The sequence below is a fragment of the Lepidochelys kempii genome, chromosome 3 (assembly GCF_965140265.1).
Source record: "Lepidochelys kempii isolate rLepKem1 chromosome 3, rLepKem1.hap2, whole genome shotgun sequence".
NCBI classification, from domain to species: Eukaryota; Metazoa; Chordata; order Testudines; family Cheloniidae; genus Lepidochelys; species Lepidochelys kempii.
The window spans coordinates 147194489-147338667 of NC_133258.1; the positions used below are offsets into that span (position 1 = coordinate 147194489).

At 42.4% G+C, this 144179-nt stretch overlaps 2 protein-coding genes across 6 annotated transcripts in view; one reads left to right on the plus strand and one right to left on the minus strand.

The window, feature by feature from the left end:
- Positions 1-522: 522 nt before the first annotated feature.
- On the plus strand, positions 523-105364 carry RASGRP3 (RAS guanyl releasing protein 3). Of its 3 annotated transcripts, none has more exons than XM_073338433.1 (17): positions 523-703; positions 52724-52915; positions 54823-54925; positions 55601-55663; positions 57159-57290; positions 58465-58612; positions 67091-67264; positions 67742-67858; positions 68187-68462; positions 75966-76043; positions 83913-84029; positions 87377-87492; positions 95107-95254; positions 99298-99334; positions 102362-102487; positions 103562-103926; positions 104472-105364. In XM_073338433.1, the coding sequence occupies exons 2-17, from the start codon at positions 52846-52848 to the stop codon at positions 104478-104480; spliced, it is 2079 nt and encodes a 692-aa protein (XP_073194534.1). In that variant the 5' UTR covers positions 523-703; positions 52724-52845; the 3' UTR covers positions 104481-105364. The 3 variants fall into 3 exon arrangements, with proteins under 3 accessions (XP_073194534.1, XP_073194537.1, XP_073194535.1); XM_073338434.1 differs by lacking the exon at positions 523-703 and adding an exon at positions 29980-30063; XM_073338436.1 differs by lacking the exon at positions 83913-84029.
- A 29262-nt stretch (positions 105365-134626) lies between these two features.
- FAM98A (family with sequence similarity 98 member A) overlaps positions 134627-144179 on the minus strand; it is an 18835-nt gene continuing 9282 nt past the window's right edge. For all 3 annotated transcript variants that reach the window (XM_073338437.1, XM_073338438.1, XM_073338439.1), the window contains 4 exons: positions 142898-142978; positions 141932-142048; positions 137760-137927; positions 134627-136575 (listed from right to left, as the gene is read on the minus strand). In XM_073338437.1, coding sequence (XP_073194538.1) covers positions 135814-136575; positions 137760-137927; positions 141932-142048; positions 142898-142978 — 1128 coding nt within the window. In that variant the 3' untranslated portion in view covers positions 134627-135813. The remainder of the gene's footprint in view (positions 136576-137759; positions 137928-141931; positions 142049-142897; positions 142979-144179) is intronic.

The following is a 144179-nucleotide window of genomic DNA, read 5'->3' on the forward strand; positions in this document are numbered from 1 at the left end:
TTAAAACATCCCCACATGAAATCTTTGTTTAATCCCACAAAGCCCTCACTGGAGTTTGAGGATAAGCAAAATTAATATTAAAATGAAATACTAGTAACTAAAGAAAACTATGTAAGGTCAAGAAGTCTGATGCTGTTATGTCCCATCACTGTGCTGTGAAATAGATCTGGATGAAATCCTAATAACATTTTATTACCAATAATGTTCTGCTCATATAGATGAGAACAGCATCTGAAAAACAAGAAACTTCTTCTAAAAGTTTTATATACATTTAAGTATTCAATAGCAAAAATACAAGATCTCTCCTTTGTTTAAATATATTTCCTGCCTTCTTTATTGTTATATACTGTGTAGTGGCAGACCTATTTATAGTCCAAGAAAAGGAAAAACCTCCACTGGAAGCAGAAAAACTAAGCTGGGAAAGAATAGCAGGAAGTGTGACTGCCATTTAGCCAAACAATCTAGAACTAATTGGGCTTAAAAGCTCTCCAGCTTTACTGTAGCTGCTGAGAGTAAACAGAGCACAATTCTGTTTTTCTCTTTAGAATCGTTAAAAGGGGGTGGGGGTGAATAATGAAAATAATGTAAGTACTGAAGAAGGGGAAAGAAAAATCTCAGCAGCTCAACACATGTAAGAGAAGTTATTGTGGAGAAAAAGAAGAACTATACAGTACTGAAAAGGGGTGGACTGTGTCAAATTAAGGTCAGTATCTCCTTTGGCATTTCTGCTTGCTACACTGTTAATGCAGTTGTCCATGGTTTTTCAGTCTAGCAGCTAGTAATAATATGTTTGTGTGGCAAAATTCAGTCTCCATACATTTTAGTATGAGCTTCAGAGAACGAATTTTGCCACACAAACATATTACTAGGTTAACTGGCCTTTAATGATAAAGCTTGCTTGAGAAATAATTGTGGTTTGGTTATAGATCCTTAAGAGTTCCTCCTAAGCAATAGAAATCTTTTCCAAACAACTACTATTAGATAATTTTGCTATTTCTGATACATTTGTCTTCTGTTTGAGCTTACAGTTATTAATTACTACAGTCATTTTGATGGAAGCTTTTTTTCCTATAAAGAAAAACATGAAGTCAACACCAAAATGTACATTATTAAAAATGTCACAAAATAAAAGATTTAATCTTGTCAGACATGTCCATTGAAAAGAATCAACCTAAAATGGAGGCATCTGAAAGTTTATATTGTTCTTAAAAACATGATGGCAAATTACATATTTGGGATTAATTTAGTTATTTGCTTGCTTATTTAATTTCAAAATGATGCAGCAGCCATTGCAAAGTCCAATGTAATCAATGGCAGACTGAAATAGATTAGAAAATGTAAGCCTTTTGTTTTGGTATATTATTTACACATTTTATATCATCTTATGACAAACATAACCTGAAATTATCTATAAAAGCTACATTGTAAAATGTCAGGGTATAAAATATATCATCTTACTGGATGGGTACTAACAAGAACAGAAGACTCTTAGAGGAAAGTCCTAAAACTACAGATTTTCTCTCATTGATGGCGATCTAGATTAGGTTGGTTTTTGTTTTCTTCATTTCAAAATTGCTTTGCCTCATGCCAAAATAGGAGGTGGTGGTGTGACTTGAAGTCAAAATAGTAGAAATACAGGATATATCGTATAATTCTGAAATATTCAGTGATCTCCACAGGGTGTGGACAGTACTATGGGTTTTTCACCATTCTTGAATTCATCATGACAGTGATCATTATACCGGTTTCAGTGATGTACTGTATTATGTCTATCATGGTACAATCCCTATTATTCATGAATTACTCATGTTATTAAGGATTAGTGTGTTATTGTAAAATGTTGCTGGTGAGGAAAAGAAAAGGAAAAGTGTATGCTGTTATGCTACTTTATCCTGGTAGGATGGTGTTATGTTTAGACTCTGGTGTTGTGAAGATAGCAAGACAGGATGTCTGCTGATACATATGGAGGTAAGAAGCTGGGATAGGACAATGGTAAATAGTGTCAATCCGTGCTGTTTACTAACAGCCCGAACTTGTTTAGTGCTGAGCTAGGATTTCATGGCATCAGGTTGCTTATTCTATCTGGTTTAAAGCACTGCTTGTTTCCTTACAAGAGTTGTCTTTTCTAAGAGATTGTGGTCCTCCTCCTGTGAAGTGTGGAGCATCTATATTGCCATTGACTTCATTCTCACCAGAGATGCTCCACACTTCACAGGAGGAGGACCACAATCTCTTAGAAAAGACAACTCTTGTAAGGAAACAAGCAGTGCTTTAAACCAGATAGAATAAGCACAGCACAGGATTTTGGTCTATTAAAATATTTGCAATGGATGCCTTGGTAGATACAATTAATTTTTGTGGAGAAGGTTGATAGTCAATTTGTTCTTACTCAGCGCTATTTATGCGTGACTTCAGTAAAAGTTTTGTCTGCATAAGGACTGAGTAAAAACAGAGAGAGGATTTGGCCCATAGTTTTTAAGTCGAAAAAAGGTAAATTGCGCAATCCTTATTAATACAGATTACCTCTTGCTCACTTCAGTAGGGCTACTCAGATGAGTAAGTGCTCATCAAACTGCGTAAGGGTTGCAAAATCTATCCCTAAGTGAATGCGATTGGTTTAATTAATATTAACAGCTAGTCTTCAGGGACCCAACTGAATAGCAACACTATTCTCTCTTTGTACAATGCATGTGTATCAGCCTTGTTAATTCCAGAAAATATAGGATAAGTTGATCACTTTCTCTGCATAAGTCGTCAAACATTCAGAATTTTTCAGGTCTGAGATGTTCACTACAATATTATTTTAAAAGTACATTTGGCTTGTACGTGTGTACAAAACCTGAGACTATTGTTTAGCCAGGAAGAGGAAAACTGTTTGGGAACCAGCCATTTTATATTGTTAGTTTATAATAGTTACTATGGCTTAAAATGACAGAATAGTGTACTGAGGCAGTTTCATGCGTGCCTATGAAAAAGAGAGTATATTATAGAGGTTACTTAGAAATTACTTAATTCATACTGTGATGTGTCATTCCATATTCTTTATGAAAATATGCTTATGATATAAATATGACATAACTGAGATATACTTTATGCAAAATGGCTCATGTGAGATATCATTGGAAAGGTTATGATTTACTCAATGTGATTTTCCTATTTGTATGCATTTATCATTTCTGTATCTGAAAATAGGAATATTGACTATGTACCTGTATTTCAACTATGCTACTTTGCGTGATGCCCACTGCCAACACTTTAGGTACAGTAATTCCTCACTTAATGTTGTAGTTATGTTCCTGGAAAATGCACATCCAATTTCCCCATAAGAATGAATGTAAATGGGGGGAGGGGGTTAGGTTCCAGGGAAATTTTTTTGCCGTACAGTGCAGTACTATAGTTGGGAGGTGCCCCCGCCTTACCCCACACAGGCACAGCCCACTGGCACTGGAGATACTGAGGCAGGCAAGGAATCTGACGGTGCTGTAGGCTAGGAGAAGCACATTGCGCAGCAGCAGGGGCAGCTTCCCCTACTCTGCAAGCACCAGGGACAGGGGGCTCAACCCTCGGCCCGCTCACTCCACCCCTTCCTCCAAGCCCCCACCCTTAACCCACCTCTTCTTCCCCCCCCCCTTTAGTCCGCATGCCGTGTCCTTGCTCTTCCCCCCTCCTGCCCACGGCAATTAGCTGGCTTGCGATGTTCAGGGGGCAGGAGGGTGGGGGGAGGAGCGAGGACTTGGCACATAGCCTCCCCGCTCCCTCCCCTGCCTCCTGCCCGTGGCAATCAGCTGGTTTGCGGCATTCGGGAGGCAGGGGGAGGAGGGGGAAGGCACTGGTCCGCTGGGTATGCCGACGGGCGGGAGGCGCTGTGGGGGGGCATAGGGGAGCTGATAGGGGGGTTGCCAGCTGTGGACAAAGCAGGCAGCCAAACGACATTATAGAAAAGCATTGCACAATTTTAAATGGAGCATGTTCTGTAATTGATCGGGGACGTAAGATCGAAACAACGTTAAGCGAGAGGATGTTAAGTGGGGAGTTACTGTACAACAATGGAAAAGCCAGACAGGGCGGATGGCCCATCAACAAGGACAATGGACTGTAAAAGAGCTTAGTCTTCCTGTGAACGTGTGAGTCTGCCTGTGAAGAATGGCTACGAGGGCCCTATAGAGTCAGGTGGTCTTGTCACCTGATGCTAAAACATTACCTGGGACTTCTTGCAACTTTCCACTGTAAGTGAGGGAGGTGTCAAACTAGGAAACAAAGGACTCCCACTTTATGCAAATCCTATTTAAGGGTGGGGAGTGAGGTAATCCAGGTCATCAGTTCTCCCCTGCTACCCCACCTAAGATGACGGCTGGAAACAAATAAGACTGAACATGGGGAAAGAACTGGGCCAAGGCTGGAAGGGCATCTGGCCTGTGAAGAAGATTATTAGAACCACATTTAGGGTGAAAACCCACATGTAACCTGTTTCTTTAGTGTATTAAGCTTAGTTTGCATGCTCTGTTTTATTTTCTTAGTAATCTGCCTTGTTCTGTCTGCTACCTCCTTAACTACTTAAAATACACCTGTTATAGTTAATAAATTTATTTCTGGCTTATAATATAACCCAGTTTATGTGATTTCTAACTGGGGGGGGGGGTTTGAGAAATTGTGCATACCTTCTTTGACATTGAGAGAAGAGGCGAATATAATATATCTGTGGGCCTGTACTCCAAGTGAGGTGGCCATCTGAGTGCTGGAGCGAGTCCCTTAAACTGAGTCTTCCCAGAGCTGATCTGCAGCTGGGTGTGTCCCTACCTGTGTGTGTGTTGGAGGAGGTTTTAAGAATCTGGCTCAGCAACACAGGTAAAAGGGGGCCCATGCTGGCAGAACAAGTAGACTCAGTGGTATCTCAGCACATCAAGTGACTTCCCAAGGGGTCCAACCCATCACACATACGTTTAATAAATTCATACTCTTAGAAAGGAGAATTAGGGACAAAATTCTGATCGTATACACGGATGAAAATCCACTGAAGTCAATACAGTTACTCTAGGGTAACCGAGGACAGAGTTTGTCCCATGGGGTTAAGTGCACGCAGCATAGCAGACTGTCTACCCACTTTTCTCTGCTTCTCACACTATGGGGAATGCAAAGCTGATGTAAAGCTACCTTTACCCACTCCCACACCCTTTCACACCTGCACTCAGCATGGGAATAGAGCAACTGAAAATCAGGGTCATTGTGTCTGCAGTACTGCCAAAATCAAGTGTTCAAAAATTATGAGTCAAGCTCCGTATAATCATGAGATTGTCTTAAAAACCATGAGACTTTTAAATACAATAAGTGTCAGGTGCTTTTTATTTGCCATTTGACATTTTAGTGTTAATGTTGTCAAGCTTTTCTCCACAACCAAGAAAGCTAGAACTTTAATTTAAATAAACTGAGATTCTTATAGAATCACATGATTCCAAGAGCTGGGGCTCTAAGAAAAACACCAAATATAATAAGACTTGATTTAACATTACTAGGGCTGACAGTACTGTGTCTGTGAGCTCACTAGCTTCAAAACACTATTTGTAGAATGAGATATATATCAAAAGGAGGGATTCTCTACTGGTGATGTAACTACTCCCAAGAGAAAGCAGTAAGCCTTACTCTTCAGCCACTCCAGAGTATATAATATACTCTGATTTTATAGGAAACAATAGACATGTTCAAAACATATAATCCAGAAGGATTTTATAACTATTTTATGAGAATCATAGATTCCAGGGCCAGAAGGGACCATTGTGATTATCTAGTCTGACCTCCTGTGTAGCACAGGACAAAAAACATCCCCAAAATAATTCCTAGAGCAGATATTTTAGAAAAATATCTAGTTTTGATTTAAAAATTGTCCGTGATGGAGAATCCACCTCAAATCTTGGTAATTTGTTCCGATGATTAATTATTCACTGTTAAAAATGTATGCCTTACTTCCAGTCTGACTTTGTCTAGCTTCAACTTCCAGCTGTTGGATCATGTTATACCTTTCTGTTAGACTGAAGAGCCCATTATTAAATATTTGTTCCCCCTGCAGGTACTTATAGCCTGTGATAAAGTCACCCCTTAATCTTTTATTTGTTTAGCTAAATAAATTGAACTCCTTGAATCTATCACTATAAGGCATGTTTTCTAATCCTTTAATCAATCACTTCCAGTAACCAGATAAACTCCTTTTAGTGAACACAGGCATTGACACACCTAAATGGTTGGTAGAGACAGTAACTTCTTAGCATCTGACGGGTGTTCAGCAATCTGTGTGAAATGACTTGGTGGTGCATCAAGATGTAAACTGAAATATGAAAATTGAGTCTCCATTCATTCCACAGGGAGTTAATGTGCTTAACTTCCATTAGAGTTAACAGGAGTTATGTTATTAAATTCCCCATGCATTAGGTTATGAATAAGCCCCAGGTTTGTCAGGAGTTAACTAATACAATAAAACAACATGGTAAAGAATACTTTTTTATGTTTCTCTAATCAAATGACTTTCCTCTCTGCTTTTTTGTTGAATAGAGAGAGGTGAAAAATACAGTCATAAATCATATGGAAAACAAATGCAAACATTTGTATTGATTTTGGTCTGTTATTTTAAAGTGAGGCCTACTGCTGTTGGTTTCTACCCACCCTGCCCTTAATGTGTCTATGCTTAAGTGTTGTAGGCCTAAAATAATCTTTTTTCAGTATTCATTAACTGAAGTATTAAAAATATCAAGATTTATTCTAAGATACCTACATTAAATGCACAGGGCCAAAAGTGTTTTATTCTGTGAGTTTAATAACTCGGAACATATTAGCTTAGATTGTAAATTTGGGTACAGCCCTGAGCAAGAGGTGATACTTTAAGATGCATGCCCTTATGAGAAGTTCCAGGAGACACTTAGTAAAATCCTGTACCTCTTGAAGTCAATGGTCAAAGTTTTGTCAAGAGATTCAGCGAAGCCAGGAATTCACTGAGAGACATCCCCGTGAGTCATAATTTCTTCCCTGCTCCCTCCTTGCTCCTGAGCAGGTAGTAATTTACCATTGACCTGTACCATCAATAAATTATTGCCTCCACAACATAAGATAGCTCAGATACTCTGGCCAGTGAGGAAGAAAGGGGGAGTCAAGTGTCCATCCATTCCCAACCCACCAGCTATGCTGCAAGTACCTCATTTATTCGTACATTTCTGGACTCAGTGTCTGGTTAGCCCCCCTAACTGTGTAGGAAAGATTGCTACTCCCTTGCATCTCTTTGTACTCTTGTCACATTCTGGCCTGCAACAGGGCGGCTTGCCCCTTAAGGGCTGGAGAGCCTGCGGCCAGCCAACCCAGATTATTAAGGAGGCATACCTGGATCCGATCAGGTAATTCCCTATAAGGGCAGCAGGTGGTTGTAGAAGTGGGGGAGGGTTGGGAAAGTGCAGGAACCCATAAGCTGTTGAAGGGAAGAGCTTGCTCCCAGGGAGCTAGAGCCCAAGCCCTGAGGCTCCAAACAGGTACAGCCTGTCAAAGCAGGAAAGGACCTAGGCTGGAAGGCTTGGGAGTAGAGTGAATTAGAGACTGCTAGGAATGAGTTGGCTCCCACAGAGAGATCTAAGGTGTAGTGTTTCCTTACTGAGATAGCAGGCAAGAAAAGTCTGGAAGTGACCTGGTAAGAGAATAAAACTGATGGACTGTGTTTAGGGACTTTGAGTTTTATTTTGGAGCTTTATTTATGTGACTAAACTTGGACCCTTGAGATGGGATGGTGAATGAGCAAGTAAGTTTAAGAGTTTAAGAAGCCATTTGAGGGAGAAATTATTAGCAGGGTGCATGGGAGGTGGCTGACCCCACTAAATGATCCAATAACATTATCAGAAAGCAACAAAACCTTGGAAATGCAGGTGTTTTATTAGGGGACAGTTAAAGGAAGCTTTCCTAGAACACATGTGAATGTGGTGATCTATGCAACAGCCTAGCACAGCACATGGGGGACAAGCAAAACATTGTGGGGAATTAACCACTTGATAAAGAGCTTTCAGTTCTGGGTGTGTCAATACTATAAAGATATTGCCAAATGACATGCACTTAAAGGAAGAACAACAAATAAGGCTAATGCTAAAAGCTTTATATCAGATGAAATATTGAAAATGTTAAATAAGCATAAGCTGGCTAAGAACTGACCAAAGCCCAGTGTGCTGCAAATGTTTATGCAGGTGTTTAACTTCAAGTTGGTGAGTAGTCACATTAACTTCAACAGATTCATAGCGTTTAAGGCCAGAGGAAACCATTAGATCACCTAGTTTGACCACCTACATATCCCAGGCCACTAAGTTTCACCCAGTGAACCCTGTTGAGCCCCATACCCTGTTTAAAGTAAAGCTTGTGTATAAGTATTTGCAAGTTCAAGACTTAAGGGGGAACATGATAATATTCTATATAAACTTGAAGGATCAGAATAGTGAGGATTAATTAGAGTGATAAAAAGCTCTTAGTTTAAGTGGGAACAGGAGCGTAGCCACTGGTGGGACTGGGTGAGCTGTGGCCCACCCACTTAGCACCCAGGCACACACCCTCAGCCCCACCTCTGCTCCCACCCCAGCATTTGCCCCACTCCTCCTGTCTGGTGCTCCAGCCGGGGAGCAGGGGTCAGGGTGTGGGGGCTTGCAAGCCCCCGACCCCTGCTCCCCAACTGGAGCACCAGAGAGGGGCAAACCCCTGTGCCCCTGCTGGTGTGCCAGGTGGGTAGGGCGGAGCAGGGCAAGCCCCTGACCTTGCTCCCTGGCTGGAGCGCCAGGCAAAGCTGGGCAAGCCCCCAACCCCATTCCCCAGTGGGAGCGCTGGGTGGGCATAGCAGGGCAAGCCCTCGTGCCCCGATCCTGCTCCCTGCTGGAGCACTGGGAGGGTAGAGCGGGGTAAGCCCCCAACCCTGCTCCTGGGCTGGAGCATCGAGCAGAGCAGGGCAAGCCCCGAGCCCCAGGCGGGAGCGGTGGCATATTTTTCCGGGCCCTCCCATTTTTCCAGGGGCCCTGGCCAGAGCATCTATTCCCCCCTGCAAGGCTGGCTGGAGGAGGGGAGACGTGTTCCTGATCGCTCCTACCCCACATCATTGCCCACCCACCCCAAGTTGGGGCCCACCCACATGTGCCATCCTAGCTACACAGGGCCATCCTTAGGCATACGCAGCATATGTGGCTGCGTAGGGCAACTGAAAATTTGGGGCACCCTGGATTTTAGTGTCCACCCCCTCCCGGCTCATCCTATCCCTGTTCTGACCCTTCCTGCAGGCTCCCATGCAGCAGGCTGCTGCAGCCTGGTGAGTCTTCCTCCGGAGGAGACCTAGGGCATGGCTACACTGGAAACTTCAAAGCGCTGTCGCGGGAATGCTCCCATGGCAGCACTTTGAAGTGCGAGTGTGGTCGCGTGCGAGCACTCCTGGTAATCCATCTCCACAAGGGGATTAGCTCCGAGTGCTGGGAGCGCGGCTCCCAGCACTTGGAGCCTGGCTCCCAGCACTTGGAGCCTATCTACACTAGCGCTTTAAAGCACTCAGACTTGCTGCACTTGGGGAGGGGGGGTGTGATTTTTCACACTCCTGAGCCAGCAAATTAGAGCGCTATAAAATGTAAGCGTAGACAAGCCCCTAGTAACTTAAAAATGAAAAAGCCTTCTAGACCTATTTGCACAACATTGAAACTGTTAAAGAGCCATTCAAGTGGTAATGAAGCCCTTTAACAGGCATTTGCCAACCCACAGGTGTATACTGTCAGTTTATGAATTTACTGACAAAAACAGTTGTGCATTTCTGTAATGTTTATTCAGAACATGTTGGGCTACAGGACCTTAGTTTAAAATTTGCTTTAAAAATATTTCATTAGTGAGTTGGTGAAGATTATAAAATCACATCTCTTAAGAAATCCTTGCATAGATTTTTAGATGCACAATCATCTTTAGCCTTAAATACTTGGATCTTCAGACGTATAGTTTTTTAAATAAATCCTTCAAAAGACCACCCTTATCTAAAATATACATTTTAATTTGAATTACTATAGTAAAAAAACCTTGCTTCCAAAGCCTTCCTGTCCTTTCTCCCCATCCCTTTTCCCCTTCCCACACACCTCTTTCCCCTCCCACGTTGAAGAGAACCTTTAAAGGGAGAACACCCCTTTCCTTCCAGATAGCTGGACAAAGAGTTTCCCTTTCTTTACCTTGGACTATCTGATGAACTAGTTTTAAGAGATCTCTCCAGCAAAATCAGTACCTAGTAAGATATAAAATCCTTTGTTATGCCTAAAATCTTTGGAAACATATTTTTTAAAGTTGGTGAAATTTCATAAACATGTCTATTGTTACAGAGATCACACAAAGTAAATTAGTGTTCCCTTTTTCTAAAAGCAATGAACATTGTTATGAACACAATAAACCTCTGTGATTGATTAATTTAAAATAATGTCTTTGTTTCAGTGAGTTAAATATGTAGTAATCTGGAATGATTACTTAATGAAGGCTTGAGAGTACATTTAAAATATAAAATCAGCTTAGAAATACTGATTAAGAAAATGTAAAACAGAGAAGAGCTGCATCATGTATTCCATAATATTTAATGTTGTATTCAGCAAGACAGCTGACTCACCCTTACTACAAAGTTTTTGCAAATAAATATCTGACAAACTTCAGGGCATATCAAAAAACCTGTGACTGCTCTTCCCCAGTAACCAGTATTAGTTTGGTGGTGGTAGCGGCCAATCCAAGGACAAAAGGTGGAATATTTTGTACCTTGGGGAAGTTTTGACCTAAGCTGGTAAAGACAAGCTTAGGAAGTTTTTCTTGCAGGTCCCCATATCTGTACCCTAGAGTTCAGAGTGGGGGAGGAACCTTGACATGGTGGCATAGTGGTGGGATTAACCTGAAATCATTTTGAGATCCAGTTGAGATTTTTTGAACTAGAAATACAGATTTTTAAAAGGATTTTTTTTTCCTTTGGAGCTGCTGGGAAAGCAGCTTGTTTTCTCTCTGCTTTGGAGCCAGAGCTGAGACAAAAGGGGATTATCTTTGTGAATTGCAGGTTTTCTTTGCCTGGAGGCAGGGTACTTAACTCCTGCAGGGAAATTCTCAGTCTTCCAACCCAGAGGTTTTTTGTTTTTTTTTCCCCCTAAAAGTAAATAGGGAGGGCGGTGTTCTACCCATTTTCCTGGAGACAAAAAGGGCAGGATTTTTTTTTTTTTTAGGATTTTGATTTTTTTGTTTTACAAGGAGCACAGGTTTGAAAAGGAAATTTTTTTTTTCCGTTGGGCTGCTGGTAAGCAGGTTTCCAAGTAGTTGGAGGTTTTTTGCTTTGATTTGGGCCCAGAGCAGAGACAAGGGAATTGGCTTTTTCTGTAGGCTGACAATCACTATCAGAGAATAGGTATTCTATTCCAGCACAGCAAAATTTTACAGCCAAGTTTTGTTTATTTCTAAACTTTGGGTGTAAAGTTAGTTAAAACAGAGAGGTTAGAATGACAAAATCCATGGCTCGACACAAGCTGGAATTAGCCAGATTTCAGGCGGCGGAAAGACAAAGGGAACATGAAAGACAGATAGAACTCATGCGGCTGAAGAAGGAACAAGCGAGAGAGGCAGAACAACACCAAGCGGCTACTCACAGGAGAGCTATGGAAGCAAGGGACAAAGAACTGGAGAAGGAAAAAGAGAGGAAGTATGTGGAGGAGATGGAGAAGATAAAGGCTCACTAGAATATCCCAACAAACCCTAGTAATCCTTCTCCAAGTACCACTTCCCATCCCAGAAAGTTCCCCACCTACAAGGCAGGCGATGATACTGAGGCCTTCCTAGAAAACTTCGAAAGGGCCTGCCTTGGGTACAACATCTCTACTGACCAATACATGGTAGAGCTGAGGCCGCAGCTCAGTGGACCCTTAGCTGAGTTGGCAGCTGAAATGCCTAAAGAACACATGAACAAGTATGAACTGTTTAAATCCAAGGCGAGAGTCAGAATGGGGATAACACCCGAGCAGTCTCGTCGGAGGTTCAGAGCCCTAAGGTGGAAACCAGACGTGTCATTTACCCGACATGCCTACCATGTTGTGAAACATTGGGATGCCTGGATATCAGGAGCAAGTGTTGAATCTCCAGTAAATTTGCCCTTCCTAATGCAAATGGAACAATTCTTAGAGGGTGTTCCTGAGGAAATAGAAAGATACAGCCTAGATGGGAAGCCCAAAACTGTAATCGAGGCAGGAGAGATTGGAGCCAGATGGGTGGAGGTGGCAGAGAAGAAGAAAACTGGTCGCAGTTGGAGCGGAGACCAGAAGGGACAACCCCAGACCACACCCTATTACCGGGGGGCCGCCCAAGGCCCCACCTACCTCCCAAAGAACCCTCCAGACCCCTTATCGTCCCACCACCCCATTCTCCAGCAACCCACCTCGCCCCAGTGACCCGCCAGCTGAACGATGTTTTAAATGTAACGAGCTGGGGCATGTAAAGGCCAACTGCCCCAAGAACCCCAACAGATTACAGTTCATTGCACCGGAATCACACCAGAGGTCCGCAGGCCCAGATACCTCCCAGATACCCTTGGAGCGGAGGGAAACTGTGAGTGTGGGCGGGAAGAAGGTCACCGCATGGAGGGACACCGGAGCACAAGTGTCAGCTATCCATGCTTCCTTAGTGGACACCAATTTAATCAACCCAGAGATCCAAGTGACGATTCAACCCTTCAAGTCCAACTCTTTCAATTTGCCTACAGCCCAGTTGCCTGTCCAGTACAAGGGCTGGTCAGGAACGTGGACTTTTGCAGTCTATGATGATTATCCCATCCCCATGCTGTTGGGGGAAGACTTGGCCAATCATGTGAAGCAGGCCAAGAGGGTGGGAACGGTCACCCGCAGCCAGGCTAAACAAGCCGTGAGGCCTAGCTCTGTTCCGGAAACTTCTATCAGGACCCGGTCAGAGGTGATGGACCCGGACCCCAGGCCAATGTCTGCAACAGCAGTAGTGGATCCCGTCCCAGAGACCCAGACGGAACCAGTCCCAGAACCAGAACCAGCCGAACAACCAACACCAGACCCAGTGTCAGCACTGAATCCAGTACTTGCAACCTCAACACCAGAGGGCCCCACCGAACCTGAACTGGCAGCAGCCGATAACCCTACACAAGAGGCTCAGCCGGAGCCTGAATCCCAACATAGTGCACCAGCGGAGAGCGGTTCACAGTCAACAGAAACAGCTCCATCCCCTATATTGCTTCCAGAGGGACCAAGCCTAGGTCCACAATCCCATGAGGAACTGATGTCTCCAACATCAAGGGAACAGTTCCAGACCGAACAGGAAGCAGATGAAAGCCTCCAGAGAGCTTGGACGGCGGCACGGAGCAACCCACCGCCTCTCAGCTCTTCTAATTGATCCAGGAAGAGGACTTTTATACAAGGAAACTCTTTCTGGGGGACACCAGGAAGACTGGCATCCTCAGAGACAGTTGGTAGTTCCAACTAAATACTGGGCCAAGCTCTTGAGCTTAGCCCATGATCACCCTAGTGGCCATTCTGGGGTGAACAGGACCAAAGACCGTTTGGGGGGGTCATTCCACTGGGAGGGAATGGGCAAGGATGTTTCTACCTATGTCCAGTCTTGTGAGGTGTGCCAAAGAGTGGGAAAACCCCAAGACCAGGTCAAAGCCCCTCTCCAGCCACTCCCCATCATTGAAGTTCCATTTCAGCGAGTAGCTGTGGATATTCTGGGTCCTTTTCTGAAAAAGACAGCCAGAGGAAAGCAGTACATACTGACTTTCATGGATTTTGCCACCTGATGGCCGGAAGCAGCAGCTCTAAGCAACACCAGGGCTAAAAGTGTGTGCCAGGCACTAGCAGACATTTTTGCCAGGGTAGGTTGGCCCTCCGACATCCTCACAGATGCAGGGACTAATTACCTGGCAGAAACTATGAAAAATCTTTGGGAAGCTCATGGGGTAAATCACTTGGTTGCCACTCCTTACCACCATCAAACAAATGGCATGGTGGAGAAGTTTAATGGAACTTTGGGGGCCATGATACGTAAATTCGTAAATGAGCACTCCAATGATTGGGACCTAGTGTTGCAGCAGTTGCTCTTTGCCTACAGAGCTGTACCACATCCCAGTTTAGGGTTTTCCCCATTTGAACTTGTATATGGCCGGGAGGTTAAGGGGCCATTGCAGTTGGTGAAGCAGCAATGGGAGGGATTTACACCTTCTCCAGGAACTAACATTCTGGACTTTGTAACCAACCTACAAAACACCCTCCGAACCTCTTTAGCCCTTGCTAGAGAAAACTTACAGGATGCTCAAAAAGAGCAAAAAGCCTGGTATGATAAACATGCCAGAGAGCGTTCCTTCAAAGTAGGAGACCAGGTCATGGTCTTAAAGGCGCTCCAGGCCCATAAAATGGAAGCATCTTGGGAAGGGCCATTCACGGTCCAGGAGCGCCTGGGAGCTGTTAATTATCTCATAGCATTCCCCACCTCCAACCGAAAGCCTAAGGTGTACCATATTAATTCTCTAAAGCCCTTTTATTCCAGAGAATTAAAGGTTTGTCAGTTTACAGTCCAGGGAGGAGACGACGCTGAGTGGCCTGAAGGTGTCTACTACGAAGGGAAATGTGCTGGTGGTGTGGAAGAGGTGAACCTCTCCATGACCCTTGGGCGTATGCAGCGACAGCAGATCCAGGAGCTGTGCACTAGCTACGCGCCAATCTTCTCAGCCACCCCAGGACTGACTGAACGGGCATACCACTCCATTGACACAGGTAATGCTCACCCAATTAGAGTCCAACCTTACCGGGTGTCTCCTCAAGCTAAAACTGCTATAGAACGGGAGATCCAGGATATGTTACAGATGGGGGTAATCCGCCCCTCTGGCAGTGCATGGGCATCTCCAGTGGTTCTAGTTCCCAAACCAAATGGGGAAATACGTTTTTGCGTGGACTACCGTAAGCTAAATGCTGTAACTCGCCCAGACAACTATCCAATTCCACGCACAGATGAACTATTAGAGAAACTGGGATGGGCCCAGTTCATCTCTACCTTGGACTTAACCAAGGGGTACTGGCAGGTACCGCTAGATGAATCTGCCAAGGAAAGGTCAGCCTTCACACACATCTCGGGCTGTATGAATTTAATGTACTCCCTTTCGGGCTGCGAAATGCACCCGCCACTTTCCAAAGACTTGTAGATGGTCTCCTCGCGGGATTAGGAGAATATGCAGTCGCCTACCATGACGATGTGGCCATATTTTCGGATTCCTGGGCAGACCACCTGGAACATCTACAAAAAGTCCTTGAGCGCATAAGGGAGGCAGGACTAACTGTTAAGGCTAAGAAGTGTCAAATAGGCCTAAACAGAGTGACTTACCTTGGACACCAGGTGGGTCAAGGAACTATCAGCCCCCTACAGGCCAAAGTGGATGCTATCCAAAAGTGGCCTGTCCCAAAGTCAAAGAAACAGGTTCAATCCTTCTTAGGCTTGGCCGGTTATTACAGACGATTTGTACCGCACTACAGCCAAATCGCCGCCCCACTGACAGACCTAACCAAAAAGAAACAGCCAAATGCTGTTCAGTGGACTGAAAAGTGTCAGAAGGCCTTTAACAAGCTTAAAGCGACACTCATGTCTGACCCTGTACTAAGGGCTCCAGACTTTGACAAACCGTTCCTAGTAACCACAGATGCGTCTGAGCGTGGTGTGGGAGCAGTTTTAATGCAGAAAGGACCTGATCAAGAATTCCACCCTGTAGTGTTTCTCAGCAAAAAACTGTCTGAGAGGGAAAGCAACTGGTCAGTCACTGAAAAAGAATGTTACGCCATTGTCTATGCTCTGGAAAAGCTACACCCATATGTTTGGGGATGACGTTTCCACCTGCAAACCGACCATGCTGCACTGAAGTGGCTTCGCACCGTCAAAGAAACTAACAAAAAACTTCTTCGGTGGAGTTTAGCTCTCCAAGATTTTGATTTCGACATCCAACACATCTCAGGAGCTTCTAACAAAGTGGCTGATGCACTCTCCCGTGAAAGTTTCCCAGAATCAACTGGTTAAAATCGTCCTTGAGATGTAGAAAATATTGTTAGTCTTTATGTACTTGGTAGTATATTTAGAGATGCATGTGTCTTATTAACTCTGTTTTTCCTAGAGCTCCAGGAAGAAATCCCAGCCAGTGTTTCACCCTAGCTGAGATTTGGGGGGCGTGTCATAAATATAAAGGGAAGGGTAAACCCCTTTGAAATCCCTCCTGGCCAGGGGAAAGCTCCTCTCACCTGTAAAGGGTTAAGAAGCTAAAGGTAACCTCGCTGGCACCTGACCAAAATGACCAATGAGGAGACAAGATACTTTCAAAAGCTGGGAGGAGGGAGAGAAACAAAGGGTCTGTGTGTCTGTCTGTATTCTGTCTTGGCCGGGGATAGACCAGGAATGGAGTTAGAACTTTCAGTAAGTAATCTAGCTAGGTACGTGTTAGATTATGATTTCTTTAAATGGCTGAGAAAAGAACTGTGCTGAATAGAATAACTATTTCTGTCTGTGTATCTTTTTTGTAACTTAAGGTTTTGCCTAGAGGGGTTCTCTGTGTTTTGAATCTAATTACCCTGTAAGGTATCTACCATCCTGATTTTACAGGGGGGATTTCTTTATTTCTATTTACTTCTATTTTTATTAAAAGTCGTCTTGTAAGAAAACTGAATGCTTTTTCATTGTTCTCAGATCCAAGGGTTTGGGTCTGTGGTCACCTATGCAAATTGGTGAGGCTTTTTATCCAACATTTCCCAGGAAAGGGGGGGTGCAAGTGTTGGGAGGATTGTTCATTGTTCTTAAGATCCAAGGGTCTGGGTCTGTAGTCACCTAGGCAAATTGGTGAGGCTTTTTACCAAACCTTGTCCAGGAAGTGGGGTGCAAGGTTTTGGGAAGTATTTTGGGGGGAAAGACGTGTCCAAACAGCTCTTCCCCAGTAACCAGTATTAGTTTGGTGGTGGTAGCGGCCAATCCAAGGACAAAGGGTGGAATATTTTGTACCTTGGGGAAGTTTTGACCTAAGCTGGTAAAGATAAGCTTAGGAAGTTTTTCATGCAGGTCCCCACATCTGTACCCTAGAGTTCAGAGTGGGGGAGGAACCTTGACACTCCCCAAGCGGCAACTTCACCTGCCGCCCATGACAGCAGGTAAAAGCGGGTTGGCTCCCGCATACCCAGAGCACACTGCAGTCTCCTTAGGCAGGGGTCATATTCACGGAGCCTAATGTGCCGGCACCATGCTTTCTGCGTGAGGGAGAGGGTACGGGGTTCTCTGTGGGGAACTGTGACTCTCCACCGCCATGAGTCTTCATATCCTTTGCTGCCTCATCCCTCCTCCCACCCCCCCCAGGCTGTGAGCCCAGGCTGCCAGCGGGCATAGGGGCACCAGTTTAATAATACTGCATAGGGTCCCATAAATCCTAAGGACGGCCCTGAGGCTACGCCACTGAATGGGAGTTAAGTGGTGCATAGGCTTGTGTCAGATTTCATCATGGGTTGTATTCACCCTATATGTGACTTCCCTTTTTTAAGCGTAAATAGCTTTTGCTGATGGTGCAGCATGTCTCTTTGCCCAGCATTCTTGGAATCTCACACTAATGTACTGTACCAGTGTAATCTTGTATTGTGTTACTCTACTGTTCTGGACTATTCTGCAGAATGTTGTAGTTGTTTAATAAGGAGGTATGGGCGAGGTTTCCAAGGGTTGAGTAGCTCAGTAATAATGGAAGCGGGAACTTGAAACAACATCCAAACAACTGAATTTGAAAGTATTCTTGACTGGTTCAGAAGTGTGGGAAGGCAAAGCTTTGGACTGGTGCTGGATTTTTCAAAAATACTTTGCCTTCTTCATAGTTACTGCTAGGCCTTAGTTACAGGTCACAGTTACATGACAATATCTCTGCCTTCTCCCTCCAAGGCAAGTGATGAATGAATTTTAGAGATTGATGATGGATGGTTAAACATCCATACTGTCTTCATCCCAGTGTGATTTCATAGCTGCTATATGACCTGTACTGAATCCTGAACATCGTGAAACATTTTGTGTGAAGTATTCAGAGTATAAGAGTGAATAGATACCTCACATATGGATAACAAAGCAAGATAGCATCTTTACTCTGTTAAAGGCTATAGGTGGAAATCTCAGCAAGAGGTGAAGGTCCAGATTCAGCCATGTTGAATAACTTCAACAGAGTCATAAAAGCAGGGAATTTAGACCCTAGGGGGCGGGGCTATGGAGTAGAATGCCACATGTGATGAGACTTGCTTATCCTCTCAAGCACAAATGGTGAGCATTGTAGTGACAGCCTCCGAGAAAGCCTCTTCCATGTGAAGAGCTGAGTGCTCTCTAGTCTCATCGACTGACTGCAGAGGGAGCTGAGGGTTTTCTGTAGCACAGATGAAAACTTTTCAAAAACTCAAATCATTGACAAAAATCATTCAGCTTTTTTTTTTTTTTGGACCAGCTCTAACTTTCAGCAGCTTTCTAGTTTAGCCTTTTAATCCTCTTTCCTTCTCTTGTAAATTCATTGTAAATGTATTGTTTTAAGTTATTATGGATTGTCTGTATCAGTTGTAGGTATTTTGGTGCAAGGTAGAGGAAGATCAGGTATATCAGCCTGTCCCCATCTCATTGTGCAGATTGTACAATCAAAGTTCTCAGTGTTAGGCGCTGTTGTGATGCTGTGGTTGGTAGCACTTACATAAAGATTAACAAGCAGAACATTTTTCACCTGCTTGTGTATAATGCAAATCTTGATAAATAACTTGTAGTCTAGCCTTGCTTTGGGAAAAGCTTTCTGAGCTGGATAATTAACAACATGGTGATTCACAATCATCTTATGATATGCTATGAATCTCTCTATCAGAACAAGCAACATTGGGCTGATTGGGGAATAAAAGGCCCCTTCTTAGAAATGTTATGCATCATTTATATGGGCTTTTAATCACACTGTCTTTGGAAAACTGTGGGATGCATTTGACTATGAAAGACACAGAAGCACTATTTCCACGTTATCTATTCAGATTAGCTACGTATGTGTCTTTTTCACTTAATGTAAGTACTCAGCATTATGTGATATACCCAGAAACTCCACTAAAGAAGATAAAATCAGATAGAAAGTCTAGTCTTGTGATGTCACAAGACAGAGCCATGAAATTTGTTCCCAACTCTGCCACACTTTTCCTGTATGACCTAGGGCAAGTTATAAACTCCCTGCATCTCAGACTTCCCTTCTGAAAAATGGGATTGATATTTCTCAAGGGTCTTGTGAAAAGAGAGCTCTATGAATATTACCAAAAAATGCCAGTATTCAATAGAATATATTATTTCAATCTATAAAATGATAGGAGGTGCCTCTATAAGTCTAGGTACCTCTGACAATTATTTAAATACACTAAATCAGTATACCAAAATAAATAATAGCCCCACAACATATAATCATTCTAAATAACCACTCAGCATGAAAAGAAATACATTCGTTTTGACTCTAACGCCCAGTTTGTGTTCACTTCCCACAAATGTTCTAACTAGTATGTTTATTAGCAAAAATGTTCAGCTTAAGTCCTTGTTTTAGCAATGTTGCAGAATACCTGTGGAAAGTAAATTCTGAGATCATGAATGTGAGTATGCACACTGGAAAATCCTGCAGCTCTGGGTTGATGCATGCTCAGTTGATCTGTGGGGATAGCGCTTCTATGCAGCCTGTTCAGCATATGGCAGCTGTGAAGTGCTGGAGCACGCCCAGTGCAGATGAGAATTTAGCTGGCAAACTGGTCTCTACTGAGCATGTGCACACTGAGATTTTTTAAAGGGCTTATAACTTAACCGAATTTGTGTGAATTTTCACACGGACAACAAAAGGCACCACAATGCCAGTCTCATCTCCCTGACACATTTCTATTCTGTGCTCCGAAGCATGAAGTTAATGCTTCTGAACAAAACTCCTGTACAAATTTTTTAACATGACAACACAAAATACTTATTCCTTCATTTCTGAGAATTAGAACTTTCAAATTATTTAAATTTTCAAAAAAATCAACCTGAGGCAGACAAACAACATAGAGAATTTCAGGCCAAACAATTAAATTAAATAACTGAAAACAGGATCTTGCAATGCAAAGTGTTACTCAAGCTTAATTGTGGTCATTGCTAACTGTACCACGTATAATTAATTGACAAATAATTTCTATTGTAAAGAGAGGACATATTTCAATGCATAAGCAGTTAGAGATAGAGTTAGTTGATCTGTTGACTCCAACTCTGCATCTCTTGATTTTCAGTGTTTGATTTCTCAACCTTAATATTGGTATGGGGTTCCCCCCTCCCAATAATATCAATACAAGGAACATGTCTTGATAGAAATCCTAGTTAAATGGGTGCAAGTATTTGCAGAACTATAGCACCCCAAAGCTGAAAGTATTTTGTAGAATTCAGAGTTGATTTATTTAAACTATTCATCACTAATGTAGCTTATAGATGCTGCAGTCTGACTGAGCTTGCTATAAAACTGATAACCCTTGGCTTCAAGATTTACTTTCCATCATGTCCTTTAGATGCCCTTCAGCTGAACAACTTCATGTGAGAGCTGTTAGGTTATTTATAGTAGGCATTTTAATCACACTTAGATATTATTAAAACATCCTGTCTAGTGAAGATTTCCAGTTTTCTTTCTTTCAGTTCTGTTGCTAGTGAAAGGATATATATTATTTGGACCAGTGAAGTAGATCAGCAAGCCCAGCAGCTGCTTTTTAGACTTGGATTCCACATACTCAAATGACTACAGTCAAATGACTGTTTTAATTTAGGAAATGGATGTATATAATGGACCAGATCCTCAGCTGCTGTTAACTGGCATAACTCCATTGAAGGTATGTTGATTTACCCCAGCTGAAAATCTGGCCAATTACTATACAAAATGCAGAATGTTTTTTAAATTCTGTAAAGGCAGTCACCAAATGCCAATAATTCACAAAATAATTCCGTGACCTGTACTGAATTGAGCACATTAATCAGTGCTCAAATTAATAAACATTCATATGAATAATTAATAGAACAGAGCTATTACACACTCAAATAGGACTAAAAAGCTAAGAGAATCACTTAATAGTAAAAACAAGCCATAAAATATTGAAAAAGGAGAGGTTTTGCTCTTTTATTATTTATTTATGGCATCAGCAGTGTTCTAGGCACTTTATTTTGCAAAGTACACAAAGTGAATGACTTGCAGTTGACCCCAACATGAATCAAAAGGATAGGGTAACTTCTCCATTTTCTTCACAATTTTTGTGGCTTGTTTTGTTAAGTTATAGATACCTGGTGCTTAACTTCAGCTTTTTAACTTTATATTTGGGTGTGCTGAATTTATTTATTTATTTATTCCCTGCCGCCCCACCCCCCACCCCCGCCTGAATATCTACACAGCAAGTTTATTGCCCTGCAGCCAAAGCCCTGTTGAGCGTTAGTCAGCTGACATGGGACAGCCATGGGGTTGTGTGTGTATCTACCCTTAGCGCACAGGATGGACCTACTTTGGGAAGGAATCAGTGAAACAAAGGAGGCTGTCATTTACCTCCTCTGTTGCAGCAGTTGGAAGGTTTGTGATGAATGAGGCAGGAGATTGCAGGAAGAGAAAGGCCAGTCTCTCAGTTAAGGCAGTTGAATGCCAACGAGGCAGGAGCACCGGAAGATCCCTGAAAGTAAGGGGCCCTGTGCTGCCCTGCCCCCTCTCCCTAGCCTCCCGTTGCTTACCCTTACGGCCAGCCGGTAAAAAGTGGCGCCCCTGCTACAGGGTTCCTTTTGGATGCTGGGCAAGTCACTTGCACTGAACTTTCCCAGGCAGTCACTTCTGCCAGCTTTCATTACCGGTCCTCCTGGACCCTTCCTTGTGGTAATGTTATGGTCGGCAGAGGGAAGTCCATTACCAAAGGCAGCCATTGCCATGACAACCAGGGTACTAGTGACTCTCCACAGGTATGCAAATGAACTGGAAGGAGGGAGTGGTGAGTGGTTGATTATCTCTGATCTCACAATGACAGGAGATGGCAGCAAATGTATACTCAGGGGGGAGAGTAATCAAGTTTTTCCCAAATTTCCTAAAAAGCCAACAACATACAAACACATGGGAGGTCACTGCATGAACATTCATTGTAGCTGAAATTTGGTTCAAATTCCTCACAGCATGCTTACAAAAAGGGATCTGAAAAAAGATGAGACACTGAGGCAGGGGTGCTGGAACTGGGGGGACAGAAGGCCATGGCCCGCACTTTTTACTGGCCTTACACATGAGCAATGTGGGGGGCGGGGAGAGGACTGGGGCGGGGGAAGGGGTGGTGCACGGGAGCAAGGCCACGGTTCAGGCGCCGGTGCCCCCTCACTTTTGGGACCTTCCACCACTCCCGCACTGAGGTACAGACCCTTTAAAACAGAACATTCCATTGCTTCCTTAACTATGGTCTTATGGGAGTGAGACCATAATAACAGAACCTTTATTATTATTATTATTATTATTATTAATGGGGATGATGCAAAGAAAGGAAAGAAACAAGCTTGAGTCCCAGGTTGTATCTACACTTACAGTTTAAAAACCCATGATTGGTCTGTGCCAGCTGACTCAGGCTAAGGGGCTGTTTAATTGTAGCGTAGATGTTCTGGCTCAGGCTGGAGTGCAGGCCCTAGGACTCTGCAAAGTAGGAGGGACACAGATTTCAGGCTGTAGACTGAGCCTGAGGCTATGTCTACACTATTGGGGTAAGTCAATCTATGCTGTGCAACTCGTGTTGACTTACCATAGATCGAGTTACCGCAGAGTCTACACCACGGGGGGTCAACAGGAGAAAATCTCCCATCAACTTACCTTACTCTTCTCATCGGGGGTAGAGTACAGGGTCAACTGGAGAGCGATCTGTAATCGATTTGGCAGGTCTTTACTAGACCTGCTAAATCGACTGCCAGTGGATCGATCTCAGAGTGTCGATCTCTGCCATAGTGTAGACCTGCCCTGAATGTCTACCCGGGAAGCCTGTCAGCTGACACAAGCTTGTCAGTTGGCACGGGCCCGCCATGGGTGTCTGTAACAGGATCCCTATGGTACAACCTGGGACTGTGAGACTGCTGTTTCCTCTTAAATCATTAATCTGGGTTGTCTCTCTCACAATGGTGGCAAGTAGCAAAGCCCTCTAGGAGCTGTTACCACTCCATACAACTGCATGTGAAGCCCCACACCCGGCTGGATTGTATGAATGCTCCCAGAGCCACTCATGAATCACACCAGAAAGGCACCAGCCAAATCTCCACAGCTCCCGTCCTTGTTCCTTAGTAATATACCCTCTTGCATTGCTCAAGACCCTTTCCTAAGCAAAACAAGTTTACTGATTACAAAAGATAAATTTTAAGTGATAGGCAAAAAGTCAGAGTGGTTACCAAAATAAAATAAAATATATAAGTACGCAGTCTAAACTCTCAACCTATAGACTGGGCAACATCTAGATTAAGCAGTTTTTCTCACTCCACTGGATATTGCAGATTGGTCACAGTCTTTTCATACACAGGCTTTCCCGCTTAGCTTCAGGACCAGTCTCTTCAGCTCCAGCGTTCTCGTTGCCCTCAGTGTAGGTGGGGGAGAAGAGAAAAGACGAAGCATGGGGCCACTGTGTTCTGTTTTATACCCTTGTTCCATGTGCTTGGAGAACCTAAGTCCAGGCACGTCTGGTGGGCATTGCTCAGTCACCAGACAAGGTTGAGTAATTTCTCTGGTTGAGTAATCTCTCTTTGTGCAAGTGAGTCTTTGAACTGTAACTCTCTTGCTTGACCATGGCTTTTGATAGTTGTTCGACACCCGCCTGGGCATTGGTTAGCTCGCTTGTTCTTGTCTCTGGGGATCTAATATCTTGGCAATTCCCCAGTTCACAGCATATTTTAGTGACAACCATATGACACAATCTCATAACTTCATATGCACTAATGATATACAGATTTAGATAGAACAATGGCTTTCAGCAGATCATAGCCTTTCCCATGATATCTTAAATGGCACACTTTAAATGAATATCACAATTATATATAAATAATGAATATGGGGGGTTACAGGGTGCTCCCGTGAGGTATAGAGTGTCACAGTGTCTAACTGCAGTGTAGACATACCCTTAAAGCCCCAGCTGTGCTGCAGGATGGGCAGTTAGGAAAAAAGCTGCTTTTCACTTGTAAATTAACTGTCTTTATTATGGAGTTGGTAACAGCCCACGGTATGTTTTTTAGAGTCACTTTTCAGAATAGAACTGCACATTAAAGTCAATGAAACAAATCATCAGGTCTTTACTTAGATCCAAATCATTCCCTGAGGAGAAAAGCATGCATGGGAAATGGAACTCCCTGAGCTTCTTATGGGAGTTTCCACCAGATCTTTTTAACAGAGATGGGGTTTTATCCCTCCCCATCCCTGTGGAACAAGTAGGCATTTCATCCCCAAAATATATGGTTCTCCTAAGATCAGTGGGGATACACTGGAGGTCAGGTGCTTCCATGCTTCCTTCTGCTCCACTACCTCTTTCATCCCAACTTGTCCAATTAACATGGTGGAGCCAAGCTGGCTAGAGCTTCACTTGCCTGCAACTGCACCCAGACACACCTGCAAAAGAGAGTGGGGCTCCATCATGGAAAAAGGGGCATGCAAACATTAAACCAGCCTTGGGCAGGATTCATTTTTCTATTTATTCCCTGCTGGTTTCTTTGAGACTGGGGAAGATAATGCATGTTGCACACCTTGCAGTTCTGCCTCCTCTATATGCATAAATCCTCATCTCTGCAGTTGGCCATCTGTCCACATACAGGTAGGATACAACGAAAGCATCACTTATGAAGCACCTTGGTTTGGATTTAATCTGAGATTTTTTTCCCCTTCATTTAATTTTTAGAAAATACATTTTGCTGCTTTTTTAAGAAAACTCTTCAAGAAAAACTGCAGTTTTGCTATAATAAAAATCTGCAAACCCCACAAAAGCACGGATAATGACAGTTAAGGCTGAAATCCCTCTCTCCTTGACTCACGCTATAATAGAGGTGCCTGATATATTGCATGCTTTCAGAACAGTGAGTGAGTTTATGTAACATGTTAAAACGTATGCACAATATAGTAGGCCAAGGACAAAGGGGCAGTCTGAACTTTTCACTTAATTGCTCGGTTATCATTAATAGCAAATAGATTAATTACTTTTATACAATTAAAATAAATTAATAACTTAACACTGCTCAAAACAATTCCCTGAATTTGCCTGAGGGTGTTCATTATAATAATATTTATAGTCAATAAATGTGCCATAATGAAAATATCATATAGTGCACTTCAGTTTAGATTCACTGAATTTCTGCTTTGCTTAGGTTTAGACATTAGTGTTCCAGTACCAAGAACAGCAGATTTACATCAGAGTAACAAAGATGACAATGCAAGAGACTGAAGTTGTGTACTATTCCAGAATTACATTGTATATGTGAAATGTCAATCTAACCAAAAGTGTCCTTGCTGATCCTTTGCTAAAAAAGACAAACACGAAGGATAAGAAAAAGGACCAAATTCAGCTGAAATTGAAATGAGAGACAATAAAACAAAACAAAAAAACAAAAGATCTCTAGAAAAAGAAGAAAGGAAAGACAATTCCACAAAGTACTGAGAGTCTCATCCTGATCGCTCAGTGGTACATTAAATAGGCTTTTTAGTGAGTTGGCCGTGCTGACATTTGCAGAAGGGACTTCTGAAGAATAAGTGAGCTGGGTGTTAATGAAGGCTTTGTCTATCCTTGGAAGTGTTTGCTGGTCATAGATATACTGGTACAGCTATGCCAGCAAATCCCCCCTAGAGAAGACGCAGCTTAGGGTGAGAGAAGTTTTTTGGGTCTTTTGTTTGGTTTTTAAACAAGTATATCTTAATCCAGTTCTCCATAAGCTATTCTGCCAAAGGGACTCTGATGGTATGATGGCTTTTGCTGGAATAGCTATGTCCTTTAAGTGTGTGTTCCCCGCCCCCCCTTGTGCTCTTGACAAAGCTATGCTGGCAAAAATTTTAAGGATAGACAAGGCCTCAACAAGAGAAACTCTATTTCTAAACTTTCTTGAAATCAATCTTCCCAAGTCCATTTTCTTTCTTTCTCTCTAGATCCACAGCTGTGCCAGAGCAGTCTTTGACAGAGGTGGGTTTATGTCAATTTTCCACCCACCCTGATCCTGAAGGAAACTTGGGATCACTGTCTGCCCACTACAAGTTAGAACAGCCCTGAGACTGCTCTAACAAACACTAATGGATAATGATCCTGGCACAGCACTGTCAGGCTACACATTCCAGCCTTGCTCCCTTCTACCCTTTACATGCCCTCAGCATACCACAAAATGCAAGGCTTGGAGCAGGCATGAACTGGCATAATATTGGTACTATGCTATTGGAATCCTCAGCTGCTCTCTCAAGGGTTAAGTCTACTGCCCCCAACATTATGCCAGCTGGAGATTTCTCAGTGTATGTTCTGCAGCTCTCTGTTCATGTTGGACTATAGGAATGGTGCAAAGGGCCCAGAATAGGGTCCAGAATGTGGCCCAAGATTTGTTAAGAAGATTATCTTAAAGCAAAAGAAATAGTATGTGGAACAAATTTAATATGGAACTTTGCAACGCTCACCTGAAATTTAGTTACAGTGAATGAGAGGAAACAGTGCTATGACCAGGGGTGCAAGTAACTTCAAGGACTCACCGGTACGCAGGGCGCCTGGGGTCCTGGGCAAGGTGGGGTGGGGTGGCTCTGGGCCCTCAGAAGGGGCGGGGCCTACGGCGGAAGGGATGGGGCTGGGCCAGGCTCTCCCAGCCAGTCCTTCAGTACTGCCCGGCCCATGCCGCCTGGGGCTCCAATGGCGATTTAAAGGGCCTGGGGCTCCAGCCGCTGCTGGGAGCCCTGGGCCCTTTTAAGTAGCCAGGCCCTGGGGCAGCTGCCCCTTTTGCCCTCCCCCCTCATCAGGAGCCCCACAGGTATAGTGCTTAAAGAGCTGCCTTAGCAACGCTTTAATGTCACCTGTGTACCAGCGGCCACTTTCTTACTGGTACGCCGTACTGGCTTACTTTCACCTCTGGCTGTGACCCCCTTAGTCAGCCTGACAGTCTCATGTCAACTTCTTCTTCTTAGAGTGTCTTTGAGTTGCTGCCAAACATCTTTGTCTCTTCTACAATCTTCTCCTTCCCCCTCTCTCTGATTATACATTTAGAAGTTCATTTGATTAGCCCAACTAATCATATAAGGCACCCCCAACCTGCCAAAGTGCTGTCTCCCTCAGGGGACTGCTGGGCTCATGCTCCTGTTTTCCCCAGTCATTCCTCATTGTAATCAGTGTTACCTACACAATGTAGGTTACAGTTTCTCTAATCTCTTTGAGGGTGTACAAATACATTACAGTAGAACCTCAGTTATGAACACCAAAGTTATGAACTGACCAGTGAGCCACACACCTCATTTGGAACCAGACGTATGCAATCAGGCAGCAGCAGACACCACAAAAAAAGAGCAAATACAGTAGTACTGTGTTAAATGTAAACTACTAAAAAAATAAAGGGAAAGCAGCATTTGTCTTCTGCATAGTAAAGTTTCAAAGCTGAATTAAGTCAATGTTTAGTTGTAAACTTTTGAAATAACAACCATAACGTTTTGTTCAGAGTTATGAACAACCTCCATTCCCGAGGTGCTCATAACTCTGAGGTTCCACTGTAGGGGTGTCTAAACATTTTGCATTACCCACTTTCTGGGAGATTGCCCAAGCTAAACTTCTTTAAGGATGTCCCTGATTTAGCTGATGGTTCCTGCTTTTAAAGAGACAGGCGTTTTCATTTCTTTCATAATTCATTCTTACCAGTAAGTCTTCTCCTAGATGAAATTTAAATAGACCGATTAAAACCCAGTCTGCCACAGTGTCTCATCCTGAAATCCAAATAACACTGTCACTTGAGTTTTCTATTTCCTAAAGCTGAAACCATGGTCTCCTGCCTCCTACTGCCTCACCCCTTCTTTTCAGAGAAGAGTTGGACAAAGGCTGATTCCTGTTTAAATCTCCATTTCTGTGGTATGTTGGGGCTTAGGGCTACTCCGATCTGACTCAGAGGATCCCATCCCATCAGCACATGGGGAACTCCCTCACTCATGGGTATTGCTGAGGGGGAAAGGGATGTGGTTCCTGTAATGGTCCTTTGGGAACATGGCCAGCTGATGTAAATTAACTTGTGCCAGGGATCTAGCAGGACCCAGCAGCAGGGAGACCAAAAAAGGCTTCAAGTTACCTTTCCCTGCCCTTTGCACTCCAGTTGCACAGCTATCAGCAGGGAGGGGAAGGTTGGATTTCAACTCCAAACTTCTGGAAAACCACTTACTGGCTAAACAGGCAGCCCTAACTCTGTCCCAGAGTGGGTCTGGGTTATCAAAACATTATTCTATGTCATATTTTGGATGAAAATTGAATTTAAAAACCAGTTTGTATTTTTATTTGTCTTTCTCATCTTCACAAAAGGCACTGTCACTAGAGAATCACCCTCTCAATCTTCTCACCTACACTTACCCACAGTCATTTAGAATTGGTTCTATTGATGCATCCAGCATCTTTCAACTGTTTACTATCTTCACTATTAATTATTAATTGGGAACCAGTGGTGTGTGAGCCCCTATCACCTGCAAATTCCAGATCTGTCTCCAGAGAAGCCCCATCTGGTTAGCCCCATAAACAAATCTTCAGAAAAAAACTTTTGGGTGGCTGCTAGTTTAAGGGTGGATTTGTTGAGAGTCCAAGTTACTTAGGAGCCCAGTCCCCACTGACCTATGCTGCTTATTAATTTAAATGCTTTTTTAAATTCCATCCTGAATTCTTATTTTGCAACCTGTCTTCTCTAGGGAAAATGCTTTTGTGTTTAAGGCAGTATATTTGCAGTCTGCATTGTATTCCCAACAATGCCTCAGACTTTGTGTCACCTTGGGCAAGACACTTAGGACAGATACTTAGGACAGTAAAGGTACTTCGGATCCTAAAGATGCAGATAGGCACTAAGTTGGACTAGGCACTTTTGAAAATCCCTTTAGGTGCCTATCTGCATCTTTAGGATTTGAAGTACCTTTACAAATCCGGTCCCTAGGCTGAGGTTTCCAATGGAGCCTGAGGCAATTAGGCACACAGGTCCCATTGAATTTCAGTGGGATTTGGGTGCCTACCTCCCTTAATTTCTTTTGAAAATTTTCAGTATTAATTTCTCTGTTTCTGTTCCCCAGCTATAAAAGGGGATAATGATGCTTCCTTTCATCTGCCCTTGTTTGTCTTCTCTGTTTAGGAGGGTGTACATTCTTTGGGGCAGGCCCTATGTGTTTGACAGCACCTAGCACAATGGGTCCCTATCTTGGTGCTACCGTAGTACAAATATTAAATCTATCAAAGGTATTAATTAGGCATCTCTCACCCTGACATCTGAGCATCAAAGATACCATGCTTCCCACGAAATCCAACTATTCCCAAACCAACTTTAGGGTTGTGCTCAGCTTAAACATGCATGGTCTTTGGAAGCTTGGCATAGCATTGTTTGAAGGGGAGATCAGTGCCACACAACATTTGGATTATCCTGCTCCCGGCATTAAGGCCAAATTAAAATACAGAACCATGGAAGGTGAGAAACAAAACTGAATGACCACCAGGGATGTGTTTAACTTTCCATTTGAGCTGCCCCTGCCTTGGCTTAACGCTTATCTACTGTTTGTCAAGTTTAAAAAAAAAATTAGTCTTGGAGCACATTTCCCCACGTTCCAGTCAAATGTTTTAGCAAAGACTGCTGTTATGAAAAGGTTTTCTAATAAGGAGAATAATGATCTTCAGATTCTGACCTCCTGGCACAGCAGTGAGATTTATCAGAAGGGGCATGTGACTAGTTAAGACACACAGCCCCAGCTTGAAGGAAACAGCTGCTCATTTCATGCTTTAGCACTTGGCAGTTGGACAAGGAAGGGTGATGTTTGTGTTGAATACCTCTGCAGAACCAAGTACAGTAAGTGATTTTCCTTGTTGTTTTTTTAACTGCCAGTGCTTTCCTATTTTCATTTTAGACTTCTTGCAAAAACACTTAAGGGCGAGGCATATTTTGTCACCTCACTGATAAACAGTCATTCGTGTTGAGAATGACTATATTTTTCTGGACCCTTTGTTAGTAACAACATTGTTCGCTGTGGCAGAAATGAAACGGGTATCTTGTTTTGCCCTAGTTCTAGCAAGAGAAAAGGCTGTTTGTTTACTAGGATGGTGATATGGAAAGGTTGTTTATGGTCCATGTGTTTTCTCTGTTGACCTCCAAACAGAACTCTGAAGTGGATTAGGGCACAAAGGGGGAGTACTGTCATTATTATATTTGACTTCACAATATTAATGTTGAAAATCTACAAAGGAATTCCATCAAAACAATGCAATCCACCTTTAAAGAGTTACTTGTGACTGATGTTACTCTGTGTTGTATGCTGATGAATGAGACTGGATTTTTAGAAAGGAAAAAAATAGAAACAGGCAGATAGATAGATAGATACAGGGAGGAAAGCATAAGATGTGCCAATAAAGGCTTCACTGATTGACAATCCTAGATAATAGACGTGTGCAATCCTGCCAAAAAACAGGGACCACCAAGCCTCCTAAATATCTCTGGCCTTCAGAATCCAATTTATATTTGGATTCTTTAAGTTTCTTTCACTTCCTGATAACTTGTGTCCTAACATCCCAGGATCACTGTGTATTGGTCTGAAATGTGCAAGAAACATAAGTGTTACAATACACACTGTAAAACAGATGAATTTTTACACCACAACCAGCTATTATTTAGGCCTGGGACATAGGAATTGCCATATTGGAACAAATCAATGGGCCATTGAGTCTGGTATCCTCCCAAGAGAGTTGATCTGTACCAGATGCTTCAGAGGAAGGTGAAAAGGGGTGAGTGTGGAGAGCAGTGGAATCTTGTCCAAGATGATGGATATAAAGTCAGAAGGCAATTTCAGAGTTATGTCAAATGCAAACACCAGCTAGCTTTTGAACCTTTATTGTCCTACAAAGATGGGCGGAACAATTATTCTGATGCCAGCTTACCAACAGGTCCAAAGATTTTGACTTGCAAAGCAGGAAACTATTTATTTAGCTCTGACATCTTTTCTTTTAACCACTTTATGGTGTTGCCAGTTGAATGCCATTGGTTATGATTAGAGCCATGAAGAGTCCAGTGTGTGCAAGATTTTAGTCTTTATTATATACTTGTGAGGAACATGTTAAATTAACCACATTACGAGGCAAGTTAAAAAAGTTGGATGATGGATGTTATTTTGAATGCTAAGGTTAAGCCTGAAATCCTCCAGAAAGCATCTCTGTCATATTGAAAGGGTTTGAGCTCTACAGCTCCATGAAAAAGACCACAAGGTGGGGAAGGAGAAAATCAGCACATTCTTGCCCAGTGCCCCCAGAAGAGGTAGTCATATACTGGAGTACAACCTCTGCCCTTTCCTTCACCCTATGGTAGAGAGGGGTATTTTGGGAGTGGGAGGTGGTAGGCTGGGATGAGAACTGCTTTCCATATATTATCTCACCACAAACTGACGGGTATTCTTCACCTATGTGAAAGCTGAAAAAATCAGGGCTGCTTGAAATTCCACCAGTTTCCAAATGTCTATTGGCTATAACGCTAGCACAGACTAAGTGGAGCACAAAGTATGTCAGCCACACCCCATCCTTCTGTTCTCTGGCCCTTCCCCAAACCTGACCCACCCACTATGCCAGGAACAGTGGGAGGCGGGTGGGAGGCTGGCAAAAAACTGTTATACTTACCTGCTCTGTGCTAGCTGGAGTACCTTCAGACTATCAGAATATTCTGTGGGGCTAATTCTAGCCCCTTTTGGGCTTCTCTGTGCAGTCAGGAGCATAAAGAGCCTGCTCTATAAAACAGACTCTGGCACTGGTGATTATTACATGGTGAAAATGATGTAACTGCACCGTGCCAAGATAATCTGCAGATACCGGAGAGTTATTTCTGAGAAAGCAGCAATGAAGTAACTATTTCACTATACTGTAGGCACACAGTTTGTGCCTTTGAAAATCTCCCCACTGTGTATATTTCCTGTTAAGATCATCTAAATTTTGCAGATTTATACAATGAGATTGAAAACAAAACTAAAAGTCCTAAACTATACACACACAGGTAATCAGTGTTGTTTAGCCTTAATCTGTAATGTACCTTTATTTTATTTTTTTTATCTTTTCATTATAAATACAACTTAGTGCTCAAGGAAAATGAGTGACTGATAGAACTAGGTACTCAATCCTCTATCCACAGAACAGAGAAAACATGAGGAATGACAGCCCAAAGTTCTCCATGCTGCTATTTTATTTCAACCCTTATCTCAAGTTCACTTTGTTGTTTTTTAAGCAATGACCATGTGCTTTGAAGGATGAGAGGGTATTGCAGTCTTCAGACTATTCAGTTCTTGGCTTTTCTGATGAGTTTCTGTTAATGCTACTGTATTTGTGAGGATAGTTACTGCTGCTATTCATGAAGTACCGTATGACTGTTGAGCGCATTACAGACAATTGGAAGTTAAGATCTGTGCACTAGGGAAGTCTTACCATCAAGGACCTGATTCTGCAAAAACTGAAGTATGCACTCAGCTTTATGCATAGTGGTCCCATTGATTTAATTGAAGTCAATGGGACTACTCATGTGTAAAGTTGAGCATGTGTTTATTTTTATTATCATAGCAGTGAGGGGACCTCATCCTGGACCAGAACCTCACTATACTAGGTGTAGTTCAAACACCGAATGAAAACATTGTCCCTGCCCACAAAGGGTTTACACTCCAAGTAGAAGACACAACAGATGGATGTAGACAGATATGGGGGGAAGAACAAGGAAATAACGAGTATTGGTTAGCATGACAGGCAGTGGTGTCTACACACTAACAGCCTAACCATTGTCAAGTCTTTACATGACCAGGATGTAAAGGCCCAGTCCTCAGATGTGCTGAGCACCTGCATCTCCCATTAATTGCAAAAGAAATAAAGGCTGCTCAGTACCTCACAGAAGCTGCTCACCACTTGGTAGGATCAGGACCTGACTGACGAACAATCCATGGAGTCTTTTTTTGGTTACATAGTAGTAATTACAGGAATGATATTGGTGCCACTTCGTGGAAAGTGCGTACTACTTTACACTGGGTTCTACTGAGAGGAGACAGAACAGATTCTGTTGGCAGGATGGCATCCTTGTCCATCTTTAGAAACCATGCACATGCTCCTATCTTACAGAACTTTAGCAGTTTCCTACTATATGATTTTACTTTTACTTTTCATGATTAATAGAGTTTAGAAAACATTTTTATGTATTCTTATTAAACTAAAAATCCATATTGAAGGTCAAATACAAATAAGTGGAAATTAAAAATTTGCTTTTACAGATCTCTGGTCAAGCATGTTGCTGCTTTACAAACTAACCAAAGAGCAAATACAGCTTCACCCATCCTTTCACTGAAAATGCTATTGTAAACAGGGCAGCTCCTAGGAAATCCCCAGATAAAGAAAGGAAACTAGATTTGAACATGCTGTGGGGGTTTGCTTGACTTTTTCCCAAAATTGTCTGGATCTGGCTACAAAAAGTTGCCCAAGTACCTTTAAAATTAATTGTTCCTCTGCTAGTAAATCTGTATTATGATGTTTTGATTTTTCCACTGTTGAATATAACTGTTGTATTTTCAAGTTAGCCCTTTATTTTAGACAGCAGTTCATGGCAACATATTTGGTGAACAATACAGTATTTGGTGTCCAGTAGTATAGTGTTAGCTTAGCAAAAATAAATGTTTATAGTATAAGAATTTTTTTTAACTTTTTATAAAAGTTATTTTGAGTGTTCAGTCAATAGCACTTAGGGATTCAGGCAGTTCCAGACCTCAGACCTTGTTACTAACTGCAGCTGTGGCTGTATAATTCTTAAAGATCAGACAGTTATAGTTATAAAACACATATTAAAGGCATGGAAGTCTTAAAACATAAGGACCTGATTCTGATCTCATGTACATTCACATAAATCTAGACAAGTCTATTGAAATTAATGAACTAACTCCAGATTTTTTTAACTGAATTCAAAATCCAGTTTATAGCCTCTACATAGTTTTTTATCTGATTTTAAATTTAGAAAGAAATGAAACTTTAGGAAAGGTTCAAGAAAATCAAGTAAGTGCATTCCTGCTGAACTTCAGGCATGAGTAGGACTTCCATGGGACTACTTCCATGTGAAAAGTTAAGCATATGTATAAGTGTATTCAGGTTGGGGGTCAGTGTGTGGGAGTGTGGAAATACCCATAGCTCTGAAGTTGGTAGCTCATCAGAAAATACATCTTCCTCTGAGAATTACTCTGATTGTTTTGGTGGACATCTGGTGTCTCACTTCTCTGAAGCACTACTCCCCTTCTACTGTGTTCTCTGACCACATTCAAATAAAAATATTTTGGTTTGACTGTTTCTACACTGTACACGCCCATCTCTGAGCTTTCATTTCTTTTTGGTTAATTATATGGAATTTCACAGCTGAGGGAAGACTGCTCCAAAGTCTGAAGAATCTGCCCAAGTTATTAGTCAGTGTTAAACTCAAGCACTTGAGCTCTTCTGGTCCAGATTTGGTATATTTTTCTATTACAAACTGAAAACAACCACTTCGCCTTAAATAAGCATGAAATGGTTCATTGATATTGGTAGTTCAGAAGTCTCTGGTGTACTCTCAGATGTGAATATACCACAAAAGTTGTACTGCTTTAACTATACCAGTATATATGTATATAACTATACCTCAGCCTTTCTCCTTCTAGTGGTGATGCATTTGCTTCCCCCTGAAGCTCCTATAGTAAGAGGTGATGCTTCACTATGTGAAGCACAGACCTAGTAGGGGGGAAGGAGGGCAGGGGAGAGCAAAGACCATGGCAGCCACAAGGAATGCATGAAATAGCAGCTCCCATCTAGGTTCTGCCAGAGAAACATGGATTTTTCATTAGCGAGAGAGCTCATATTGTAAGCAGACAGCTGATTTTCAGTGTTACAGGCCAATGAGCAGACTTTAGTAGTGGAAGTTATATATGCTGAAGTAAAACAGGCATGTATTCTGACATGCAACAAATATTTTCTGTTTTCTCTCATACACTAAATGTAAAAGCAGCATTAAAAATGTGTATCTATGGATAGCTTAGAGGCATGCCAGATGTCTGACTCTGGCTGATAGATTGCTGAGCATGTTACTTGCTCTAATACAGGGGTCTTGAGCTACAGGTTACACTCCGTTCTCTTGCTATTATACCATATTCTTGGCATCCCCCTACATTTTATATAAAGAAATGGCTTTTCCACAGTTAAGAATTCCAGCTCACTAACTCGAATATCAGCAACAGGATGTGTGAGGTTATATCTTGTCTCTGATATCATGGGACCAACACTGCTACAGCAACATTGCATATAACTATCTCCTCCTGAAATAGCCAGCATTATACATGAGTCTTAGAGATTTGCTCACCATAGTTCATAACTCTCTCATCGCCTCATTAATTTTACCAATCAGCTCCTGAAGGCCAATATTTAACTCCTCTCTGCCCCAAGCCATTGGTGCCAGCTCTCACAACACTTGATGTTTTCCTTAAAGCCTCAGCTGCAGAAGCAAGAGAGTGCTTGAGATCTCAGTTTACTATTTTTTTTTAAATGAAAGTTTCCAGCTCTTAGTTGCAAATAAAAGCTTGGAAACATGACCCAAGTGTGACCTAAAGGCTCAGAAAAAGAACTTTTTTTATTTTTTTAATTCTCATGGTTTTAAGCCAATCTTGTGATTTTGGGGGAAGAGGACTTACTCTTGCTTCTGAAGTGTTTAGGTTGGCCGTACTACATCGTAGCCCTCAGAGTAAGGCCATGATCATAGAATCATAGAATCATAGAATATCAGGGTTGGAAGGGACCCCTGAAGGTCATCTAGTCCAACCCCCTGCTCGAAGCAGGACCAATTCCCAGTTAAATCATCCCAGCCAGGGCTTTGTCAAGCCTGACCTTAAAAACCTCTAAGGAAGGAGATTCTACCACCTCCCTAGGTAACGCATTCCAGTGTTTCACCACCCTCTTAGTGAAAAAGTTTTTCCTAATATCCAATCTAAACCTCCCCCACTGCAACTTGAGACCATTACTCCTCGTTCTGTCATCTGCTACCATTGAGAACAGTCTAGAGCCATCCTCTTTGGAACCCCCTTTCAGGTAGTTGAAAGCAGCTATCAAATCCCCCCTCATTCTTCTCTTCTGCAGGCTAAACAATCCCAGCTCCCTCAGCCTCTCCTCATAAGTCATGTGTTCTAGACCCCTAATCATTTTTGTTGCCCTTCGCTGGACTCTCTCCAATTTATCCACATCCTTCTTGTAGTGTGGGGCCCAAAACTGGACACAGTACTCCAGATGAGGCCTCACCAATGTTGAATAGAGGGGAACGATCACGTCCCTCGATCTGCTCGCTATGCCCCTACTTATACATCCCAAAATGCCATTGGCCTTCTTGGCAACAAGGGCACACTGCTGACTCATATCCAGCTTCTCGTCCACTGTCACCCCTAGGTCCTTTTCCACAGAACTGCTGCCTAGCCATTCGGTCCCTAGTCTGTAGCGATGCATTGGATTCTTCCATCCTAAGTGCAGGACCCTGCACTTATCCTTATTGAACCTCATCAGATTTCTTTTGGCCCAATCCTCCAATTTGTCTAGGTCCTTCTGTATCCTATCCCTCCCCTCCAGCGTATCTACCACTCCTCCCAGTTTAGTATCATCTGCAAATTTGCTGAGAGTGCAATCCACACCATCCTCCGGATCATTTATGAAGATATTGAACAAAACCGGCCCCAGGACCGACCCTTGGGGCACTCCACTTGATACCGGCTGCCAACTAGACATGGAGCCATTGATCACTACCCGTTGAGCCCGACAATCTAGCCAGCTTTCTACCCACCTTATAGTGCATTCATCCAGCCCATACTTCCTTAACTTGCTGACAAGAATACTGTGGGAGACCGTGTCAAAAGCTTTGCTAAAGTCAAGAAACAAGCTTTGCTAAAGTCAAGAAACATGATCCTGCAGTGACTTTCATACACGCTCACCTTTATGCACATCAGCAGCCCCACTGAATTCAGTGGGATTAATTACATGTGTAAATGTTTGCGGGATTGAGAACTTGATCATTTAGCTAGCCTTCTAGAATTTGTAGAGGCTTTATCACTATACTGAACTACAATCCTGATCAGAATAACCACTTAACTTCTGGGCTTACTGTACAGCTTATCAGGTGGCTTCCTTAAGAGTCTAATAACCCTCTCAGTTACTAGAGACCTCTTGCTCATTTTAGCACAAACACTCACTCTTACCTGTGAAATTCACAATAGCCTATTTTCTGGAGTAACTACAGTTTCCAGACTTCTTATAAGTCTCTTCTTAGTGTTGTCTTTAAGCCTCGCTATTATTTCTCATTCTTAGGAAACATTCCCTCTTTCTATCTTCACCAGTCCTTTTATCCCAATGCTTAGGACTCTTCCTTCAGTGACAACACTTTATTTTAAAACTTGACAATCACCATATCTGATCAAGCCTTAATTATTTTTAAACACCCCAGGAAGAGGCTTTGTGAAAGTTGTTTTCATTTTTTCAACAGCTAATTTATGGCTTACTGGGTCATCTTTTCAAAGGAGCTCAGCTCCCAGGAAGGTACCAAAATAAAGGCAAGATTTTCAAATAAATTCAGAAACCGGAGCTATGTTTTGAAACCTGGCTATGTGTCCCAATGGAAACAACTGGAGGCTGAGCGCTTTTCAAAAATCTGCGCCTGAGGGCAGTACAGTTTTGTACTGATTGAACTAATCCAGTTTAGAAACTGATAGGATCGAATCCGCAAAAGAATTTTGGCAATGTGGTGCTGAGCATTATGGTGCCTCGTTTATAGGTACCTAGAAAATCACAGGAACAGCAAACTACTTCCAAAAGCCTGATTTGGATACCTAGGCTCCCTATACAATGAATAGGGAGAGGCAGACACCGAGAAGGGGATCCACAAATGCCGGAATGCTAGGTGGCTCCCTGCCTAAGAGAAGCCAGGGGGAAATGCTGATGTGTTATGCCCTGCCCTTTTCTCAGAGATAGGTTCCTAAATCCAGGCTGCAGGGAGACACCTAGCTCTGCTGGCAATCCACAAATGGGAACCCCTCTCCTGGCTTAGGGACCTACATAGTTTCTTATAGGAGAGAGTTAGGCTCCTGCCTCAGTCTCCCTCAGTCTCTCCTATTGATGCTGACCTATTGTGAACAAAGAGTGATTGGGGGAGAGAGAGACCATCTCTAATCCAGTAATTTGGGCACCCACCTGTGGGGCAGGAGACCATGGGTTCAAATCCTTCCATCCTCTCAAGCAGAGGGGAGAGAATTGAACCTGGGTCTTCCTCCTCCCAGGCTAAAAGTGTTATAAGGTGAGTGGCAGCACCAACTCCTCCCAACCAGATTTTGAATGGGACCTAAACTGTATGTGCTCTCTGAGCATGCATATTGGATCGGGCCCCTGGATAAATTAGGTGGCTGAACACCTGCCTTCCCCCAGGTTGTAAATTGCTCTGGCACTCAGGTGGGAGATGAGCATCTGGGAAGCCTGAAAAGAGACAGCTCAGCACATGTCTAGAGGCAAAAATGTAGGCACCAAGGGAATTTTTATTGTGAGAAATTTAGGCATGAAGTAAGTTTAGGCACCTACAGGATGTGATGGGATTGCAGTGGGGGATTTAAGTGCCAAAAAATGGGATTTAGGTGTTGAAGTAGCTTCATGGATTCCATGCATAGAATAAAATTGGTGCAGTTGCTACTGTTGACACTGCTATACTATAAATGTGTCTGAATGGAAGGGAAGTTGTTTTGAAAATCTGGCCCTGCTATTGGGTGCTCAGTATTTGAAAGTATGGTTGTAACGTCTTTAAAAAAAAAAATCTAGCGCATGATTTCTAAATCAAGCCTTTCCTGTTGTCACAGACTCTAATTCCTCCCACACTTTAATTTCCTCTTCTACTCTGAGCTCCTTTTTCACCTGGGATTTTCTCTACACAGAATGCAGTCAGGTTTTCACACAATAGTTGGACTGATATATTTCCAAATTACCACTGCAGATACTCTGTCAGGTGACCAAACAAACCTTTCCAAAATTTCTGATTAAAATAATCAATTCAAGAGACACGAATGCTCTCATGCTAAAGAGGAGGGTAAAATCTCTTACCAGTGCCCTTCACCCACATACATGAATTAATTAGGCTGGTCAGGGAGTTATGGTCCAGTCTACAAATGTTTGGGGAGAGCCCACACTAGCCTGTACAAAGGTGTTAACTACCTCAGATTAATTGGCAATCTGTTTAACTCAGGATTAAAAATTTCTAGTGCAGCCAAATCCTTAGTCGAATATAAAACTCTGGTATGTTACAGGCAGAGTAATTTATATACTGAAGTTGTCACAGAATGACAAAGCTAAAAGAATATTGCAGGCACGAAATCTGCAAAAAAATACATATCTCTAATATCCCCCACAGACTTTTTTCAGAAGAAAATAGCTTGGGCTGTAAATATTGTTCTTTTCTCTCCCCTTGTTTTACAGACTTCTAGTGATGTACGTTAGTAAACAAACATTGTGAAAACCAACTGGATAGACCAAAGATGCTTTATATTTTCATGAGATCTATTGCAATGTATGTTGTTGTTCTTGTGGAACTGGGCCTGTGTTGGAATAGTTGTTAAGCGTCTGTTTTAGGAAGGAACCCCTATAAGTCAAGGCAAAGAAGGTCAAATTTCCCATTTTTGTTTGATGTACTGTATGCTTAAGCATTGTTCTCTAGTGAGTGTCTGTAATACGTTGGTTTTTTCCTTCCTTCAGTGGAAAAGGGTTTTCTTCTTTTAAAACACACATATCCCTCCCCTTTTGGGGGTAGTTATGCTATTCTTTTTGGTTTTAGTCCTTACTCAAATAACCTTGCATTTCATTGTCATAAATCTTCTAATGGGAGGAGGAAAATCTGTTGTAACTAGTAAAGTTTGCAAAATAGGGTTTTAAATCCTTAACAAGTCCACTGTTGTAACCTTCATAATATTATCAGGGTGATATGTATACTGTTTATTAATAATGCTTGCTGTGTGCCAGTAGCTTAGATATATACATTAATTTTTAGCAGTAGGCAGAGGGAAGGAACTGCATTGATGCTGTGTCTTCTAATTCTTTACTCTATCAACTTGATTTCAGAATGTTATAAATAGCACTGGAAACTTGTCTGTCTTTATGTTATTGTACTGATCAGTTTGTCTCCCATGACAGCTGTTGTCAAGGGAATGGGGCTTAATCAGCTGATTCTTATTTGGGAGGAAACAAAACAAAATATGTATCTAAATCTGATCAAATTAACTACTGAAAAAAAGTGGGGTGTCTTTTCTGCCTCACCATGAATAATACCATTTCTTCAGGAAAAAATTAATATTTTAAGAACATTTGAAATGTTTGGTTTCAAACAACACCATTTATATACAGTTTTAAAAATATTCTCTCTGCATCATTGTTCAGAAACTGTAAGTCTGCCATTGTTTCACTCCCCTTCCCTAGGGAAGCTTGCACAAAAAATAGACTAGGAAGGAAGGCTCTTCATGTGTTTTGATGTTCAGCGTCTGTGGGCCAGATTTATTAAAAGAATGACTTGTCGAATCCTCCCAATTCTAATTCACACAGGTTTCTGCCTACTTTCCTGTTGGGCCATTCATGTGTGAATTATGAGCCATCGATGCTTTGTGCAAATGCAAAATCCTGACTTTGCACAAGTGCCAATTTCTGTGGTTGCTGTCCATTGCACACTCAAGTGAATTTGCATGAGTTCCCAGGGTCCCACAGCAGATCTGCCAGATGTCAGGCATTTGGCTTTGATGTCATGTCCGTCTACATGGCCTCTGTAATTTAATGCATAATTTGAAACTCTAGGGGCTCTTTAAAGATTAGCTTTTATTGATTAAGTGGAACACTGCAGCCAGGAAGAGGAGAGGGTACTATGTATCAGTCCTGAAGGGCCGGTCTTTGCTCCCCTCCTGCTTGGGGAAGGAGCAGTTATATGAGAGCCTTTCTCTGTGGTCATCAAAGGTAAAGGATCAAGCATAATAGCTCAGAATAGCTCTTTCTCCTTGCTTGGCTGTTATGACACGTAAGCATCCTTACCCTGTGCCCCCATTTTTTTTGTACAGCCCCCTTTTTCTCAGGCACCTGCCTTCCTACCCTCTTGGGCTTTGAAAGTCTCTTGCTATCACCCCCAGTCTAACTGCCAGCTGTGTTGCTAACGCATGGTTAAAGTATTTCTGAACCAGACCTTCGCAAGGCACACAGTCACAAGAGAGAAGATGAGCGATGTAACGTTTTATGGTCAGCAGTAGCGAAAGCTATCTCCTTTACAGTAGGAGGCCACAAATGTATCTGAAACTAAATGTGCATTTCAGAGACAGAATTATAGGTGTAATATATATGAAGTAATTGGAGCCAAAAGGAAAAATAGGCACATGATCACCCCTCACCATGGAGATCGTATTTACAAATCATGATAATTGTTTCTGGTTTTACTTCTATTGGGTGTATTTTAATGTACTCTAGTTCAGCCATTTCTAGTGACATTAATTATGCAAAAAAACTGTTCTGAATTAGCGTGGCGGTTTGGTGGCCATGAAAAATTTTAAATCAAAATGGGGGTCCTTGTGTTGCTAAAGTTTGAGATCCACTGAGGTAGACAGTAAAGAAATTAGAAGTGATGAAATGGATAAGACAGAGTCTGGGCCAGAATCACTTTGGTGAAGAAAGCTACTAGAGGCTCCCCGATACAGTGCTTGTGATGTGTTACAGACCACCAGAATCCAATCTGGATATGGACAGAGACCTCTTTTTGTGTTTTTAATGAAATAAATATTATTAGGAATTGTGTGATTATGGGAGACTTTTTTGAAAAACAAGTTCTGAAAGCGAAAGTAGGTAAGGACAGAGAGGTGAACGGGAATTGGGATAAAATACAAGATGGTTTTACAAAAGGTAGATCGTGCCAGACCAACCTGATCTCCTTTGAGAAGATAACTGACTTTTTAGACCAAACTTTTTGGCAAACTTTTTGGCCCGAGGGCCACATCGGGGTTGCAAAACTATATGGAGGGCCTGACCCTGACCGCCCCCCCCAAAAACCTCCACACCATCCAACTGTCCCCTGCTCCCTGTCCCCTGACTGCCAGAACCCCCCGTTCCCCGCCCCCTTACCATGCTGGAGCCAGCCATGCCGCCGCGCTGCCCGGCAAGAGCAGCGAGCCAGAGCGCTGGCGGTGCAGCACACTCAGGCTGCAGGGGAGGGAGAACAGCGGGGGAGGGGCCAGGGGCTAGCCTCCCCAGCTGGAGCTCAGGGGCTGGGCAGGATTGTCCTGCAGGCCGGATGTGGCCCGTGGGCCATAGTTTGCCCACCTCTGTTTTAAACAAAGGAAGTGCAGTAGATCTAATCTACCTGGATTTCAGTAGGGCATTTGATACAGTTCCATGTGGGGAATTGGAGAAGATGGGGATTAATATGAGACTTGAAAGGTGGATAAGGAACTGGTTAAAGGGGCGAGTACAACGGGTCCTACTGAAAAGTGAACTGTTATGGTGAAGGGAGGTTACTAGTGGAATTCCTCAGGTATCAGTCTTGGGATCAATCTTAATATTTTTATTACTGACTTTGGCGCACAAACTGAGTGTATGTAATAAAATTTGCAGATGACACAAAGTTGGGAGGTACAGCCAATACGGAGGAGGACCAGAATTTCATACAAGAGGATCTGGACAAACTTTTAAACTGGAGTAATAAAAATGGGATTAAATTTAATAGTGCACAGTGCAAGGTCATGCATTTAGGGACTAATAACAAGAATTTTTGCTATAAGCTGGGCACTTATCAGTTGGAGGTTTCAGATCTCGGTATATTGGTTGATCACAGGATGACTATGAGATGCCAGTGTGATGCGGCCATGAGAAAGGCTAATGCAGTCCTAGGATGTATCAGGTGAGGTATTTCCAGTAGAGACAGGGAAGTGTTAGTACCATTATACAGAGCACTGAGCACTGTATACTGAGCATTATACAGAGCGACCTCATCTGAACTACCGTGTGAAATTCTGGTCTCCCATGTTTATGAAAGATTAATTCAAACAGGAACAGGTGCAGAGAAGGGCTGTTACAATGATCCAATGAATGGAAAACCTACCTTAAAGAACTTGGTTTGTTTAGCCTAACCAAACCAAGGTTGAGGGGAGATATGATTGCTCTCTATAAATATATGGATAAATACCAGGGCGGGAGAGGAGCTATGTGCCAATGTGGACACAAAAACAAATGGATATAAACTGGCCATCAAAAGTTTAGGCTTGAAATTAGGCAAAGGGTTGTAACCATCAGAAGAGTGATGTTCTGGAACAGCCTGCCAAGGGGAGCAGTGAGGGCAAAAAACCTAACTGGCTTCAAGGCTGAGCTTGATAAGTTTATGGAGGGAATGGTATGATGGAACTGCCTACAATGGCATGTGGCCCATCAGCAACTGCCAATAGCAAAAATCCCCAATGGCTGGAGATGGAACTCTAGGTAGGGAGGGCTCTGAGTTACTACAGGTAATTCTTTCCCAGGTATCTGCCTGATGCGTCTTGCCCACATGCTCAGAGTCTAACTGGTTGACATATTTGGTGAGAGAATTTTTTTCCAGGTCAGATTGGAAGAGTCCCTATTGGGGTTTTTGTCTTCCTCTGCATCATGGGGTACAGGTCACTTGAAGGTTTAAACTAGTGTAAATGGTGAATTCTCTGTAACTTGAAGTCTTTAAACCATGATTTGAGGACTTCAGTAACTCAGCCAAAGATTAGGGGCCTATTACAGAGGTGGGTGGGTGAGGTTCTGTGGCCTGCAATGATGGTCACTTCTGACCTTTAAGGGCAGGGATTTCAAACTCGAATCACCAGAAGGGCCACATGAGGACTAGTACATTGGCCCGAGGGCCGCGTCACTGACAGCACACACCCCCTGTTGCCCCCGGCCCCACCGCCACTCCATCCCTTCCATGAGGCCCTGACCCTGCCCAACCTCTTCCCACCCCTTCCCCAAAGTCTCCACCCCAACTCTGCCCCCTTCCTGCCCCTATTCCAACCCCTTCCCAAAATCCCCGCCCCAGCCCCACCTCTTTTCTGTCTCCTTCCCTGAGCGTGCGGCTCCCTGCTCCCCCCTGCCCTTCCCCCCGGAAAGCGCTAAGCGAAACACCTGGAGTTAGGCAGAGGAGTGGGGACGTGGCACGCTGGGTGGAGGGGGAGCTAGGGGGAAGGGAGCTTGGCGGTCCACAGAAAAGAACTCTGGGAGGGTGGGGCGGGGGGATGTGGGGAGCTTGGCGAGCTGCAGGAAATAACCCTGCGGGCTGCATGTTTGAGACCCCTGCCTTAAAGTCTGAGTCTAAGGGACCCAGATATGAAATTGCAGAAATACAAACTGTGATATGTAACCTGTGACTTAAATCAGCCTCCGTACTCGATGACTGGAGGATCGCTAATCTTTTTTTTTTTAAAGGCTCCAGAGGCAATCCTGGCAATTGCAGGCTTCTAAGCCTAACTTCAGTACCAGGCAAATTAGTTGAAACTATAGTAAATAACAGACTTATCAAACATGTAGATGAGCATGATTTGTTGGAAGACTCAACACTGCTTTTGTAAAGGGAAACCATGCTTCACTAATCTATTAGAATTCTTTGAGGGGAGTCAACAAACATGCTGGACAAGCGTTTTGGACTTTCAGAAAGCCTTTGACAAGGTCCCTCACCAAAGGCTCTTAAGCAAAGTAAGCAGCCATGGGATAAGAGGGAAGGTCTTCTCATGGATCAGTGACTGGTTAAAGACAGGAAACAAAGGGTAGGAATAAATGGTCAGTTTTCAGAATGGAGAGAGGTAAACAGCAGGGTGAGGAAAACAGCAGGGTCCCCCAAGGATCTGTGCTGGGACCAGTGCTAGTCAGCACCTTCATAAATGATCTAGAAAAAGGAGTAAACACCGAAGTGGTGATGTTTGTTTGCAGAAGATACAAAATTACTCAAGATATTTAGGTTCAAAGCTGATTGTGAAGGGTTACAAAGGGATCTCACAAAATTAAGTGACTGGGCAACAAAATGGCAGATGAAATTCAGTGTCGATAAATAAATGCAAAATAATGTATAATCTCAACCATAGCTACAAAATGATGAGGTCTAAATTTGCACTTACCATGAAGAAAGATCTTGGAGTTATTCTGGATAGTTCTCTGAAAACATCCGCTCAATATGCAGTGGCAATCAAAGAAGCTAACAATGCTAGGAATCATTAGGAAAGGGATAGATAATAAGACCATAAAGATCATAATGACACTATATAAACCCATGGTACGCCCACACCTTGAATACTGCATGCAGTTTTGGTCAACCCACCTCAAAGATAGAGAAGGACAACAAAAATGATTAAGGGTATAGAACAATTTCCATATGAAGAGAGATTTAAAAGATTGAGACTGTTCAGTTTGGAAAAGAGACGACTGAGGTGGGGCTATGATAGAGGTCTATAAAATCATGAATAGTGGGAAGAAAGTGAATAGGGAAGTATTATTTACCCCCTTCACATAACACAAGAGCCAAGGTTCACCCAATTAAATGAATAGGCAGCAGATTTAAAACAAACATAAGGCAGTACTTCTTCACACAATGCACAGTCAGCAGATGGAATTCATTGCCAAAGGATGTTGGGAAGGCCAAAAGTATAAATGGGTTCAAAAGAGAATTAGATAAGTTCATGGAGGATAGGTCCATCAATGGCTATTAGCCAAGATAGTCAGGGATTCAATCCTGCACTTTGTCTCTAAGCGTCTGCCTGCCAGAAGCCGAGACTAGACAACTAGGGATGGATCACTTGATAATTGCCCTGTTCTGTTCATTTCTTCTGAAGCATCTGGTATTGGCCACTATTGTAAGACGGGAAGCTGGGCTAGATGGACCATTGGTCTGACACAGTATATGTTCTAAACCAGTTTTGGGTAGGGGAGTTCAAAGGGGCAGATGGAATCCTTTGTCCAAAACCCTAAGCTGTGGAGCAGCTCTGCAGTTGCTTATGCAGCCTGTTGGGTACAGTAGCATCTCTTGTTAGAGGACTTGGCAGTACTGACCAGTCCTGGATCAATTAGCCACATCACTGTCCTTCTCCCTGTGAACGCTACCATGGAGCACTGTGGTGTGCAAAGTTCCCCCTGCATGGCTTCTCTGAACCCTACCCTCCCCATGCTGCTAAAAGATGGAGGTTCCACTGTGTTTACAGCCTTCTGCAGTCCTTCCTTGTTCCAAACTAGGTTTTGGTCCTAGTACAGTACAGTACTGTATTTGGTACAGTATTGCTGGATCAGAGTTCACTATAAAAGATTCCACAGTATCTGGTTTCACTTACAACAAGGTCTTTTGGACATAGGTATTCCCTTGTTCAGTGAATGCAATAAATGTTGAACAAAGCTCTGCAGCATCTGAACTGGGCCTATACCATTTTTAATAACTTTGGAGGATGTCAATGATTTCAGTTGTGGTTAGTGAGGCTAATATGATCAATTCTTAAACACTCTGTGGAGGAGTTTCAATACTTTGCTAATGCAAGCAATTCGAAGTAAAAATATAGTTATCTACATAGTAATAAGTAAAAGTACTGACCACTTACATGTAAACTTAAAGGCTTGTGAAAAGGTCTCTGGTGGAGAGGGAAAACATCTAGAACAGTGACTTGCCCATCCTACTGCCTGTATTAACTGTGGTCCAAACAGATGGTTTATTTGCCCTTTCCCACCATGAATTTAAAGGTACAGCATTTACCTTTCCCATGTGCTCTTCCCTCATCTTATTTATTTATTAGTAGTCATATTTGTTTACAATAGTGCCTAGGAACCAATCAAGAATTGGGACCCCATTCTGCTAGTGCTGTACACAGACAGTCCCTCTCCTGAAGAGTTTACAATTTAAATAGACATGACAGATCTAGAGGAAAAGAGTAAAAATATAGAGGATATTCTATAGGCAACTTCTCTTGAGATTTTTAATTTCTTCTGAGCTCTCTTGTGCTTTCTGCTGCTATTAAATTTCCCTGTTCTGCTGCTTGCACTCAGCTTTTTGTCTTTCCCTTGAGCAATCATGTGGCTGAAGTTCCTGTTAATAAGAGTATACCTTTTCTTTTAGAAAATGGTTTACTGGAAAAAAACAAAACAAAACAAAGAATGCCTTAACCTTGTAAAGAATGTCTCCTTCATATTTCCTCCCTGAAGTTTATGGGTGAACCAAGAACCACTGAGGTGCTTGAATGTCAGAGCTGGAATGTTCATCTGTGTCTCTGTCACTAGGCAGAAGAAAAATAGGCTACTTTACTTCATTTGCAGGGAAAATTCTGCACATACAATTGTGCCAGTTTAAGTAAGGGGGTAGTTTGAATGTAACTTTTTGTGTCTAGACATTCTGAAATCTATTTAAACCTGACCTATTGGTTTAGTGCAGCTCTAACCAATATAACCAGTTTTAAACCAATATGAGTGCCCTCTTAGGGGGTTTGCACTGGTTTGACTAAATCAAATTTTAAACTAATTTAAGGTAAACAGCTATAACTTGTGTATGTAGACCACCTCTTAGTAGCCTCTTGCAGTGAAGATGTCTTTTGATTTTACTACTGACAACAGTAGCCATGACTTAAGTTGTTAAAGTTTAAATGCACATTGTGTTCACAACATGTAATGTTTTTGTTTGTTTGTGCTAGCACTTATGAAAGTGATTCAACAAGTATGAAAAAGATCACCTGTTGTACTGGCAATATACTCTGTTTCTAAAAAGAACTCTGTCACAGCATTTATCTCAAGAGCTCACTACCTGTACGTTCATTTAAACAGAACTAGCCAGACCATAACATCACCATATAAATAACTTCCAATAATATTACAATCACAGAACAGAATATTTAGCTGTGCCACAAAACTATTAGAGATAAGGCAAACTGATTAGTTTCTGCATATGTGGGACTTCAACTTCCTGCATATGTGGGATCAAGGATAGATAACTTAATTCATTATGACTTCCTACCAATCCCTATGTCGCCATAGACCTTTCTCCCTTCCCAGAAACAGCACTTCTGAATAGCAGCATCTATCCAGAAAGGTGATGTGCCAACGGACAAACATAACATACTTTACACTATGACTCAGTCCCCAGAAATATTAGTGTTGTGTCCCAAGTTACAAGGAGCACCTTAAAACAAAGCCCTGAGAATTGGTAGTGAGGTACATAACTATGTCAATTGTATCTATACTGTCTGTGTATTCACTCAGCTCCAGCTAAGCTCTTAAGATCCTGTCACAGCAAACACTGGGTACACTGTAAAATTTGGAGTAAATTATCTCCTTTGAAACAAACTTGTTAAGAATTTAGAGGGGACAGCCCCAGAGAATTACAGTAAGGTTATTTACAAGGTGTTGCTACCTGTGTCCGATGGACAGTTATTAATTACTTTTTTATTATCTTCTTTTAAACCTATGATTAACCAGCTATGACTTTTATTGCGTTTCTATGATAAGACCAAAAAAAACCAACCCATCATGGGATAAGCTAGCCTTGCTGAGTAACAATATAATCTTATTGGAGTTGCCTTTGTCTGTACTCCCCTACCCTTACTGTAACTGCTGTTTCATTACCCCGTCTCCTTGTGTCATTTCAGAACTAAATTGGGAAGATGCTTGGGGCAGGGATTTTGTCTCTCATCTGTATTTGAAACCTCCTAGCACACTCTCTGATGCAATTAAAATATTGCCATTTCATCTTGCCAGTGAGGAAAAAGTTGTTTTTAAAAATACTCATTTAATAGAATCATAGAATATCAGGGTTGGAAGGGACCCCTGAAGGTCATCTAGTCCAACCCCCTGCTTGAAGCAGGACCAATTCCCAGTTAAATCATCCCAGCCAGGGCTTTGTCAAGCCTGACCTTAAAAACCTCTAAGGAAGGAGATTCTACCACCTCCCTAGGTAACGCATTCCAGTGTTTCACCACCCTCTTAGTGAAAAAGTTTTTCCTAATATCCAATCTAAACCTCCCCCACTGCAACTTGAGACCATTACTCCTCGTTCTGTCATCTGCTATCATTGAGAACAGTCTAGAGCCATCCTCTTTGGAACCCCCTTTCAGGTAGCTGAAAGCAGCTATCAAATCCCCCCTCATTCTTCTCTTCTGCAGGCTAAACAATCCCAGCTCCCTCAGCCTCTCCTCATAAGTCATGTGTTCTAGACCCCTAATCATTTTTGTTGCCCTTCGCTGGACTCTCTCCAATTTATCCACATCCTTCTTGTAGTGTGGGGCCCAAAACTGGACACAGTACTCCAGATGAGGCCTCACCAATGTCGAATAGCAAAATTCCTCTCTGATTTTGCTCCCTATGAACTGAAAGACTGCAATCCAGAACATATTATATTTTCACACCGCTAAAAGTTAAGGTTGCACATTACCCACAGTGCCCTCTCAAACTCTTAAGAGGTGTTTGCACTCTTCCAGGTGTCTTTCATTTCTCAAAAGAACGCTAAGGATCAAAATTTGAAGGGTAAACCTTACTAGCTCTCCATGAAGGAGTAATAGGCATCTATGTGTGTCTAGAATCTAGGCCAATTTCCTTTGTAGGAAATTATGTTAAAAAGTTTGTAAAGATGTTGTTCTATGATATTCCTGTGTTAGCGGGCAGGGTCACATGGTAAGCATTAATGCTGTTACCAAAACCATAACTCTACATTTCCAGCCTTTCTGTTGTTTTGAAATACATTCAAATGAGGTTCCATTTAAGATTTTATATTTGTAACTCCAATTCTCGCTCAATGAAGATTTTATTTGTTTGTTCTGGGAATGATACATATAGCTTGGAACAGAGCATGAGCTTTATGAATGTAATATGTTGCTTTCCAAATAAGTACCCTAAAAATTCACACCACTTACTATGTCTGATGACCTGATTGCATTCCTCCTGAATCTCTACCTTCTCTTGTCCTGTCCCTTTAATTTTTTTTAACCTTTTGGAAAGTCTGTCTAGGTAACACTTTGGGTTACATAAAAATAATTATGCTTCCAGTCCCTGCCCAAATACTGGGACTGAGCATCTTCAACTTCCGTTTGAAGCCAATGGTAACTGAAAATACTTAGCACTTGACACCTTACAGGGTCACGCCTGGGAATGTGGAATTTCCATTAGAAGTCTATGAATCTTGAATGTTTGTAATTATTATAGCACTGAGTATTCTTGTTGCTGTTTAGCACTGGGCATTGTTACCACAAAACTATCTTTAATTGTGGGATAGCACTTTGATACCATGGTGATAGGAAATCTTTCAATAATGTAGCAATATTATTTAATCTGAGGTTTCTACATAATAACACAAATGGTGATAATGAATAGGAAGGGTGATCTAACTGTTAGGGCACTGGACTGGAACTCAAGACCGGGGTTCAATTCTTGGCTCAGCCACAGACATGTACCTTGTCCAAGTCGCTTAGTCTACCATGTTTTTCGTCTGTAAAAATGGAAACTATTTATCTCCTAGGTGTTGTAAGGATAAAAATCCATTACTGAATGTGAGGAGCTTAGATACTGTGATGATGAGGGCATATAAGTAGATGCCATAGTAGAAAAACCTCAGTGAAATTAACATGGGGACATTAGCTATTGCTGTTTCACCCTCTCAATAGCATAATTCAATTTTTTTTTAATTAGCTGTGTCATCTGGGGCTATTACAATGTAAAGCAGCACTAACCAACTGAAAAGCAGGACTGAATTGCTTGCTTTCCTACAGTTCTACGAGGCAAATATTACTCACCCCAAGAAATGTGCCGTGATTACTTTTGTGATTTTAAAGAAGTGACTGAAGCAGTATTTTAAAGTGCAGTAACTTACCTTTGTAAAAGATTTGTTTAGGAGTGGGGGAGTTGGCAGGGGTGGGAATAAATGTCAACTGAGGTTTAAAACTGTTGAGTACTTGATCCTGTGGAAAATTAAGCCACTTATTTAGGTACCTAGATAGGGATATAACAGCCTAACTTTAGGCACCCCTTATATTTTTGAAAATCTTCGCCTTATATTTTCCTTTTAAGACCTTTACTGTAACATAACTGCATGGTGAATTCAACAGCCTCATTCCTAGTGAATTCTTAGCAGTACCTTCTGCCATTTCTGTGAAGTGAGAGTTATTTTATAATAATGTGGTGAAGGAGTTTATGTGGGGAAGATCGGGGATAGCCTGTTTGGTGGGGTAGTTTGGTAAAAAGGGTGTTGGAAGGATACTGTCCCTAGGGAGGCAGAGTTAAGGGTGTGGTCTATGTCATATCTGATAGTTGCCATAAAGTATACAACTATGGGTGGAGTACAGAGTATATCCTGTTCAGTGAATTACCTGACAAAACGTCAAAAAGTTAGGTAATATGTAACATCCTTTAAAAAGAAACTTGTCAGAATTCCAGCAATGTTTAGATTCTGAAAAGTGGCTGGATATGCTACATATTGTTTGCTACATGTCTGTATTTAAAAGAAACTTATGTAAATAGAACAAGTTGAGATTTGAAATACAAGTTGACAAGAAATTCTATGGAGAATCTATATTCCATTTAATACTCCCTTCTACTCTCTAATAGTAGACTTTTTAAAAGGCTGACTAGATAGATTTCTAGAAATTTGGAATCTGCCATCTATAATAAAATGTGCAATCCTTAAAATAAATGCATTTTAGTAGGTGTTGAAAGTGCTACTTCAGGTCTTGTAAATTGTTAGGAGAGATTTACAAAGAACAGTTAGGAGCCCAACTCTGACTGACTGTCAGAGGGAACTGGACACCTTTTCCCCCTTTGTGCCTTTGAAAATCTCCCTCTTATACATTAGTGTATGCTCTGTAGAATGTGCCTGTGAACTTAATTATTAATCATTTTGTGGGTTTCCGATCAATAAATGCATTACCTTAAAAATCTATTATTAAACAGTAATACTGGATAAAACAATTTTTGTTATAATCTGTTCTGTTTTATGCATAACTGAAGTACTAACAAAATGTGGGTTATCAAGCATAAAGAAAATAAAATGGGCTGTAAAAGAGTGCATCAATTATATGACATGTGCCTTAGTGTAACCTCTGTTTTCCAACATCACTACATATTTCTTTTGGACTAGTGGACAAAAATTGAACAATATATTTTAAAATAAAAGTTGGAATGAACTAAAAATGCATGGTGATCTTTGATGTATACTCTATGTTGTTTTCAGAGTAGCCGTGTTAGTCTGTATTCGCAAAAAAAAAAGGAGGACTTGTGGCACCTTAGAGACTGAAGTGAGCTGTAGCTCATGAAAGCTTATGCTCAAATAAATTTGTTAGTCTCTAAGGTGCCACAAGTCCTCCTTTTCTTTTTACTCTATGTTGTGTGAGGGGAAAAAAATCAGTCTACAAAAGGATGCACTAAACTGTAAACATTCTGTCTTCATAATGCAGCATTACAGTCCTATTGTGGTCATTTCCTTTGCTTTCTTTCTCCAGATTTTCCATGAAGCCTAGCTAAATACGCAACCAGCAATACATTGATAAGGCCCATGCAGCTGTGGACACATTCTTCTACGTGGTGAAAATGACTCTAATTTTTTGACAACGATTAAAGGACAATGGGGTCAAATATACTTGGGAAGGCTGCAACATTAGATGAACTTTTAAATACTTGCATTGAAATGTTTGGTATGATTCTTCAATCTTTTGTTTCATTGCTTGCTGTTCTTGAAATTCAACTACTATTATAAGCTCACCCAGGCTATTATCTTTTTCAGCTGATCATTCGTTTGGCAAACAAATTCCTCTTGCTGTGAAATTTTCCATGCTTGGCTCTTAGCCCAGAGGAAAACTTTTGTCTTGAAAAGTTTGAAGAAAATTCTTTCATCTGTCTAAGTGAGGGGGCGGGAGAGTCTCTCTTCTGTCCTCAAGGGTTCAAACTGTGTATTTTTAATAATATACATTACATAATACCAAAAAAGTTAATACATTTAACACAAGACAGATTGATAGAATGATTTAAAAGTGTGGGTCTGTATTAAGATTAGATAACTGTACAGTTGGATTGTTTTATGAATTTGCCTCTGATTTTTTACAAAAGAATAGGAATATATTTCTTGATGCACTGATTTATTTATTTTTTTGTTTTGCTGTATTGTTTACACTGGATCTTTTTCAATCTAGTGCTACTTCTGGAAGCTTTCCCCATGCATTGTGTAGTAATATGATTGCAGGTTCTCATTTTAATCAACCATTACCTATAGAACTTTCTATCATTTATGTGAGCCTGTTGCTAAGCATATAATTTACATACTTGGATGCCCTTATAGATTGTCATATATAGAAATGAATTCTAACCCTTTGAAAAAACAAAACAATGACCCCACATCTCAGGTCAGGAGCAATTATATTAACTCACAAATTGCTAGTTATAGTAAGAAAACAAATAATCATATTAGGACCTTTCATTTTATGGAACATGAATATACACCACCTCTTTCAACTTTAAAAGGTACTAGGCCTTAAGTGCTTTGATGAATTGAGGCCTTAATCAAAATGATTTTATTTAAAAACCATGTGACCACTTGGTTTGAATAAGGTTATAATTTGATTTCATTTTTGAGAGACAGAGCTTCTCACTGTCAGAGATGAAATCACTAAGCACCAGTTACTGCACCTGAATCTAAACAGACACACCACTGCATCCATGCACATCCAATTGCCAATTCTGGCCCTAAAATGGTGCAAATCCCATATAGGGTATACTTAACCAGAGATAGCAGAGGCCATTTACATTTTACATATTGGAATTATCATTCCTCCTTCCCTTTTCCCCCAAATACATACATACACTTCTCTTTTGAGTACTGAAGTCCATAATATGTGTGTGTGGTTCCCTTTCCTCTTTGTCCTGATTTACTCTGTTTTTCCAGTTATAGAGAATATTTAATGAAGAACTATTCTCCACTCCCCAGGTAGTCCCTCCCAATACATACACATTTGAGTGTGACATTTGGTTGTCATAGTCAGTTTTTATCAATGAATGACAAGATAAAGTGATCATCAGAAAATTCAAAATTTGGTACATCCAACTGAACTTCTAATTATAGTGTTTTACTAATCTAGAATTCTGGGCTTTGGGTGCATTTTAGGTAATGGGTTATTATAATCAGTTGGTATCAATTTTCTCTTGTGCAAAGCTTTCTTAAAAAAAATTCCACTTGGAGTTTGAAGAAGTTACTCATGTTGAAACAGCAACATTGCTATTTTGCCACTTTTTAAGTAATATTTAATAAAGGTTTTGGGGAAGGAAGTGAATATATATTTTCTTTCATTTTACACTGTTATTTAATAATTGATGTGCTACAACCATTGTAATTTCCTGACTCTCACTGCTAGAGGAGCATTTTACTTGTTATGTTTCTGTTCTGAAGATATTTTAATTAATAATGCACTGGATATATTTTCATTTTGAATATTAATACATCTGACTTCCCTTAAGAGAGGTAATAGATCATGGATATCTGGAAATTGGCTGATCTCTGCCCTTGAATAATGCATGTCATTTAACTTAAAATGGTGTCTCTATTTTACAGATAATAAAGGACATTTGGGCACCAGTCATTTGCCAAGAATGGTTCTTTTAATGCACCGGTGGTATCTGCCTTCCACAGAACTGGTTGGCAAACTTCTCTCCATATATCCTTTCAAAGATCCATATAGCCTAGCATTAGCACTTTGGAAGACAAACTGTGATAACATGTAAAGTCTGTGCATTAAACAGTAGTATTGGAGTGCCATCAGCATATAAGGCTCTTCAGCAGTTTATGGGTCTGGTCCAATGCCCATTGAAATCCTTTCAACTGATTACAATAGACTTTGGATCCGGTCTTTTATGAGCCTGCTGAAGTGTATTTTGAATTAGCTTTTGAGATGTACAAAAATATTTAAGGACACAGAGATACAAATAGAAGTTGGGCACTTTCCTCCCGTTGACTTTCTATGGGAGTTGCTTGCCTGGCACTTGTGCCTTTGAAAATCTCCTCTGTAATCATTCAGTATCTACTGATATCCTTGATTAGCCTGTACTGGTGGGAAATTATTTGTCCAGCAGAATATTCAGAAATAGTGTGTATTAGATGCATGTTTTTGCTAAGACAAATGGCAAATTGCCAAATTGGAAATACTGTCTATATTTTTCAGTGTGTTATCTCATCTCAAGGTATAGCACATTTTAATTTGGAGGAATAACATACAAAAATACTCTATCCTGTACAAAAGTGAAAACTCTCTAAACAAAACAAGACTGCTGCAGAGTAAAAAAAAAAAGTTACTGAAACCATGATCATGAAGCTTATTCTTTAACTAATCTACCTATAGAGATGCCAGTGGCGAAAAATGCAGTGAATTCCGCTTAAAAATCTGCTGTTTCATGAGGTAAAAATGCTGATTTTTTTTCACTGGGATTTGGTTTTTATAGCTCTGAATAGTCAATTTTTACAAATAATAAAAAATCCTAAACCAAGTCAGTCTACCCCTACTAATGCTTTCTCTTGGACTAGTTTACAAACATGGGGTTGGGGGAAAATCCTATTCAGAGCACAGTTATTCAACTAGGGTTATTCAGGTTTTTGAACACTTACACTGTATCAAGCTAAAGAGCTTACTGAAAACTCATGCTACAGTTTGACTGGTATTTGTTCTTTGAGGTTTAACACTCAGGCTAGATTGGCACAGCACGCAAAGCTGGGGGGAGTACGTCATAGTGTAATCTAGAGTGGTATAGAAAGATTGTCCCTGGATTGTTCACTTCAGTTCATGTGAACCCTAGATAATTCAAACCAAGGGTATGTCTTTGCAAAGCAAACAAACAAAAATGTGGGTTAACACAAATTAAAATAGCAATGAAGACAAGGCAACTTGACTTTTAACTTGGGTTAGCTGCTCAAGTTCAACACCCAGCTTCCTTATAGGCTTTAACTTGAGCTATTAACCTGAGTTAAAAGTCAAGTTGCCTTGTCTTCACTGCTATTTTAATGTGAATTAGCTAACCCATGTTAACATACTTATTTGCAATGAAATATACCCTAAGAGAAGATGTTTTAGCAACTTCAGTGATGCCCCAAGTATCTGGTATATAGGATCAGGAGAATGTATGGCAGGTGCTGCCTTGTCAAATTGGTAAAATTTTCTGACATCTTTACCTGAATATTGATCTAGTAAGGCCACCTCTGAACGGAACTGTTTGGTTTGGGTTTTTCTTTTTTCTTTTTTCAGTACAAGGTAAGGTGTGAATTTAAACAGATAGAGCTATGCTGGTTAACACCACCCTCCTGTAGCCCATCCCAATGTGGATGCTTGTGCTCCAGTATGAGGAGCTTTTTTTGGTGTAGCTTATCTTGCTTGGGAAGGCGTTAAGCTAAAGCCAAAAAAAACCCCACTTATACTGGAACAAAAGTGTCCTCATGGAATATTATACTGGCTTAACTGTATCTGTCTAAATTCACACTTTGGGAAAGCTTTTTCAGTATCAACCATATAGGCAAGGCCTTACACCTAAATGGAGAGTATATTTTGAAAGGTGCAAATGTCACTTAGGTGCCTAACTCCCATTAAAATGCACCTCAGAAGAATCCCACTGTGTTCCACTGAAGGGAATGTGCTAACTCGGGGAAAGTATGCAATAAGAGGCGTTTGCATATGTATCATTGTCCTCTGTTGGATGAAGCATGTCAGGATTTGTCAAGCATACTCGTTCAGTTACTGGAAGAACTAGTGGTGGGACTGCTGTTTACCACATTTGTGACTTTGGATCGCCAATGATTTCTTCTGAGTGCCATGTGAATGGTGGCTGAGTAATCATGGCATGCATCTATGCAGCCACAGAATGTTATGTCTGGATCTTTGCATAACCTTTCTCCCATAATTTCAGGTACTGGATTTTGGAATTTCCAGCAGAATTTAACTTGGATCTTGGTTTGATTCGTCTGACTGAGGAGTTCCGGGAAGTAGCCAGCCAGCTTGGTTATGAGGAACACGTCCACCTTATTGACATCTCCAGCATGTAAGAATATAATTTGTCAGGTTCCACAGGCACCTTTCTTTCCATATTTTGTAACACCAGAGCCCTTACTCTGTACAGAATGCACTATGTGATATTGAGGATCCCATTTTGGTTTAAAGGGACGGTATAGTGAGCACTGGGAAGTAATTCTCAAAAAGATGATGATCTCTCCAAAACCGAAATAAAGTTCTAAAACACCAAATACCATTTGGGATAATATAGACTGGCAAGTGTCACATATTTTGAATTGTAGTGAAGAAGAATTGCTGCATTTTTATATAAATATGAATATAAACTGTTCCTGGTTCTATATGTTGCAAAGCTCATGCCAGATATGTAAAGAATACTATGTTTCTTTTGCAAGAAATTTTCACATTTGAGATTTCATTCTAATTTGGAACAAAAACAAAGTTAAAATCTTGGCATTTCCCACAAAATAGAAATTCCAGTTCCTCACTAGTTCTAGGATTTAGCTACCTAACTCCCATGGACATCCAAAAGTTAGGAGGCTTAGTCCTAGTGCTTTGTTTTTGAAAAGGGGTTCCTAAATATCTACATCATACTAGAATAAAATAATAGCATTTCAATGGTGCATCTCTACAGCAGCCAAATATAAAGGATGGGCCTGTGGAGGAACAACAAAACACACACATGCAGACAAAAGTTCAGTAAAGCGAGTATATGTGAAGCTCAGTTGTATGTCAGCAGAGCAAAGTACTCTCCTAGCTGTCATATGTAGTTCACAGATGCCCTTTCTTCTTTTTTTCCATTTTTCAGGGCTTGTAGTCTTCCAGATATAAACAAAACAAAAACACACCACACATTTGACATTATCCAATTTTTGGTCTGAATTTGATCTTAGATGAAATGTAGCCATTAGGTCCTATTGAATTAGGTGATACAGTGTAACACAGAATAAAGAATTGTTCTTGAGTGCCAGATATATAGCTCTACTGCTATACATCAGTTCAGATAGTACCTATTAAGTTCATATAATCTATTGCAAACTGGAAGAGATCTTTCTATTCTGAATGTTCACAATATGCTGGATGTCATAGTTCAGGGAACTCTTGATCAGTTTCTTGGTTAACTTTATTCTGTATGCCCAGATTACAGTTCACATGAGTTTTTTGCATGGACAGGATCTGCTGATTGTACCTCTTTTCTGTTGCAGTCCCTCCTATGACTGGATGAGAAGAGTCACACAGAGGAAAAAAACTTCCAAGAAGGGAAAAGCCTGCCTGTTGTTTGACCACCTGGAACCCGTTGAATTAGCTGAACACCTCACTTTTCTGGAGCATAAATCTTTTAGAAGGATTGCTGTAAGAAGCCTACAACTTCTTGTTTCACTCAGTTATAATCTGACCAGAGCTATATGCTTAAACTGAGAGAGTTTGCCAGCTTTAACATTTATAACACTTTTATGTTGTACCCCATTTAATTGTAGCAAATATTTATAACACCTGGGAGGAGGAATCAAGTGGGGTCCCGCAGGGTTCTGTCCTGTGTCCAGTACTGTTCAATATTTTCATTAACAACATGGATGATGGAGTGAAAAATATGTTTATAACGTTTGCGGGTGACGCTAAAATGGGAGGGATTGCAAACACTTTGGACAGGATTAGAATTCAAAATAACCTTGATTGGACAACTGGTCTGAAATCAATATGATGAAATTCAATAAAAACAAGTGCCAAGTACTGCAATTATGAAATACACAATGGGAAATAACGGGCTATGCAGCAGTACTGCAGAAAAGGATCTGGGGGTTAAAGTGGATCACAAATGGAAACTGAACCAGCCATATCATGTTGTTGCGAAAAGGAAAATGTCCATTCTGGGATGTATTAACAGGAGTGTCATATGTAAAACACAGGAGGTAATCATTCCACTCTATTTGGCAATGGTGTAAGGCCTCAGCTGGAGTACTGAATCTGGTTTGGGACACCACACTTTCAGAAAGATGTGAACAAATTGGAGAGAGCCCAGTGGAGGGCAACAAAAGTAAGAAGTTTAGAAAACATGCCCTTAAGGAAAGGTTGAAAGTACTGGCCATTGTGATCATCTAGCCTGACCTCCTATATAACACAGGCCGTAGAAGTTCCCCAAAATCATTCCTAGAGCATAGCTTTTAGAGAAACATCCAATCTGGATTTAAAAATTGTGTGTGATGGAGAATCTACCACAACCCTTGGGGAGAGTAATTAACCATTGGAACTATTTACCCTTAAAAATTTATGCTTATTTCCAGTCTGAATTTTTCTGGCTTCAACTTCCAGCCATTGGATCATGTTGTTATCCTTTCTCTGCTAGATTGATGACCCCATTATTACATATTTGTTCTCGATATAGATACTTATAGACTGTTATTAAGTCACCCCTTGACCTTCTTTGTTAGACTTGAAATTCTCAATATATTTAGTTTATCTCTGCAAGGCATGTTTTCTAATCCTTTAATCATTCTCATGGTGTTTCTCTGAACCCTCTCCATTTTATCAATATACTTCTTGAATTGTGGGTACCAGAACTGGATACAGTATTCCAGCAGTGGTAGTATCAGTGCCAAATACACAGGTAAAAATAACCTCTCTACTTCTACTTAAGATTCCACTCTTTATGCATCCCAGGATCGCATTAGCTCTTTTGGCCAGAGTCACACTGGGAGCTCATGTTCATCTGATTTATCTACCATAGGGTTGCCAAATTCGGTTGGACGAATTCCGGGAGATTTCATCACATGACATAATCTTTAATTAAAGATTGATCTTTAATTCCTGGAGACTCCAGGATAATCCTGGAGGGTTGGCAACCCTAATCCACCATGACCCCCAAATCATTTTCAGAGTCACTGCTTCCCAGGATAGAGTCCTGCATCCGTAAGTATGGCCTACATTCTTTGTTCCTAGACATATACGTTTACATTTAGTCATATTAAAAAGCATATTGTTTGCTTGCACCCAGTTTGCCAAGTGATCCAGATTGCTCTGAATCAGTGACCTTAATTATTTACCACTCCCCCACTGTTCAGAGAAGAGACAGCTGCAGGGGGACATAAATTCTTCAAATATGTAAAATGTTATGCAGAGGATGATGATTACTTCTTGTTCTACCCTCAGTAGACATGGAGAACAAGCAATCAGCCTAGTTTGCAGCAAGGGAGGTTGTGGAAGTGCCATCCAAGAAGGTTTTTAAGAACAGGTTAGACTAACACCACTCAGGGATGGTCTAGGAGTACTTAATTCCGCCTTACTGTGGGAGCGGGGACTATATGACCTCTTGAGGTTCTTTCTTGGTCCTACACTTGCGTGATTCTAGTATCACATCTCATCATTCATAATCATTCAAAGGTTGGATCAATACTTCATTATATTTTCATGAGTTATAACTTTTACCATAAAAAAATTAATCCTCTGCAGTAATTCTGAGTGAGGGCTACAACCATGAGCAAGGATTTGTTTTGACCAAACTTAAAATAACAAATCAGTGCCTTTTGTTTCTTGGGGAAATATTTAACTAGTGATCAGCAACCCTCAAAGGCTTTGTTTCAGATGGAGCCTAGAGCTCATCTGACCCCCGCACTCCCAACCTCCTCACCTTCTGAAACACTATTCTTTCATTCTCCTGGCTTCATTTCCCTCTCCCTGATTCCCTGGAGATCCTCCTATCTTCTCAACTCCCTTTTCTTTGCATTGTCAATAGGCTTCTGCCTTAGCTATTGCATTATGGGAATAATTCCATTGTGATGCTCATCCTTACACATAGTTACTAGCTGATTTCAATTTTGCCGGTTCCAGTGTTTCCCCCAGAATTTGTAGTTCTCCCTACTCTCCCACCTCTGAATTCAGAGAAACCTCAGAATTTATGTGCTGAAGGGAGTGGCTTCTCTCCACCACCCACCCAAGTTCTCAATTGCTGAGAAGAGGAGAAAAAGAGTCAACACTCCCTATTTTGGGGACAACTGTTCATTATCTTGATATAAACAAGATAAAAGGTATCCAGCTATTATGGTGATTAGTGATTCATAAATGTGCTCATCCACTGGGTGACTTGATTTTTGCTCCATGATGCATAAGAGAGGTGAAGAAAAGGGCCATTGTTAAGACTTCTTAGTTCTTAAAACATATTGCAAATTTTCTTCTCTTTTAGTTCTTGATTTATGGACTGCAATGTTTATGGATAACTTTCCAGCATTGTACTCTTAAAGGGAAACTGTTGGGGTTGGTAGGCCCTAAATTTGATCCCTACATTTGCTCTAATTCCTCCACCACACAAAACAAAATCTTGGATCCCAAATGCTTAAACTAGTAGTGTAAGCATAAGTGTGCTGCGTTGGCAGAGCAGCTGTTGTATTGGTCTCTATCAGCTCACTCTGCAGATCTTGCTAATATGTAGTATTTTACTAAATTGCAAAAACTGATTAAACCCTACAGCAAGATGATATTGTTCCCAAGGAGCTAGGCAAGATGGCACTAAGGAGGGCTTGTGCTGAAAGACAGTAATGGCTGCTACAAAGCCAGATGTAAAAGATCTCCTTGGAGCTGATGGTTGGAGGAGAATAACCTCAGTAGAAGTGGGAACTGAGGAAAATTCAAACCTACTCACCTTTCTTGATCAGAGTCATACATCTGGAACAAAAGGAGGAGATTCTTCAGACAAAATTGGATGACAATTAAAACAGAGACCAGAGGAACAATATTAGAATTAAATGTGTTCAAGAACCTCAGAAAGGGTAACCCAGTTTTGTATGTACCAACACTAATTAAAAATCTGTTAAACCTGGATTCAACTAGTGAAGTGTCCATAGACAAAGCTGTCATGACTGTAGCTCTTCTAGTAGTAAACAGAAACTATCCCAGAGTATGGTTTCCAGATTCCATTATTTTCAGCAGAAAGATGGTGTTATGAGGAAGATCAGGGAAATGAAAGAAATCTTTGTTCCTTGATTCTTCAAGAGAGGGAAACAAAATGAGGAAAAGAAACAGGTATAATTGGGGTTTCTCTTTTAAATCATTACATTAATTCAAAGTAAACTTTACACTATTCTGCATGTGAAAAAATGGGGAGGAATTTGAGCTGAAGAACCTCAGAAAGGGTAACCCAGTTTTGTATGTACCAACACTAATTAAAAATCTGTGAAGAATAAATGATAATGAACTGTATAATGCAGGGCCCAGTGAAAACATGGAGGAAGAGGAAAGGCTTTCTGGTAGATGGCAATGCCAAAAAACAGGGGGATGGCTTTTTCAATTTTATATATATATATGAAAGTTTTGTGGCATTCCCAGAACAGGGACTCTTCAGACCTGCAGGAATGGTGGCTATGTTGGTGGTTGATATTTGAAATCAGACAGTTACACTAATAGCTAATGCCTCTGTTTGAATTTACTAGCTCGGATACTTCTCCATAACTAGTTAGGCTTTTTAGGATTCAGGACTGAAGTCAATTAAACTTACATTTTCTTTCTGGCATGATACAGAAGTTAAAGAGGGTGTTAACTGCGAGCTGTTAATTTTTAAATAAAGGTTAGATTGGTTACTAGTAAGTAATAAGGGTGGCAGCACACTGACAATTAAAAGGGACTACGGGGTGGGTGGAAGGGCAGCCTTGTGAAGATGGAGGTTGATAGATAAACTTAGTCCACTGGGCTCTGCACAAGGCCTCCTATCTGACTCTCAGAGGAGCAGTCAGAGAGTTGTCACAGAGAAGCAGATAGCTGGTATGTGGGGGCAACATATATAACTCCACTGAATTTGTTGTAATTCTCAATCTGTCCAGGAAAGTCAAACTACTTCTTTATTTTGGAGGGTTCACAGTGGAATAAAGGCATAAAAATACAGATAAGGGGAGGAAAAGGAGACTGGAGATTGTTTAAACAAAGAGAAGATCTGAAAGCTTCTGAGCAGCATCTGTGAGATATTGGGTACCTTCAGCACTGAAGTGTCTGATAATACACGGGTGTACTAGGAGGCCATCTGATGGCCTAAGCAATTCCTTATCATTAGTCTGATAAAAAGGCATTCTGGCCTGGTATCCTGAGGAGTATTGTACTTAAATTACAGTAAGGCCATAATCTGCCAGAGACCCATTTTTATGGGACAATTGTGGGCGGGGGAGGGAACTTCCAAAAATTCAGGTAAGTAAAACACTTACTAACGGTAGCTCTTCTGTAAAGTAGTATCTATGAACATTAAAGGATTGACTATCATCAAAGAGAGCAAGCCCTGGAAGAACTCAGACTAAGGCTATGTGTACACTTGGATTCCCAGCTCAAGGAGACATACTCGCACTAGCTCAGCTCAACCTTGGGCACTAAAAACAGAAGGTAACTGCAGGAATGCTTGCGGCACTGCAGGGGGGAAGGGAGGCGGTTAGCTGTTCTGAGTACATGCTTGTCAGAGACCCTAGGCACAAACTCAGGGCGACTAGTCCATCCCACCACTTGTGGCACACGAGTCCTCCTTTTCTTTTTGCGAATACAGACTAACACGGCTGCTTCTCTGAAACCTGTGTGTTAGTGCAATCAGAGCTAACACGAGTGTGTCTCCTTGAGCTATGAAACACAGCCCAGGCCCCAAGTGTAGACATACCCTATCCTGTACAGAAAGTTCTTATTGGAATAAATGTGATAAAAATAAAAAATTGGGAAAGATATAGGTGCTGTGTCTAATTTCAGTGAAATTCTTTCTCCCTCGACGTCAATGTCAAAACTCCCATTGATAGCCATGGAACTGGGATTTCACTCTTTATGTCAACAATGCCATCTGTCAGCATGCTGGAGAGGAATTCACTCTAGGGAAAGGAAATTGTTGTATTCATGCCCTCATAAGTGTAGCATGATAAGAGAACATTTCTTTAATATATATTTGATGGCAGAATGTTATCTCCTCAGCAAAAAATTAAAAGAAAAATATGAAGAACGGAAGGGGATTAATTGTGGGGAAAGACAAAGACTCATAGACTTTAAGGTCAGAAGGAACCATCATAATAATCTAGTCTGATCTCCTCAATAGTGCAGGCCACAGAACCTCACCCACCTAGTCCTGTAATAGACCCCTAATCTCTGTCTGAGTTACTGAAGTCCTCAAATTATGGTTTAAAGACTTCAAGTTACATAGAATCCCCCATTTACAGTAGTTTAAACCTGCAAGTGACCCATAACCTATGCTGCAGAGCAAGGTGAAAAACCCCCAGGGTCTCTGCCAATCTGACCTGGGGGAAATTGTTTCCCAACCCCCAAAATGATCATCAATTAGACCCTCAGCACATGGGTAAGACCCCCAGCCAAACACCTGGAAAAGAATTCTCTGTAGTAACGTAGAGCCCTCCCCATCTAGTGTCCCATCACCAGCAATTGGAGATATTTGCTGTTAGCAGTCACAGATCAGCTACATGCCATTGTAGGCAGTCTCGTCATACCATCCTGTCCAAAAACTTATCACGCTCAGTCTTGAAGCCAGTTAGGTTTTTTTCGCCCCCACCGCTACCCTTGGAAGGCTGTTCCATAACTTCATTCCTCTGATGGTTCGAACTCTTCACCTAATTTCAAGCCTAAACTTATTGATGGCCCATTTATATCCATTTGTTCTTGTGTCCACACTGGTGCTTAACTTAAATAACTGCTCTCCCTCCCTGGTATTTATCCATGTATTTATAGAGAACAATCATATCTCCCCTCAACCTTGGTTTGGTTAGGCTAAACAAGCCAAGTTATTTAAGGTAGGGTTTCCATTTCTTGGATCATCCTAACAACCTTTCTCTGCCCCTGTTGCAGTTTGAATTCATCTTTCTTAAACATGGGAGACCAGAATTGCACACAGTATTCCAGATGAGGTATCACCAGTGCTCTGTATAATGGTACTAACACTTCCCTGTCTCTACTGGAAATACCTCGCCTGATGCATCCTTGGACTGCATTAGGCTTTTTCATGACCACATCCCATTTGAAGCTCATAGTGATCCTGTGGTCAACCAATACACCAAGGTCTGTCTCCTCCTCTGTCACTTCCAACTGATACATCCCCAGCTTATAGCAAAAATTCTTGTTAGTTTCTAAATGCATGAACTTGCACTTTGCACTGTTAAATTTCATCTTTTATTCCAGTTTACAAGGTCATCCAAATCTTCTTGTATAATACTTGTTCTCCTCCGTATTGGCAATACCGCCCAGATTTGTGTCATCTCCAGATTTTATTAGCACACTCCCACTTTTGTGCCAAACCTTAAAAAAATGTTTTTAAAAAATTGACATTAATCACAGTGTTAAATAAGATTGATCCCAAGACCGATCTCTGAGGAACTCCAGCCAGACAGTTCACCTTTCAGTAGTACCTGTTGTACTCTCCCCTTTAACCACTTCCTTATCCACCTTTCAATTCTCATATTAATACTCATCTTCTCCAGTTTAACTGACACAGTTCCACATGGGAAATTATTTAATGCCTTACTGACATCCAGGGAGATTAGATATACTGCATTTCCTTTGTCTAAAAAATCAGTTATCTTCTCAAAGAAGGAGATCAGGTTGGTCTGGCATGATCTACCTTTTGCAAAATCATGTTGTATTTTATCTTAATTACTGTTCACCTCTATGTCCCTGCCTACTTCCTCTTTCAAAATTTGTTCTAAGACCTGGCATACAATTGAGGTCAAACTAACAGGCCTGTAATTTCCTGGATCACCTTTTTTTCTCTTTCTTAAAAATAGGAACTATATTTGCAGTTCTCCAGTCAGAGGCTATGACCCCCAAATGTACAGATTAATTAAAAATCCTTGCTATTGGGGTTGCAATTTCATGTACCATTTCCTTTACTATTCTTGGATGGAGATTATCTGGGGCCCCCACAATTTAGTCCTATTATGCTTTTTGCGTTTGAATTCCACCATGGCTCTGATAATTTCTACCTCCATATCCTCATTCCTATTAGCCACCCTGCCACTACCCCTAAACTCGTCATTAGCCTTATTAAAAGCTGAGGCAAATATTTGTTTAGGTCAGTGGTTCTCAACCAGGGGTATGCGGAGGTCTTCCAGGGGATACATCAACTCATCTAGATATTTTGCCTAGTTTTACAACAGGCTACATAAAAAGCACTAGCACAATCAGTACAAACTAAAATTTCATACCAACACTGACTTCTTTATACTGCTCTATGTACTATAATCTGAAATGTAAATACAATATTCATATTCCAATTGATTTATTTTATACTATATGGTAAAAATGAGAAAGTCAGAAATTTCTCAGTAATAGTATGCTGTGACACTTTTGTATTTTTATGTCTGATTTTGCAAGCAAGTAGTTTTTAAGTGAGGTGAAACTTGGGGGTACTCAAGACAAATCAGACTCTTGAAGGGTACAGTAGTCTGGAAAGGTTGAGACCCACTGGCTTAGGTGTTGGACCATGCATAGATTATCTTTAATATCCACCCCATCCTCAGTGTTTAGCCATCCTACAGCTTCTTTTCTTGTTTTCTTTTTATTTCTGGCTATAGACCTTTGCAAGGTCCAACTCTGCTTGGCTTTTGGCAGTTCTCACAAGGTAGCTTTCCTTGTAGTCTTGACTTCCTGAAGGTGATAAATTCATGTTCACAATGTCTGTTACTGTATTTCTGATTATATATAAAGAGAGAGGAGAGTAATGTTTTGTAATTTCCTTATTAAAAAAAAATTAACACATCTTAAAGAAATAACATAAAATTGGTAGTCTCTTTCTAACCAGTGGGACTTTTTAAAAGAAAAGTGGCTTAAATATCATTTTGACTCTATACAATCCTTAACTGTAAATCTTTCCTTTGCTAGTTTACAGATTACCAAAGCTATGTGATTCATGGCTGCTTGGAGAACAACCCCACCCTGGAGAGATCAATTGCATTATTTAACGGTATCTCTAAGTGGGTCCAGCTGATGGTTCTTAGCAAGCCAACGCCCCAGCAAAGGGCAGAAGTAATCACAAAGTTTATCAATGTTGCAGAGGTAAGACTAACCTTTGAGTGGTTTTGTCTGCTCGAATGAAATAATAGAAACTGATGCTACAGAAAACTGATGAACTAGACATGCAGGCAAGGTGCTTTCTTGCTGAAAGCTTATTCAGTCATAGCTGATGCTCATTCATTGAGCTATTTGTAAATCAAAATGTTAAACAGATGTTCCTAGATATGAAAATTTGATAGTAACTTCTCATTACTGTTCACATTTTTGGCTTCTTGTATTCAAGATGACATTCTGGGAATTAGTCAGTTGAATGTTTTTATGTTGTCCTGCTCTACAGGAAATCAGAGGTGCTAAACTAGGTCATTATGATGTACTATGATCAAATCTATATTTCTGTAGAATTTCCATTGCATTTTAGCAGTAACTAACTTTAGCTGCTTTAGCACAGGTACAGCAGTAGTCAGTATCCTACAATAAAGGCCCTCAGTCTTTTTGCTGATATGTTTAATTCCACTGCAGAAGCTGCTTCATCTCCAGAACTTTAACACGCTGATGGCAGTTGTGGGAGGCCTAAGCCACAGCTCTATTTCTCGTCTCAAAGAAACTCACTCTCATCTATCTTCCGAGGTTACAAAGGTACAAGAGCATCTCTAATATGAAGGGATCCAAAATATAAATATCGGACTTTACTGTGTAATATCTGTAGTGTGTAATGGGTATTACAAGATATATCAGCAGCAGAACGCTTGAACCATTGTACTGGGGCAGCCTAAAAGGCAGACTAGTCAGATTGCTCTTGATGGAAAACTATTTGATTGTGGGGAACTTGTTTTTGTGTGACTGTGGTGCGGATAAAATGGACGTATTCAGCGTCCTGATGTGACTTGCTTAAGCTGCACTCAGAATAGATCAAACAAATGTTATGGGTGGTCTTACAGAGTCTTGCTTCTATGGCTGTTTATAGGACTGGAATGAGATGACAGAACTGGTCTCCTCCAATGGAAACTACTGCAACTACCGCAAAGCTTTTGCTGACTCTCTTGGCTTCAAAATCCCCATATTAGGAGTTCACTTGAAAGACTTGATAGCCGTTCATGTCGTCTTTCCAGACTGGATAGATGAGAACAAAGTAAACATAGTGAAAATGCAGCAACTATCCATTACCTTGAATGAACTGGTTTCCCTGCAGACTGCTACCCATCATCTAGAGCCAAATATGGATTTAATTAACCTGCTAACAGTAAGTGTCATGACGGTTCTGATTCACCTCTTGTCACAGCCCAGTAGGTGCACTCAAGTTAATAGGACTATTCATGAGAGCAAGAATTTGCAGGACAGCACTCTTAGTATGTTGGGCTTTTTTTTAATAAAGGTGAAGATAAATAGGATAAATATATAAAATAGAAGCCAGTCTAGGTAAAACATGAATAAGGTCACAGAAGACTTTGACAAGATACAGTCTTGGCTAGTTGGAGCTAGCAGCTGGAACAGACAACTGAATTGATCGACTTCCTACTCTGTAGATGAGATGTACATCTCCATACTGTGAGATGTAAAAAGAGGTTCTGACCATTTACAGTTGTTAAACATACATTGGCATTTTTCACCGTGTCCAAACCAGAGTTGTAAAACAAACAAACAAAACCCTATATGACTATGCAGATAGTCCACATGGATTCCACGCTAACTTCTGTGTTAAAATATATTTTTTTAATTTAACCTTCATTTGTTTTATGGGGGTGGGGAATTTTCTTGTTTACTTATACACACACACACAAATCTGCTGTACGTTTTCAAGTCTGCATATTCTTTCAAACCTAAATATGAGGAAGTGGGACTTCAGACAGAGAAACCAAAGCAATAGGAAGCTGAGCCTGAAGGGCAAGAGCTGGATCCTGTGAAGTGGTAGCTGAAGTACTATTTACCTGTTGACATTTACATGAACTACTGTTGTCTGTGTTCATAGAGGGCCTGATCCTGATTTCACTGGGACCTGAGGGGCCTTAACACCTCTCAGGACTTTGCAGAATTAGGCCCATAGTTTTGTGCACTTGTATTCTTATGATTCCTTTGCCTCTAATACTTTTTGTTTTGTTTTTTAATCTTTTTCCTCATTTGTTAGTCACCTTCAAAAAGTTGGATCCCATTTTCCTTTTCCTTTTTTTAAACCATCCACTGGGAGACATAACTGAGTAAGAGATGGGTGCTTGCCTCTTTATGATACTGGGTCAGATGCGTCTCTATCATAACTCCACTGACTTCAGTAACACCAGGGTTAAAGTTGACCCATTATGTTGACTTTGTAATTGAGCGGCATTACATACTGCAATGTTAAAGCCCTAAACTCTGGTCATGAGTTAACATTTATTTGAGGCTTCCCCTGCTTTTCATTTAGTGAGTGTACAGCTTTAACACGGTGGTGTCACATCAGCTTTTAAAACTTTAGTAGAATAGATAGCTCAATGTATCCTAAAACTCCTTGGGTGAAATCCTGGCCCCATTGTAACCTTTGCGAGTTTTGCCATTGGCTTCAGTGAAGTCAGGGGTTGGAACCCCTTCTTGGAGTCATACTATGAATATTTTTTCAACATCTAGATACTACTCAGATTGGTACCATATAAATAACTAAAATAAACTGTTAAAATTTTCACAAAAGAATCTATTATTCTACTCTAACAGCAAAGTCATACAGTAGCTGAAATATTTCTGAAATATACTGGTCAATAAGTCAATGAGAATAGTTTGATCACGGGGGGAGAGAAAAGCTAAGATTTGCTGCCAAAATCTGGAAAGAATTGCATACTAAATATAGTTGACCCCTGCTAAAACATGAGCTCTTCCAGTGTGTTCTTCCTCCCTCACTATTAAATGTTGTACTTGAATTCCACTACACAGAAGGATAATTTTGCATTCAATCTATTGCTGCCTTTTCCATGTTTAATGTCAACTTCCTTCTAATCTTTAACTTGCCTAGAGAAGCTAGCTCCCTTATGGAGCCAGTAAATGGGTACAGTATTGTGCATCTCACTGTGAATCAGCCAATCAACCTGTTCGTTATGTACTGGCACCACTTTCCCACTAACTCTCTTCAGAAACTTTTGGTACATGACTTCCCCAGTCAGGCTTGAATACCCGCGTGTAAAATGACTGCAATACCATAAGGGATTGGAGGTCTTTAACGTGCCAAGCATTCTCACTGCTCCCAACTGCCAACAATCTGGCCTTCAGTTACTTGACAGGTTAATCATTGGATGTATACTCGCTGGACAGACAGTTCAAAACTAAACTAAATGGGTATCTCACTGAGAACGTGATCGTGTGGGGCTTTGCCGTTGCCTTCTCTGGCGTTTCTCATTGATCAATCCATGTCTCTTACTCTTTTGAGTAGTTTGGATGATGATGATGATGATGATTGCACAATGTTAATGTTAATGATTAAGGGATGACATCTACTTGTTCCATAGATAAAGGCTGCAGCCCAAATTTCTCTTTAAAGATGAATTTTACATCCCCTCTAAAATCCACATATGTAGTCAGATTAGCTTGAAAATGGGTAGACCAGCACAGGGGCAGTGGTAGAGTTTCTGCCACTTCATCAAGGAGTCCTTAGGGATACAACAGCCAAAAAGTTAGCCATTTTAGCACTGCAAAAATCTAATTCCTTTTGGACAGAGAGGGGAGGAATAAGGGACAGGAAGCCCATGAAACTATCACGGTACAGCACTTGCAGAGGTTCATAGATTTAAGACCAGAAGAGACCGGCGACGCTTCTTGCTGCTGCTGCTTCTCGGCGGCATTTTGGCAGCGGGGTGTCTGGCACCCACCACAGTCTTCTGGGAATAGAAATATGCTATTCCCACAGAAAGGTTGGGGACCACTGATCTAGACTGACCTCCTGTATAACACAGGATTTCATCCTGTTACTCCTGTATTGAGCCCAATAATCTAGTCCTAATCCAATAATCTAACTCAATGTAATCTAAAACTATTTAAAACACCCATATGAGATGTAGTGCTCTCACTGATGTCAGTGGTAATTGCTGAGTGTTCAGCACTTTAAAGGTCAGGCCACTTATTTTAGGTGCCTAAAATATGAATTTAGGAGCCCACTTTTTAAAATCTTGGCCCTTATGCGTTTCAGTATAAAAATGAACATACTGTGAGCTAGAAAGTCAGTTGCTTGTACAAGGTGAAAACAAATCAAAGAGCTGTGTGGTAACTAAAATGTCACAAAAGTGAGTATTGCTATACTGGTGCATGTCACGTTTTTCCCCATATTAATGTGGTATAGGAGACTGTGACAAAATGAGAAATGGCTTGAAGCACTAGAAGCTAAATTCAGAGGTGATGTGTAAATTAGATGTATTTATACACCCTTACTAACGTGCAAGGAAATCAACCTTGGCATGACTTAAAAGTTGAGGCAAGAACAAGGTGTAAATTAAAAGAGGGGGGTGGCTTAATCTCACTTCAGGGTCTTACACTGTTGGTCTGTGCTATGCTCCCTTCCCCTCTGACTCCTCGACATTTGAGCTATACCAGTTTAGGGCATGTATACAGTGCCCTGCAGTTTGGATTATTTGGGGTGCATAGCAATGTGCACCGAAGTGCTGCACTGTACACTCCAGACAAATTTAAAGGTCCCTAGTTCTCACTAATGTAATCCTCTTCAATTCCTCTTTGTACTCCATTAGTATAAACTAGTACACAGTGTCCACACAGGAAAGTTACAGCATGGAACTTTGGTGCACACTGAAATCAACAGATCCCCTTAATCCGAACTGCAGGGCAGTGCAGACATGCCCTTAGTTTCCCAGTGACTGAGTGGGCCAAATTCATAGGTGAGCTGTATAAAGTTTCTTTAAAACTGATGCAGGGAGTCAGGCAGCAGCAGAACTGGGAAAGGTTCTAGGAAAAGCTCTACATTAAGGAAGAGTAGCTCTAAGAATAATACTGTTCTCCCCCTGCCATTCCCTCCTCCCCCAAGAGTATTATTGGGAAGCGATAATTTTGAAAGGAGCGTGGGAAGGCTTAATTTAATGCTGGGATAATAATACCTGCTGCACAATCTCTCCAATATTGATGTGACGTCACATTCCCTTTACTCTTATAACATGGATTAGTGTCTGACTATAGGCAGCTGTTGAATTCCTTAAAAGGACTGATTATAATGCATAGGTACTTTGCTAATCTAACACACATTTAATACAACAGCATATTAACCACATTTGATGCCAGAGTTTTTTGTTTTCTCTTTATTTTTAGCTTTAACAGTTACTTAACTAACCTGTTCTGAGACTATGCAAATAACTGGAAAGTCCCCATCATTTTTAGTCTAGCGAAGCAAAGTGACAAATACCTAAAAATCAAATGGAAAGTCAGTCACCCTCACAAACTCTTGATTGGTGAAGTTTCTTTTACAAAACAGAAAATTAATTTATAACTCTTTATTTTTCAAAATGATTTATAAATAAAACAAGAATGATAATTAAATTTAAAATTAAGAGCTACTTTCCATTATAAAGGGAGTAGTAGGGTATTTTTCCCCAGCAGTTTTGCCTATCTTTCACTGAAATGCTGTGTAACTATTCTGTAACTGTATGATGTATTGAGAACTACATAGTAATTGTATATCTTTAAATTATTTACTAGTATTTGAATGAATTGAGTAACTAATCCCAACCCCCTAAAAGATTTTATGATTAGACAATATTTAGTCCTACATTGTAGTTACATGTTAAGTTTATTAAACTAAACATATCTGCTCATTAAAGGCCAAATCTCTATTGGTGTAAATGGGTACAATTAAATATCAATGATAAAAATTGCAATATGGGTACACTCTCCCTCCCCAGACATACACCCTCCCGTCTTACCCTATCTCCAAATGGCAAAACTTCTCTTGGCTTCAAAGGGAGCAGGACAAGGTCCTTAAATTTCAAACTACTAACTCTGTCATTCGCAACCTGATCTACTAAATATCATTGGCTTTAATGAAGTTTTGCCTGTTTATATGAACAGAGAATTTGGATGTACATGTACTTGGGTAAATAACTACATGAACAAAACAGTTATATAAAAGAGTTCTGTGTAGCTCAAAAGCTTCTCTCTCTCTCTAACAGTTACATCATAGTACATTTATTGTCTCTGGGGCAAATGCTGCACTCTCACTCACCCACCAGTATGGGCTTGCAAGGCTCAGAAGGCAATGTACCAGTAAAATTAATGAAGCTGAATGAGTGGAAGACTCTTCCACTAGAGTGTGTGATCCTACTAAATGTTGCGTGTATGAAATGAATCCAAATATCTCTAATGTGCCCTATTTATTCTCAAATGTGAACAATAGGTAAAAATTTTCACAAGAGCCTAAGTCCCATTTTCATTGAGACTGAGGCTCCTAAGTGACTTAGGCCTTCTGAAAATTTTATCAAGTATCTGTTGTTGTTAATGTGTCCGCTGAAGTACTCCCTAAATGAAGCTGAGTTCTGGGTGAGGATTTTGAAATTTAGCTATCACTTGTTTGTATGAAGCCACTTGTACCAGTCTTTTTTAGAATATTTTTTCCTCATAAATCTTGAGTCAAAGATAATTCTGTGAACAGCACCTCTTCAAATCTTTGAACAAAACAATCCTGATTTTGCAAGGTAGATAACTTCAAATCATATCAGAATTACTCCAGAATCTACTAATGCAGTGACATGATCACAGGAAACATGTAATGTTGTCTCCTGCCTCTTGCATACTCCAAGCCGTTAGTGTTGATGATTTCTTTCCTTTATAGTTTAGAGTGGGTAAGACATTGTGTACGATAAATCATTATTGTTAGAGCTGAGTGAAAGCTGCTAAAGTAATTCACAAACATTTGTTTCCATTTTTAGCAAACAATTTTTACTGTATTTGTGCCCTTTTTCTCATTTGCACAGCAAATCCACTAGCCTGGAGGACTATTGGGTTGACCACGCCTATCCAGGAGGGTCTGGGAATGGAGCTGAGGGAGAAGGTGCTCATTCAGATACATGAAGATCTAAGGCCACATAAGCAGGGAGTGCCTGTGGTAATCATAGTGAGCAGAGTAGGAACTGGAGACATGAGATGAAGTGACTGGATTGGTTGGGAATGAAACACTGGATTTGAGGACTCTGCTGATCCACAGAAGGAAGGAGCTTCTCCTTTGGCTTGCATCTAGTTGTGTACCTCATGAGATAGGGTCTATGCTGTAGTATCCTCAGTCTCCAGGGTTTCTCTTGAGTTATCTGAGCAGTGGGACTTCCTCCTTTGTTAAAACTTGGCATTATCTCTGCAGAGCAGCAGCAATAACACACCTGCTTCTGATGCATGGGACCCTCCCAGGACGTTGCTGCTCACAAGCAGTGGATAGCGTATAGTACCCTGCTTTCGGCAGTAAGCATCACTGGACTGGAGCCGTGAGCAGCACTGATCCTATTAAACTTCTCCTCTGCTGAGTCCTGCGGGTCTGAGCCTGCCAGAAGGAAAAGGAGGAAAAGATAGCGGAAGCAGGAACACAAAAGGGAAAGATTGCCACTGCCTTCCCCACCCCCTCCAAAAAAAAAAAAAAAAAAGTCCTTGGACTTCCCAGCAGAGAGCATAATGTGATCTGCTTGTATTAAGTGCAGAAGAATGGAGTTTGTGATGCAGTTACCAGACTGTATATAGAGGGAGGGGGAATAAGATGGCACTGAAGCTCTTCACAAGTGAGCGAGCTGCCTCTGTGGGCCTGGATGGGCTCAGTCAACACATTCATCCTCCAGAGTAGCGGATTTCCTCTTCTTAGAAGTCTAATTTATGGTAAGACAAAAGTGACAGGTTTGACTGTTGATGTCTGTCCTTGAAAACAAGTTTGCTGGTAGAAGTTTTTTGTTGTGACGCTATAGAATATGGGCAGAAGGTGAATTTTGAATTTGTAATGACAAGTATTTGCACCAGCAGCTTGAGGCTGAGTTTTATGTTCATCCAGTCAGGGAACAGAAATGGACCATGAGACTTACATATCCAATCAAAGCAGCTTGAGTTTTGAACTGCCTGTATCTAGTGCTCACTGCAAATAGATTCAGGAGATTCGTGGGCTGAAATACGTTACATAAAACACTTGTAAAATAACATTGAACCAAAACCACTCTGTGATATGTTTGCAAGCAATTTGTGAGGTAAAAATATCCAAGATGAACAAATAGGTTTGTTGCAAATAGTTTGCCAATTTCTAATCAGCACGGTTTAAAATGTTACCTCTGTTTATGTTACAAATACATGACATGACAAATACAGGATGTTTGTTTCCTTCTTGCATCTCTCATATACACTGGATTCTTTTTCCAGGATTGTTGATTGCTGAGCTGCTGACAATGAAGCATTTGTGGCAGGGTAATTCTTTGCACATGTTTTCATCCTTTGACAATGGTCAAAATGTGGGCCTGCCAAACGTGACATGTTGTAACATACTACAGCTGGGGACTGTAATAGTTCATATCCTCTGCTGACTAGTACAGAGGGCGACTTGTAACACATTTGCTAGTGGGTTACAATAGCTCCATCAAAAATAGTATTCTTGCATATCTGTGCACCTCCACACACAAAGCCTCCCTACTTACGCTGAGTGCCAAATGGGAAAATTCCCATTGACTTTTGTAGGAGCAAAAAGAGTCCCTTATTTTAAACTACTAAGCTTGCCTGTCATTTCCAACCTGATCAAATAAATATCACTGTTTTCCTGCCTGCTTATTTACAGCTTTCCCTGGACCTCTACCATACAGAAGATGATATTTACAAGCTCTCATTGGTGCTAGAACCAAGGAATTCTAAATCAGTAAGTCACTTTTATTGAATTTTGAAGGGGATACAGTTGCATATCAATTTTAGTATATTTATAGTAGCAATAATGAGATTATACCCTTAAATGCCTGGGAATTAGAAGAAAATAGACCCATTGGTGTTTGCCTGGTTCAAGTTTAATTAAAGTCTTTTTCATGTGTTTTTTATTATGAAGGTGGTCACTCATTATAGTTTTTATATGCATTTGTAAATGGGATAATTTAGAAACTTCTTGTAAAATGTCCCAGATTTCATCTCTAATGGCTTTTAACCAAGCCTCGACAGGTTGCAAGAAATTTAGTGGTGTTTTATGTTAAGACACCATTTACAATTTTACTATTAACTAAATATTTTTCATGGGTCCCTTTCTCTGATTTTTGGATGACGATGATTGATAAAATTTTGTTTAAAAAAATTAGTCAAAGGTTGGTCTGCTGTTAATGATTTGGTATTTTATATCCCATCACATTCTAACTTTGTTTATACAAACATCAACTATATATTGCACTCTCAAACATGATTCATAATAATGTAAATCATATTACAGTAGGAATATGTTTTAACATCTGTATTTTCCTGTGCTTTAAAAGAACACATTAGAGTGGACCCTGAGAAACTGGTGCATTTTTTTTATTGTGCTTTAAGAAGAATAGAATGTAGCTGAATCTAGTAAATATTCAATCTGTATTAATGGACCCTTAATTTAAATTATTACTATTTGGCCTCCAGTAAAAATCTTAGGACTCCAAAGAAGTCCACTTTCAGTTTATTAATTCCAATATTGTTTTACTCATCCAGGGCCCAGTCCTGCCACATGTCTCAACTCTAAAATCAGTGGAAATTGACAGAGCCCAGGCACCTTCTAGGAGATGTTTAGCAGATTGCAGGACTGGGTCCCAAAACTTCTAAGTTGATTGTATGTAAATCCAGTCTTTTCAAAGCTTGTCTGCATTATGTAGGTTTTAAAAGCTTTGCAACCCCAAATACATTGTTTCCCTGTCTGTAGCAAATCATTTTGGGGGATTAATCAAGTGTCTTGATATAATCATAGTGCTGAGCCCATGAATAAGAACTGTTACTGTGGACAGTGTGCTGTAAGGTCATCTTTGCTCTGGTCAAATGTAGAACAAAAGAAACCTTTTTCTAAAAATATCTGATAATGGGGACTTCTCCTCTGACTATTTCAACAGGCTTTCGATTTTAATTCACTCTCAATTCCTGGAATTAATGTAACACTTCTTTGTTCTTCATGGTTTCTAGGGTATGATTTGGTAGTAAAAATGCACACCTACCTGATCATTAATCAATCTATCTCTCTCATCCCTTGTCTCTTCTAAACCCCTTATATGCCTCCACTGCCATCAACAACTGCAACACTGAATTGCTATAGCAATGTGTCAAGAAGTAATGATGGGTCATTACTATGAAAAAATTAAATAAACACTTCACTGCTTTATTCTCCAGTCTCTTTTTAAAATAAAGATTATATAAATCTTTTTTTCAAATACTGCAGGGAGCAGTCCTGTGACCTTAGCAATACCATGAATGATCAGGGACTTCTATATAAGTAATTAATGAATAATCAGTGACACTCAGCATTTGCAACAGAGTACCAAAAAATGCTATAGCAATTTTCATTTGATAGCAATGTACCAATAATGATATACTGCTATAAACCCAAATTTAGAAAAGTGGGGTAACATTTTCAAAAGCATCTACACTAGAAAGTTTTTTGTTGTTTTAACTATGCCAGTATAATTAAAAAGTAGCAAAACCCTGTAGTGTGGATGCAGTTATACCAGTATAAAAGCTCTGATATTGTATAAATTATTCTGGTTTGGGAAGCAAAATAAGTTCTGCCAGTTACAGCATCTTGATACCAGTAGAACTGTATCTATGCTAGGGTTTTTACTGGTATAACGATGTTGCCAAAAACATCACACCCTTAACTGACATAGTCCTATTGGTAAAACTCAAGTATAAACCAACCTTTAGTCTCATTTTCAAAAGCGACTTAGGCTCTTAAATCAATGAACACTGCAATCAATTGGGACTTTTTCTTATATAGGTGCCTATTACCCCCCACCCCCTGCCCCGTTTTTTCACAGTTGCTATCTGGTCACTCTACTAGAAAGAACAGCATTCTGCTAGTGTATCCTTTAAATTGGGCTCAAATTATATTTTAATTGTAACTATATAAAAAAATTTAAGTTGACAAGAGTGTACACAATAGCTGAGCCACTGCACAATCTTGTTTACATTGCCCTTTTCAATCCCTCTTTTTCCCCTCCACCCCCAAAACAAACCTAATTTCTTCTCACCTTCCTCCTGCCTCCCAAAAAAGAATAGAGGTTGGCTTAAAAATTAACAGCTTTAAAAATGTTTGGGGTTCTCTTTATTTATCTTCTGGTTTGAGCATTTAGGGTTCACTCCATTTATTGGGTTAAAGCTGATTCTCTTGCATAACTCCATGAGCTGGGATGTTAAGAAAATATCATAGAATCATAGAATATTAGGGTTGGAAGAGACCTCAGGAGGTCATCTAGTCCAATCCCCTGCTCAAAGCAGGACCAACACCAACTAAATCATCCCAACCAGGTCTTTGTCAAGCCGGGCCTTAAAAACCTCTAAGGATGGAGATTCCTCCCTAGGTAACCCATTCCAGTGCTTCACCACCCTCCTAGTGAAATAGTGTGTGCGAATATCCAGCCTAGACCTCCCCCACTGCAACTTAAGACCATTCTTGTTCTGCCATCTGCCACCACTGAGAACAGCCTAACTCCACTGTCTTTGGAACACCCCTTCAGGTAAATGAAGGCTGCTATCAAATCTCCCCTCACTCTTCTCTTCTGCAGACTAAATAAGCCCAGTTCCCTCAGCTTCTCCTCATAAGTCATGTGCCCCGGCCCCCGATCATTTTCGTCGCCCTCCACTGGACTCTCTCCGATTTGTCCACATCCCTTAGAATCATAGAATCATAGAATATCAGGGTTGGAAGGGACCCCTGAAGGTCATCTAGTCCAACCCCCTGCTCGAAGCAGGACCAATTCCCAGTTAAATCATCCCAGCCAGGGCTTTGTCAAGCCTGACCTTAAAAACCTCTAAGGAAGGAGATTCTACCACCTCCCTAGGTAATGCATTCCAGTGTTTCACCACCCTCTTAGTGAAAAAGTTTTTCCTAATATCCAATCTAAACCTCCCCCACTGCAACTTGAGACCATTACTCCTCGTTCTGTCATCTGCTACCATTGAGAACAGTCTAGAGCCATCCTCTTTGGAACCCCCTTTCAGGTAGTTGAAAGCAGCTATCAAATCCCCCCTCATTCTTCTCTTCTGCAGGCTAAACAATCCCAGCTCCCTCAGCCTCTCCTCATAAGTCATGTGTTCTAGACCCCTAATAATTTTTGTTGCCCTTCGCTGGACTCTCTCCAATTTATCCACATCCTTCTTGTAGTGTGGGGCCCAAAACTGGACACAGTACTCCAGATGAGGCCTCACCAATGTCGAATAGAGGGGAACGATCACGTCCCTCGATCTGCTCGCTATGCCCCTACTTATACATCCCAAAATGCCATTGGCCTTCTTGGCAACAAGGGCACACTGCTGACTCATATCCAGCTTCTCGTCCACTGTCACCCCTAGGTCCTTTTCCGCAGAACTGCTGCCTAGCCATTCGGTCCCTAGTCTGTAGCGGTGCATTGGATTCTTCCATCCTAAGTGCAGGACCCTGCACTTATCCTTATTGAACCTCATCAGATTTCTTTTGGCCCAATCCTCCAATTTGTCTAGGTCCTTCTGTATCCTATCCCTCCCCTCCAGCGTATCTACCACTCCTCCCAGTTTAGTATCATCCGCAAATTTGCTGAGAGTGCAATCCACACCATCCTCCAGATCATTTATGAAGATATTGAACAAAACCGGCCCCAGGACCGACCCTTGGGGCACTCCACTGTAATGGGGGGACCAAAACTGGACGTAATACTCCAGGTGTGGCCTGTGTATAGGTCACTCTGAACCCTGTCCCTACCTCCATTGTATCTACCTCTGAACCCTGTCCCTACCTCCATTGTATCTACCTCTTCCCCCCAGCTTAGTGTCATCTGCAAACTTGCTGAGGGTGCAATTAATCCCATCATCCAGATCATTAATAAAGATGTTGATTAAAGATTAATAAAGCCGCTTGATACCGGCTGCCAGCTAGACATCGAGTAATTGATCACTACCCATTGAGCCAGACAATCTATCCAGCTTTCTATCCGCCTTATAGTCCATTCATCCAATCCGTACTTTTTTAACTTGCTGGCAAGAATACTGTGGGAGACCGTATCAAAAGCTTTGCTAAAGTCAAGATATATCACATCTACCGCTTTCCCCATATCCACAGAGCCAGTTATCTCATCATAGAAGGCAGTCAGGTTGGTCAGGCATGACTTGCCCTTGGTGAATCCATGCTGAATCATGTGGGATAGCAACAACGGACCTATAAGGCAGGGGTTCTTTGGTTTGTTCATTATCTCCAAACCTCCATAGTCTCCATCAATAGTCATGTAGCAGTAAGATACGAAACTTGCAGGCCAATCCTGCAAGATACTAAGTGCCTCCCAGCTCTCTTGGACTTCCTGCCAGCTATATGGGTTTTCCCCACAGACTATAAGTTTTCAGACCCTCATGTGGGTCTGCAGAAGATTCCTTGCTGGATTAGGGATTTTCCCTTCTGAGAGGCTCTTTCCCCATTACCCCACCTCCAAGGGAAGGGCAGCCAGTCGGACCTGCTGTGCATGCTGGGTGGCTGCCTAATCCTTCAGCATGTGTCACAAGCAGCACTCTCTCCCAGCAGGAGCGGAAGCACTCCTATGAACTGAGAGTTACAGCTGGTCAGGAAACTGTGATGAAACAATTTTTTTTTGTCTGAAAAGCTAATTCATCAAAATCAGAACTTTTTGTGGTAACCTAACAGTGTCAACAACACTTCATCATCATCAAGAAATTGTTTCTCAGGCCCAGGATGGACTTTCTGGTCAAAACAAGAGAGACACCATCCCGGCCCCTTCCCTGAATAACCAATAGCCTGTGGCTAAGGCACTCAACCACTATGTGAGAAACCCAGGTTCAAGTCCCTACACTGCCTGACTTAGAGCAGGGACTTAAATCTGAGTCTTCCACTTCACAGTTGAGTGCCATAACCACCAAGCTATTGGCTATTCTGGGGTCTCTCTTGCTCTCTCTCTTTTCAGCTTGAAAAGGTTTCATCCTCATGCAGAACAGGAACATTTTCAGAATACCAAACTTTCACAGGGTGGGAAGAGCACCTCCCACTCAGCTCCACTGAGAGATACTGTGAGGTACTAAATGCCTTCTATATGCTGAGGTCTGCAGGAGTTGAGAGCGCTCTGTACCTGACAGGATCATTCCCTAATACAGCAATGGTTCCCAGACACCCTAACATCACTCTGCTAAGCTCTGGGGTTTGGGGGTTATTACTGATGGGTGTTTTTTATTTTAAAGGGAAGGAACATGTCAAAGCAATAAGAATGCAGCAATATCAGCTAGACTCTCATTCAGAGTAGTTATAAGTTTAGTGTGTTAATTTTAAAAGACTGTGTACTTCAAAAATGTGGAACTTGCAGTTGCAGGGGTGCAGCAAACTGTTCCTCTGAGACATGAACTCTAGCAAAGAAAGTCCCTTGCATGTTAGTCTTGGGATAAAACAATGATTTGAGCACAATATATGTGGAGGTCATTTGTCACGTTACTTTCTTATTTGAATTAACTTGAGCCCTCTGGACTTGTGAGTATAGAGATTTCTCTTTCCTAAACTTGCCTCCACAGTCTCACTGTAGGAGTTATATACCTAGGTTTGCAGCTACAGAAACTACAAGAGCAGTGAGGGGGAATGTGTATGTGTTCCTCAACTCCTAACAGCCTTGGGCCAACGGTATAACTAATCCACCCCACTGATGCACCCAGGTCCTTGCTTCCTGCCAAACACAGCTGCATAGGAACCTTTACTCCTTTTTTTCCCCCCTCAATGGCAATGTGTAAAATACTTATATTATATGTAGCTATATTGATAGTTTTTAAACACAAATTCTAAATACTACCTAAGTTTTAGATAGTTTAACTCGCTCTGCCTCAAGTCACATGAGCCGGTACCCTTCTACCAGGAAGCCTGACAACCTGTGAGACTCGAATTCAGTGCTTGCTAAAATTACACAAGCACCTTTTGAGCCTTTGGGCTCTTGATCTCTCTTCAATGTCTCACTGAAGATTTCTTTCCTGGTTGCCATCGCCTCAGCCAGGTGTGTCTCAGTTGCAGGCATAAATAAACAAGTCCACCTTCTGGCATTTTTCATAAGGATAAGGCTATGTTGAGGCCTCCCTTGAAATTTATCAGCAAGGCTGTCTCAGATCTTTCACTTGAACAAGTCCATCTTGTCCTTTTTCTTCCCTAAACCACATAGTCACTCAGGGTGAGTCAGATGGTATTCTAGGTATCACATGTAGAGCTGGGTGTATGTTTTTCTTTTTAATTTGCCAAATAATGCAGCTTTGGTCAAGGCAAAACTATTTGTGACATTGACACAAATTCGTGAATAGTTCTGGCAAAATAATTTTTCGGAACTTAAGCACTGTTCACAAAACAGGAGGGAGGTTTTAGGGCACTCACCTAGGAGATTGCAGGCCCAAGTTCAAGTCCCTGCTCCAATGACTATTTAATTAGTCACCGCTAACAGTGCTGCCACCACCAAACTCCCCCTCTGCTTTCAGTGCCCAGAAACTAAACAAAATGAGACGTTTTGTTGCAGGTCAAATAAAATGTTTCATTTGATCCAAAATGAAGTTTTTTGTCAATTTTTTTGATTCATCAAAATTTTGCACAATTGTCGGTTTGGGTCAAACTGAATTTTTTTTCCCAACTTTTCAGAACTGACAACGAACTGAAAAAATCAGTTATTCACCCAACTCAAGTCACATGAGCTGTCAGCTACTGTTTAGACAAGAACATGCTATTCTGAAAATCAAACAGGCTGGCTGGCGCCTTTGGAGAGAAATCCAAAGGTTAGTCCCTCTGCTCAAAGGCTGTCTAAATGGATTAGGCTGAGTCCACAGTCCTTTTATGACCTCCCTAAAGTCCCTGTGCCAGAAAGATTTATGACTTGTTCCACTAGGATTAGCAGCTTCCCAACCAGGCAGTTGTAACATGCCTTTATCAGAAGTCAGTAGGGCTCCTATGTGGAACTCTGTCAATGCTTTCATAAACCACTATTCGCTTGACACAACACGAAGCATAAATGTTAATTGCAGGAGGGCGCTGCTTTCATCACTGTTGAACAAGCAGTGCTCCTTGTCCCACCTCCTCAGAGAGGACAATGCCAGTTGTCTGCTAGTGGTGTGATTCTGTGGAGGCAACCTCAGTAAGGAGAAAAGGAAGTTACTTACCTTGTGTAACTCCTGTTCTCTGATTGTCTTGTCTCTACAGTGCCACACTGACCTTCCCTCCGCCCCTCTATTTTGGAGCCTGGTAACTGTTGAAGCACCTAGCGGTAGAAAGAAACCAGAGAGAGTTAGCAGGGAAAGGCTATTCATGCATGCACCCTCAATTGTCACTGCTCCTGGAGGTTTGGTGGCTGCATGCTTAGGTGTAGGACTCCAACAGCATGGGGGCAATACAGTCTGAGAACTGGAGCTGTGTGAGGTAAGGAACTCCCCTCTTCCTTGAGCCCTTACTTGACATCTTACCAAACAGGTTTTTCACAGCCTCGCTGATCCGATAATTTGTCATTCTGGACTGCAGTGTTACTTTAGCAATGAACTTTGTTTTATCATTAAAATTTGAAAAATACTGTTTTCTAATTTCTGTCAGCAACCTACCTCCCCAACGACCCCTAACAAGCCAGTAGTGCCACTGGAGTGGGCATCTGGAGTGCTACCAAAACCTGACCCAACCATCATTAACAAGCACATAAGAAAGCTAGTGGATGTAAGTATTTGAGAGATTATATTACTCAAAGGGGACAGCAACTTTGCCTTTCCTAAGATTTCCAAGCGCAAGATGAATTTCTATTTTATAGTAACTTGTGATCTTCTTGCTTGTACTGTCAGACTTTAACTTTACTCTGAAAATCAAAGATCAGGTCAGCAACCCAGTATCCGTATGCCAAAGCATAAACTTTCAGAAGTTTGAAGTCAGGCTTCCCTTTTTATGGGCTCTATTTGTAAAATGAGGTGCAAATGGATTTTGGCAGGCACCAATGCAACTGCAACCCTTTCTGAAATCTTATCTGTAAGTGCTACAGTAACTTATGTTTGCCCTGACTTGCTGGCAAACCTCACGATTCTTGGCACCAGTGTGTTAATGCAACTTTTTGACAGCTTAAAAATCAGGCAAGTCAAATTTGTACTTCAGAACCAAAAGGGCAGAAATGATTTTTATTTTATTTTATTGTTCAGGATCTGACAAACTTAGTCTAAATTCCCTTCCCCTCAATGAGCCATCTTCAGAGAGAAGCCATGCCTAGTTTAGCAGCATTTGGTAGCCTGAGCATTCTATTGGTGCCATCAGCAATATTTCCAAACATCAGGACAACAATTTTCTACTATAAACCTCAACTCCATTCTGTTCTGGGCCACATGGTCAATAGGTTTTGTTGTTGTTGTTGTTGTTACGACTTGGTTGAGATTAATCATTGGTTAAGATTAGCTCATATGATCCTATGATATAAAAGCACCATAAGCCTGTGCTAATTGCGACTGCGGCACAGTTAGGACCTGCTCTTGCTCCCATTGAAGTCAATAGGAGTTTTGCCATTTATTTAAATGGGAACAGGAGCAGGGCCTTTGAGTGCAAAGATCTGGGCTGCATTAATCCTAGAGATGAGCTATAACTAGACCTTGGTGGTTCAAATAAAATGGGAGCTGGATCTGAACAGTCCTGGGGTTTTTGTTTTTTTGGGATTTGCAAAATAAAAACTACAAGGCAATCTGTGGCCCATCTCGGATTTAAATTTAGACTGGTGTTGAGTGTCTGGAGCATATTGTGCATGCTGAAGGTAGCATAGTCAGTCTCTGTCTCCCATTTTAGAGGCTGATGTCAGACATGTGGGCATAATTAGGTTGAGAATTGTGCTCTGGAGCTAACAGACCAAATTTGGAAGGGATATGTAAGGTGGAACAAATCTTTTTTTTTGCTAATTTAGAACTACTTACATTTGCTCCACTGAAGTGTAATGGACTCTTAATGGGCTAATTTGCATACCGAGGAGCCAGAAGACCTACATTAAAGTTAAAAAATCCCAAAACAAACTAGCACTCTATGGAAAGTAGGAGGTTTCTACTTTCCAGAGAGTGCTAGTTTGTTTTGGGATTTTTTAAAGCCAGAAGACACCATCAGATCAGCTGGTCTGTCCACCTGTACAACAGAAGCTATTGAATTTCAGTCAGTTTTTACCATTCTAATGAGCCCAATTACTTGCATTAGTGTCTGGATGGCTTTCTGGAAGATACACTTTAGTCAGTCTTGATTTGAAGACGTCAAGAGATGGAGAATCGCCCACTTCCCTTCGTAGTTAGCTCCATGAGTATTCACCCTCATTGTTAAAAACATGTGCCTTATTTCTAATTTGAATTTGGCCTTAGTTTCCAGCCATTGGTTCTTGTCATGACCCTTTACACTAAATCAAAGAGCCCTTTATTACCTGGGATTTTCTCCCTGTAAAGGTATTTATACACTGTAATCAAATCACCTCTTTTCTTTTTTTGATAATCTACATATTAAGCTCTTAAAGTCTGTCACTCAAGTCATTTCTCCAACTGTCAAATCATTTTTGTGACTCCTTTCTGCACTCTCTCCACTTTTTCCACACCCTCTTTACAGTGTGAATATCAAAACCAAATGTGCAGTGTTCTAAGCCTTGGTCTCACCAAGGTAATATAGAGAGGGAAAAAATCCATTATTTCCTTGCTTATACCCCCTAAGGATTGCATTTGCCCTTTTTGCCAATCATCACACTGGGAGTTCGTCTTGAGTTGCTTGTCCGCTATGATCTCTAAATCCTTTTCAGAGTCACTGCTTTCCAGCATACAGTTTCCCATTCCTTGTTCCTAGACATGTGACCTTGCATTTGACTGTATTAAAACACACTTTGTTGGAAAGGGACCACCTTGCCAAGCAATCCAGATTGCTCTGTATGACTGTACTGCCCTCATCCCTATTTAACATTCCTCCAATTTTGTATCATCTGCAAATTTTATCAGTAGTGATCTTATATTTACTTCCAGATTATTGATTACAATGTTGAATAGCATCAGTCTGGTGGAAGCCCACCTGAAAACACCCCATTTGATCATTTCCCATTGACAGCTAATTTTTTTAATCTGTCAGTTATCTAGTTCCTAATTCATTTAGTGTGTGCTCTGTTGAACTGTGTAGTGATAACATTGTAATGAGAATATCATGCAGTAGTAAATCAAATGCCTTTCAAAAATCTAAGTATACATAAATCTACATAGTTAGCGTTACCAACCACATCTGTAACTGCATCAAAAAATGAAATCAGGTGGTTTGACAAGATCTATTTTTCCATAAAACTATTTTGACTTTGACATATACTTTTCTCCCAGTTTTATGGCATGTGACTTAGAGTTCCTTATGCAAATGCAAATAGCTACAAAGAAATTAAATTAGTGTGGCACGGGAGGGCCTTGCTTACACTACCTTATGCAACCTTGTGAATTTGGGACACTATCTGTGTTTCCATTAGGCGGTATGTCATAGATTGAGTGTGTGTGTTTGAGTGTAGGGGTTCTGGATGTCAGGGTATTTGTAAATAAAGTAGATTTATGAAGTATTATATTGGAGAGAAGAGGAACAGCTCTGGTCATAAACTTATAAAACGTAATCAAGAAAATTTGTAATACTGAAAAGAAAGTGTCTTATAGGTGTGTGGTGTTTTTACCAAGTACATCAGGCAGGATGAAAAGGGTGGTGCAAGGGGGATGATTTGACAGCATGTGTGAATAAAAGTGAGTAGGATTATTGTATGTGTGGTGGGAACTCAGCAGTATGTACATTAGGTTACTATCGAGGGCAAGTTTTCTTTGAAGAACTGGCCTTTTCCCTATAGTCTAACAGATCTGAACATGAAAGTACCAGGTACTAATAGCATGCATTGGATTAAATGAACCAGTTCAGCAGTGTCTGGTTAATAGGGATGGACATTTAACTCATGTAACTCCAAAACTGGTTTGGAGTCATAAATGTGCATTGATTGGATTTTATTTTGCCATTGTGTTGTCAATGAGACAGACAGTACTTCCTTCGTCTTTCAGTCTGTTTTTAGGAACTATGATCATGACCATGATGGTTATATCTCTCAAGAAGACTTTGAAAGTATAGCTGCCAACTTTCCTTTCCTGGACTCCTTTTGTGTATTGGACAAAGACCAGTAAGTTTATATTTTTCTTTAATTTCTTTCTTTGTTTCACTGGATTTTTAAGTTAAAGAACACAGAATGCCTCCCAGACCTCCAAACTTTTTATATATGTGCCTTTTCACTCAGAAACTGGAAGAGAAATGATGATTAATCTTTTACCTTTTGTTATTTTTTTATTATTTATTATTATTATTTATCATTTATATTGCAGAAGTTCCTAGGAGCCCTCCAGTTCAGGGTCCAATTGTGCTCACATTTAGACAATTCCTGCCCCAAGGAGCTTACAGTCAAAAAGATGTGATATATCAGATGGATAAAACAAAGAAGCAGGCAGGTAGGGGCAGGAGAGATGGTAACAAATAGTACAGAATGTGCACAATTCTTAGCCAATTGGGAGTGGTTATCATAATTATTTAAATTTGATTTGGCAGATTACACAAGTAGGTGACTCTGATTAGCTAATTAAACCATTTAGAACGTGTAAAAGAAGAATAGAAAATGGTACTAAAAATACCAGAGTGATGTGGTGTAAGGCTTTCCTGTTTAATTAGGCCTCTGAAAATGTTAACATCTTGGTGAGGTGTGGATTTAAACCTCAATAGTATAAGCCCTGGTCTACACTAGGACTTTAGGTCGAATTTAGCAACGTTAAATCGATTTAAACCTGCACTCGTCCACACAGTGAAGCCCTTTATTTCGACTTAAAGGGCTCTTAAAATCGATTTCCTTACTCCACCCCTGACAAGTGGATTAGCGCTTAAATCGACGTTCCCGGCTCGAATTTGGGGTACTGTGGACACAATTCGATGGTATTGGCCTCCGGGAGCTATCCCAGAGTGCTCCATTCTGACCGCTCTGGACAGCACTCTCAACTCAGATGCACTGGCCAGGTAGACAGGAAAAGAACCGCAAACTTTTGAATCTCATTTCCTGTTTGGCCAGCGTGGCAAGCTGCAGGTGACCATGCAGAGCTCATCAGCACAGGTGACCATGATGGAGTCCCAGAATCGCAAAAGAGCTCCAGCATGGACCGAACGGGAGGTACGGGATCTGATCGCTGTTTGGGGAGAGGAATCCGTGCTATCAGAACTCTGTTCCAGTTTTCGAAATGCCAAAACCTTTGTGAAAATCTCCCAGGGCATGAAGGACAGAGGCCATAACAGGGACCCGAAGCAGTGCCGCGTGAAACTGAAGGAGCTGAGGCAAGCCTACCAGAAAACCAGAGAGGCGAACAGCCGCTCTGGGTCAGAGCCCCAAACATGCCGCTTCTATGATGAGCTGCATGCCATTTTAGGGGGTTCAGCCACCACTACCCCAGCTGTGTTGTTTGACTCCTTCAATGGAGATGGAGGCAATACGGAAGCAGGTTTTGGGGACGAAGAAGATGAGGAGGAGGAGGAGGTTGTAGATAGCTCACAGCAAGCAAGCGGAGAAACCGGTTTTCCCGACAGCCAGGAACTGTTTCTCACCCTAGACCTGGAGCCAGTACCCCCCGAACCCACCCAAGGCTGCCTCCTGGACCCAGCAGGCGGAGAAGGGACCTCTGGTGAGTGTACCTTTTAAAATGCTATACATGGTTTAAAAGCAAGCATGTGAAAGGATTACTTTGCCCTGGCATTTGCGGTTCTCCTAGATGTAGTCCTAAAGCCTTTGCAAAAGGTTTCTGGGGAGGGCAGCCTTATTTCGTCCTTCATGGTAGGACACTTTACCACTCCAGGCCAGTAACACGTACTTGGGAATCACTGTAGAACAAAGCATTGCAGTGTATGTTTGCTAGCATTCAACCAAAATCCGTTCTTTCTCTCTCTGTGTTATCCTCAGGAGAGTGAGATATAATTCATGGTCACCTGGTTGAAATAGGGTGCTTTTCTTCAGGGACACTCAGTATAGCCCATTCCTGCTGGGCTGTTTGCCTGTGGCTGAACAGAAATGTTCCCCGCTGTTAGCCACAGGGAGGGGGGAAGGTTGAGGGGGTAGTCACGCGGTGGGAGGAGGCAAAATGCGACCTTGTAACGAAAGCACATGTGCTATGTATGTAATGTTAACAGCAAGGTTTACCCTGAAAGAGTGTAGCGACTGTTTTATAAAATGTGTCTTTTTAAATACCGCTGTCCCTTTTTTTTTCTCCACCAGCTGCATGTGTTTCAATGATCACAGGATCTTCTCCTTCCCAGAGGCTAGTGAAGCTTAGAAAGAAAAAAAAACGCACTCGCGATGAAATGTTCTCCGAGCTCATGCTGTCCTCCCACACTGACAAAGCACAGACGAATGCGTGGAGGCAAATAATGTCAGAGTGCAGGAAAGCACAAAATGACCGGGAGGAGAGGTGGAGGGCTGAAGAGAGTAAGTGGCGGGCTGAAGAGAGTAAGTGGCGGGCTGAAGACAGGGCTGAAGCTCAAATGTGGCGGCAGCGTGATGAGAGGAGGCAGGATTCAATGCTGAGGCTGCTGCAGGACCAAACCAGAATGCTCCAGTGTATGGTTGAGCTGCAGCAAAGGCAGCTGGAGCACAGACTGCCACTGCTGCCCCTCTGTAACCAACCGCCCTCCTCCCCAAGTTCCATAGCCTCCACACCCAGACGCCCAAGAACGCGGTGGGGGGGCCTCCAGCCAACCAGCCACTCCACAACAGAGGATTGCCCAAAAAAAAGAAGGCTGTCATTCAATAAATTTTAAAGTTGTAAACTTTTAAAGTGCTGTGCTTAAAGTGCTGTGTGGCATTTTCCTTCCCTCCTCCACCACCCCTCCTGGGATACCTTGGTAGTCATCTCCCTATTTGTGTGATGAATGAATAACGAATGCATGACTGTGAAGCAGCAATGACTTTATTGCCTCTGCAAGCGGTGATTAAAGGGAGGAGGGGAGGGTGGTTAGCTTACAGGGAAGTAGAGTGAACCAAGGGGCGGGGGGTTTCATCAAGGAGAAACAAACAGAACTTTCACACTGTAGCCTGGCCAGTCATGAAACTGGTTTTCAAAGCTTCTCTGATGCGTACCGCGCCCTCCTGAGCTCTTCTAACCGCCCTGGTGTCTGGCTGCGCGTAACCAGCAGCTAGGCGATTTGCCTCAACCTCCCACCCCGCCATAAACGTCTCCCCCTTACTCTCACAGATATTGTGGAGCACACAGCAAGCAGTAATAACAGTGGGAATATTGGTTTCGCTGAGGTCTAAGCGAGTCAGTAAACTGCGCCAGCGCGCCTTTAAACGTCCAAATGCACATTCTACCACCATTCTGCACTTGCTCAGCCTGTAGTTGAACAGCTCCTGACCACTGTCCAGGCTGCCTGTGTACGGCTTCATGAGCCATGGCATTAAGGGGTAGGCTGGGTCCCCAAGGATACATATAGGCATTTCAACATCCCCAACAGTTATTTTCTGGTCTGGGAAGAAAGTCCCTTCCTGCAGCTTTTGAAACAGACCAGAGTTCCTGAAGATGCGAGCGTCATGCACCTTTCCCGGCCATCCCACGTTGATGTTGGTGAAACGTCCCTTGTGATCCACCAGAGCTTGCAGCACTATCGAAAAGTACCCCTTGCGGTTTATGTACTCGCCGGCTTGGTGCTCTGGTGCCAAGATAGGGATATGGGTTCCGTCTATAGCCCCACCACAGTTAGGGAATCCCATTGCAGCAAAGCCATCCACTATGACCTGCACATTTCCCAGGGTCACTACCCTTGATATCAGCAGATCTTTGATTGCGTGAGCTACTTGCATCACAGCAGCCCCCACAGTAGATTTGCCCACTCCAAATTGATTCCCAACTGACCGGTAGCTGTCTGGCGTTGCAAGCTTCCACAGGGCTATCGCCACTCGCTTCTCAACTGTGAGGGCTGCTCTCATCCTGGTATTCATGCGCTTCAGGGCAGGGGAAAGCAAGTCACAAAGTTCCATGAAAGTGCCCTTACGCATGCGAAAGTTTCGCAGCCACTGGGAATCGTCCCAGACCTGCAACACTATGCGGTCCCACCAGTCTGTGCTTGTTTCCCGAGCCCAGAATCGGCGTTCCACAGCATGAACCTGCCCCATTAGCACCATGATGCATGCATTGGCAGGGCCCATGCTTTCAGAGAAATCTGTGTCCATGTCCTGATCACTCACGGGACCGCGCTGATGTCGCCTCCTCGCCCGGTATCGCGTTGCCATGTTCTGGTGCTGCATATACTGCTGGATAATGCGTGTGGTGGTTGATGTGCTCCTAATTGCCAAAATGAGCTCAGCGGCCTCCATGCTTGCCTTGGTATGGCGTCCGCACAGAAAAAAGGCGCGGAACGATTGTCTGCCGTTGCTCTGACGGAGGGAGGGGCGACTGACGACACGGCTTACAGGGTTGGCTTCAGGGAGCTAAAATCAACAAAGGGTGTGCCTGTACATCAAGGAGTATTTCAGGCAGGACTGCACGGAGGGTTCCAATAAGAAATGGTGCACCAAAGTTATCGTTGTTATTGGAACAAGGAGGTTAGCCTGGCCTCTGATTGATACATGGCTAGATTAACCTCGCTGCGCCTTCTCTGTGACTGACTGCAGTGTGATCTAGACAGGGGAGGAGGAAAATGAGTACAAAACAAATCTGGTCTATTTCTTGTTCTGACCCACTCCATCTATCCTTTACATCTTTGGCTGGCAGCAGACAAAAAAGGCGCGAAATGATTGTCTGCCCTTGCTTTCACGGGGGGAGGGAGGGTGGGAACGGGGTCCTGACGATATGTACCCAGAACCACCCGCGACAATGTTTTAGCCCCATCAGGCATTGGGATATCAACCCAGAATTCCAATGGGCAGCGGAGACTGCGGGAACTGTGGGATAGCTACCCACAGTGCAACGCTCCGGAAGTCGACGCTTGCCTCGGTACTGTGGAAGCGCTCCGCCGAGTTAATGCACTTAATGCACTTAGAGCATTTTCTGTGGGGACACACACACTCGAATATATAAAACCGATTTCAAAAAAACCGACTTCTATAAATTCGACCTAATTTCGTAGTGTAGACATACCCTAAAGCACATCAGCATGTCAGATGTGCCATTGTTGAATCTGTACCTTGGTGTACGACTCTAAGGCCTCCATTTGAGTGATTAACATTTATTAGATGTGACTGGGGATTTTTTTAATGGAATGCAAGACACGCAGATCCTAGGCAATGAGCACCCTACAAACAAATATCTTATTATGATTTTCCTTCATGTGCAGTACCTTGTACACTTTTTCAGTTGCTTCCTCTTAAAGATGTAGCTAAGAGTGAAAAGATCCAGAATATGAACTGGAAGGGGTTTTTGATTATTTATTTGTTGTTTCCTCCGATGAAATTTGCTAGGATTTTGTTTTGTTTTGGGGGGAGGTTTGAGAATTTTCTGTAAACTCTGGAGCAATTGTACAAAATTTCAAAACTTTTCAACACTTTTTATTACTATCATCTGTCAATTTTTCACAAATACAAAGGCCACTTTTATATTTTGGAAGGAAAGAGACACAACCTCCACGTAGTTAACGATGTCCAGCCAATCAGAACCAAATTCTAAAAGGCAGGTCCCATCCAGGTACACAGCTACATGCTTATTTGCCATCCTTATTACTTAGTAAGAGTAGTCTGGACCTGTTGACTGAAACCAAGATGTAGCCTTTTCTCCAGATCTTCTTGGGAGCAGATCAGGGCCAGGACATCAGAGTTGCTCTAACTTGCCCCAGTTGAGCACCTCATGAAACCCAGTGATTCTACAAGCTAAGAGCCCCGGGGGTGTTCTATGTTTGGGTTAGTTTAGGCCACTACAACTAAAGGCCTGACTCTTTTCATATCAAAATTGTACAAGCCATCTGCTTTGTACAGCTGCTCTAAAATATTTTCAGTTGGTGAAATAGATGTCATATCTCTCAGTCTAAAGAACATACATGGTACACCGTGTGATTGCTGCATGAACAGTTACATCAGAACAATCACCTTGCCTGTCCTGAAGGTCTGGTATCTGATCAACACACTTGTTACATAAGAGAACCTTCCTGAATCACTGGGCACTGGTGTGGTATTGTAGGGAAATGAGGACATGGAAGTTATCTTGCTGGGCTTTAGAGTGATACTTCAAGGAAATTAATGGGAGATGGCTTTTTTTTTTTTTTTTTTTTGCGTGGGGCACAGAGGAAGAGGGAAACATCGAGTATTTATTAAGGGGAAACAGCAATCATTGGAAGAAGGGTAGGAGGCTTTTTGGGCCTAAGAAGTTTTGACAGTATCCTTGTAAGTATAATAAGTATATTAATTTGGCTGATCACAAAAGCACTGCTAAATCGGTTTACATTCATATGATATGAATGCTTTAAAACCAGTATGAAAGATAGAGAATACAACATTATCACGAGGAGAGCTGTAGCATTGCCCTGGCACCTGAGATCTAGGGTGAAGCAGCACTCTGGCACATCTCCTGGTGCATGGGGTTGCAACACCACTTAAATTCGGCACGGCTGCCCCTCCAGCATGGACAGAGGAGCAGCTGGGCCAAACCTAAGTGGCATTGCAACAGGGCAGGTGGAGCCCAACGCTGCACAAATTTGGCCTAGCTGCCCCCGATAAAGACAGAGGCGCGACCTCCCAGGCTAACTTGAGTGCTGCCATGATCCCATGTGCTGGATCACATCACTCAAATTTGACCTGTGCCTTGGGAGAGAGTGGAGCCACGGGGTGGCTGGGATCTGGAGGAGCTGCCCTAGCCTGGGACAGGAGTGAAAGGCTGTGCTTGGTGAGTACTGATGAGTGGCCGGAAGGGTTCCTTGGGGGGCTGTGGGCTAGTTGCTGGTGCGCTATGGAGTGAGTGGGGAGTGCTGAGGTGGTGAGGGTACGGGGGTGTTGGGGGCTGTGGCTTGTGGGACTGAGGGGTTGGGAGGTTGCTGTGAATGGGATGTATGCCAGCCACGGGTTGGGGGCGGGCTATCAGGATAAGTAGGGGCTGATGGAAAACTATTGCCAACCTTGTCTGGCCAGCCAGTTAAATTGGTTTATGGAGTGGCCCAAACATAAATGGAGCATACCAACGATTGTTGCCCTTATTTGAAGTTTGTACAAACTATTAATGTTGTAAAAACAGTATCTTACATATGTCATCAGTGGGCTTTTTGACAAACTACATGGGTGCTTTGGATGTGCCTTGCTACCTGGTTTACAGTTTGGCATATAGATACTGAGTTAAGCATGTCTTTTTTTGATACGTGTGTTTGTTACTAAGGTGTGAAGTCTCGTAACTGCTGTTGCACAGTTTCAGTTAGATAAAATGAACGGGTAAAATGTTGGTTGATTGTTATAGTGATAACACAAGATAATCTCCCAAATCTATCTCATGGGTGAGAGAATTAGCAACTTGCAATCACTTCTGAAGGGCTCCTGCACCATAAAGTTTAGCACTACAATGCTGATCTATCATCAGGAGAGAAAGCCATGCCTGCTAGGCAATGAATTTAGTTTTAGCTCTTTAATAAGGGGCAACACTATCTCTTTAGAGCATCTGAGTAGAGACTTGGTTTCTCTGCCATCTCTGTTATATATTATGTTCTGTACATGTGTATTCTATATGTTTTTAAACAGTTGAATCCCAAAATGTCCAAAGTGGCGACATATTAATAGATTACCCTGAAATTCTTTGAACAGGGATGGTCTTATCAGCAAAGAAGAAATGATGGCCTACTTTCTGAGGGCTAAATCGCAGCTACAGTGTAAAATGGGACCAGGTTTTATTCATAACTTTCATGAGATGACCTATCTTAAACCAACTTTCTGTGAGCACTGTGCAGGATTTGTAAGTATGTTTTTAGCACTCTCATGCTTCACGTATAGACTTAGTCAGACTCAGGATATGATGAACTAACACCACAAAGAGGAAATGGGCCCCAAACACTAGAAGGAAGAATAGTGTCTTCATCCTGTCCTAATATCTCATTACAATGAGACACTGAAAATGTTTACTCTGTGCTGTCGATATTTTCTTCCTTTGGCTTTTGGATATTTTGAATTTTAAGACTTTCTCTTTGGGAAAGAGAGGTGATGGCCAAGGAAATAAGGGTCCTAGAGGATGGAGGGAGAGAATCCTCACAGAGAGCTTATCTACACAGGGAGCTAAACCAAATTAACTAGAGAAAGTGGGTGTGTGGAGTAGATGATGTGGATGAAGAAGAGGCAGAACTTTTTCATTAAATTGCTCTTGGCACCATAACTCTGCTCAGATTGAGAAGAATGTTAAAAAAATATCCAATAAATCAATGGCACTTTTAGCAACATGTATAAAATATGAAAAATGATTTGATTTCTCCAACATAACATACAGAATGCCATCAATTAATGATAGAGTACCATCTTTTAAACAAATTAACTCTTTACTGAAGCATTTCCTGAATAGTCAAGCAAACCAAATATTTTTTTAAAACCAATAATAAACCTTTCACCAGTTCTGCTTCAAACAAGTCATAATAAAAGAATGAATCAGTAGGCTTTAAATAAAAGGAATACTTGTGGCACCTTAGAGACTAACAAATTTATTTGAGCATAAGCTTTCGTGAGCTACAGCTCACTTCATTGGATGCATGCAGTGGATTTTCCACTGCATCTGATGAAGTGACTTGTAGCTCACGAAAGCTTATGCTCAAATAAATTTGTTAGTCTCTAAGGTGCCACAAGTACTCTTTTTCTTTTTGCGGATACAGACTAACACGGCTGCTACTCTGAAACCTAGGATTTAAATGTTACTTTTAAATGAATGTAAAGTACAATCTGAAATATTATGCTGGATTATCATTTTCCCATTTGAACTTCCATTGAGGAGGTATTGTTTTTTCAACACATAATTGGTTTCCATATCACTCGGTGGCAAAAATCCACTCTCCTTTAGGACCAACATAATATCTGCTCGTTGTTTCCCTTCTTTTTGCCTCTTCCTTTCTTTCTCTATCTTTGTGAGTCTTCTCTGTTCTTCCCTCTGTATTTCCTTCCCTGCAACAATTCCCACCTCCCCATGGTCTTCACTCGCACCTTTTCCCATTCTAACTGCTAAAATGATCAGCAGTGGAATACTTAATGTTGAAGTGGCCTCATGAGAGTAGAGGAGGTCACACTTATTAGATCTGTCCTTTTCAGGCTATCTGCAGTTGCAGGAAGACATCACTGCATTGGTTACATTTGATTCACATTTGGAAGATTTTCTTCACAAACATGAGGGCTAAAAACTTGGTACTTTTTTAAATGGAAATGTGATGCTGCAAAATCTGTGGGTCACATAAATACATCAATCAAGATGGATCTGGCCCAGGGGCCATATGTTAGACATCTATGAATGAAAGCATTTCATGTTAAGAGATCTATTGCCTGTTCAAAAACTTTTTGTTTTATTTCGTTGTGAAGAAAGCAGATGATTTGTTAATGGATCTCGGTATATTGACAAGTAAACTATGGAGGGCTTACAGCTTTGTTTTAATTTAAAAACCTCATGGTTAGAAAGAGGCAATACATTTATCTTACAGGCTATTAAAGATCTGAAAACCACTGAAAGCTGTTTTGCATATAATGCACCCTTCTAATATGGAAGATATGCTTTAGTCAAAAGTTATTGGGTTCAGTGGAGGAGTAACTGGATGAAATTCCATGGCCTACAATATACCGGCGGTCTGACTAGATGAACTAATGGTCCCTCCTGGGCTTAAACTCTATGAATGTTAAGATCTATTAATTAATCTCCTACAATGAGACAATAAGCTATTCCACAAAGCAAACCAGAAGAAAACTTTATCACCTTGAGATGGTCCCCAAGTTCTCTGATCTGCTTTCTTGCCTTTTCCATTGATGTCATTTTAGGAGTAGTTTTTTGGGGCCTGCTCCTGAGATGAGCTGAGATTTCAATTGCAGTCAAACAGTGTGTCTGTGGCAGAGCGGAAATTAAACCCAGATCTCCAGTGTCCTATCCACAAGCCCATCCTTGTTCTCCAGAGAACTAAGCTTTTTACTATTTGTCCTGTTCTGGAATAATTCAGTACAGCTGTATTTTTCTGATTTCTGTTAAATCCAACTGAAGAGAAAAGGTGGTATTTTGAGTAAAGAGAGAGGGTCAAAGATATCCCTGATGCAAATTCACTGAATCCAATGACATTGTGTCAGAGGTGAAGTTGTCCCAGAGTATGTAATGAGAGCAAAAGAAATTGAACTTAAAAGCTCTTCATGCATTACTCCTGCATTTCAGTTCTGTTCATTCAGGGATAGTGCATTGTTTTGAACTGATGTGGTGATTCAAAGTCAAAATAATGTGCACAGAGAGTGTACAAGGCTGAATTGAAATGACAATTAAAGGTCAATGCTAGCCAATAAAATATCTATTATTAAACACATGTGAACATTAAATGTCAAGCTAAAATCTCTTGGCATTTGACAAGGCTGAACTGATGTGGCTATTACAGGTCAAAGTTGTGTCCAGTGTTGTATTAATGCAATGGGGACTGTTCAGACATTTCCGCTTAGCTTAGAGCTACCTCAAGTTAGCTCCCAGAAAATCTGTGTCCAACATGTTCAAACTTGCTGGAGTAGAATCTATAATTTAATCTCCATTGTGTAACCGTCATAGTGATGTCAAATTAGAGGCTAAAGAAGGTACTATGTTGGATGGGTGGGATAATTTAAAGCAAAACGATATTCAGTGTTACTGGTCCAAAGATTAATGGAAGCAAATAATTATCAAAAACTATTTCCTGGTATGAAGAATCATAAATAGCTATCAGCAAAAAGGGCTGGCAAAGCCATGTAAAATAGCTAATAGTGTCAGTTCTGGTGTCACTTTCCAAACTAATACAAATGCGTACCATTCTCATTATCTGGCCACGTAAACCAAGTTTAATTTTAGTGTGTAAGTATTAAGAGAAAACAAAGGGAAAGGAGAACTTTAGCAATATAGCAGTGGGTATAAATTATAGACTAAATTCACCACCCATCCTTATTTCTGCTGCTGTCCCCTCTAGTGATCCATTCTCTGTCTTTCTGGCAAACAGAGGCTTGGGACATTTCAGAGCGTGGTTCTGCATCGCTGCCCATCCTGGCTAATAGCCATTGATGGACCTATCCTCCATGAATTTATCTAGATTTTTACATCTTACATTCAAGCTAACTTTGTTCAAATTTAGCAATGCACATATTGCTTTTTAAGAGCCTAATACTACACCTTCTGCTTGTGCAAGCCGTCTCATGTACTTCTGGGGGACTTCTGGGGTGAGCAAGGACTAATCATGGGAGGGAGGGTTGCAGGGCTGACCCCCAGAGCCTATTTTCAAGCCAGTTTTGACATTTGACATTTGACTTCAGCCATTTTGGGGAAAAAATAAGATGGCCAGAACTGTCTTTTACAGTGGATGCGTTGGTGACTGCTATAGTAAATGAGAGCTGAATTTTTAATCTGTGTTAATTTTGTCCTGACATACCTGCATGCCACATGCCATCCAAGTAGCCAGAGAATGGCTATATTAGCATTGCATAGCTAGATTACATTAAGCACTCCAAGCAGTGTTATACTTTACGCTGATTCATTTACGTAAACTGACAAGATGGCAATTTTTCACCCATTTCTGGAAGCAGGCATGTTCTGTGTCTCCTCTCCTATGCTAGCTCTATAGTAGGTAAGAGAAGTGAGGGTGGAAGCCAGTCTAAGTTTATCACAACTGGAGGGGGAGTTCTATCTAACAGGAAGGGTGTTGAGAGCAGTTATATCCTGTTTGTGCTTTTGTAGCTATGGGTACTTCCTTCATTTATGACCTTGTTTTCCTTCCAGCTTTCTTTTCTGATTCCTTAATGTTCTTTTGTCTTTCATTACAGCTCTGGGGTATAATCAAACAAGGATACAAATGTAAAGGTAAATACATAATGCATGGATGTTGTTTTCAAGACATAGGTATTATGATGTTTAGCACAAATAAGTCAGACTCCTATTTTTGGCAAAAACATTCTGTTCATCCAAATTTTGATGTGTCATTTGCAACAAAATTCTCAGTAAACTGTGAAGTTTTACTGTTATAAAACACTAGCTGCATGCTCATACACTACAAGCCAGAAATCCAGTGTGATCTCTGGTTTCACAAGGATGTAGCTTAGTGCTAGTGATTAGAATTTATATTGGTAAAACTAACTCACTCCATGTGAAGTAGAGAGAAATCCTGAAGTGTTTTAGCATTTTGATTTGGCCCTGAAGCTCCGGAGATCCATGTGGGCTGGCAATGCTCCTGTCTTCCTCCTATCTGTCTGTCAGATAAGTCTACTAGCCTCAAAATGCAATAGCAAGAATGAGCTACTTGCAATACAGATAGTCAACTTTTTAATTCCTAGAATACCTGATAGATTGAGATCTCATTTCCAGGTTTCTTCTCCCTCCAATAAAAATTTCATTTAAAAAAACCACACAACCTGCAACTCTTGTAGTCCTGCCATTTGAATACTTTCTGGAAACTTTGTCGCTAATTGTTGAATCAGCATGTATTTTTCATGAAGTACAGGTCTACTCCAGTAAAAGACATGGAAAACAGCATTGTGGATTCCATGATTCTTGCACTTTGGTGTTTTCCAGGGCTCACTTTGGTGCTTAGATGCATGCAGGCTCCTTCTCTTTGCCTCCCCAGACTTCCCAGGGACAAGTAACTTAGGACTTTTGTTTTCAAGGTGAAGCATACTCCCATTCCTGTTGGCCTGTATTTGAGGGGGCCATGGCTCTGTCCATTCGCCATCTCTCCCTGCCCATTATTGCTCAGTTGCGCCTGGGGGAGGCATCCATGGCACAGTCCATTTGTTACCAGGAGCCCCATGGCAGCAACTGTGGCTAGCCACTGTTTGGTCATGCCAGGGACTGGATCTTTACTGCCTTCTGTTCCCATGTGCCACAGCACAAGGGCAAGCAGCAATACAAATCTTTATTAATAAAAAGATGGGTAGGCAGGGCTTATAATTCCTGCCCTGAAAACTCAATTTGGGATCTGAAAGTCAAGCTGAACTCTCTCCTGTTCACACGTCATCACCTATACAGTGGCTCAACTGAGATGTAGTTAAGGCGGTATGGTCTGGTGATTAGAGCACTGGAGTGGGACTCCGGACATCTGGGTGACCATGGGCTAGACATTTCACATCTTTGTGACTCATTGCCCCAACTGTAAAATGGGGATAATGATTCTGACCTCCTTTGTAAAGTGCTTTGAGACCCACTGATAAGTGCTGCATAAGAGCCAGGTGGTGTTTATTGTTGTTTTGTTTATTAACATGAAATTGAAATGTGCTTCTCTGCAGAGCCCAGGTGACAGGTAATGATGAATGACCGGGAGAGAGTTCAGCTTGACTTTCAGGTCCCAGTTGAGTTTGCAGGGCAGCAATTTCAAGAACCACCTGTCCTTGTGAGCACCTGCTGCTCCATGAACCATTACAAATGGGTTCTTCCTCCTCATCTTCCAAGCCAGTCTCCTTTTTCAATTTTTAAGCTTACTGACCTTGTGCCATCAAGGGGAATTGCCTATTCAGATGACAACTTACATCCCTCCCCCAGTTCCCCAACCAAGTGCCACAGCCAAGAAGATAACTCTATGTTCTGATTAATAGACATTGGGAGAGATTAACCATCTCCAAGTAGGATCCTATATTCAGTTTTATTTGTTTTTACCTTCAGAGAAGATAAAACTCCAAGTAAGGAAGGTAACTTTACTTTTGTACAAGTAAAGTGAGCATATTAGATTTGGAAGCTGCAGCAAAGGAATAAGCATGGATCCAGTCAATGTCCTTTTTAGAGTCACTTATCGGAGCGGAACTGTACTTTAACAGCGATGCATAAAGAGTTAGTTATAAGAGAGACATAAATAAGATGTATTTTCAAAGAAGCCTAAGAGAGTGAGGGAAAGTCAATGGGATTTGGGCATTGATCTTCTATAGGCTCCTTTAAAAATGCCAGTCCTTTAACTGGCTTCTTTCTCAGCTGCGCTGCCAAAGGCTCAGACTATGAAAGTAACAATGTGTCCAAAACGTGCAGATTTAGAATATAAACAGGTCTTCTGTTTTTCGGGGTTTGTTTAATTTTGGGGGAGTTTATTTGTAGCAATATTTGAGTTTTATGTAGCTGTCCAAAAATCAGGGATTTTCAGGGCCTTCTCTTTGTATATATTGCAATGAGTAATGTATATTATGTACGTTACTCATTACAGTAGTATATATTGTAATGAATAATCTCTTTGTAATGTTTCCTAGCAAACGTGAACATGGTGATGTTTGAAACAGGACTAAGCTAAAATCTATTAGGGAACTTATTGCACACAAGCAGGGTCTGCGCAGAACAATGAATACACAACATGTTAGTGCGCTTCAGAAATCACACTACCATAGTCCACATGACTGATACATGGAGACAAATCCTTACATACAAGTAACCATATCTGATGGTTTTTCAAGTGTTCATTGGATAAATGCTGATTTTTTTAATTGGGGGGTATTTTATCAGTGCATATCATTTAAACCCAATATTCAGAAGCCCTAAACATAAACAGAAGCTCCTTGAAACACCCAGTGTTTGCCACACCAAACAAAAGACCCAACTTATCCACCATTTTTGAGGTTGGTTCAGTGGAACAGATTCTTTGAAGATGGTGCTCAGATCTGCCTTTAGCCTCAGTGCACTGTCTGGTGCCGTTTAAAAACAAAAAACAAAAAACCCCACCTTGACTGACTTATTCGTGCTAACGGCTAATTGTCCTGGAAACTAACCATTTGGTAACCCACACATTTCCCTTGCTTTTTGTTTTCTCCAAATCTTTTTGATCAGAACTTTTGCATGTGTATGTTTGTTCATGGCCTTTAGTTGTAGTGTCTGGTAATCCCTAACTCTCAATGGTTTGGCAATATTTTTTTTTAACAGATTGTGGTGCCAACTGCCATAAGCAGTGTAGAGACCTGCTTGTGCTGGCATGCAGGAAGTTTACCAGAGGTACCTCCGTGGGCAGTAATCATGGTTCTCTGCCTAACAGTCCATCTCTGCCACCAGGTAAAAGCAGCCTTTATTACTAATTTACACTCATTTTGAATTCTTTTTGACAGCACCCAACATCCAAACTGCGTTAGCTCTAATTTAATCATTATATCTGCACATAGAGCAGACTTTTGGGTGCCTAAAAGTATTCCCATAATTCATCAGCCCATCCTACTGTAGTTCCCAGCTACATTAAGACCTGTTGTATCCTTCAAGGACATAATTACAGTCCTCACAGACAGGACTCCTAACAGCAGTGCTTCTGGGGCCTTTGAAGGAGCGAATGCTGGAGCAACAGCTCTGTTGCCATTTGAAAGGTTGCAGCTTGTATTATACTTTTTAAAAATTTAAATAATAAAAATATACCTATTGCAAGCTCTAGACACCCTAACATGTAAGTAATAATTCAGTAAAATTCACTCCACCTGGTAGCAGGCCGGCTCTGCTGTCAGTAGTTGGGGAAGGTAGTGACACTACTCCAGCCTTACCCAATCCTTTACTTCCCCTTGCACCCTCTTTCCCCATTTGCATGTTGCAAAGCCAGTGGCAATCCCAAAATGGAGTATGGACATTGCAAATAGGGTCTGGGAGCCCTATCCGTACCACCTCCTTATTGGAGCTGCTCTGGGGCCCAGAGGTGTGTTTCCAAATCACGGTAGAGCTGCCATTCCACCCCAAGAAGAATTTTGGCTGAGTCTGATAGAACTCCTTCGTGGCTTACTGCTGCAAAGTGACCCCTTCTCCTCCCCTCTCCCCAACCCTAATTTTCCCTTCTTTAAAAAAAACCACCATTTTATAAAGCCCCATGCAAACCCATTGCGCTATATAATGCCTTGATCATGCCACCCTTACTCACATTGAGTAGCAACTTACGCCAAGAAGAGTCCTGCTAAAAAATCAGTGGGGCTACCCAAGGGAGTAAGGTGCTACTCTGTCTAAGTAAGTGTGGAAGAATCAAATCCTAAATGTTAAATGAATTAGTAAGAGTTGGAACTTGGCTTAGGAGATCCCTGCTAAAAGATCTTGGAAGCGTTTAGTGATCTTGAAGTTGTATATTGAAAATAAATTATTGCAATCTCTCTCCTGTAGTACAAGATGAAGTATTTGAATTCCCCAGTGTTGCTACAGGGCATCAGGACCTAGATGGCAGAGCAATCACCCTAGTGACTGGCTCTTCTCGAAAGATTTCAGTCCGTCTCCAGCGGGCTACCACCAGCCAAGCAACACAGACGGAACCGTTGTGGCATGAACCTGGCTGGAGTGAGTCAGGTTCCCATACCTTCCCCAAAATGAAGTCCAAGTTCCATAGCAAAGCTGGAAAGAACAAAGGCTTTGCAAAATGGGAGAATGAAAAACCCAACCTACAGGTCCATTTGGATATTGAGGTAGAGACCACAGAACATATGCTGGATGAGAATGGAATAGAAACACTCCAAGAAAGACAAGAACCTGAGGTGGGTAATAAAGCATGAGCATGTCTGTTTAAAATCTGCTACTACTCAAGGAGTGTATAAAACTGTTTTATGTGCATTTTTAAATGCTGGTTTTTTGCTTACTTTTTTGCTATCACTTAATAAGATTTCACTCGTTAAACACTAAACTATCAAAATATATAAGCATCTGTTTTCTATAAACCCAAACTTTGTTGTGTGTATTATTTTTTACTCTAACACTGGGGATGATTTTTTTGTGCTTTGGCCAAGTGCGCTCTTAGAAGTCAGATGTTCTACTTTTGTGGATTATTTTCCTTCTGAGATATTAAATAAGTAGAATAATCTGAGAATAATCAGATCATATTCTGTCCTGTTGTGCCAGTGTAAAACAGAGTATATCATTGGGTTCAATAGAATTTGGACCTGATGGACACTAGTGTATGTGAAAGCAGAACATGGCCAGTTACTGCAAGGAGCAGTAAAAAAAGATTATATCCTAGCACAGTTGGTCAGTAAACTCTGAGTGGAACTCTGAGGTGTAAAGAGTGCTTGTTTTTTGGTTACAGGATAGCTGATCGCTTGCCCTGAAAGATGGAGGACAATTAAGATGGCCATTAGAACACAGCAAGATGTGGAATTCGGTAGACCACCCTTTGGCCATGGGAATGAATATTCCTGTACCTCATGTTTAAACCTTATGAATCCAGCAGACCTTCCTGTTATCTTATTTAATAGGATGTTAGAGTCAAAATGCACTATTTATTTTCTCACGAGTAAGTCACCTGGTGAACATTGCTTAGACAGAGCACAACAGTGTGTTATGTGACTCAGTCTTCTGGTCTATGATTTTTTTTGTAGCTATATGCCCTAAGGTGGAAACTGTCTCTACACCCAGTCCTACAGTTCTACAAACCAATGAGGATGGATTTTCTCTTCTTTGAAAGCATCACATCAGCTCATTGTGTCTATACATGGCAAAGGTGATGAGGATGGCATCTGAGTACCCAAGTTTATTTGATAAAGCTCCTTATTCAGGTGCTCATAATGTTCTTTTATCTGGAAAGAACTGAGTTTATGTTCATTGCTAAATCTCAAACAGGAGATTTTGAAAATGTCAGAATTAAAAATCCTTCTCTAGGATGCATTCCTTTGCACACCATTTTTCAAACTTTTAAGATGTTTACATTGTTCTCATTAAACCTAAGTGTATTGATGTGCAGCACATGTTTATAATACAGGGCCATATGAGAAGGGTCTTTCAAACATACAGCATGTGTCAAAGAACGATAGGAATTTCAGGACAAATATCATTATTCATATGTCTGGTTAGACAATAAATGGACAGATGCCTTTTCCCCCAGCACTGATTATGGTAAAATTAACATGTAATAAACATTTTAGTTTCACTTTTTTTTAATGTCCTTCTTTTAATCAAACTGAAAATACCTAAATAAAATTTAACACTAGATTTAACTAACAGCAACCTTGAATTTAGGAATTTCACTGTCTCTGTGTCAACTTGATCATAATCAATGTTCCTCATGAGCTGGTATTTGGACCTGTACCATGAACCACGTGTATTGAATTACTAGTTTGGGCCCAAGTAACTTGGGAGCACAAGTCCTATTAAAATAAAAACCCCAAGGGGCTTATGTTTTTAAATCACTTGGGCACTTTGGAAAATCCCACCCTTAAATGTTCACAACTCAAATTGACAGTCTGGTTTGGATTAACTCACGTTTACACATGATAGTAGAAGAGGAAAAAACAGCCAGAAAGAAGCTATTTTCTAAGATATCCTGAGGACCTGAGCTAGCTAAGGGTTTTGGCTTGAGAGGTGGGATCTCTTCATTAGAATCTCATCTCTCAAGATCAGGCAACTACTTTGTAAACTAACTGACCCATAAATCAGCCTCCAAAGGACTCCTCTGTGATTGCATGTCTCTAAATGAAGTTTGTGGTTACAGGCTGCCTTGTCTGGTTCACAACCTGTATCCTGCATGTTTCTCCTGCTTGGAAATCAGTAACTGAAGCTTGTAATAAAGCTGTGACCCATAATTAAAATAGGAGCAGGAGGAGCTCTTGCTGCACCACTTTGGGAGGAGGAAGAGCTGTGGGACAATATGGAGTTCCCAAGCCAGGTTGAGGGAGGGGACCTATGTCCTTCTTGTGTTAACCTCAGTGTGTGACACACACAAGTGCCAGTAAGCACTGGTCTAGATTTCCTGACCTGTGTCACATGACCCACATGATGGGATCAGTACACACAGCTTCCACATGCACAAAATCTATCTGGTAAAGGATTTTAATGTACTGTAGTACATTGGATATGATGTGAAATATGGAATTAACCTGAATTGCTCCTATTAATGCTTCTTAAATGAAATGTAGATAACTGACTACATTCATTTGGGAATGAAAAGTAAATACCCTAATTCACAAATTAGAAAACATGGATTATTTTCATATTTGGAAATATGTTGGCAGCCTGGTTTGGTTTACTATAAATTAGGCAGAAATGGATACAGTTAAGATTTAAATGAATAACCACACCGGTTAGAATGCACACTTGTCCTTTTGTGTAACTTCTAGAGCACACGCTGAGCCCCAGTGCAGTTGTGTAAACGTTTACTGACTACTAGCTGCAGCCTCTTGCTCAAATTCACAGTCTCTCACTTTACCTGTTTTTCTTCCTCATCACAAATCCAGGAATGTGTGCTTGGAGACACTTACAGGTCCTGAAAGCATTTCTCTGATCTGTCAACTAAGCAACTGCAACAATCTTTCCTCCAGACTTTTAGCAGTTGAAAAATCCCAAGTGAAAAAACAAACCCTGGCACATTAAATCTTCCCACTGGCAAAAACTGGCCAGGCTGATTAAAAAACAGCCATGTGGAAACCCTATTCTGAGCAAAAGCTGTGTCTTCCCAGGTGCCAGCCCTGAAACCTCAGCCTGGGGTTGGAGAGTGAAGTTGGGCTCACTCCCATTTCACACATCAATAAATGAAGGTCCTACAACCTTTCAGTGTCAACTGTGCACAAGGGTAACTGACTGGCATTTAGTGACTAATGCAACTGATGATGGACAAGCAGGAACAGAATCCAGTGCGCTCTGTCTCTCATCTTTCTTGGCTCTTCAGGGCCAAGAGGAGTGTAAAACAATGAAAACTTATTTTGGCCACTCAAGCAGGCAGATGGGTCTTTGAATACACCCAGGAAAGAGATCTGTTGAGTAAGAAGGTACCATTTTTACAGTCACTTTTCAGAGTAGAACAGCCCATTACTCATGCTGTGAGCTAGCCCTTCCTCTAACAAAATATTGCTGGCTACTGCTTAGTCTAACCTACCTTTTCTGGAGATGCTGACAAAAAATCTGATCCTACAGTTCCTTTGATTAAACAGGCCTCAATCTTGCAAATATGTCGTCCATATGCTTAACTTGACTCATTGGAGTAGGCCCATTGAGTTCAATGGGAGCTACTTCCATGTGTAAAGTTACTTATGAGCAAAAGTCTTCACAGGAGAGGGGCCTAAGGTGATGATAGTGAGAGATAATTATAGAGCAGCTAACTGGAGAATAGTTCTCTTGTAACAAATTGTTCCTTGAGTGTCCCAGGGGTATTACCACTCAAGGGATTTGCGATGTGAGACCCACCCCCATACACACACAAACTCACTCTCCTGCTGGTAATAGCTTATCCAAACTGACCACTCTCCAAGTTGGAGTCCAAACTTGGAGAGTGGTCAGTTTGGATGAGCTATTACCAGCAGGAGAGTGAGTTTGTGTGTGTATGGGGGTGGGGGGGATGTGAGAAAACCTGGATTTGTGCAGGAAATAGCCCAACTTGATTATCATGCACATTGTGTAAAGAGTTGTCACTTTGGATGGGCTATCACCAGCAGGAGAGTGAATTTGTGGGGGGGGGGGGTGGAGGGTGAGAAAACCTGGATTTGTGCTGGAAATGGCCCACCTGATGATCACTTTAGATAAGCTATTACCAGCAGGACAGTGGGGTGGGAGGAGGTATTGTTTCATATTCTCTGTGTATATATAAAGTCTGCTGCAGTTTCCACGGTATGCATCTGATGAAGTGAGCTGTAGCTCACGAAAGCTCATGCTCAAATAAATTGGTTAGTCTCTAAGGTGCCACAAGTACTCTAATTCCAGGTGTTCTATCTGCAGCATGTTTATCCGAAAGGTGCATAAGGAGCACCCAGAACAGGCTGCAAGCCTTATTACTGCAAGAAGTTCTGTCTGCAACAGCTCCCAGATCTGACTCCATTTAAGGGGTCTTTGTCTAAGGTGAAAAGACTAGTGAGTGTCTGCTCTTGACACCTCGAGGGCTAGGATGAAGAGAGCTATACAAAAGATTCCCATATCTGCCCCAACATCAGGATTCAACACCTCAGGGCAGTCAGTTCCCAGGTTATCAGATTCAACCCCAAAGTGCTCAGAGACTCCCTTGGTGCCGACCTTTGAAATCAGAGCCAAACTGCATGAAAAACCTTTGGATAAAGCTCCTGTTAGCAGAGCCAAATCACATTCAGGAGACTCCTCAGATCTGGATCCAAGAACATCAGATCCTAAGAGTCATCCCCCAGTTCTGAAGATTGCATTGGATCTGAAGATCATTCCAGAGCCAGCAGTCATCTCTACATTGCCCTGCTACTCTGCACCAACCTTTACTGTGGTGCTGCAAGTGCACCACACAGATCCACAGTTGAATCCACTGCTGGATCCACAAGGGACAACAATTATTTCTTTCCCCTAAAGAGGATAAAAGGAAGGTCTGTGGTAAGTATCCTCCTCAGAAAATACCAGGCAGTGATGTTAGGTTATCAATATCACTAATGGGGAAAAAGGTGTCCATGGTTGCCAAAGAGCAAAGGAAGCTGGCCAATGCCTTGGTAATGGAGGGTCAGACAGTAACTAAACATATGCTTAGAGCTTCTTTTTATGTGTCAGATTCAGTAATGTGTGAGCAATTGCATCCACTATAGTGCTACGCAGACATGCTTGTCTGAGATCTTCTACTTTCCTACCTGAAAACAAATGGAAGGTAAAAGACCTTCCCTTCAAAGGTGATGAGTTATTTAGTAATCAGACTGATGAGCCACTGGAAAAGATGAAGCCCAAGAGGTCAACAGCAAGATCTCTGGGTATCTACCATCCTCCAAGGAGAAGGATCTTGGAACTTGGCTTCAAGTGCCATAGGCAGTACTAACACCTTCTTCTTTGTAGTCATCTTTTTCACAAAGATGTCATTTTCAACACCAGCAGCCTCCTTATACATAACTGGAGTAGGGGAGGATGTCTTTTAAGCTTCAAATGAAGGGAAAGCAACCTTCAATTTTGACTTTAGATTCAACCATCAAGCCTCAAGTTTGATGTAAGATCAGGAGCTTCAAACCAATCTGCATCTGCCTTTCATTCCTACCTTTTGGAGACGTCAACACTTGGAATTCACATTGGGCAAATGGATTCTGGAGATCATAGAAAATGGTTATGCCATTCAATTAGATTCCCTTTTACTTCCCATCCCTATTCCGGGACTCCTCTCGTGAGAGGAGATTAAGAGCAGAGGTGCACATTCTGTTGGAAGCAGGAGTCCTAGAGGACGTGCCAAGGGAATTCAGAGGTCAAAAGACTCTTCTCCTGATATTTTCTGATATGGATACAAGATAGAGGGCTTTGTCTAATATTAGATCTATGGAATCTCAGCTCCTTTAATCAGAAAATTCTGTTTCCACATGTTGACACTAGTATCCATCACACCCTCCCCACCTACCCTAGATTGGCTTGTTGTTCTATCTGAAAGATGCATACTTCCATATCTCTGTCAAGTACCACCACTATCTTTGTTTACTGATTGGTACAAAGTCTTACCTTTTGGTCTATCTACTCCCCTATGTGTTTACAAAGTACCTATCCAAAGTAGCAGCTCATTTAAGATGCCAGGGTATATTTGTCTATCCTTATTTAGATTGCTAGCTGATCAAAGCCTCAGAAGAAGGGCTTTCCCAAGGACATATTTTACACATGTTCCCTCTTCAGAGGGTTAGGACTCAAGATGAACAAGTAAAAATCTCTTCTGTGACATATACAAAGGATTTCTTCTAAAGGAGCAGTTATCTATTTCTGTAAGGTAGAGCCTTTCTGCCAGAGGAAACATTTCTTAAGTTTCAATCCACCATAGAGATTCTTCATCAAAATCCTACTCAGAAAGCAATCTTCTTTCTGGGTCTCATGGCCTCAGTCACTTTTGTCACACCTTAGGCTCTGCTCAGGATAAGAAGTCTGCAGCACTGGCTGGTGTTAAGTTACAAACCAAGTGCAGATAGAATGTCCACATGGCTGACCATTCCAAGAAAAATACTGCTATCCTTGATGTAGTGGATTCAACATTCTGAGGAGGTAGCTTTCAGCTTTCCACTGCCATCAGGAATAATCACCTTGGAGGCCTCCAACCAGGGGTGGGGACTCAGAGAGCATATTTCAACAAATGAGAGTAATGAAAATAAGACAAGCTGGAGCTGGGATAAAGGTGGTTGCCCCAGCATGGCCAGGGCAGCCAGAGTTCTTGAACCTTCCTCACCTCTCCTAGGGAGTCTGCAGACCTCCCCTGGTTTCCCCAGACTATGTCTACACTAGAGACCTTACGGCAGCCCAGCTGTACCACTGCTGCACCACTTAAGGTCTCACGTGTAGCCACTCTATGCCAGCAGGAAAGAGCTCTCCCGCCAGCATAATTAAACCAACCCTAATGAGCAGCAGTATGTATGTCAGCAGGAGAGCAGGAAGAGCAGCAGGTGCTGCTGGATCCTGGAGGAGCTCTGGTGAGAGAGGTACTGGCAGCTCCCCCATCCCGCCCCGAGTGCAGCTCCCCCTCCCCTGTCCTGCCCCACTCACCCCTTCCCCACCCCAGCTCCCAGGGGGGTTCAGGCCAGATTGGGGGGGGGCACAATTGAAAAAGTTTGGGGACCACTAGTTTAGTGGATCAGCTGAAATGGATACAGGGGTAGGTGGCAGTTGATCAGGATTGTTGTGGATGGCAGTAGTGCCTAAATGTTGGCCTTAAGCACCTAAAGAAGCAGGCAGGTGTCTATATCCCTTTGTAAATCTAGTGCAAAAACCACCAGTGAAAGGCTGCTGTTGTTATAGGCGGAGATCTTACTAGTGAGTAAGAACAGGAGAACAGCCATACTGGGTCAGACCAATGGTCCAGCTAGCCCATCTTCTGACAGTGGCCAAAGTCAGAAGGAATGAACAAAACAAGGCAATTATCAGGTTATGGTTGGCTGTGCGTTGTGTGGAATAGTATTTTCTTTTGTTTGTTTTAAACCTTCTGTCTATTAATTTCATTGGGTGACGCTTTTTGTGTTATATGAAGAGGTAAATGACACTTCCTTATTCACTTTCTCCACACCAGTCATGTTTTTAAAGACCTCTATCATATCCCCCTTTAGTCGTCTCTTTTCCAAGCTGAACAGTCTCAGGATTTTTAATCTCTCCTCATACAGAATTTGTTCCATACCCCTAATAATTTTTCAGAGGGGTAGCCGTGTTAGTTTTGATCTGTAAAAGTGGCAAAGAGTCCTGTGGCACCTTATAGACTAACAGACATATTAGAGCATAAGCTTTCATGGGTGAACACCCACTTCGTCGGATGCATGTAGTGGAAATTTCCAGAGGCAGGTATACATATGCAAGTAAGAATCAGGCTAGGGATAACGAGTTAGCCCTTTGCCCAGTGAGGAGAGCACCAGGGAGGGAGACAGACGCAGGCTGCTCCCTCGCGATCCTGCTGCTGACCCAGGTGAGGCCCTGGGCAAGGAGGAACCTGACCGGGAGGAAGGCCTGTGGCAACCAGGACTGCCAGCCGCTGAATACCTGGAGGACCTTGAGGGGCCCGGCTGCAGCCCGGGCCGGCGTGAGTCCGACACAGACGGGGAGGGGGAGCTGGAGCTGCCATCAGCGGAATACCCAGACAAGCCGGAGGGACCGGAGAGAGCCGCCGGAGAGACCAGGTAGGAAGTAGCCCAGGGGCAGAACTGCACCGTGGGGTGGGTGTGTTTGGTCAGCGGGCGCGGACGGCCCCGCTGACCCAGCGGCAGGACCTTTGCCTCTCACCACTGACCGGGCCCAGGGGCGGGCCGCAGACTCGTGCCGGCGCTCCCCCGGCCTGAGGGGCGGGCCGCAGACTCCGGCCAGCACACCTTCCCCGCTAATTTCCCAGGGCCTGAAAGGTGTGACTGAGGTCTCCCAATGGGATCATAGCTCTCCATCGCCTCTAGGGGCTCGGAGGACCAACTGAAACCGGTCACAGGTGTGAACACCAAGGGAGGAGACACTGCTTTTGTAGTTGGCTAGCCATTCACAGTCTTTGTTTATCCTGAGCTGATGGTGTCAAATTTGCAAATGAACTGAAGCTCAGCCATTTCTCTTTGAAGTCTGGTCCTGAAGTTTTTTTGCTGCAGGATGGCTACCTTTAAATCTGCTATTGAGTGTCCAGGGAGGTTGAAGTGTTCTCATACAGGTTTTTGTATATTGCCATTCCTAATATCTGATTTGTGTCCATTTATCCTTTTACGTAGGGACTGTCCAGTTTGGCCGATGTACATAGCAGAGGGGCATTGCTGGCACATGATGGCGTATATTACATTGGTGGACGTGCAGCTGAATGAACCAGTGATGGTGTGGCTGATCTGGTTAGGTCCTGTGATGGTGTCGCTGGTGTAGATATGTGGGCAGATTTGGCATCGAAGTTTGTTGCATGGATTGGTTCTTGAGTTAGAGTTACTATGGTGCGGTGTGTCGTTGCTGGTGAGAATATGCTTCAGGTTGGCGGGTTGTCTGTGGGCGAGGACTGGCCTGCCTCCCAAGGCCTGTGAAAGTGAGGGATCGTTGCCCAGGATGGGTTGTAGATCACTGATGATGCGTTGGAGAGATTTTAGCTGAGGACTGTGTGTGATGGCCAGTGGAGTTCTGTTGGTTTCTTTCTTGGGCTTATCTTGCAGCAGGAGGCTTCTGGGTACACGTCTGGCTCTGTTGATCTGTTTCCTTATTTCCTCGTGTGGGTATTGTAGTTTTGAGAATGCTTGGTGAAGATCTTGTAGGTGTTGGTCTCAGTCTGAGGGGTTGGAACAAACGCAGTTGTACCTCAGTGCTTGGCTGTAGACAATGGATCGTGTGGTGTGTCTGGGATGGAAGCTGGAGGCATGAAGGTAGGCACAGCAGTCGGTGGGTTTTCAGTATAGGGTGGTGTTAACGTGGCCATCACTTATTTGCACCATGGTGTCTAGGAAGTGGACCTCCCATGGAGATTGGTCCAGGCTGAGGCTGATGGTGGGGTGGAAGCTATTGAAATCGTGGTGGAATTCTTGCAGGGTTTCCTTCCCATGGGTCCAGATGGTGATGATGTCATCAATGTAGCGTAGGTAGAGAAGGGGTGTGAGTGGACGAGAGCTGAGGAATGTTGTTGCAGGTCAATCATAAAAATGTTGGCATATTGTGGGGCCATGTGGGTGCCCATAGCAGTGCCACTGGTCTGGAGGTACATATTGTCACCAAATTTGAAATAATTGTGCATGAGGATAAAGTCACAGAGCTCAGCAACCAGTTGTGCTGTGGCATCATCAGGGATACTGTTTCTGACAGCTTGTATTCCACCTGTGTGTGGGATGTTTGTGTAGAGAGCCTCTACATCCATGGTGGCTAGGATGGTGTTTTCTGGAAGATCACCAATGCATTGTAGTTTTCTCAGGAAATCAGTGGTGACACGGAGATAGCTGGGAGTGCTAGTGGCATAGGGTCTGAGTAGAGAGTCCACATATCCGGATAGTCCTTGCTTGCATATTTATACCTGCCTCTGGAAATTTCCACTACATGCATCCGACGAAATGGGTGTTCACCCACGAAAGCTTATGCTCCAATACGTCTGTTAGTCTATAAGGTGCCACAGGACTCTTTGCCGCTTTTACTAATCATTTTTGTTTGTTCCATTCTCTGTACCTTTTCTAATAATCTTTTTTTTTTAGATGGGGTGACCAGAACTGCACTCAATAGTCAAGGTGTGGGTGTACCATGGATTTATATAGTGGCATTATAATATTTCCTGTCTTATTATCTATCCCAGCAGTTCTCAAACTTTAGCAACCCGAGGATCACTATTTTGATTTAAATATTTTCACAAACCCCCACCAAGCTCCACCTCAGACCCAGGCCCTGTCCCCACTCCATGCCTTCCCCCAGGCCGCACCGCCGCCCCTCCTCTTCTCCACCTCTTTCCACCCCATCCCTGAGCGCGCCCCATCCCCGCTCCTCCCCCTCCCACATGCCACTGAACAGCTGTTCCACAGCATGCAGGAGGCACTGGGAGGGAAGGGGAGGAGTTGATCAGCAGGGCCAGCAGCTCCGGATGTTACTTGCAGACCCCCTGGAGTACCCTCACAGACCCCTAGGGGTCTGCGGACTCCAGTCTGAGAAACCCTGACCTCTCTCTTTCCTAATGATTTCTAACATTCTGTTCACCTTTTTGACTGCCACTGCACAGTGAGCAGATGTTCTCAGAGAACTATCCACAATGACTCCAATATCTTTTTCTTGAGTGGTAACAGCTAATTTAGACCCCCATCATTTTGTATGTATAGTTGGAATTATGTTTTATTATATGCATTACTTCACAGTTATCCACATTGAATTTCATTTGCCATTTTCTTGCCCAGACATCCAGTTTTGTGAGATCTCTTTGTAACTCTTTGCAGTCTGCTTTGGACTTAAGTATCTTGAGTAATTTTGTCTCATCTGCAAATTTTGACACCTCCGTTTACCCCTTTTTCCAGATCATACAGCTTTAGCTGTATTGGGTTTTTCAATAGGTTAAGTCATTCCTGGAAAGTTTAAAGGATCCCCACCAACTTGATGTTTAAGTTTCCTAGATGTGTGAAAAGGACCTATACCTGTACTGAACACACCCCCACAACCCTGGCTCTGGTTTTACAATAAGTTTCTAATGTTTAAAAAACTTGTTTTTCTCACACCTGTTGTGAGAGAGACCCACGTGGACAACAAAGGAAACTGACTGACAATGAAGAGGAAACCATGACACTGTGTTTTTTACAGTGCACAGGGGTGTCAAAGTAAATAAGTGAGAAAAATATTTTCCATTCTCATTTTGCTTGGTACAGTGTTGTGAGGTATTGTTTGTTATTGGTGGGGGAGGGGGATTTTTTTTATGAGCTCTTAGCCAGTAACTATTTCAGAGAGCAAGCAGTGTGATTTTCTTTTCATCTTACTCTATCCCTTTGAAAGAGCACAACCTAAAGAATGAGAGAGTACAGATTCCCAAACTAGACCAGCATCGGAAATAGAATATTCATATCTATTTCAGTGTAATGCTCTTTGCAGCAATGCTGATTTGATCTAACTCAGCAGTTTGTGAACCAAAAGTTGTTTGCAGATGAGTAAGAGCTGTTAGTCCTATAATGCCACCTTGTTTCCAAATGCTAAAGTACATTAAAACACTTAAAGATACATACCTGTTTTCCAAGGAAGTAGCTACTGTAGTTGCCATAGGGCAGGGGTGGCCAACCTGAGCCTGAGAAGGAGCCAGAATTTACCAATGTGCATTGCCAAAGAGCCACAGTAATACGCCAGCAGCCCCCCAGCAGCTCCCCTGCTCCCAGCGTCTCCTGCCCACCAGCAGTCCCGCCGATCAGCGCCTCCCCTTCCCGCCCCATACCTCCCAATCAGCTATTTTGTGGCATGCAGGAGGCTCGGGGGAGGAGCGAGGGCACAACAGGCTCAGGGGAGGGCACAGGAAGGGGCAAAGTGGGGGCAGAGCCTGTGGCAGAGCCAGGGGTTGAGCACTGAGCATCCTGTGGCACATTGGAAAGTTGGCATCTTGTATAACCCCGGAGTCGGTGCCTATACAAGGAGCCGCATATTAACTTCTGAAGAGCCACCTGTGGCTCTGGAGCCACAGGTTGGCCACCCCTGCTCTATAGGGGATATTAGCTGAGCGTGACGAGAGTGGACCATGAGACAGTGACGTCCACAGTATCAAAATTATGAGATTTGCCCTCTTTAGGTATGGCAGGACTGCGCTAATAAGTGGAAGGGCAGTCCACTATTTTGGCTGCTAGACTGGACTCTGAGCAAGCCCCAGCTCAATTCCCTGCTCTGTCACAGACTTCCTGTTTGAGCATGAGCAAGTCTCTTTGGCCTAGATTCACAACAGGATGTGTATCACAGGCCAACATTTAGGTGCCACCTCACTGCTGCCCAAGTCTCTGCCACTGGACATGCACAAAGCTACCTCTGTCCAGATACCTTTCCACAGTTAGAATGCTGCTCAGAGCCTTTGCTCACATGTAAGCCCTGGCAGGATTCTTAAACTATGCAGGCCCCATCTAAGCTGCACAAAAGGCAGCCAGGGCTGCAGCAGAGAGTAATAAGTTATAACTTGATGGTTAGGGTCCTTAGCAGAGATGTAAACAACCCAGGATTGAATCACTGTTCTGCCTGAGTTGGACGAGGAGATCTGAACCTAGATCTCCCAGCTCCCCGTAAAGTGCCCTCATCAACAGGCTACTGGGCACACTGGAGGAGTTTTCTCAAACTCTTCTATTGGAGCTAATCATTAACACAGGGACTTGACCAAGACTCCCCCACCTACTGTGTGAGAGCTCAAGCACTGAGCTGTAGGATTAACTACTTACTTTTCCTTTCTCTTGCCATTGACTAGTTAATACACAGAACACCAGCTTCAACAGGAGAGAATGAGAGCTTCCCTTTACTTCACAATACCCCATAGTCTAGTGAACTGTGGGAGCTACAGGTTCAAGTCACTGCTCTAACTCAGGCAGTGCAATGATTGAAAAACAGGTCTCCCACATCCCAGGTGAGTACCCTTGCTAATGGCTATCAAGGGGTTTGTCTCTTATTTTTTCATAAGAAAAGGCTGCTCCGGTTTAGGCACCTAACTCCAGGATAAGCCTCACAGCGGATACTCCCACCTTGAGCTGAGCAGCTCCCTCCAGCCTATCAGTTTGGTACCTATGTAAGTGGGGGTCTGTTCCTGCTATTGTGGGGAACTTTCCTGGCTTATATACTACACCAGTGGAATTGGCTAGCAAAAGGATCTGAGTCCTCACTCCCACTCTCTTTACCGTGAGGCCTGCCTGACCTCGAAGACTCCCTGTCCATTGTCCTGTGTGGCAAAGTCCTTGTAATCCCAACAAGGCTGGGCCTAGGATTCCTGTGGGGCTCGACCCCCAATCTTGTCATGGTCTATAAGGTCAGGGCATAGGGTGTCTCCATTCTGGGGTAATCTCTCCACTCTGGATGCTTCCCTGACCCACTCACCGTTGCACATAGTTCAAGCAAGTAAATACAATTTATTAAACAGCAACCAATTTTAAAAATAAGGAAAAAATGGTAAAAGGAAAAGGCTAAAGGAAAATATGTAACCCAGCTCTGTGGCATGGTGACAGCATAACCAGCCATCTCTGGAATGTAAGGGAAGTTCACAGTCTGTTCCTCACACGTCCCAGGCCTCCTGCCCAGGCCCTGGCCGCGGGTCAGACACTTGCTCTGGCAGTGGCCACACGCCCTTAGGGTCTGGGTGACAGGGCCCTTTTTCCCAGCATCAGCCTCCCCCATCGAGGTTATGATCCTCCTCCCAGTCTGGCCTGCAAGGCCTCTTGGTTGGGGTGTTGCCCTGTGCTGGGCCCTCTGCCCAGGGTCCCCCTCACGCTTCCCAGCTGCTCACCGCACCCGGCTCTAGACTGCTCCAGCTCCACTCTGCCTCAGCGCTGCTGCTGCTCTGCCTCCAGGGCTGCTCCCCGCACGTAGCTACTCTCTGGGCTGCTCCTCTGGTCTGGCTGGCTGCTGTGGCTCTGCTCCCCGCATGTATCTATGCTCTAGCTCCACTACCTACTGCTGCTCTGCCTCCAGCGCAGCTCCTTGGGCTGCCCCTCTGGCTGGCGCGGCCCTGCTCCCCAGCTCAGGCTCCAGCTCTCCCCTTAGCTCAGCCCCACTCTGGCCCAGGCAGCTCCAGCTCACACGAGAGACGGGACCTCTGGCCTCCTGACTCCCTCATTGGCCAGCCTGCCCTGTCAATCAGGCTGACCTGGAACATGGGCCTCTCCACATCGCCCCAGGGGACTGTCAGTCTCAGGGTCCTGGTTTCCCATCAGCCCCAGCTAATTTGGGGGTCCCCAGGAGTGCGGGAACTATGACCCCTCCCCCTGCTCCTCCTCTCTCCCCCCTGCCAAGCTGGAAGCCAGAACTGGGCCAGAGCCACCCAGGGAGGTGTGGGGGGACCCTGGATCCTCCACCTGCCCTAGGTGGGGGGCTGGGGTGCCTGAGAGCAGCCCCGAGCCCGTGAGCTTCCCCCTTCTCCGGACAGGGGTGCCAGAACCGGGGACGGGACTGGGGGGGGGGCATGATCCCTCGGCTTTTGAAGGTGGGAGGGCTACGGCTGCTCACTTTTTCACAAAAGAAACCTGCCTTAGGGGCAGGCGAGAGCAGGGAGTGCTGCCTCATCAGCGCCAGCCCCTGCTCCGCCGGGCAGGCAGGCTGTGTGTGCGGCTGCAGCGTCCAGCATGGGCTCACAAGCAGCAGGTGAGTCCCACTCAGGGCAGAGGGATCCTGGCTCAGGGGAAGGGGAGGTTGCAGTGGTGGGCGACTGGGAGGGAATGGACATAGTTTGGGGAGGACATTGCCCCCTCCCCCCCAAACAGGGTCAAGGCATGGGGGATGCATGTGGGTCATGTGCCACTGGCCCCCCGCCCCTGATTTCTGAGCACGTGGAGCAGCTCTGCTCAGCCGGGGGGGGGAAGGGAAGTGGGGAGAGGATGGAGCAGGGGCGTGTTAAGGGGCAGAGGACAGTGTGGAGAGGAAAGGGGATGGGGTGGGGAGAGGCACTGTGTGTCTGAAGTGCCTGAGTGGCCACAGCAGCAACCCCCACTCACCCGTTAAGCTGTCCCCTACAGAACCGGCAGCCCAGGTACCACTCCAGGTGGGGGGAGAGACCCAGTGAGCCAGGGGGATTGGCTTCAGCATGCACACGTTTGCCCCCCACCCCAAATATAGCAGCCAAACTACACTTATGGAGGGGATGCACCTGCCCCTGGGGGCCTACCTCAGCTCTCTCTGCCCTTTAGGCAGTATTTAAAGCTGTGACCCATCTGACCCCCGTCCCAGCTGACTCTGGCACCCCCAATCATGGGCAGTGGGTATCATAATCCAGGGGAGGCTGAGCCTTCTCAAGCAACCTGGTGTGGCCCTGCCCAAGCTCCACCCCCAGACCCCCTCCTACAGTTCTCGCTCTTCCGTGGCCCAGGCTGACTGGGGCAGGCTGGCCTGCACTGGGACTCGGGGCAGCTGGGTGCTGGCACTCTGGAGCTGGGGGGCCAGCAGGTGTGGTGGGGATGCTCTGGGCTCCTGTGGGGGAGAAGGGGAGGGGCTGGGAGCTTGCCTCCCCCAACAGCCAGTTCACCCACTACCCATGCCCCCAGTGCTCAGGCTGTCTGGCAGCTTGCCCTGCAGTGCCACTAGAGGGGGACTGCTCCCAGGCACCTGCTCTCTCACTCTGCTCCAGGTGGTGCTGGGGCTGCAGCCAGGGCCATCTCTAGGTTTTTTGCCGCCCCAAGCAAAAAATTTGCCGCCCCAAGCTCCGAGAGCACAACTGCTCAAGTGCAAAAAATAAAATAAAATAAAATTCCACCCCTGGAATTGTGCCGCCCCAAGCACGTGCCTGCTTTGCTGGTGCCTAGAGCCTGTCCTGGCTGCAGCTCTTCTGGGCTCTTCTTCCTGCAGCAGCTGGCACGGGACTTTGCAACTTTTGGCCACAGGTTGTGGCACCTGCAGTCAGGGCTGGCCTTACCATGAGGGGGACTGAGGCGGCCACCTCAAGTGCCAGACTGTGGGAGCGCCACTAGGACCCAGAGTGTAGAAAATTGTGTCTGCTGCTGGTGCATATGTATTCTCTCTGCTCTAGATGCACAGAGATGGTGGAGCGCTGTGCTGGAGGAAGGAGGCCAGAAGAGACATAACAGGCAGGCAGGAGAAAAGTTGAGAGGGAATAACAGAAAGCAGCAGGAGCTGCAGGGAGAGAGAGGAGGAGGAGCCTCTTATGTACCCCTCTAGTACCCCCAGGAGCCTGGACTGATTAACACCAGCTTCTCAGGGAGCTTCCTGTTTCCTGCTGCTTCCCTGAACCCACTTGAGGAGAACAGTCAGTCAACTGAAGTAGTAGGACCCAGTTAGGCCCTTAAGACTCTGATATCTTCCCTCACTCAGGCCTTGCTACCAGCCTGCTTATTTGTCCCCTTCAATTGAGTGTTGAGAGCCAATATAACTGACACAGAACAGCAGTCATGAGTGAAAGAAGAAAACGCCACTCTGGGGCAACATTCAGAAAAAGAAAGCAAAGGAAGCTTTTCTATCTAAGCAGGAAGGAACTCTCCTGAGATACATAGATACAAATGTTCATGGTGAGCCTTCCAGCCCCAGTGAGGATGTGAGTGGTGAGGAGATGCCTGATCTTCCAGTTAGTCAGAGTGCAGGTGACCTGGCAGCTACTGCAGCATCCATATCTCCATCTCAAATGGATGTAACCATGCACATTCTTGAAAAAAAGTTTCAGAGTAGCAGCCGTGTTAGTCTGTATCCGTAAAAAGAAAAGAAGTACTTGTGGCACCTTAGAGACTAACAAATTTATGTGAGCTACAGCTCATGCTCTAATAAATTTGTTAGTCTCTAAGGTGCCACAAGTACTCCTTTTCTTTTTACTGAAAAAAAGTGTAGATCAGAGAAGAGTGTGGTGGAGGCACAAGAAACAGCTGCTGCTGAGTTTAGTTCCTTAAGTCTAGATGATCCAGGACTGTGGACCCACTTGAGCAGTAGCCTGAGGGACTTTCTTGTACTGCGTGGGCCTCAGCAAGTGAAAAACTTCATGTTCCCCAAAGACAATGAAAATAGAAGTTTCCATCCACACATTACTGGCGTGAAATCCCCAATGGTGACAAAGTGGAGAGGCCATGGCTTATGTACTCAAAAACCCAGAATGCTGCATACTGTTTTTGTTGCAAACTCTTCCAGTCTAATGTTCCAGCCACATTGGGTTCTACAGAAACAAAGCACTGGAAAAATCTGGCTAGAAATCTGGCATGCCATGAGAAGGAAGCAAATCACCAGAGAGCATTCCATAGGTGGAAAGAGCTTGAGATGAGACTAAGGTTAAAGGCCACCACAGATGATCAGCATCAAGAGAAGATTGCATCAGAGTCTCTTTACTGGCAAAATGTTCAGAAAAGGCTCATTGCCATTGTGAGAATGCTTGCTACCCAAAACCCAGCACTGCATGGCACTTCAGATCAGCTGTATGTGCCAAACAATGGAAACTTCCTTAAAATTGTGGAGCTGAGTTTGATGCTGTACTCCAGGAGCATCTAAGAAGAGTTACCACCCAAGAAATGTACACACACCACACTACCTTGGAAAAACAATTCAAAATGAGATCATACAGTTACTGTCAACAAAAGTCAAACAGAAGATTGTGGCAGATCTGAAGTCTGCAAGATATTCCTCTGTTATTCTGGACTGCACACCTGACATCAGCCATACGGAACAAATGACTTTAATGGTGCATTTTGTAATAACAACAGAACCTAGTGAAAATGTCCATGCAATGGTGACTGTCAGAGAGCATTTTCTAGAATTTATTGACATTGATGATACTACAGGAGCTGGTATGACAAATGTGCTTCTTAAAAAGCTGGAAGATACGGGAATTGCGATAGCTGACATGAGAGGTCAGGCCTACGATAATGGTGCCAACATGAGAGGAAAGAACAGAGGAGTGCAGACACGGATCCGAGAGTTAAAACCTCGAGCTTTTTTTGTCCCATGCAGTTCTCATTCATTGAACTTGGTGGTCAGTGATGCAGCATCAGCTTCTAGTGAGGCTGCTGAATTTTTTAATGTAATTTTTCTCTGCATCAACTCTTCAATGGAAAATTTTGAAGCAACATCTGGGAACATGCTCTCTGACACTGAAACCACTGAGTGCCACACAATGGGAAAGTCGAGGGAAGGTGATAAAGCCTATCAAACACCAAATTGGGAAGATAGATGATGCTATAGTTGCCATTATGGAGGATAATGATATGACAGGAACTGTTCGTGGGAGAACAGTGGCAGAGGGAAATGGAAGCACCAGAAACATACATAACTTCAAATTTCTGTGTGGCTTAGTGTTGTGGCGTGACATACTGTTTGAAATAAATGTTGTAAACAAGAGACTCCAAGGTGTTGACCTTGATATATCTGGAGCAATAGAACAACTGGACAAAGCAAAGTCATACCTACAGTCTTACTGGTCAGATGAGGGATTTCAAAACGTTCTGAAGAGTGCACAGAAGTTGGCAGAGGAACTTCACACTGCAGCTATTTTCCCACCGATTCAAGAATACAAGAGTCACCAAAGAAGAAATTTTGATTACGAGGCACGGGATAATCCCATAAGAGACCCCAAACAACAATTCAAAGTTGAATTCTTTAACCAGGTGCTAGATTGTGCAATACTGTCAGTTGAAGAACATTTCACGCAGCTCAAGGAACACAGCAGTATATTTGGGATGTTGTATGATATTCCAGAACTCCTCACTATACCTGAAGAAGACCTACACCAGCAATGCAGGGCACTAGAGACAGTGTTGACACATGATGACATGTGCGATATTGATGCGAGTGATTTAGGTGATGAACTGAAAGCCCTTTCAAGATACATTTCAGCAGGATCAACTCCAAAGGCTGTTCTGGAATATGTGTGCACAAATAAAATGACCACCCTCTTTCCAAATGCTTTTGTTGCTCTGGGCATACTTCTAACACTTCCTATAACAGTTGCTAATGGAGAATGCAGCTTCTCCAAGCTGAAGTTAATAAAAACACATCTACGCTCCACAATGACACAGGAGAGGCTGGTCGGCCTTGCAACCATCTCAATAGAGCATGAGCTGGCCCAGACTGTGGACCTTCAGGAAGCAGTTCAAATCTTTGCAACCAAGAAGGCATGGAAAGCACCACTTTGATTATTCAAACAGATAAAAATGCCAGTGTTTACTATGCAGACAAGAAAAGTTACATTTGCTGTTCAGGCATTTGAAAGTTAAGTGTTACTTAAAATTTTTGAACAAGGCATTTTAAGTTGTTAGTTCTCCTTTATTGGGGTAGGTACCAGAGCAGTACCATGAGAGGAGTAGAACAGGAAGAAGGCAGAATTGAGACCTTTCAAAGATTTGGCCCAAGCGAGGGAGAATGGGGACGTCATTTGAGCTCCCGGCCTCAGATGCCAAAATGTTGTGGGCTGGCCCTGGCTGCAGTGCTGAGTGCAGTGGCCGGAGTGCAGGGAGCCAATCCTGGGGGCTCTGGTAGCCTCTGCCTTGCCTCCCCCTGTGCCTACCCTCCACTGCTTCACAGAGCTCAATATCCCCTGGGACACCTGCCTTCAGGGCCTGTGATCACCCCATTGTAGGGGGCTACCTTCTCTACACTCTGGAATCCCCTCGCCCCAGAGGGATACATCCTCTACTGACCAGGATCTCCTGGACACATCCAGTCCCTCATCCCCATCCCCTGGGGACACAACCAGAACCCTCCACTCATCTGGGCCTCCTCCCTTCCCAGGACATCTCCCTGTTGCGGTTTAAACTGCCTGCAAGAAGTGGTTGCACCACTCCCCATGTTTGTTTGTCCTATCTCCAGAGTCCGGGGCATCTCAGCCTTCTCCCTCCAGCCTCTGGTGCAACAGATGCCTTTCCCCAAGACCATGGAGGTGAAGATCCCCCTGACGGGGGCTGGCGTGCAGTTCTCACATTGCTGGAAAGGTGACGCCTGAGACTGTTACCCTGCTTTGCACAGACCAGTACTCCGAGTAAAAGGATGAAATTAAGAGGGGGAAACTCAAAGCTATCAGGGAAACCTTCCTGGCAGTGTGATCTCTGTCTTAAGCTGTGGAACAGTCTCCCAGGGGAAGGGCTGAAAACCCCAAAGGCTTGTCTTCACTACCGCACTGCTTCTGCATCGATGCAGCTACGCCAATGTTGCGCATCTGGTGAAGACACACTATGTGGATGGGAGAGCGTTTCCCGCTGACATAGCACAGTGTAGACAGCGCTTTAAGTTAATGTAACTTATGTTGCTCGGGGAGGTGGCTTTTTCACACCCCTGAGCGATTTTGTTACATCGACTTAAGCATTAGTGTAGGCAAGCCCCAAGGCTTGGGACTCTTTAAAAAGGAGATGGGACAAAACATGCTGTAAGAAGCAGCCCTGCATTGGCAGGGAGATAGACTGAGACGGGATGATCACAGAGGGCTTTTTCTCCTCTAACTTCTGTGAGTCCGTCCCACTATTTTGGAAGTACAAAAACCCTGGTGCCTGGATCCCATTACACTGGGATTGTGAATTAGTGCCCAGACATGCAACTCCTACTGGGCCAATAGTGCAGAGCCTACTGTTAGTACAGCTGGTTGCAGGTGCCCGTATGTTCAGCTGACCCCTTATACTCAGGCATTGAGTGCGTCCCCACTATATTGTGACCACGCGGTCTGACACTGCTAGCCTGCTGGATGGATCCCCGTGTACTTGTACTGTGAATTTTTGGCACTTGCACTCTGCTATATGTAGCTCATTGTGCGGATAGTGCCGCTGCCCTTGTGTAATGACAATATTATGGATGGACAGCGGGTGACCTGGTAGCTCAGGGAGGCGAGACTGCAGGGGTGGAAGCTGTGGGGGGCAGGAGAGCAGGGAAGGAGGCTCACCTGCAGCCTCAGGTGAGCAGGTGGGAGGTACGGGTGGCGGTGAGCGGTGTGAATGTGGGCCAGAGGACTCAGGAGGAGCACGGGGCCGCCGCGCAGCCGGCTGGAGAGAAGCGGTGCTTTGAAGAGGAAACTGCCGCTTCTCTCCGGCCGCTGGCTGCATGGCTGCCTCTCCTCCTCCTGAGTCCTCCGGCCCGCGTTCGCGCTGCTCGCCGCCACCCGTACCTCCCACCTGCTCTCCTGAGGCTGCAGGTGAGCCTCCCTCCCTGCTCTCCTGCCTGGTGAGTGGCGGCTGGGTGCAGCCCACGGTGTGGAGGGGTCAGCCTGGGGGTGGGGGCTGGCCGCCGGAACTGGCCCAGAGCCCACAGGTGGGGTGGACAGCCAGGGGAGGCGAGCAGAGATGAGCGTGTGGAGGCAGCAGGGCGCTCCGGTGGCTGCTGATGGAACCGTGCCTCCCCCCTGCACCTTCAGGTGGGTGTTCAGCTCACATGGGTCTCTGCCCGCTTCTCCTGGCCAGCCAGCACAGGGCCACCGGGGCTCCCGAAGCTGTCCTTGGTGGCCATGGAGATCTTGGTGTCTCCTCTCGTCTCCTTCTCCAGCTCCATGGTAGCTCTGCTCATGCACTGGGCCCCCAGCCATGCCCCGAGGCCCCAACCCTTCTGGGGACCCAGAGCCAGCCGCCCTCACCTTGCCCAGAGGCCTGGCAATTCTGTCAGCAGCCCTGCCCCCCCACCCCTAGTTCCTGTGCCTATGGTCCCGGCTGCCACCCTGCGACCCACGCTCAGGTCTGGACCCGCAGCTGGGAGGGACAGGGGCTGGCTTTCAGCACCCCACTATTAAAAACATTGCAGCATCACTGGTGTTAAACCTAATTCGGTGGTCCACGGTCCACCCATGGCTATGTCCCTGCTCTTTCAGTCACTTTTAATCTTCCTAAAATCAAGGTCAGTTTTTTAGCAATAATGAAGCAACACTATGAGTCTGGCAGTTAAAAACGCAAAAAATGAAGGCGAGGCAAGAAGATGAAGCTAAGCAAAAATACAGTTTGTCATCTTATTTTAAAAAGCTTGAAGTATTGAATAGTGGACATTTGTCAAAAAATATGGGCAAGGAAACATCTGATCACTTGCCGAGTTGAGGGGATACCACGACGACTGCAAAAGTTGAACAAGTGGACTCTGAAGCGTCAATGGAACTACAAAATATGGGTAATTTTGTTGAAGTAAGGGAAGAAACCTACCCTAAAGCCATTGTATTATTGCCAAAATCTGTTTAATTGGATATGATAGTATTTTTCTTAGTCAATAAACTGAAAAATGTCGGTAATATGGAAAATTTGAGAAAAGAGTATGAGGTTGGAGGATGAAAGCAATGTAGAGGTCTTCATGAGCCCCATTTTCTGAGGAAGAAGAAAAATGAGATGACAGAAATGAGAAATTGGTTGATTTTTTTCGGAAACCACCAAGGCAGTCTCCTGTCATGTTTGCAAATTATTCCCTGACCAAAGAAAAACAAACATTTGTCAACGGGCACTCTCATTGGAGAAGCGTTACAAGACATACTGCTGATCATGAAACCCCCAAAGCTCATATTAATCCTATGTGTAAATTCGTTCAAAGACGTAAAGTATCTGGAAGAATTGATTCTGTGTTATCGGCTCAGTTTGAAAAGGAGCGTTCTTATTGGAGGAAAGTGCTGAGATGTGTTGTTGCCACGGTCAAACTGCTCTCTTCTTTGGGCCTAACTCTAAGAGGACATGATGAGTCATCACTGTCAAATCGAAAAGGTAATTTTTTTAACCTGCCTTGAATATCTTAGTGGATTTGACAATTTTCTCAATGAATGTTTGAAAAATTATCAGTATTATGGCTCAGGGAAGACCAACTTTTTAACGCACCAAACCTACAATGAATTCATCACTATAATAGCAGAGCAGCTCAGAAACCAATTCACTGATGAAGTAAAGGATGTCAAGTACTATTCCATAATAGTCGATTCAACACCAGATGTGAGTCATGTAGACCAATTAACATGAATTTTAAGATATGTGACTTGCAATGGGGAAGTTGTAGAGCGATTTATTTGTTTCGTCCCTTTAAAATCCCACACTTCTGAATGTCTAGAGACAACTGTTTTGGAAATCATTGCAAATTTAGGTTTGGACATCAAAAATTGTTGTGGGCAGAGCTTTGATAACACCGCAAATATGGCAGGAAAATATTCAGGTCTACAGGCAAGACTGGTCAATGCAAATCCCTCTGCTTTATTCATACCATGTTCTGGCCATTCCTTAAATTTAATCTGCAATGCTGAAGCCGAATCTTGTGAGGGAGCTACACATATTTTTTTACTTTGTTCAGAACACGTGCCTTTTTTCCAGTTTCCACACATCGGTGGAGTAGGCTACAATCACGCTTGGAGCAGGCAAATGGAACACATTTGACAGTCAAAAGAATGTGACACCAGGTGGTCTGCTTGTGCAGATGCTGTTTTGGCTTTGAAAATGAGCTATGATGGTATACAGAAAACCTTATCAGACATAGCCACTTCAATTCTGAAAAACCACGTGTGAAAACTGAAGCAAAATCCTTAGCAGTAAAGTTTTAAAAGTACGATGCTGCTGGTTTTCCTCTTTTGTGGACTGTTTACTTCATTTATTTCAGCAAATACTGCAAAAGGTTGATACAAATTTATTGAATGCTGCACAATTGTTAGCCTCAGTTACAAGTTTTTTTGTCATGGAAGTTTGAAATGACTATAGCACGGTGGAAGCAGCGGCACTAACATTAACAGTAAATATAGGTTCCTCTGATATATCTGATGAGAAGCATAAAAAAACCAGGAAGCTATTTTTCGATGAAACTAGAGACAATGAAATCAATTTAAAAGGGAAAGAGAAGATCATTGTTGAGACAGGCAATGTTATATGTGATACAATAATAGTGCAATTGCAGAGTAGAGGTGAATCCCTAAAGAAAACTGTTGATTTATTTTGTGTGTTTTTTGACAGAAGTATGGACAAAAATGCTACAAGTCACTACAGTAAGAAATTAAGTGAATTCTACTGAGAGGACATAGCCATAAATCTTTTTGAAGATGAAGTGACATATTTCATTCATTTTATCTAAAATGAAGAGGTCTGTGCTTCAAGAGCACCAGTTGATTTGTATAGACTTGTACGTGAGGGTTTGTAGGCAACCTTTCCAAATGTAGAAACCATTCTGAGAATATTTTTTACAATTCCTGCCACAAATGCTTCTGGTGAATGTTCTTTTTCTGTATTGAAATGAGTTAACAATTATTTGCGAAATACGATGAGTCAGGAACAAGTTCAACAATATTGCCAAAGCCTCTTAACACTTTTTTTTCTTTACAAAATCATCAATTATCTGAATAAATTTTTTTTTCTCATTGAATAAGTTTCTTCAGAGGAAGTTAACTTTTATTTTTCCATTCATCTACACTTTTTATTTTTACACACTTTTCACGTTTTAGCTTTCATCTAGACCAGAAGTTCTCAAACTGGGATCTGAGAACTCCATTCAGGTGGACCAAGAAAAGGTTGTTATGTATGTTTTTTTTAAAAAGCGCTTTAATCCAAAGCACTTTACAATAGTTAGCAAACGGCACAAATACTTGGAAAGATCATTAAGTGGTCCACCGAGACCCTGAGCACTTTTCAAGTGGGCTGTGAAAAAAGTTAGACTACAAAACAATCAAAGTACGTCACGTTATTTTCATTTACTTCCTATTACTTTAGGAGGAGGATGAAGAAAAAAAAATGAAAAACACGGGATGGAAGAAATAAGAGAGCATGTTTTTTTTCTTGGCTGGGTGGGAATCTCAAAAATGAAGCTAAGCACAGGACTCTACTAACTCTAAATCCTCCACTGAGGCTAGCCTCTGACTGGTCCCGACCCTCCCACCAGAGCCCAAAGCCCTCCTGCCCTCCAGAGCACCAGGTGGGCAGCACATGGCCCCCTCCCAGCCCGAGTGCTGGGCGGGTGGCACATGTCCCCCCCTTCCAGAGTGCTGGGTGGGTGGGGAATGCCTTCTCCCAGCCTCAGGCAGGTGGCGCATGGCTCCCCCCAGCTGCAGAGTGCTGGCCGGGCGGCACATACCCAGCCCCAAGTCCCGGCACGCTTCCCTGAAGATGAGCAGCCTGCCTGGGGGTCAAGGCCATGGCGGGCTGTTTGGGGAGGCATAGCTGCCCACAACATTATGCTAGCCATCTGACTCCTGAAAATAGTGCCCTGGTGTGATGGTCACACTGGGCTGTTAATGTGAAGCATCCATTTTTGTAGGCAGTGTTCTTGTAGCCCTGTTGGTCCCAGGATATTAGCGAGAGACAAGCAGGGGTGAGGTGCTATCTTTTATTGGCACAACTTCTGTTGGAGAGCAACAAGCTTCTGAGCTTATGCAGAGCACTTCTTCACGCCTGAAAGCGTGTCTCACTCACCAGCAGAAACTGGTCCAAAAAAAGATATTACCTCCCCCCCCCACAGCGCTCTAATGTGAACCCTGTCATTAGGGCCTTGTTGTATGCATCCTAACACATTGAGAGCCTGCATCTTGGTCACTATGGAGGGTAAATCTTGAGGGTAGTATCCTACTGTTTAGCAGTTAGGCCACACTGAGCCTGGCAGTTTTAATTTTGGCACATGTATCCTGATGGCAAGCTATGAAGATGATGGAGTTTGGAACTAAGGTGAACACGGGACCGGCCTTATGGGTGGGTACCATCATGAGGAGCAGGGTGGATTTGGGATGTGAGATCATGGAAGGTAGCTTAGGGGCAAGGGGAGATGGATTCCTCTGCCACTTTGGCCTTGCCCCCCTCCCACTTTTACAAAGGTTCCAGTCCCCTTAGGTTGCTGGGGGGAGCCCGTCTCCCTGGGTGGCTGCCACAGCTCTCACCACAGCTTGCTGCAGCTTCTGGTCTGGCCCTATGGCAAGTGGAGGAGCAGCCTGGCCCCATGGCAAGAGAGTGCATGATGTCTAAAAGTTCTTTGTACCCAGGGCCCCAATAAATCGTAATCTATCCCTTTGTGGATCTGGGCCATATTTCTGATGTATTTTACTCCTGGCTAGTTTAGGCAACTCCCTGCTCAGGTTGCTCGATACTGAGAAGCCCTTCCTTACATATCTAACTCTCCTTTTTTTTCCCCCCCATGAAACCCCTATCCTACTTGTTGTGTGGTCATTCCCTATAGCATCACCTGCTCCACCTTGCTGCAGAGAACAGGTTGCTATGACTTCAAACAGCAGTCAGCTAAAGATTTTTGGGCTCTAGGGAAAGATCCTTTGGCCACCTCAGTCAGGGAAAACATCACTCCCAGCCTCTGCTCACACCCAATGAGCAAGAGCCATTGGGCAGAGTGGGGGTGAGGGAGGAAACTGCCATCTGAGTTGCTAGGCCCTACACAAACCCCTTTCTAAGAAATACAGCCAGGACCTGTCCATTCCCACAACACATCAAAATGCCACTAGGAAGACAGTAGACACAGCTGTTACCATCCTGAGCTTCAGAATTGCACAGCAGTTCACATCCCCCTACAGGCCCCACCACTTATAACATCTGAGACCAGCTCATCGGGTTCAGGGAGGATCTACCCCTGTAAGTCTCCACAGCCTGAGTTAAAGGCCCCAGCACAAAATTCAATCCCAAAGATGAACAAGGCAGAGGCATAGTTACACAGGTAAAGATATCACCTAGTGTATACTACTCCTGGGAGAAGCTTGGTATGGTATGTTGTCTCCTAAGACACACTAACATGCTTGTCAGATTAAGGCGATAGATCTACATTTTGAACAGCTCTCCAACGGTTCTGTTTAACTCTGCCCTTCATCACCTAAATCCAAGGACAAAGCGGAGTATGTCTGTTGGAGAATACTATTACTATGTATTTTTAATATCCTTACAGGCTATTACAAAGCTCCAGCCACCAAGACATATTCAGAGTCAACAGACTGTCAGTTTTCATTTAAAGAAAAAACAATAACTACGTTTCTAGCCTCACACTTGCACAGAAAACCTTCCAAATGTGACCCAAGTCTAAACAGACAGTGGTGTCGCAGAGTCAGTAGGCAGCCTGCTACAACAGCTCTGAGGGGTGTGAACTGCGCTGCTTCCCAATCAGCTCATTAGGCTTTAAAGTGTCAGCACTGGCATGTCATCTTTAATGTCAACATTAAGCAATCCACTGCTGGTCATTCTAGCAGATGGCCTGGAAAGGGGATGGGTGCAAAGCCCTTAGGGAAGCAGGAAATGGGAGTTGCTGTAGTGACAGAAATACAGAAGGGAAGAACAGAGGAAACTGCCCAAGACTGGGGGTGAGGAAGAAAGGGATCAGGAGCCTAAAGATAAATGACTTTCTCACTGAGTACTCCTGAATGTGACAGAACAAAATAAATTGAAGTTTAGTTCGTATGCGAAGACTGTGTTCTCCCCTTGATCACTCTGCAAACCTCCCTCTAACACATAGTGGGAGATTGCTTATGGATCAAGGGACGTATGAAATACAGAATGTATATCCCAGCTGACAATGAAACTCCACCCCATATAAGTTTGATACACTTACTCTGCAGTGCAAGTTCCTGATTCAAGTTCTGCCAGCTCAAGGAGAATAGGACAGGTGAAACAGCACAGAAAAATATTTTGACAGAAAAGTCAGAGAGACTTAATGAGACAAAACAGACAATAATGAGTCAATCCCTATTTGCTTCCATTAATCAAGGCGTCTCTCTATTCAGAGTGGAGGTTTTCAAAGAGGGGCACAGAGGAATGTTCGGCAGGGATGCGTGGCGACACCAAGTGGCACGGGCCACTCCTGAATGGTGAGGCTCAGGGATGGAGCACCACCTTGACCCTCTGACTCATCTCAGCAGGCCACCTAGCCTGTGGGTCAGTGTCAACATCCACCACTGCTCCTGGCAGCCTCCACCCCCAATGCTGGCTCTGCCTGCAGAGAGCATCCCACATTCCTTCCCCCACCCTGAAATTCCATGATTCAGGTTATCAGGGTTGGAAGGGACCTCAGGAGGTCATCTAGTCCAACCCCCTGCTCAAAGCAGGACCAATCCCCAACTAAATCATCCCAGCCAAGGTCAGGCTTGACAAAGCCCTAAGGAAGGAGATTCCACCACCTCCCTAGGTAAGGGGGAGGGACAGGTATTGTGTCTATTTTTGTCTAGGTTGGGGAGTGGGGGTGGGAGGGAGAAACAGCTCAGCTCAAAAAAGTTTGAAAACTGCTGATTTAGAGCGTGCAACATATTTGCTTTCCTGAAAAACCAAGGAGCTGCAATATGACAGAGGATATAACAGAGCATTAAGGAAAAACATAGCAAGTGTTAGAAGGAAAGTGTTTTTCTTCCTGTTCGAAAAGTAAACCCTGATGTTTAGTTTATACTGTCTTGACTATCAGCATCTACAAGCAATGGTAAATAAGGTGGAAGGCACAGGCAGCATTACTTTGAGACCTGGACTACTTCAAACACTCTTGCCCCTTGAAAGTGCAATTAAATAACACAGATAGTAATCAAAATCTAAACCAGTGAAACATGGCAGTCTTTTACAGCCAATATGTAACATGCAGTCCTGCCAACAACTTCTGACTACAAGCAGCTACTAGATTTAGAATCTACATCCATGGGAAACAGAGTACTTGCTAAAGGCATCCAGGCTTCCAGCTCTTTACCTGGGGCAGGTAGGGGACCAAATGACAAAGTAGATATTAGCTCCTACCCTTCAGTGGGTCCCATATACCAATTCTGCTCCCACTATTCCCCCTATGATTGGGGGGCCTCACCCACACCTAGGGAAGCTACACCTTCAGCATGTACTCCCACTTACATCCATAAGAATTGGATGAGTGTTGCTAGGATTCTTGGCTCCACCCCCACCACAAGAGGGCACTCTTCTTCCATCCCCTATCAATCCTTCATTCTGTAAAGTGGGAGAGGAAAACAACTGGGCTGGTATGAGGAGGAGGAGGAGGAGGAGTTAGGTAAGAGTCCACTTTAGGTCAGAGGGAGTGGAAGGTTTCCTTCCCCCACTCCCTCTTGTCCTCTAAGCACCATTTAATTCTGATTCCTCCCCATCACACACAATTTCTGCTGCCTGCCCTCCCTTAGCCAGAGCCCTGTTACTCCCTTGGCACAGCTCTCCCTCCAGATCCTCTGTTCTTCTCTCTGCCCTCCTACTGCTTGATGAGGAATAGTGTGGGAAATTCTGTATCTTCTCTTTCCAGCCCAGGCTGCCCTGTGAAGGAACAGCCAAGTCTCTCACTCACACACCTCTCTCTCTGGGAGGGGATTAGAGATTCCCACACCCTTTTACACACGCTACCAACATGACTCTCCTCACCATCTATTTGACAGAAATAAGTTTCAGAAACCAGAAATATTAAAGCCATGAAGAGAGTTAAAGGTTAAGCTTCCATACTATTATTCAGCACAAGTGCCATTTGTTTGACTATGCCATTCCAGCCTGAACACACAAGTGCATGAAGCTGAAGATCTGAGTGGGAAAGTGAAGCTAAATGACACTGTAGGTGGGCCTATCAAGATTAGAAGTTAGTAAACATCTGTTCTTAGTGAAAACCATGTTCTTGAAAAAGGAATAAGCAGCCCTTGCCATGGGAGAACTAATCTGTTTACAGTTCTTTGCTTTGAGAGCTCCATGGCTACCAGACAAGTACTAACAATATGGTATTCTATTCACGTACTTACCTGTTATTTAACCCATCAGCAGGGTGAGGAAGTGATCTCTTGCTACAGCAAAGATAAGAGGAAAAAAAGCTACTGTGAACAAACCCAGCTTGCACCTTCCATCTTTGGCAGCTAGCAAATAGGAGCAAATTCCAAATGGGGAGGTTGAGACCACCAACCCATTTTATAAAATGAAGTGCCGATAGCAATGAATAGTAGCGACCACCAACTTGAACCAAACCTGAACCAGTGACCTTAGATGTGAAAGGATCAACACCCTTTTGCTAATCCAAAGCTATCCAGACCCTCCTGAGAATCGGGGGGGAGGGGAGAGGAGGATAGAGAAAGAAGGGTTTTAAATAAATTTAACTTGACAGCAGAAACTGCTATGGGCAAAGAACTATAGTCCATCAGAAAACAAATGCATCAACTAGAGACTCCAAACTGCCTGGCTCTGGAAGCCATCTGTACATTTGTGAAGTGAAAGTGCTCAGTTGTAGCTGAAAGTTCATAATTCATTTAACAGCACCAAGCTCACACTATGACAAATACATTACTAGGCTTGCAAAAAAGGGCTTGTGCAAGCTCCCATCTACTCTAATAAGCATTTTCCTCCATCAAGCTATTTGTACATAGACCATAGGTTAAATGAGAACAGAATGGACATTGACCTAGATTCCTATATATTTTTATTGGTGCTTCTGAAGTGACCTTCACTTGTATATCAATAGCAACACCTAGTGGCCAGAGAATAATTTGAATTTCTTCTGGCTCTGTCTTCTGATTAGTATAGTGAGTGACTATTAATACTATTTGTCCAGCTATATTCTATTATGCTGTGAATTGCTGCATTCAGGTGCTATAACTTATGATCAACAATAGATAATGATGTAAAATAAAATGAGCACATTTATTCATAGGTTAATCTAGTGTGAGCTCCCATATAAACACAGGCTATAGAATTTCAGCCAGTTACCCCTGTATTAAGTCCAGACTTGTGTCTGACTAAAGCATGTCTTCCAGAAAGGCATCCTACCAGTCTTGGTTTGAAAACATCAAGAGATGCAGAATTCATCCCATCCCATGCTTAAAATAGCTGGCCAGGAACCTCTATAAATTTCCTGCTAGTGCACGATTCTTTTAGACCTTACCATGATTTAAAGAAAACCAAACAAACTGGAGAACATACAGATACTTTTATTGCTCACCTTTTATACAACAGCACACCTTCAGCCATTTTCTTTCACAGCTTGACAATGTTTATGTACACAAAATCCCAGCAAGAAGCATTATGTGGCTTTCAGTAAAGGAAAAAAATGTCAAGACATCAAACTCAGCCAGGCTTCATTTTCTGCAGCAATAGTAAAAGGGCTTCCTCCAGGCAGGAATTAGTCTTTCCAGGCCGTAGTGCATTTCTTCAAAAAAAAAAAGAAAAAAAAAAAAAAGAAAAGAAAAGAAAAAAAGAAAAAAAAAAAAGACAACCCCCAAAACAAATTGCCCTGAATTTGCTGAGCCAGTGGTATTAACTCGTGCATAAAACAAATTTCAGTTTGCTGTTCCTTCTAGCTGATTTCAAGTAAAAATTAGGTTTGTAAGAGGAGCAACTTGTTTTGGATGGATGCAGGTCAGTTTGAATTGCTATACTTTACTACAGCCCTACATACACTATCGGTTCACAACTTAGCTTGGTTTTAAAATGATCTTCACAGATTCTGGCCGCAGGCGAGATCTCCAGAGTTGAGCAGGAGATACAATTTTCAATTAGTGGAAGATAAGGCTACTGAATGTGGTATCTGCAGTAGAGCTCAGATAATAGATACAAGAGACCTGAGAGCTAGAAAGCAGTTTGAAAGTAGGTATGTGAGAGCATGAGCGAGAAACCTTTTCTTGATTAAGATGACAGGGCAGCAAATCAAAAGCAATACTCAAAACTGTGTTTGGAGCATATACACCTAAAGAATAGTTAAAAAGAGAAATGCAGAACATATAAACGATAATTTAATTAGTTTTCAATGTTGTGTGTGTGTATTACAAGTTCCTATACCCCCAGAATGGAAGTCAATCACAGCAGGGTAATAATTTCAGAACAAAATGATTTGATCAAAGGGATTCCATCTAAAAAGCTAAGCTGTTGGTTTAAGGTTTGGTTAATCCCAGTGAAGAGTGGCAATTTATTTATTTCAGTCAAACAACAAAAAGAAAATCAGAGTTGTATGGGAACCTACAGCTTGCTTGAAGCAAGACCTCTCACCCAGACAGGGCCTTGCCACCACATATGGTCTTTTACTAATTCAAGAAGCAATAGATCAGGCCTCTGACACTAGGTTTCTATTACTTGAGCTCTGCTGAAGTGTAAGATTTAGCAGCCTCAGCTAGTAAAGTGTCTTCCTTGTCCAAATCCAGACTGATTATACTGATAGCCTCCATGCTGGAAGTGCTGCTCAAACTGCCCTCCTTGATTAAAGTTCTGTCCACCTCTGCCTCCCCAGCCTCCTCCTGGGCCTCCACGGCCACCGCGGCCTCCACGGCCACCTCTCCCGCCTCCACGCCCACCACCTCGATCACCATGGTGCCCACCATCTTGGTATCTGTTGTCTTGCTGGTAACCACCGCTGCCGCCGCCACCACCCTGGTATCCACTTCCTGTGTATGAAGACGATTGATAGCCTCCATAGCCGCCTCCTTGGTAGCCACCACCGCCACCATGGTAACCACCTGTTTGAAAACCTGCATCTCTGTAGTTGCTATCTCTGTAGTTGCTGTCCTGATAGCCTCCTCCTCCGCCATCTGTCCAGCCTCCTTGGTGCTTGTTTCCTCTTCCTCCCCCTCTGTTTCCATGGTCATAACCACCCCGTCCTCCTCCTCGACCGCCTCGTTCATGACCCCCTTGTTCATGACCTCCTCGTCCTCCATATGAAGAATCATAACCTCCTCGCCCTCCTCTGTCATGACCCCCTTGTTCATAACCACCTCTTCCTCCATATGATGATTCATAGCCACCTCTTCCTCCTCTGCCTCCACTTTGCTGTGGAGGACCATCTTGTCTTTTCTGCCATGGTGGCATCTCAGGAGGTGGAGGCTCAATTTCATTTGGTCTGCCCCCTCTATCAGGTACTCTGCCCATTAATACCTGTAAAGGTAAGAAAAAGATTGTTTAAGGAGTTCTAATATCATGCCATCACCAGTCTGATCCAGTATGGCAAATCTTATGTTCCTAGTGAATAGTATATGCAACCTTGTGTTCCTATTACTATCATCCTTGTCGGCCCATTTCTTTCCTTTTGGCTTCTGTACCTCCTTGCTGACGCCTAAATAGGCACAAGATGCAAGTTTTTTGGGGTAGGGACCGTTTTTATGTTTGTACAGAGTTCAGTACAACAAAACCCAATCCTGACTGCAGTCACTGAGTGCTACTGAAATACGGAAACTTTCTTTAATTCTTTGTGGGTGACGTTTCATGTTAACTTTTGAAGAACAGATACACTATAGTGTAATGCTAATAAGACTCAAGTTCAGGGTACAAGTCAGTCTGATTAGCCTGAATTCTCAGGGGAATAACGGGATTTGGAGGAGCATGTGTGTAATTCCTTAATTTATGCAATATTCTTTCCACGGCAACACTTGCTCTTACAAAAATATGCACCTTGACTATATAAATGTAATCTAATCAGAACTCATACGAGAATCTAAATAGCAAAACACTGATTTTGCAAACAGATTTATACCCCGTCTAATTAAAATCCATTCAATTAAATGATTGCATTCTTTATTCTAGATGTGATGTTAATGACATCAGAGCAATAGCAGCACCTGATAGTGAAATGATAACACCACAAATATACAAGTAGCTTCCTCACTCCCTGTGTGGGTTGACTATGAAGTGTAACTGTAACATGGATCTTAAGGGAGATATTATGAACCCCTTACTCACACAGAATAGGATAACACACCAGGATGAGTCACACTGAAAGCAAAGGGGGTGCTTGGGGAGTATGATATTATTCACTGCGAGTGTGTCAGAATTTGACCCTAAATATTAGAAGTTACAATTCCTAAAATTACAAACTAATTCAAAGTACACTACGCACTTTGCTTTGGTGCATAAGGATCAGCAGCAAGAAGATAAGTTTCTCATCACGTATTTTCCAGTTTACATTGACTTTGATGAAAAATACAGAATGTTATGGTGTTTAAAACACTCACTCTCTCATTGGGACAAAAATTTTTTTTAATATTTTAAAATGAAATGACTTAATGTTCACAGCCTAGTACGAAGTTACATTTGCCATCTCACAGCAGTCACTGAAGACATACCTTATTAATGGCGCACACAGTCTTTTCTCGGATAGACCCACTGCTTGTCCTCATAATCTTTGACAAATCTTGCCGAGCTGCCAAGAGGTGAGCAATGGAAATAGTGCACTTGGTAGTTAAAAGGGCACGTTTGGGTTGGTAGACTTTAGCCAGTTTCTCTGTTTGACTCTGTTGGAGGAAAGAAAAACAAATGATTCAATTAGCTAAAGGCATCAGTATGTGACCGTGTCTAACCAAAAGATCCAGATCAATAAATGAACTAGATAAAAATATATTTGTGTTATTAAAATACAAGAGGAATATCAAAATGGCTAAGAATCACTATTTGAATTTAAGGATTACTGTAATAAGGACTGCGTGAGCCAAATTATTTTTTCACTCTAGTCACACAAAAATGATCATTCTAACCTGATTGCCAAAATGTTACTTTGCACACATTTGCTTCTTACAGCTGAAAATTGTTGAGAGAGAAAGATATTTTGTTATTCTGCATTTATGTATTTGTCTTGAGTAGGCAGTCAGTATTATCAGTTATCTATGTTAGAAAAAGAATTCCAGCTAATCAATACCTTCACAATGCCAATTAAAGTTACTGATTCGGATTGTATACATCTCCTTTTCCTTTTGCACACGCACAATTCCTAAACAGTCGATGTTTAAAAAAAACATCCCTCAAATCAGTTTTATGCTAGCCATAAACTTCCCTACACAGTAAGTTCTCTGAAGCAGAGATGATGTCCCATTTGTCTGTAAAGCACCTAATTACATAATACCAATGCGTAGAAGGTCATAAAAAGGAAAGGGATCATTTATTTTAGGGATGGTTTGTTGAACCATAATCAGATTTCATTACACTGAGGTAATATGTGGCTATTGTGTTTAACACCTCACAGTTTTAACTGTTATTTAATTAGCTAAAGCTATTTACTGCTTTGCATACGCTAACTTCTTAAATCTGTCACCTGTTATATTAAATAATAGGAACCTATTTAACTCTTCCCAACTGCTGCTATAATCCTATTTCCTGTTCACTGCTAGATATAATTCCCCTCGGTAACAAACTCTGTATATTACAAAGAGGGCGGGAATGAAAGAGCCAGTAAACCAATGTGTTGATGATGGGTCCTTTGAATGGTCAAAAAACCATCTGGGCACCGTCCTCAAGTAATCTACTGAAATTCACAACTGTCCAGTTTCCTTACATCGTACATAAAATAGTGTGTCAGCGTGCCATTTGAAAGGGTGGGTGGTTACTACATATGATACAACCTTTCACATTTCTCCTTGCCTGGTGTGAGTAAATTGTTTGATAGGCTAGTAAAATATTAATGTTTTTATCAATTATGATAGTCCACAGGTAAGTAGATGTGCATGGGCTGGTAAGTTTACATGGACATTTTGCAGAGTTACAATGCCAATTTTCAAGGCTGTAACTTTCTTTTTTTAAACGTTTAGTTAAAAGAGGAATATTTTACCTCGTTTTTTTCCTAAGAAGCCACTCTTGCTCACATGCTGCTTCCGCTGCCATCAGCGGTTCCTGTTTCCTGTGTTTGAGGGGAGCTACAATTGACCAAGGTAATGAAAGTTAAAAAACTACTTCAAGAAGAGATATTACAGGCAAATAAACGTAAGTCACTCTGAGCAGTGTGAAGTCAGAAGTTCAGTCGGGAGAAAATACCAGCTTATTAACTTTCCCATTTGCATCCTCCCCAATTGCCTTCTGTCATTAACAGCTTGCTCTCTTGACCTCCTGCCCAAATGTACCTATGGCAAGGTCCCCTGTCCCCCGCCCCAAGTAACATGCTCGATACAACACAAGTTAGCTGCATCTAGCTTTGACTAGCATATCATCAAGATTGAGCCCAAATTGAATAGGATCAGAGATGCAACTGGGGATAAAGGACAGTGAGGGAATAACAAAGGTGTGGAGCAAAGGAATAAAGAGATGTAACTGAATATTTAGTGTAACTGAACAGTGGATTGTCTGGGGCGGACAACACTGGGTGAGGGCAGGTGGATGGGAGAATCTGTTCTCCCAGCTGAACTCCTGATATTTTAACATCTTCAGGGTGACTTAACAAATTTTAGTTTTCCCATCTATAGCTCCCCTTCAAGGCAGGAAACAGGAATGATAAGAGCTGTAGTGGGTAGATCAAAGTGGTTACTCAGGGACAAACAAAACACCGTAAAATATTCTTTTTGAAAACCAAACAACTTTACACTTTTACATTAGCAACTAAAGGTAAAATGTTTACCATAAAGATAGCAAAACTGAATGACACCCTTACTTTATTACCTGACACTAAGCAAAGACAGAAAGAACAGAATAGCATGGGAAAAAGAACAGAAGTACAGTACGTTTTTCCATTTTTGACCTACAATCCAAACACTTGTGATCTTATATGAAGCCAACCTTGAGGTGAATACACATACAATATACAGAGCAGCCATAATATTTTAGTATTCTTGCACTAATTATTTCTTTAACCTTAAAAATCTCTAATACATAAGACATAATACAAGTCAGCGAAGAAAACAAGGTCATTTGTCATCAAATGTGAAATCTATTTACTGTTTTTATCTGTACAATTAAGCAATTAGTTACCACTACTGCATTCTTTGATTCTTAATGAAATTATAAAAAGAAGTTTTTAAAAGTTCATATTTTAAAATGAATACCGTATCTTTGAAAGTTGCTAGGAAAATAAAATTTTAAATATAACATATTGCCAGTGCTTAAATACTGTGCACATATAGTTTTCCCTACACAGTTTAATTGCAATCTCACACAGTTCAAGCTATTTCCCCAGCCCAGACATTGTCCTTAGTCCTCCCTTGTTGTGTTCATAACAGCTCTTTCAATACATTTCTACTGAAAATACAGTGAAGAACACTGTGCTTTTCCTGAACTAAATCTGAACAGCTGATCAAACCTTGGAGCCCCTGCAAGACACTTCTTTTGAAAAAAAGGCAGGTTTTGCAAAACCATGACACAGCCACAAGTCCCAAGGTGTTTTTAACACAGCCCAAAACTCACTGCTCGCTTTCAGTTTCTGTTGAAACACTAAGTATTAAACAGCTCTTCCAAGTTTGTCAATGAAACCTGACATATCGCCACTGCCTTCCATCACTTGTGTGACACCTATAGCCCCGTCTGTGTGATGGTAGAGGATCCCAAGCCAGAGAGAAGATAAATACAGAACAATTTATTTTTTAAGCTGTTGATTTTTAAGTAACTTATTTAGTCAAAAGACATTGGACGTGAGACTTTACATCATCTGGCTCTGAAACTCACCTATGTTGATGGCCACCTAATTTATGTGGTAGTGCTAACTAATCGCACCATTATGGACATTATTTAGACAATAGTGATAATTTTAGAAGCCAGATTTATAATGCTTGTCATGTTTAAAATAATCGTTCCCAATTTTTGCTATCAATATATTTGGAATTTTGTCATAGGGGAGAGATCAGGTAGTTAGTTTGGAAACCAGAATGATCATATCCAATTAACTTCAGAAGGGGTTGAAATCACATCACACTCCATGCTACAATTCAAGAACAAAATTATATACCAAAATATTACCTGACAGCCAGGATGACAGAGCAAATTGCAGTGCATGGAAACATTCAAGACAGCCTTACATAACAGTAATGTACCTAGGGATCTGGGCTTGCAGATGCAGCTTGATTTTGGGGAAAAGTCAGCACTTCAGCAGACAGCACAGACTTTGGTACTAAGTAAAGAGGTGGTCAGAAGCAGGATTCACTGACATGATTCTTCAGAAACAATGCAAAGAAGAGATTCCAATCTTGGTTTCCTTGGTTCTAATGTAAGATTGCTAATGTGACAGTGAATGAAAAAATCTAACAATCCCCTCTTATCCCTAATATTTATTCTTCTATTTATCCATTTAACTTTATTTTTTGCTCTCTATACATAGTTATATGCACATATATAGTTACTAAATCATATAATAATCATCAGTTTTAAAACAGAATTTTGTAGTCAACTTATTCTGTAGTAAACTTCTTCAGAAATCCATAAACCAAAAATATTACATCAGGGGATGTTTTCCATTAAGTGCAAGGAAAGTCAGTTTTCAAAAGATATTTTATATAAAGCATAAGTGATCTGCATGTTCAGCATGTTTACAGAAAGCAATTTGTACCTTAGCTCTATCTGACCAGCCAAACGACTGCACAGTTACATCCAAACGTTTCACTAAGAGTTTTCTCCGAACTTCATACTCATTGGCTATGGCTTGGTTAATTGCTTCAATTTTTTCCTGAAATGAAGATTCATGAGAGTGACACACACACTAGATTATTTTCTAATTGTAACAATAAATGATAGACAATGGTATAAACAGATTCAGATATTAAACACAGATTTGACTTTAGCACACAATTATCTACCTATTAAACATTCTCCAGTCATGGAATTGGGCCTCAAATGCAAGCCCCAGCTGCTAACACTACTTCCCTGACTGCCATGAAAGCTCTACCTTCTTCATGGCAGCCCAAGTACAGCCTCCTATCGGCACAGTGTTCAATGTTGTTCATACGGTATGAAACGTCTCACTTTTTTTAAGCTGCTGGTTTGCTTCCTCCAGTATTTTCCAGAGCAAACAAGTAAGGAGGAGAAAAATATGAACAAGGTATAAACTCAAAGAAATGCAAGGATTTATACCCTCAAGTGCTAGGGAGTCTGAAGTCCACAGCTCCTCAAAACTAAAGTGTCTTTAAGACACGAGATGTGGCGCTAAGAATAAAAAGCAGTACTTGGATAATTGTTTGAAATACTGTATAAGGATCTCGATTAGAGGCTATGATGCAGCAGAGACAAGGCAGCCTCATGCAGCAACAAGATGTTCCTTTATGATTCATAATCGGAAAAAAAGACAAGATACCACTGGAAACGCTATGGCTTCTCAGGGTGGCAAGCAATGGTCCCTGCTAGGGCAAAAACGCAGACATTTAGGGCTAAAGGGAATTCTTGTCTATCTTTTGCCAGGAGTCTGTACTCAAGATAACTGATTTTAAAAAACAAAAAACAAACAAAAAAAACCACAAAGTATTTGGTAATGCTACCAGACACGGGAGACAAAAAGTCTCTTACACACTTGGTTCCTTACCCAATGAGCTGGTCCCAATGGTTTCTTCAGTAAAGGTTTTCCAACATGGCCAGGCGGAACCTTTGCTAAGGTTTCTTTTAGCTGTAATAACATATATTGTGAACATGCTACCGTGGCCATAAACACAGCTTTTCAAAAATCAGATTTAGGGACTGGGTATTATATAGGAAGCACAGGGGGGCCCTTTGTTTTGATACAGGACTGTCCAAAATACATTGTGCTGTATAAAGAGCCAATCACATTTGTGTCTGAAAATTCTTAACTCTTATTGTTACAAGTAATATAATAATCTTAGATATAAGGGAGAGAAAATACATACAAAGAGCAACAGACTCCATTATGACCTCAGAGATAGGAAACATCTGTGATTAAAATGGAAAATCAAACATTTGATGAGGTCTATTTCCCTTTAAACACAGAAACTATCCTATATATAATTACTTCATAGCATTCTCAATTCCAGAATATTTTATATGAAGACTTCATGGAAGGAGGATCTAAAACGGGCCCCTCTTGTAATAAAAAATACATTCTTCAATATGATCATTTAAATTATATGCTGATCAAATGATTTGTGTGTAGCTACTATTCCATCTTTCCCATCTTAAAACTACTAAGAACGCAGGTATAGAAATGGGATAAAACACTTGGACTGGAGGAAAAGTGGGTCAATGAGTCACAAAGATACTGCTTCTTTCCACTGTTGCAAGTCATATTTCTGAATTTATGCAAATACTCTCTTCAGCGGCCTACAAAATGTAAGGCCTGGTTTCCCAGAGGTGCTGGATACCTGCAGCTCCCACTGAAATCAATGGGAACTGTAGATGAACAGTGCCTCTGCAAGTCATGCCCCAGATAAAGCCACAGTCATAAAAAGAAGCGATGCTTTGCCCAAACTCTTTGCTTATGGTTTCCTACCAGATGGTAATTTGTACATTTCATGAAGCACAACCCATTTGAAGAAAGTTGTTTTCACCTTTTCAACATACTGGTAAATGCATGCCTGGTCCTCTCTTAAAATTTAGAAAACTTTTCCTACCTATCTCTGTCCCTGCCAGAACATGTCCTTTACAACCACCAGAATTGCACGCAAACGTCTTTCTGATTTGCAAAATGTTGTTGTTCCAAAGAAGTTTCTGGAAAACTGGATATCAACTGAAAGGTTTCCAAGTTTATAATTCTAGGTACCTGTCTATTTCATAATCATTCTTTATGACTGTAAGTGCTACTTATTACTACACTCATCGCCAATTCCTATCTGTTTTGCTTACTAGTTCAAAAA

Excerpts from the sequence above, each read along its gene's own strand:
- RASGRP3 (XM_073338433.1), top strand. The coding sequence starts at position 52,846 with ATGGGGTCAAATATACTTGGGAAGGCTGCAACATTAGATGAACTTTTA. Across the intron at positions 67,859-68,186 it reads TATCTTCCGAGGTTACAAAG|GACTGGAATGAGATGACAGA; the intron begins GTACAAGAGCAT and ends GGCTGTTTATAG. Across the intron at positions 68,463-75,965 it reads ATTTAATTAACCTGCTAACA|CTTTCCCTGGACCTCTACCA; the intron begins GTAAGTGTCATG and ends GCTTATTTACAG.